General features: G+C 46.0%; 1 protein-coding gene across 1 annotated transcript; it reads left to right on the forward strand.

Annotated features, from left to right (window-relative positions):
• The first annotated feature begins 10,698 nt into the window (after nt 1-10,698).
• ANAPC1 (anaphase promoting complex subunit 1) lies at nt 10,699-83,475 on the forward strand. Its single transcript, XM_065400993.1, has 48 exons — nt 10,699-10,757; nt 13,697-13,933; nt 17,122-17,283; nt 17,475-17,526; nt 18,634-18,737; nt 19,994-20,076; nt 24,601-24,674; nt 27,853-27,998; nt 28,975-29,195; nt 31,703-31,912; nt 34,884-34,979; nt 35,487-35,577; nt 35,682-35,747; nt 36,699-36,836; nt 38,766-38,906; nt 39,278-39,338; nt 39,947-40,134; nt 40,986-41,060; nt 42,621-42,886; nt 44,301-44,392; nt 45,764-45,912; nt 47,674-47,752; nt 47,864-47,900; nt 47,991-48,061; nt 48,200-48,378; nt 52,398-52,612; nt 55,249-55,367; nt 58,191-58,462; nt 60,414-60,648; nt 62,023-62,114; nt 63,207-63,341; nt 63,522-63,604; nt 64,134-64,212; nt 64,879-64,953; nt 67,405-67,481; nt 67,746-67,836; nt 67,931-67,984; nt 68,520-68,713; nt 70,729-70,815; nt 71,550-71,667; nt 73,372-73,449; nt 73,965-74,032; nt 77,299-77,437; nt 78,253-78,339; nt 78,992-79,087; nt 79,423-79,621; nt 80,526-80,660; nt 83,360-83,475. Exons 2-48 carry the CDS (start codon nt 13,721-13,723, stop codon nt 83,473-83,475), a joined length of 5,838 nt encoding a protein of 1,945 aa, XP_065257065.1. The 5' UTR covers nt 10,699-10,757; nt 13,697-13,720.
• The last annotated feature ends 60,704 nt before the right edge of the window (nt 83,476-144,179 follow it).

Here is a 144,179-nt window from a genome sequence, read left to right on the forward strand (position 1 = left end):
GACAGGGGTTCGGGGCGCGGGGCTGTGCGGGGTGGGGGCTCCGGGCGCGGGGCTGTGCGGGGCGGGGGCTCCGGGCGCGGGGCTGTGCGGGGCGGGGGTTCGGGGCGCGGGGCTGTGCGGGGCGGGGGCTTCTGGGTTTCCTGGTGCCCAGCCGCTGCCAGGTGGAAGCGATACCTACAGGGCAGCTCGGGGGCACCTGGTGCCCAGAAGCTGGGACAGCCATGGATGTGGGCGAGGGCAGAGCCCTCCCGGGACTATGGCATCATCCAGCTCCAGCAACACTTCGGGGATGGTAAATACCGTGGCTCTAGGGAATAGACTTTATTCCCAGCTCTCGGCTGTGCCCACTTGAGTGAGGGGCAGATAACGCTCCCTTCCTTGTGGGGAAAGCTGACAGTAAATATGTCTGTGCCCAGCCATGCCCTCCAGCTCCAGTGTGAGCTGCTGCCCTATCCCATTCCTGGTCGCCAGCGGTGTAAACATGACAAGCCATCCTAGCAATGTGTGTCCTTGAACTGTGGCCACCAGAACTGGATACAGAATTCCAGTAGCGGTTGCACCAGTTCCAAATTAAGAGGTGTAATAACCTCTCTGCTCCTACTTGAGATTCCCCTGTCCATGCATCCAACCATCGCATTAGCTCCTTTGGCCATGGCATTTCATGGGGAGCTCATGCTCAGCTGATTACCCTCCACAGCACCTAAAGCTTTTTCAGAGTCCCTGCTTTCCAGGATAGAGTCCCCCATCCTGTCAGTGTGGCACATTTACATTTAGCCATATTAAAACACATATTGTTTGCTTACATCCCGTTTGCCAAGCGATCGGTGTCAGTGACCTGTCTTCTTCATTATTTACCCACTCCTCCAATGTTTGTGTCATCTGCACACTGTTATCGGTGATGATTTTATGTTAATATAAATGTTAAATAGCGTAGGGCCAAGAACTCATTCCTGTGGGATCCCTCTAGAAACATACCTGCTCAGTGATGATTCCCCATTTACAATTACATTGTGAGACCTATCAGTTAGCCAGTTTTTAATCTTTTTAATGTGTGCCATGGCAATTTTATATCGTCCTAGTTCTTTATAAAAATGTCATGCGGTACCAAGTCAAATGCCTTATAGAAATTCATTACATCAACAGTATTCCCTTTACTAAACTTGTAATCTCATAAAAAAAATACCAAGTTAGTTTGACAGGACCTATTTTCCTTAGACCCATGCAATTGGCATTAAATATATTACCGTCATTTAATTTATTATTAATTCAGTCCCATATGAGCCATTCCATTATCTTGCCCGTAATCAATGTCAGACTGATAGGCCTATAATGACCTGTCATCCGTTTACCCTTTTCAAATATTGGCACAACATTAGCTTTCTTCCAGTCATTTGGAACTTCTCCGTTGTTCAGAAACTTACTGAAAATCAACTTACTGAAAATCAACATTAATGGTCCAGCGAACTCCTCAGCCAGCTCCTTCAAAACTGTTGGATTCATAGTTTCCCAGTGGTTTACCAATATTTTGAAGAAGAATCAAGTCACTGAAAGAGAGGTTATTAATTATATAGAAGCAATCAAGGATCAGGGCACTTTTGAGCTACGCAGGTAAGAGTCACACAGTAAGGCCTTGTCTACACCAGTGGTTCTCAAACTAGGGCCGCCGCTTGTTCCGGGAAAGCCCCTGGCGGGCCGGGCCGGTTTGTGTACCTGCCGCGTCCACAGGTTTGGCCAATCGCGGCTCCCACTGGCCGCGGTTCGCCGCTCCAGGCCAATGGGGGCTGCGGGAAGCGGCGCAGACCGAGGGACATGCTGGCCGCCGCTTACTGCAGCCCCATTGGCCTGGAGCGGCGAACCGCGGCCAGTGGGAGCCGTGATCGGCTGAACCTGCGGACGTGGCAGGTAAACAAACCGGCCCGGTCCGCTAGGGGCTTTCCCGCAACAAGCGGCGACCCTAGTTTGAGAACCACTGGTCTACACTACAGGGAAAAGTCGATCTAAGCTACGCAATTTGCGTTACGTGAATACTGTAACTCAAGTCGATGTAGCTTAGAGCTACTTACCGCGAGGTCCACACTACGCGATGTCAACAGGAGACGCTCTCCCGTCGACTCCCCTTGCGCTTCTCGATCCGGTGGAGTACAGGAGTTGACAGGAGAGCGATCTGCAGTCGATTTAGCGGGTCTAGTGAAGACCCGCTAAATTGACCGCCGATGCATCGATCGCCACACCTCGAACGCCGGGTAAGTGTAGACAAGCCCTAAAAGGCCAGTCCTATTGTCTTGTATAAGTGACCATTTATTAAGGTGCCTGTAAGAACAGTAAATTACCTAATCCACTACCAAGGCAAGAACTACATGTAATCAAGTCTGAACTGTTTTCCAAGTGGAAAGTTTAAAAATAACCAAGAGAAAATTCAAAAGTTCAATAAAAAAGTGAACAAATCAATGCCAGACGTCTTTGATTTTGGGAACTGCTTGTTCAGTGTAGCTTCTGATTCATTAGTGGCAGAGATCCAATTTCAGTCTCTCTCGCTTGTAGTCCAATTCAACCTCTAGCATCTTGAAATAATCAACAGCTAAGAAATGGCACGTGTCCCCCCCACAGCCCAGAGTAAAGAAAACAAGAAAAATGTAACACAGCTGTTGCAAGAAAGCTGATAATCTTTCATCTGCTCCACGGGACCAGCTTCCCTTCCTGCACCCCTGCAGGATTCCAGCTTCCTGGAGATTTTGGGGGTGTTTCTCCCACTGTATCTCAAGCCACTGAATAACCAAGACAGAGAGCCCCGCTCGCTCCAGTCATCTTAGGGCTGCTATTGGAAGCTACAGTCAGAGCCTGTGGTCTTCAGTTAGGTTTACTGCAGGAGGGCAGCTTCTGCTCACTTCACTTCCTGCTGCTGCTGCTGTTTTATGAGTTCTGATTTGTGTGAGGAGAGAGGCAGGGCCAATTTCTGCCAAAGGGAAGAAAATTCACTGGGCGCCTAAAGGTGGCCTCCATAACTATTGGTTTTAAGTTGGCGAATTTGGGTCATTTATTCAGGATAGATTGAATTTGAATCTCAGCCACACTGGTGTAACTCTGGCCCTCTGAAATTTGTCACTGACTGCACTGGAGTCGCTCCGGATTTACCTGGATGTAAATGGAGAGCAGAATCCGCCACTGTGAGCTTTACTGTCTATACCGTGAATCTGAGGGGCCCAGCTGCACTTTTCAGTCTTGCAGCTCCCATAGTCACTGTTGCTGTCCTGGGCATTTCCTGTACATGTCTGGAATATCTGTGCTAACTAGCACCGGCCATTGCCACGGGAAACATGAAAAGATCTCTCTCTTCACCAGCCAAAGGAGGCAGAGATGTAAAATTATGGCCTCTCTCCCACATCCCAAACAACCGCCCATATGTAACGTTACACATAAATATGCTCATGCACAGGCTGATTTTATCCTCATCTTTTGCGCTGCTGTCATGATTTTCTTGTCTCAGCATTATTTATGTATGAGGTGCATACGTGAGCATGGCAATCTAAAGACGAAAGTCACGTTCATTATAGATGGGGCTGATCCCGTCCCCTACAGTGAAGGATGCCTGATGCTTCCCATTGTAGGGCCCTATTTCAATTGCTTAGAAGTTTGCCAAACATGAACTGCCTGGGCTCAAATTGTCCATTCTGGGTGTCTGCTTCAGGGTGATTAAAATAAAACACCCATAAATTCCAGGCAAAATGGGTTAGGTGTTTCCAGGAGGGAATTCAGGGAAAAATACATTGCTACCCATGTTAAAAAATTCTGGTGCCCCCAAGCTTTGGAGCAGGGTCTGGACATGTTGCAAAGGGCTATCCTTTGTATCGGGGATGCTTGTTTTGCTGTCCCCAGAAAATCTGACCAAATTTGGCCAGGTTATAAGCCTCCAAGGAAAAAAATCAGTTTGCACATACTCGGGAGAGACTTACTAGAGCTTCACAGCTTAATTCCATCAACACTGAGCATGCTCCATGCAGGACTTTACCTGCGTTTGCAGTTCTAGGCTGCTCCAGGACAGGGTGGGGCATACGTGGAACTGACAGCAGGGAGCCTGTTTCTCCTGTACTCTCAATGACCACTCCACACCACGGGACTCAAGCAAAGTGGAGGAGGAAGCCATCTGACCTGACTGCAGAGAAGGAAAGATCAAGACCTGTGGTAGAGCGGGGTTGAGGGGTGGGGAGTAGGTTGGGTTGTGGAACCTGGATGGTGGGGGAAGACTGGGACGGGTTGGACAAAGGGACTGGGAGTCATGGGGCAGAGGAGGTTGGGACTGATTGGGCAAGGTAACTGGGAGCCATACATGCAAATGGGGAGGATTCGGAGCCAGTGTTTTGGGGGGAGAGACTGAGACTGGATGAGGGGTCAGGTGTAGGGGGGCTAGGACTGGCTAGGAAGGAAGATTGGGACAAAGAGTTGGGGGGGGCATTGAGAGTGGACAAGGAGCCTGGGGAGGAAGACAGGGACTGGGGGGCAGAGGGGATGGGGAACATGGGTGTGCAGTGACAGGAGGCCATGGGAGGAGCAGCAGCGAAAGATCAGATGGGGAATTGTGAGGTGGGAACTGGGGCTGACTGGACAAAGAGACTGTCTCCCACTTTTGCGCCATCTACAAATTTTATTCGCACACTCCCACTTTTTGTGCCAAGTTCAGCAGGACTCAGGATCCTCAGGGTCAGATTTTAAAAGGTATTGAGCAGCCTTAGGGTGCAGACAGACACATTGTGAGATTTTCAAAAGCGCCTAGGCACCACATTCCCATTGAAATCCATCAGAGCTGGGTGCCTAGGCATTTTGGAAATCCCATTAGGTGCTTATTGTTGTTAAGTGCTGAAGGCTGGAATGTCGCTGCCGTGGTAACGCAGCCCAGGGGCTGCTTTGAGTTTTTCCAGCTGCTCCGCGCTTGTGTCCCTGAGACGCCAATGTTGTTAACACAAGCATAGAATGCAGCTTGCTAATTCAACAGACCTCGATGTTATTCATAAAGAACGACCACCGGCACGGTTCAGTGACAAAGGCACTCGGCCAGGTTTATTGCCCTCAAGACAGTCCTAGCACCCCATAGGAGTTACAGGCCGAGTAACACATCAGTGCCCAGTGGCAAGGAGAGGCTCAGCCAGCAATGGAAATTTCTGCTGTCCCCTCGGGCACACAAAGGGTTACGATGAGGCACCCCAATATTTATAGACCGAGACAAACAACTTCCACACGTGTTTCAGGACACCTGCTTGTTACCTCCCTTTGTATTATGCTCGAGGTGTCCTGGGCAAAACATCCTCTTATCTAGTGTTAGCTCAGGATGTCCCTGGGCTAATCTTCTGGAGTTCTCACATATACCCAGTGTCTGCTGCTGCTTAGAAGTGCCTGTGTTTTAGCCACGCTAGCAATACTTTTGCCAAGGTCACGTATCGGACAGTGAACTTATAAACATCTGCTTTAAGCCATGGACTGACTTTGGTTCTCAGCCTCTGGTTCAGGCCTCTGATCCTGCACCAGGCCCTGTGCTCCAGGCTCCCTCTTGTACACTTATCTGATCTTTAGGCACCTCAATATTTTACTAATCTGGCCCTAAGGGCCTACATCATTGTTGAAAATGGGACTTAGGCTCCTAAGTGACTTGGATACTTTTGAAACTTTTACCCTGCTCTCGTGTGTAAGTGTTTGCCGGGTCAGGGTCACAGGCCCCAATCTTGCTCGCTTTACGCCCTGTGACAGACCCCCTGAAGACAGTAACATTTGTAAATGACATACTGAGCACGGATGGGAAAAGTATCACTGCATCATTAAATGTGGACTTCCAGTTAGATGCAGGTGTGCGCGCGCACAGGTCTGGAAGTGCAGACGTTAAAAATTGGTTTAGAAGCAACCCTTGGGCTTTGTCTGACTGCTGAAACGCACATGTGTTTCATAGTGCAGTTGGCATAGTGCTCACAAGAGTCACTGCAAGGGGTGCAGTAAGAACATCGCAGACAATTCTTTCCTGCCTAACCAAAACGTAATGCAGTGTAGTTAGTTCCAGCTCAGTTTCCCTCCTCCCTTTGCACAGGTGCTGAGATGATGGATTTTAAGGGTTGCTACTTTGAGGGAGACAGAGGAAAAAGACTATATTTGGGGAAGGGATGGTGCTACACGTAGGTGTTTGTGACATTTAGTTAAATACAATTGCATTTCATTGTATCGTTCTCAAAGAGCTCGCTGGAACAATGACTAGTTTCATCAGAATAGCGGCTGATGTTAGCTGCCTGACATCTAGTGCTGGGAGTTGGAGATGCAATCGGGTTGTCACTATTCCGAGCCTTATTTTTCAGAAAGGTCACGGGAGACCTCTGTGCACAGTCAGAAGAACTTTCAGTAAGCAATACAACCCCCCACCAAAAACAAGAGACTAGCCATCTCCAGTCCCAGGTAGTGGGCTGCATTCTCAACTGTGGAAATCGATGTAGCTCAGACGTCAATGGAATTTTGCTAATTTACAGCACCTGAGACTCTTGGCAGGTGTTGTGCTTCCTCTACGGATGTTTTGAAAACGCTACCTTTCTTCCCTGCCCAGCAGAGGAGCCTGATGGGTGGGCACATTTTTTGGGAAGCCTCCTGAAGCCCTGTGACATCTTGCCCCAGTGGTACTCCGAGGAGGTGGGAGTGGGGAAAAGTCCCACGAAGCCAGATAGTGGTGTGGGGGTTTGAAGGGCTTCAAGTCTAATCAGATTTAAAAAAAAAAAAGTGGTAAGAGTAGTTTTGGTCCTAGACCTGCCTCTGAATTCCCCTGCCAATTTGCAAGCACATTTTCCTGTTTGGAAAATGTTTTTGCGTCCTGCATTGCAGGGTGAAAGACCCACACAATTGGGAGAACCTGACTGTGGCCCTGATCCAGCCCTGAGCTTCTCGTGGGTGGACTTCTGCACATGCATGGAGCCATGCTCAATTAACGGAGCTCTGTGCTGCCACTGGGCCTCCCCTCACAAAGCTTGTTGTAGAAGTGTGGAAATATACTCAGGTGACTTAGTCCCATAGGGTCTGTCTACACTGCAATGTAAGCCCAGGGTTAGTAGGACTCTAGTTAGCAAACCTTGGGTTTGTTAACCTAGGACTTGAGCGTGTACACTCATTTGTAACCCCAGGTTAGGAATTGTTGAACCCTGGGTCCCAACCTGGGGCTTCTGCATCTGCACTGCATTATACAGGCCCGGGGCCAACCACCCATCTCCCAGAGTTCCTAGCGCCCCCACAAACTATGGCTGCTTTAGCCCTTTGTTCATGGGGCAGTGTGGGAAAACTAGACTGTCCACCGCACTTGACTGTCCAGAGGACAAAGAAAGTCGGCCCGTGGGATTATGGGATATGTTGGCAGACACCCAGAGCAGAGTCCAATGAGGCTGCGTCCACAGAGCAAAACAATAGGGCTGGAATCAGATTCCTGGCCTGACTCAGGCTTACCCTCCACCCTTGTGGGTCCTGGAACACTGGGTCCATGCGCTTTGTGTGTAGATGGAAGGGGGGTTAGGCCTGAGCCTGGGCTTACATTGCAGTGTAGACATAAGAGTTCAGTAGTGCTGTTTGCAGTTCTGGGGCTTAGCTGACTGCACAGGGGAGACAACGAAACTGACTATACACAAAGTGCTGTCAAATGCTAAAAGTAAACCAATGGGAAAAACAAAGAAAATCCATTTCTCTAGCTATAGTAATTTAGGGGTCAGTTTTAACAATGAGAGGTAAAAAAAATGTAGAAAGAAGTATGATTTTGTCAGTTAACTATGTCCTTTCAAATCCCATTGTTGTATGCAGTGTTGTAGCCATGTGAAGAGCTCTGTGTAAGCTCGAAAGCTTGTCTCTCTCATTAGCAGAAGTTGGTCCAAATAAAGCTATTACTTCACCCACCTTGTCTCTCTCTTTGAAATCCCAGCAGACATTTCAGAGCCCCAGCTGGCAGTGCCTCTTTGAAGTATAGTAACCATGTGTAGCTGAGTCCAGCTGGGCTCAGCACCTTAAAAAGGGGTCAGGTTACACTCATGACAAGGAAAGGCTTGAGTTTATTGTGTGGAAAGTACAGGAGACATAAGAACAGCCTTGTTTATATTGTATTTTGGGTTGGCTATTGCTTATTTGAGTTTAATTATAAAGCTGCCTGACAGGAATATGGATGAAAACATTGCTGGCTTGGTTGAAAGAGAACTAGGCAAACAAACTGGAAAACCTAGAGAAGGATCTTTGTTTAACCGGGATTTCTTATAAATTTTCTCTTCAGAGGCTCTGCCTCCACTTCTGCCGCTAGGGAACAGCATTTGAGACACTCCTTGTAGCGGATATTTCTTGGCATATGAACTTATTGGCGGCACATTGTATGATTGTCGTCATGTAGGGCACTATTACACGGTGAAGCCAACAAACAGTTCAGAATGCACAAACATGACTCTGTGGATCAGTCACTTGATGAAAACAACTTGTCCTGTTGAATGAAATCCTAAAAGGCATGACAGAGGAGTAGCTCAATATGCCTGTGGATAAGGGATCGTGACACTCAAGAGACTTTCAGTGATTTGAACATTAGAGAGGAACTGAGACTGGGGACACTAACTTAGCAGACGGGAATTGAGACTGTAGGAAACAGAGGAGAAATCTTCACTATATGAAACCTTGGGGGAAGTGAAAATGTATTTATCTAAAGGAGAGCTCTGAAACAACCTCTGGTCCCATCAAAGACCAGACACTGCACTAGACAGCCCCCTGTTATGATATGGTCTGACCATTTTTATCTGCTTAAAAAACAAAGCTCAAAGCAAGAAGCTTCAAAGATGAATGAAGTGCAGAGAGAGCTGATGCCTTGCGGCAATGAACTGAAACAAAGGGATGCAGAAATGCCAAAGCAAAAGGAACAAAGCCCTGGCCACAGGACCACATTTCATCGGAGGCCTCCGGAGTTCAGACAACAGCACCTCAGCAGTGCTCCCAGGGCAGTGGCAATGGAAAGGCAGAGAACAGCAACTAAACAGTAAGAACAGGAGCTCTGTAGAAGGCAGGGAAGGAAACAAATGGAGAAGGATACTCAAAGCAGGTGAGACATTGAGCGAGGGCTAGTGAGGTATAGCTCCTATGGGGAGCTCCTTTAGCTGATAGAAGTCAGGAAGGAGTTGATTTGAAGGATCCATGGGCAGCAGACACAGTCCTGGGTGGCACACAGCGACCAGTGGGGCATAACTCTTATCCCGACCTGCTGCTGCTGCCCTTGTGCCAGTGGTTTGGACTCCTCTTTGAGAAGTGCTAATGCATGTGAGGGGAAAAAGCCTCTCTGTGGTTCTTCAGAGCCTCCTGCTTTCAATTAAAAAAGAAGTGAGTGTCTCAGTATTCCTGACCGCAAGGGTTAAAAAATCATGAGATTTAAAAACAACAACAACAACAACAAAACTTTGGATTCCTTTTATTTGCCTCCTGTTGTCAACCATGAGGGCAAGAAACTTCTGTATTTATTTTCAAATGACAGATGAGTTTCTCTATAATCACAGAACTCCAGGGGCTGGGGCTTTAAGAAAACCACAAAACATGATGAGACTCCCAATAAAATGGAGAGTTGGCAGCACTGGCGCTAGCTATTATGGCTCCAGAAAAAACCTGGAAAATGTGACCCAAGGGTAACGGATGCGAATTTGGAGAGAGCCTGAGAGGACAGCTCTCGGTGTGAACTGCCCTGTACATTGTAATGAAGTGAGGATACTCTAAATGTCAGCATAATGAATTATTTCACTGCCCATTAAAACACAGTAAGAAGGAGAGTAAGTGTCTGGACACTTACTGTGAGTGTCTGATCGTTTTGGGTAACCCTTTCACAACACCTGGTGGGTTAGAGCATGTGTGTGATAGATTTCATTTTTCTGAGGATGGGGAATCAGCTTTCAAAAACTGGGGAAACACTGGTTTAAAGACCAAGTGAAAGCTAGGGAAATCTTACTAAAGGAGTGCAAGCCCCATCTGTGAGAATCCTGCCAAGACAGTCTGGGGGCATGACTGTGGTGCACCGTGCCAAATTTTCTCTGCTCCAGAAGCCTGATCTGCAGTAAAGTAGATATGGCCAGTGGGGTTGGTGGTGGTGGCGGTGTTCCTTCTGCTTTGGGACATCTCCAGATACTGCTTCAGCAACTCCCACATAATCCCTGCGTAGCTGCTGGTGGAGGTGCAGACCCAGGTTCCTTTGTGTCCTGCAGTTCCCCACCTCCCATCCAGGTCTCCCATCCTTTACAGCATGCGTCACTTCTCCTAGCCCTATACCCCATCAGGGGCAGGCAAGCTCCAGCCCCCGCCAGCTCCCTGCTGCCATGGTGACCCCACCAGAATTCTAACCCCTGGCGTCTACCAGGTCCCTGCTGCCATGGTGACAGCAGAATCCCCGCTCCCATGGTGACCCCACCAGAATTCTAACCCTCTGCCAGGTCCCTGCTGCCATGGTGACAGCAGGATCCCCGCTGCCATGGTGACACCAAAGGATTCTACACCCCGCCAGTTCCTTGCTGCCATGATGACAGTAGCATCCCCGCTGCCATGGTAACAGCACCAGCTCAGTTCTACCCCCGCCCCGCGCCGTGAGACAGGCAGTCCGTTCGAGCGCCGCGGGGGGTGATGGGAGTTCCAAAATGGCCGCGCCCGTGTGAGGAGTTGCTGGGAGTCGCGCTGCCGGAGACACCCGGGGAAGAGCCACAGGAGCCGGACTCGCCGCCGACCGACCGACCGACCTTTCCCGTGTCACGCAGGTTCGTGCCCCCCTCCCCCCGCCAGGACCTCCCAGCCAGACGGGGCAGACACACACCGACCCCCCATGGAGAGAGCCCGTGCCCGGCGTGTGCTCCCCCCCCGCCCGCCCCGAGAGAGCCCGTGCCCGGCGTGTGCCCCCCCCCGCCCGCCCCGAGAGAGCCCGTGCCCGGCGTGTGCCCCCCCCGCCCGCCCCGAGAGAGCCCGTGCCCGGCGTGTGCCCCCCCCCGCCCCGAGAGAGCCCGTGCCCGGCGTGTGCCCCCCCCCCCCGAGAGAGCCCGTGCCCGGCGTGTGCTCCCCCCACATAGAGAGTACATTTCCCACCCCCCCCCACAGAGAGTACATCCCCCCAATCCCCTGCACAGCATCCATCTCCCACCCCCACACAAAGTACATCTCCCCCATCCCTCCCACACTCACACAGTACATCCCCTTCACTGTCTGCTTCCCCTCTCTCTATATATATACTGTGTGTGTGTATATATATATATATACATACACACACACATATATATATATATATATATATATATATATATATATATATATATATAATCAGAAGTCAGGAATTGATAATTGATAAGGGAAGTAAAGGGATACAAGGAGAACTCTACGGCCAGCAGTGTTAAGGACAATAAAAAAGGGTTTTTAAAATACATTAGCGACAAGAAGAATTCTGACAATGGTATTGGTCTATTATTGAATGAAAATGGTAGAATTATCAATAATAATGTGTAAAAGGCAGAAGTGGGGGAAAAAAACAGATTCTATTTTTCACTCTTTTTTTCCACTAGTATCTTAGGACGATGTTACACAGAACCTACTAAAGTTAGGCATTTTGAAATCTGCAGGTCCAGGTAACTTGCTTCCAATAATTTAAAAAGAGATGGCTGAGGAACTCGCTGAACCATTAATGTTGATTTTTCAATAAGTTTTGGAGCACTAGGGAATTTCCAGAGCTCTTAAAGAGACCTAATGCTGTGCCAGTTTTTAAAAAATGTAAACAGATTGAGCCACGTAATTATAGTCCTGTCAGCTTTACATCGGTCCTGGGCAAGGTAACGGAGCAGCTGATACGGGACTCAATTAATATAGGATTAAAGGAGGGTAATTAATGCACATCAACGGGGGATTTGGAAAGCAGATTCTGTCAACATCCAATCTTGACTTTAAAATGGTCATTGATGGAGAATCCACTACAGTCTATTGGTAAACTGTTCCAATGGTTAATTAGTCATAGTTAAGAATTTGTGCCTTATTTCCAGTCTGAATTTGTCTAGCTTCAACTTCCAGCCATTGGATCATGTTATTACTTTTTGTGCTGGACTGAAGAGCCCATTGTTAAACATTTGTTCTCCATGTAGTTACTTATAGACGGTAATCAAGTTGCCTCTTAACAGTCGCTTTAAGCTAATTAGATAGAGCTCTTTGAGTCTAATCACTATAAGGCATGTTTACTAATCCTTTAATCATTCTTGTGGTTGTTTTCTGAACCCTGTCCGATTTATCTACACCCTCCTTGAACTGTGGCCACCGGAATGGGATACAGCAGTGATTCTCAACATATTTACTTTTGTGGGCTGTATACGCAGCTCTCTGTGTGTTATGTGGGCCGCATCCACACAATATATATAGTACCTGTATGGTCCTGAAGATATCTCATGGGCTGCGCTCTGTGCTGATTGTGCCGCGGGTTGAGAACCACTGGGATACAGTATTCCAGTAGTGGTCACACCTGTTCCAAATTATGAGGTGTAATAACCTCTCTGCTCCTACATGAGATTCCCCTGTTCATGCATCCAACTATTACATTAGGACTTTTGGCCATAGCATCATATAGGGAGCTTATGTTCAGCTGATTACCCTCCACAACACCTAAATCTTTTTCAGAGTCACTGCTCCCCAGGATAGAGTCCCCCATCCTGTAGTTAAGCCTTGTTCCTATGTGCTAGTTCTCAATGAGAATTAGTCATCTAAATCAAGTTTGAAATTATTATAACAAGTCACTTTGACTTGCATGTGCATGGGCCAAAGAGTGTTGTCACAATATTTGAAAAACACTACGTTCTCCAAAGCCTCATAACTAGTGCAGGTGTGAGAAATATAATGAAAAAAGATCTTTGAAAAAAAGGTAGGCGCCAAAAATCCTCTCTTATGATGGAAATTACAGTCTAGCTTTAATTATTGAGTCATTACTGTGACTCAGTCATTACTGAAGCTCAAAAAAAAATTAGGTCAATGAATGTTTCTATGTTAGAATGGTTTCTCTCCTCTAACTTTACCTACCTGACACCTTTTAAAATACCTACACTTAGCAAAACGTAAGTTCATTGGGTAGGAATTTGCAGAAGCCTTCCGATACTGCAGTGATAGGGGTCTTAATACTTAGGGCTTGTCTTCACTTAAAATGCAGCAGCACTTGAGTGAAGACACTACCTATGCCTACCCCTCAGCGTAGGTACTCCACCTCCCCAAGAGGTAGGTGGTAGCTTTCTCCTGTTGACCTAGCACTGTCTACACCGGGGGTTGGTTGGTTAACTGTTCGTCAGGGGTGTGGATTTGTCACATCCTGAGCGACATAGTTCTACCAGCCTAATTTCCTAGTGTAGACAGAAAGGTAGCTAGCACTAGAATGAAAATCAGCTGAAATAATCTTAATTGTTTTCCTTCTCTTGTCCTCACCCCTTAATATTAGTAGACTGAGTTTTGGCATTACAAAGGAGATGCAAGTTAAAATAGAAATAACTGAAAACATTACCTATTAGAATTACACACTACCAGCAATAAAAGACTTTGAACCATTATTTTTATTTATTTGTTTTTAATGAAAATGAAGTTTTATATAGAAAAGTTTGATTGCAATATGTAATAAAGGTAAGTTGCATGCTTTACAGATTAGACATAACCATTGAGACAGCCCGGTGTTCTGTTTTTGCTTCAGAAATAATGTTGATATTTGGAACCCATGTCGAACAACTATGAAGAGAGGGTAACGATGATAGCAGCAGGGGATTTGCAGGAGTTTGTTCCTTTTGGCCGTGACCACTGCAAGCACCACCCTAATGCCCTGAATCTTCAACTTCGGCAGCTGCAGCCAGCCTCTGAGTTATGGTCCTCTGATGGAGCAGCTGGCTTGGTGGGATCCCTTCAGGAGGTTACAATCCATGAAAAACAGAAGGTAAAATTGTGTGTTCTGATTCAGCGTTTATTTTAGTCATTAAACCAAACACTTGAATATTAGAAAAAGAGCTGCAGTGAAATATCTTCAGTAAACCATGTGCACAATATGTCCTGAAATGAGGCAATGCTAGACTTATGCAATCCTCTGCAAGAGAAAAATGGAATAGTGGATTGTATTCTTCAAGCAGTTTATGAATTAAAAAGAGAGAGAGCGACCACACTTTAATGCTCCATTTCCCATTCTGTGGGTATAAAAAAGTATTGACATTTTGACTTGCTATTATATGCCCTACGTCAGCAAAATGCTTAAATGCCTGCCTAACTATAAGCATGTGTGTAGTCCCATTGCAGTATTGCCAGCCTCAAGAGATCAAGAATCGTGAGTCAGACCCCCAAAATTATGGATTGGCCAAAAAAACAATTAAAAAAACAAACAAACAAAACCCCTCACTGCCACATCTGCCCATCCCCTACCTAGAAATTAATTCTGCTCCTCAACCTCCAAATCAATTCTGTCCCCCAGTCTCCATCTCGGTTCAGTCCCTCCTTCAGTCCCCTAGGTTCACGTTCACTCCTCGCGAGGCTCCTCACCCAGGCCTGGGAGGTGCTGCACTGGGGTCCCTGTTCAGCCTTTCAGGCTGGGGGGGAGCATCTTTAGGGGCTCTTCACCCCACCCTACCCCTAGGCCGGGTGTTGCAGGGAGGAGCAGAGGAGCCTTCCTTGTTGCTCACAGGAGACAGAGCTGCATGAGCTGCTGGACTTTTTCTGCTCCCTCATGCCCTCCTCTGAAAATGGCTTCAGGTTGCTGGGGAGAGAGAGCTCTTCAATCAGCAGCTCTGGTGATTCTGCTGCAGGATGTGGGGAAGGCAGCCAATCAGAGGGGTGTCCCCCCCCCCCCTCCCAGATAAGGCTCTAAGCCTCTAATTCACATGAGGACTGGAGCTTCTCACATCATTGCCAGACTGGTTCCAGCCCCAGCTCAAATCCTGTCACAGCAAAAAAAACCCACCATGAGTTGGCCAAACTGCCATTGACTTCTATGAGCTAGCTTCCACAAACTAGCTGTTGTAATAACTACACCTGCACTGTGAGTGGAAGCATTAAAGGGAAATCTGTACACACAAAGTGTACCACTTTAGCTGTGCTAGTATAGGCCATCTCCTTGCTAAATATATGTTGAGATGGATGAACTTTTTAAAATTAGATTTTTGCAGTTTAAAGAAAGCAAAGCTTTTGCCAGTGAAAAGCTGGCGAGATATTGCCTGGGTTCTGAAGAGAAGCATTGTAATGATTTTTTAAAAACTCTTGGCGGTCTGTAATGAACCAGCCAAGACAAATTTCCAGAACAGATCCAGAAAGTACAGGAGAATGTGTAATGTCTATTCCGATGAATAGAGATGTACATGCATGTGTCTGTATACATCAGGGTAACAATATACCCCTGGTAGATTGACTACTTAGGTTTAAGGTTGAAAGGGCTCTCAGTACTCTTTAACCTCAGAAACAGTGGCATAACTGTGTGTTGTTTTTCTTGTTGGGGGAAACACTGTGAGGTTGTTGTAAAACAATAACAGCCACAGAGCAATTGTGGGACTGGAACTTGTCATCAGTCTCTACAGATAAGTCAAAGAGCAAATGAGCATGGAGTGAAGGCTACCCTCTCATTCGTAGGTTGCTTTCTCCAGGACTGGATTGAGATGAGCTGGAAAGGGAAGTCTGTGCTACAGTTGTTCATGATGCATGTACTTGGGGAATAAACAGAAAATTGTAGCTTGTGGGGCTATCCGTCCGACACCTTTTAGATTGTGTGGGAACAAACTTTTGTAAAATCTAAGGCCAGCAGAAATGTTTCCTTGATTTTTTTTTTTTTCAAATTTCAGTGGAAAAACAGTAGTTTTTAAATAAACATCCCCTGTATTGTTTGCAAGCCAAACTCTACACAAATGAGAAGAACCTGAACACAAACCTGATTTTTGTCCAAGCTGAGAAATGCAAAAACTAACCAGTATAAATAGTGAAAAAACAAATAGACTGAATCATCCAAGGTATTATAGTAGTATTAGGTAAAGAAATTAAGTAACAATTTTAAAGTTATCACTTTGAATATCTAGGCCTAGACTTTTTATCTAACAACTGTGCATGTATGTATCGGTCCATGACCTATGTGCATACCTGTCTGAAAACTTGAAGCTTGGTTTATTTTTAAAATAAGTGAATCTAGGAACTGGAAGAGGCCCTGTAGCCTAGCCCCAAATGTTTGCTTTTTTCCTCCACTTACTTAAACTCCAATTTTTTTGACTACCATAAGAAAAGATTCTTGGGAGCCAGTAGAATGCATAATTGGTTTCAGCTTCCTTATGCAGTAGAACTCCTATTTTAGGAACTAATTGGGAATTGAGTTTCTAAAATTGAACATCTCAAAATTACAGTAGGTGTGGTGCATAAGTTGCAGTATGGTGCACTGCATTTCTTTCTTCTTGTCCTTCAAACCACTGCAAAGCAATTTCCAGTGCACTGAAGGCACCAGGATGTGAAGGGATGCCAACTTCTTCTTCATCAACATCACTTTCATTATGTGATTTCTCCCCTACCCCCCATACACACACACATCAGGAAAAATTGTTTGTGTGACAGGTCTGTGATATGATTGAGGTTCTACTGTGATCAGGATTCAGGCAAATGCACTGAGGATTGCAGACTTCCCTCCTGCTTACTTTATTTAAAAAAAAAAAAAAAAAAAAAAAAAAAAGGCCATACAAAGACAGCCCAAGCACACCATGAACAAAGCAGGAAAATCAAGTGGGTTTCCTGACACAAGGCAGCAGAAGGTTCCTGAGGTGTCTTCCTGGTTGGATTATCTGTTGGTGCGGAGCAAGGATAGTAGACACAGCACTTCCTGATAAGCAAAAGGTTGTCTGTGTTCTCCGTCTGGCACGCTATATATGATCTTGTATCCAATTGTGAGTTCAGATTTTTCTGTGCGTTTGGAATATTTTTTTTAAAACAGGGAAAACTAGAAGTTGAAACAAAAATCCAGTCTGCTCTGCAATGTCACCCCAGATCTTGATTTGATTAATTTATAAAACATCTTTAAAGTTATGCCACCCTTTCAGATCACACTAGCTGTGAGTCTATCAGCCTACCATTGAGAGGAAGTTGACTTTTTTTAATTCTCTTGGTTTTCAGGAAAGTTGGCTTTTAAGGAGAGGTGTTAGTGATGTTGGGGAAGAAGTGGAATATGATGAAGAACTGTATGTGGCTGGCAATATGGTCATTTGGAGCAGAGGAAGTAAAAGCCAAGCATCTGCTGTTTATAAGGCTTTCACTGTTGACAGCCCTGTTCTGCAGGTATGAACTCTGAAATTATAGCAGTTGAATGGCTGCATATTAGCTAATCAATACTAGTTAACTGAAACGTGGCTTAAAACCTGTCTTGGAGCCGGGAGACATTCTGTTACAAAATAAAATTAAAAAAGAGAATTTCGTATTAATACCAGCTTGTCTTTCATAAGTAACTGCATATTATTTTTGGTTTTTAGGCTTTATGGTGTGATTTCACTGTACCACAGGAAAAATCTGAGAAAGTCAACAGTAAGTTTCATTCATATTTTACTTTACTGCCAAACTACTATTTTATCTGAGTTTAATTTTCTTGACTTGGGAAGTGGTGTAGTAATTGAGATGGGATATATGGGCCAAAGGTGTTAACATAACCTAGTCACTGTCCAGCACTTAACAGTGGTAAACAAGGTCTGAGACTTGATATGAAGACTTCAGGCTGCTTGACACCACGGCAAACACACCTTTAAAATCCTTTTATTAAAGATACAGAAAAGAGGGAAAAACAGTTAAAGCATTTGAAATGTAAAGCATTAAGAAAGGCTTTCATTGTACCGACGTCCCTTGTTCCCTTTGGCTGTAGACAGGTTTTAGAAGGAAAAGCCCCCTTGTCTGACGGTCTCTTAGATGGTATCAGAGATGGTTATAACTGTCATCCCAATTAGCATTTGGGATTCAGCTGGAGCTGGTAGAAGTGACAATGTCATCTGGGTCCCTCTCTCTCTGGCCCATTCTGGTCAGGTGACCACTCAGGATCAGGGAGATGAAGGCCTGGGGTCCCAGAAAATGGTAGGGGGTGACAGCTATGATGGTGTACCTCGCTCCAGTAGCCTCTATCTGTTCTTTCTGTCCTTCTTTTCGTTTTCATTTTCGTTTTTTGTTTTTTTCATACTTTCCCCACAAAATTTCTTTCACTTGAGGACCCAAAAGGGAGTGATGGGTGGAATAGCCCATCCTCATTATTTTGTTCACCAATTAAACCTAATATCCGACATAGCAATTTTGACTCATTAACGTCTGGCTCCACATCTCCTGTTTTTAAAAAGCATAATTTTAACACAGTCCTTGAATCGTATTAACTTGGCCTTTCTGTTTAGACTAATTCAGTTATTCTGTCTCTCTTCTTACTTTTTCCCCATCGACATTTATTGTTATAGGTTATTGTAATGTCTTATGAACTTTTACATACTTTTTACAGTTACATTCACAATTTGGGTAAATTTGTAGGCCCAGTTGTCACAACAGAAACTAGCCAACCATTTTAGAATTGCACAGCTAATAACAAAAGTCCCTACTTTGTGTACAGAGAAACTTGATGGCAGAACTAAAAATTATTTTTGTGTTCTTACCTAATTTCAGATGGTGATGAAGTAATAGAAAAATGTATCTGCATATTGCAGAGCTCCTGCATAAATGTTCATAGCATAGAAGGAAAGGATTACATTGCTTCCTTACCTTTTCAGGTAGGTGTGTGTGTGTGTGTGTGTGTGTGTGTATGTATATATATATATATATATATAAAAACACTCTAATTTATTTTAATCTGCATGTTGTTGTAGTTGTTGTTCCTCGTTTGTCTTTTGGTGTGGATGGTGCTTGAAACGTAGCTATAATCTAGTAATCCTTGGTGTGAATTTTTAATAATTGTACTAACAAGTGAGGGTGTGACAAAGCAGAAGTGGGTATGGCTTAGTGCAGGGATTGGCAACCTTTGGCACACGGCTCGCCAGGTTAAGCACCCTGGCAGGCTGGGCTGGTTTGTTTACCTGCCACGTCCGCAGGTTCGGCCCATCGCGGCTCCTACTGGCCGCGGTTCCCCGCTCCAGGCCAATGGGGGCTGCGGGCCTGGAGTGGCGAACCACGGCCAGCGGGAGCCGCGATCGGCCGAACCTGCCAATGCGGCAGGTAAACAAACCGGCCCGGCCCACCAGGGTGCTTACCCTCGCGAGCCGTGTGCCAAAGGTTGCCGATCCCTGGCTTAGTGGATCGGGTGTTGGATTGAGACTTGGAAGACTTTGTTCTATTCCGTGTTCTAACCTGAAAAATAAAGAAGAGCCAGAGATTCTGAAGCCCACTATGAACATTGTTATTGCCAGTTTATTTTACATGGAAGATATTTGGATACTACAATTCATAGATTCTAGAACTGGAAGGGACCTCAAGAGGTCATCGAGTCCAGTCCCCTGCCCTCATGGCAGGACCAAATACTGTCTAGACCATTCCTGATAGACATTTATCTAACCTACTCATAAATATCTCCAGAGATGGAGATTCCACAACCTCCCTAGGCAATTTATTCCAGTGTTTAACCACCCTGACAGTTAGGAAATTTTTCCGAATGTCCAACCTAAATGATGGGTCACAGTACAAAACCTTTAGATAGATAGATGCCGAAACTTTCATATAGGTCAGAAAACATGGCTTCTTTTTGCATATTTCTCTTGAAAAGCTGTCAGTCTAACACTAATTTAATGACCTATTCTCTTGTTCTTGGTATGTTTTCACATTTGTATATTGGTTGTGTTCAGAAATAGGATGTGGTAAAGCACAGATACGTTGTCATCCTATTTTCAGAAGGTGTTTTGTGTTACAGATATAACATTGCATTCTGCCCTAAACAATGGTTAAATGTTTTGGTTTTACTGTAACTGGATGCTCAAGTGCAGGAGCATTTTAAATATGAGCCATTCAGTTTTTTAAAGATTTCTGTCTTTCGTAGGTAGCGAATGTCTGGCCAACAAAATATGGCTTGTTGTTTGAACGCAGCAGCACTTCACATGAAGTCCCTCTGAGTCCACCCAGGTATGTAGTGAGAGTGGTTACTGAGTGTCTTTGTTGTGTTGTGGAATAAGTTGTCTAATTTAAAGCAGTGAGATGAAATTTTAACTGTCCTTTTAGTACAAGTGTCGTGCGCTACCAAAGTGATGATGAAACGCATCAGGACATTGGGACGTGTTGAGTTATGTTCCCATTCCATGCAAAAGTAAGACTTAGAATGTAAACGTGGAAAGAGTAAAGACATTCTCGGTTACAATGCCCACATTGGTCTGAACACTGCCATCAAGCTCCTTTGCACATGTCAAACACAGTATTAGACTTTCAGCTTCTGGAGGCAGTGTCCGTCCTGCATGATTCTCTTACACAAGCTGGAGGCTCTGCTCTGCTCTTGATCCCCTGGTGCAAGACCCTCCTTGGTGACATGTCAGTGTGGGCTCTGTTGTGAAATTAAAGCCTGTGTTGTAATGCACATACCCACAAGGGAAGAGTTGAGGTGTATTTGGCAATGGGAAGGTGTCTGTGGCCTGTGTGTGGAGAAAGAACAGCTAGCGGGAACGTAGGGTTATTGTGGTTTTGTTAAGGTAAGGTCGAGCACTTCTTGTCTCTTTATATTTAAATCTCCACTTTAATTGTGCATTAAAAATGTTAGTGTATAAAGTAGGTGTTAAAAATTGTTAATGGATTATTTCATCCACTTTGTGTCTGCAAAGAAAACTCCCACCGAGAACTTGCTGCATGGCTTGGTCCGGTGGCTAGGGCTGCACTGCTACGTACCTGGCTTGGGGGGCGGGGGAATAAAAATGTTGATAAAGCTGTTTTGTACAACTCCAATCACTATAGCACTGCTAAGCAAATGCAGGTGGAGGTGTCGGGGCTGTCTTGGGTTACATCTACATTTACAGTGATGTGCAGGGTGCAGACAATGGGCGCGCAGCTAGCATGGGTATAAATAGCATGTAGACGGTAGGGCACTGCTTAGACGAGTAGAGTACAGACATGCCAGAGCCACAGGGTATATACCCTGTGTGGCTCTCTGCACACCCAAGCAGTGCCTCCCGTGTCTACACAGCGATTTTTAGCACTCTAGTGACCTGCTGCCTCCCCCGTCAGGAGCCTTACACTGTACTGCCAGGTGTAGCTGCACACGGCCCTTCACTGCAGCGTGTAGCGACGTGTATCCTACATGCCATGGGATGTGTCAGCACAGTCTTACATGTATCTATCTTGGATACATACATGTAAACTGGATACATCTCCCTGACAACTCTCCATTCAAGTTGTGCACCGTTTCGGGACTCTCACCACTACTTAGGCCTCTGCACCCGATTTATTAGGACATTTGGCAGTACAGGAGGTGGGGTTTAAGCATCTGAAAGGGGTCAGGGCTTTTGGGGAGTTGGTCAGACAGGCTTGGAAGCTGGGTGGAATATCAAGAATTTGAAGGGAGAGGCTTGTAGAGGCTGGGGATGATGCTGAGGCCTGACAAAGGTCAGAGCCTCTTTTCGCATAGCTTCAGGGGGAGGCAGAGTAATATTCTACCAGACCTTATTACTACGGGGTTCTGTGATCTTTTGCCCTGGGACTGGGGTCACAGTAATGATGGTGGGTTGGGAAATTCAGTCAGGGATAGACAAAGAAAGAGCGGCTGGCTCCTTCCCTAATTCCAAGACACTGGGGATCAGCTTGAGAACCCCTTCTCTGACCTCGGTGTGTGCTTTCCTTCATCAACACAGCCAGGGTGGATTAGGATTCTGCCCCTAATCAATAGGTGTAAAGCAGGGTGGATAATTATCAGAGTTTTTTTTAAAAAAATGGATTTTTAAATTTTAATTAAATACATTTTTCTTTTTAAAAATAAACCTATTTCAAATTAAGTTTTAAATTGACACCCTGTGTTAAGGCCTAAACTTACTACAGTCTATTACTGTCACTTACATTCAATTAAAAGTCCATATTCAAGTACTGTAGTGCATGTTTGCTGCTGAAGTTTAAAAGGAAGTCAAACCACTGAACTGGTGGAAGTCACTGGCTAAGAACCTAGAACCAGAGTTTGTTGAAGTGCTAAACCGCTTTTGACAGTAGTTGCCTCTGCAGGTGCAGAGAAAATATTTTCTTCATTTCCCTTTGTTCAACTAGTTCATTCAAAGTTGAGAAACCAATTAGGAGTTTAAAAAAAACCATGGAAGCTTGTTTTCCTTTTCCCATCTCTGAATAAAAATGAGAGAATGAGATCGCCCGGTTCTAAAATCTTGAAAAACATGGTGACCAGAACAATCAATTCAATTCACTAACTACAGGTAATACTACTTTTGTTTAAAGAACCAGTTAGTTTTAAATGCAAAACGTGTTTGGATGGTAAAAAAACAAGTTGGTATCCAGCACTTTTAGGGTAGGTTTATTTAACAAAAATAATTGTAAAATGCAATTTTTGTGTCATTTGAATTAAGCTGCATTTGGAGGGAAATTTGAATTCAATTAAAATCATGAATAAAAAAATTAATTTTCTTGTAAATAAGCGTGATGGGGGGGCACTCATCTCAAGTGCCTCCTAATGGCTAGGTGTGGTACTGCGATCTTTCCCACTCCTATATGTCCCTTGTAGGTTGCTGATTTCACTAGGCAGGTCTTCAGTGGCTCAGCCCTCTGGCCAAGTCACACAGTCAAATGGATGAACCCCTTCTGGGGTAACAGAGGTCCAACAAGGACTCTTGGTGTGCCCTTGTTAGAGTCTTCAGCCTCGTCTCTGGGCCCTTTAAATCCTGCTCTTCACGTAGGCTTTCCGACAGAGCTGTGTCCTCTTCCCAGTGGCCGGTGGGGTAACCTGGGCCTGCCCATTGCTTCAGGTCCAAACCCAGGGACCCTATAAATACCATACACATACTGCTGCCTTTAATTAGTTGCTGCTATTCCCTGGGCCTTCTCCCATGTAGCCCTCTTCTCTTCCCCCCTTACCGCGGGGCAGAACTTCTCAGATCCTCTTCCTCCTCACTGGATGTGAGTGCCACCTAGTTCTCTCTTCAGCTCCTCTGACCAGCAAGGAGCACCCTTCCTCGCTCCTCTAGTCCCAGCCAGGAACTGACCTGTTCAGGCCCAGCAGCTCCTTTTATTGAATTGTACCCACCTTCGCTGCTCCTTTTGTGGGGTGGAGTGGGGTGAGGTGTGGTAGTACCATGGGGCCTCCAGCAGGGGGCCTTGCAGGGCCATGTGCACCCTGTCACAATAAGAAACATGTTGTTCACCATTTCCCCACATAATAAAAAAAGTAAAAATTAAGACTCTGAATAAATGTATGTTAAGCTATATAATTGCTTAAATAAATGCGTATCTTCCTGCTTAGCAAAAAATACCAAACGTCTTGTAAAGGCTATAATTATAGTTGCCAATCAACATATTTTAGTGATTACCAGTCAATGAGAATTAACCTTTTCTTTAGGAAAAATAAGTTCAAATGCAAAGCAGGATTAAAATAAATTATTTAAATCAGTGTTTCCTGCACGCCAGTTTAAATCATGATTGACATTGATGATTTAAGTTGGTACACGCTGGCATAAAGCCAGGATGCGGCGTTGGTTGGATTTAGGGAGTGGCTTGCGTAGCTGCCTTGGAGCTATGTGCATCCGTCCCAGGGTATGTGGTTCTTATTTTTAACCATGCTGAGATGCCATAGTGAGAAGTGTGCTCTAAATAGCTAGGGAGTGACCCAGCATTTAGCAGTCTGCATTTCGAAAGTTTTAAATTAAGAACTTCCACTTTTTTCAGACTTGTGAAAGTCGGGTGTTCTCCATAAGGACTACATGTCTAATCCAGTTTGAACATACAAAAAACGGAGCTGCTTTTTGGTTACTGGCTGTCAAAGTCCATAAGAACAGAAAAACGGTTTCTCTAATCCTATTGATGTTTTTCAGAAAACTTCTCCGGTGGCATGTGCTAAGTGTAAGAGGAGTCTTTCAGGTGAAAAAGCTCAAAAATAGAGTTTAGAACTTCACTTTTGAGCATGCACACCAGCACTTGGAACCTAGTCCTACCTTACACTGTGGAGTAAAAAGGCAGTTGTACACAAAATGTTTCAGCTTTCAAATGAGATTTCCAACTGACATTCATGTTAGTGGTGGTCAGTTGAGATCGCTTGGCTCTTCAGTCTTTGTGTTTTGCCACGTTTTTATCTGGTAACTCCATGTCTGTCTAAATTTCCCTGGCAATTTCAGTTGGATTCCTCATTTCCTATTTTGAACTGTTAAGCATTGCTCTGTGCTGTTAAATAGCTGCATCCTTTCAGTGGTGGGTGAAGTGTTCCAAGTTTATATAGTAATATCAGGGTAAGTTTTCTCAGCTGCTCCGAGATAAAGTGTACTAGAGAAACAAAGCTTGGGTTTTTTTTTATTGATGTGTTAGATGAACCATTCAAACTGTACTTAATGGAACATATATGTCACTTGTTTATTTTTGAGGAGTTGACTGTTAAAATTGCAGTGGGTGTTTGTGATCCATCTGTTAGATTTTACAGCTTAACGCTTGATTTTTAAATATATTTTTCCATTTCCTTTCCAGAGAACCTTTGCCCACTATGTTCAGTATGCTACATCCTTTAGATGAGATAACACCTCTTGTCTGTAAGTCTGGAGGTAGGTTGTCTTTTTAATAAAAAAAAGAAAATCCATAAATAGAAATGAGTGATTCAGCAGCAATATTCTTGAATACAGCATTGAAAGTTTACCTTCTCCGTCTTATAGTCTATATATTACAATCTAATGAATTTTCAAATATCTCTTTTAAGAATTTAGAAATGGATTATTTTAGCTGCTTATCTGTTAGGATTTCATGTATGCAGTGTTGTAGCCATATTCATTAAATTATTTTATATGAAGTTCATTAAATTAGGATTTCATGTCACTTAGGACTTGTCAATATGAATACTTAGTTCGTGGCAAGCTGTGGTGTAAATCTATAATGCACTCGTCTGCCACATGCTGACTGTCCGCATGGACCCTGCTGCTGTGCAGTGAAAGATTCCATGTGTGCATTGGTGTAGATTTACAACCTGGCTTGCTGCACAGCGTGCATATGTGTAGATGAGCGGCTCTCACCCTTTCTAGACAACTGTCCCCCTTCCAGGAGTCTGATCTGTCTTGCGTATCCCCAAGTTTCACCTCACTTAAAAACTACTTGCTTACAAAATCAGGCATAAAAATACAAAAGTGTCATCGCACACTATAACTGAAAATGGCTTACTTTCTCATTTTTAGCATATAATTATAAAATAAATCAATTGGAATATAAATATGGTACTTAGATTTCAGTGTATAGTATATAAAGCAGTATAAAAAAGTCAGTGTCTGTATGAAATTTTAGTTTTTACTGACTTTGCTAGTGCTTTTTATGTAGCCTGTTGTAAAACTATCTAGATAAGTTGATGTACCCCCAGGGGTCTGTGTACCCCCAGGGGTCTGTGTACCCCCAGGGGTAGACAAACCCTGTAATTGGTATTGTAGCTTTAGGATATTTAAGGTATCTAAAAAGACCTCTTTGAATGGCTGGCCACCGAGGAGGGATTCTACAAAGGAAAGAGAGAGTGGCTATCTTGCTTGGTTACATTTGAAACCTTGCTGTCATTGAGCTGTGGTGATTGACCCACATGTTACTGGGTCTGGAGTCATGATATTCACATTGCAGCTGACTCCCCACACTAACTACAGCCTTCTTGAAATTATAGCAGAGTTGTAGCTATAGTTAAGATTGAGCGTTGCTTGCTGTTCAAAGGTTGATTATTCGAAGTGCTCTAAAAGCCACATGCTTACTTGGATTGCCTTGAAATCTGCAAGTCCTCTTGGGGGTGTGGAGTGGGGTTAGTGGTCTAAATTTGGGGTGATTTGAGCACCCGTGGGGCCATCTTAATGACTGGAGTTCCCTGGGCACAGTGCAAATTGGGGCCTCCACCATATTACGGTAGGAAATAACTAGGAATTCTTGCCTTAAAAAACACAACATAGTGGTAATAGAAAAAGTTTTACATGTATTCGGCTGCTTTAAAAACATCACTGTCTGGATTTGTGGGCAGCAAAGTCATGAATGACATCTGAAAATTCAGTTTCCTGAAACACACGGGATTCAATATGTGTCAAAGACTAGATAATCTTATTTTTAAACACCTCACTGCTGGGGCTCCCTGTCTGCAGGGGGCCCTGGGCAGGTGCCCAGTTTGTTCATGCTTTAGACGTCCCTGAGCAGCCGTGCACTGAGAGTTTGGGCCTACCCTGGGCAGCTTTCCAGGAATGTGTGTCGTGCGTGTTCCTTGCTTTGCCTGCGTTCTGCAGAGGCTCCCTTTGGAAGTTTTGCCCTCCAACCAAAATTTCTGGTTTAAATGTGATATTTTAAAGTGCTCTAAAATCCACATGCAGACTTTGATTATACACTAGCGGTATTATTATTAAGGAAATCAGCATTAATTAAATAGCGGGAAGATGGAAGACTCTAGTAAGCGGTTAGGATGATGTATTCATCCTGAACAATGGAACTGAGGGTGATCAAAAGCAAGCAAATCATAGGGCCACTTGGTCAAGGGATGCCTTATATGAGCTGCTCTTAATGTTTCCAGAGACTCATCAGTTTTTTTGGTGCAGAGCTAGAGAATATAGGGTGTTGTAGCAGTGAGGAGAAATATGGGCGTGTGTGTGTGTGTTGGAGTGGAGTAAAAGGGGAATTAGGGGATGGAAGAGTGAATGAGTAAAGAGAGAGGGGTGTGGGGTTGCAGCAAGGGGAGGGGGGCATGGATTGTTGGTAGGGAGGGGAAAGCGGTTGGGGGGGTCAGGCCAGGAGGGGGTTGTGAGAGTGGGGGGTGTGGGAGGTTGGTGGTAGGGAGAATGGGGAGAAATGTGGGGCAGGGAGTGCCTGTCATCCCAACATTCAACTCCCATTTGAAGTTGCAGCCCCATCCTATTCCCTCTCCTCTATTCCAGGCTGGACAGTGGGGGAGTAGGAGGAGATGCCTCCCATTCACTTGGTAACAGCTAGGGGGCAGAGCGAGCTGTGCCCCACACAAAGGGAGGGGGGCAGGGAAGGGATGGGCCAGTAGCGAAACCCCAGCACTGGGGAGGGCCATGCAGATATAGTGATGTGCTTTTCAGCTGAAGATCTCAAAGCACTCTACAAAGGAAGTCAGCATCATTATCCGTGTTTTACAGAAGGGGAAACTGAGGAAGAGAGAGGGGACATGTCCAAGGTCACATAGCTGGGAATAGATGGATAGATTCCAAGGCCAGAAGGGACCATTGTCCTCATCTGGTCTGACCTGTATCGCCCAGGCCAGAGACCTGCCTCAGAGCAATTGCTAGAGGAGAGCTTTTAGAACAACATCCAGTCTGGATTTTAAAATGGTCAGTGTTGGAGAATGCACCACGGCCCGCGGTAAAGCTCTTCCAATGGCTAATTGTTACACTTACAAATGTGTGCCTTATTTCCAATCTAAATTTGTCTAGCTTCAACTTCCAGCCTTTGGATTATGTTAGAACCCAGGTCTCCTGAGGCCCAGGCCAATGCCTTAGCCATTAGGTAATGCTGCCTCTTATTTACACTACTTTGAAATGCCTTGGGTACAACAAACTGTGGCCTTTTCCCTCGGGTCTGAATGCTTAGCTATATACTCTTAACTGCCAAACACTCCCAGCGAGGGACTCTATATGGGAAGAACCAAAGTTGCAACAGAAATGGGACATGAAATGGTAGCTTTGTGTAATTAATAACACTATTACAGAAACTGTCCTTCTGATTTAGATGGGGTTAACCTGAGCGCTACTTCTCTAGCAGGTGTGTTTGGCTCGGCTAGAGTACAGTATGTTGCTGATTACACACTGCGCATTGTGTTCCTCAATGAGGAGCCTTCCATTGTGATGACCTATGACACCGTTCAGAGTTTGCATGCTGTCTGGGCCCTTCGTAGAGTAAAACCAGAGGTAAGAAAAAATTGCTGACTTAAAGATGGAAGGTGTGTGTGTGTGTGAGTGTGTGTGTGTGTGAACTCATAATATTTACAATCCAGTCCATATAATGGATAGCGTTAGATCAAAACAATGGAACTTCCGAGGAGCAGTTCCTCTTTCAGTTATCTCTCCATTCCAGATTTAAGGATGCCGGGTTTCCCAAGCACTCGTTGATGTTTAAATGCCTTAAGCAATGGTGGCTGTTTCTGGGGGTGAGTGGGGTGTCTGGGTGGGCATAGATATACCTGCCACATAAATGATGGGTGAGAAACGACGTTTGTCATCATGCCCCTTTGGCTGTAGTCCTGGCAATCTGCTGACGAAAGATCTGCCAAATCTCAAAGCAACAAACAACTGGCTGCCATTAAGAGCCAGGTGGAAAACTTGTGGGAAAGAGACAAACAATAGATGAAGGGAGTCAGGGAGAGCTGACCGCCACCCTTCCTTCCTTCACCCCCACTTCCTTCTCTTCAGGCCACGGGCAGGAGTCCCAGGGGGTTACCCCATGGCTCTTCTGTTCCTTCCAGTGTGGGTCTAGTGGCCCTGTTGTACTCCTGCCTTCTTTTCTTCACTTTTTTGAAAAGCCAACATAGGGAGAATCTACCTAGCCCTGCTGCTTGCTGTCTTCCTCCCCCTGCTCCATGCAGGAGTCCTAGGGGAAAAGCAGACGCTCTCCCCACCATTCTGTGGGGCTACTGCATGAGAGCCACCTCACTTAGGGCTTGACTGAAATGTCTGTGTCCCTGGAGAATGATAGTATCTTCAGAATCTGCTACAGCATTACTAACTAGACCCCAGGGTTGAGAAGTCTAGCAGCAAATGAGTCTGTGTGACCTCTAACTTGAGTTGTGTTGGTGAAGTAAACAGCTGGTCAGTGACCCCAGGGCACTCGGGCTGCTATGAACCACTCATGTTCCTTATGACGTACAGCTTCTTTTGTCTCTTCCAGGAGCAGAGCACAGTCCTAAAGTTCTCTGAGCAGGTGGGGACGCCGCAACATGTGGCCACCAGCAGCTCTTTGACCGCCCACCTCAGGAGTCTCTCGAAAGGAGACTCACCCATGGCTTCCCCTTTCCAGAATTATTCCTCTCTTCACAGCCAGAGTAGGTCGGTGTCGTCGCCCAGCATGCACTCCCGCTCGCCTTCCATATCCAACATGGCGGCTCTTAGGTGGGTGCTAAATGGATTGTGTGTTAACTAGTCGCGTAAAAGATGAGCACATCTGATGCAGGGTTAGCAATAGACTCTATACAACATCTAAAACGGTACCTATCTATCTAACTTACTTGGCCTCCATTATCATAGTGTCCTAGAGCCTCTCAGTCTTCAATGTATTTTTTCTCAGTGTCCTTGTGAGATAGGGCAATGCTGTTATCTCCATGTTATAGCTGGGGGACTGGGGCAGAGAGAGACCAAGTGACTTGTCCCAGGTCAGAAAGATAATCTGTGGTGTAGCTGGGAACAGAGTGCAGGTCTCCTGAGTCCCAGTGCCACTGGGCTATCCACCCTCTCACCTGCGCTGCCTCGGCGCGTGTATTGACATTCATAGGCAGGGCAGTACTGAGGCATGGGAGACAGTCTTCTCGACTCCTGAACACTCCTTTTTCTGTTGATTTTTACAGCTGATCATTGCAATGGTGCCTGATTAACTCAGTGAGAAAGCTGGCTACATCACTGGGCTGTAGACAGAGCGAAGTGGCAGCCTGGCAGCTCTTCCAGTCAAAGTTCAGATGTCCACTGCTTTCGCCTCATGTTCTGCCAATTGTCAAGAATTATAAAATAAGACTTGACATGTTTTTATCTTTATCACTGGGATAAAATTGTCCCAAATTGTCAGCCATTGCAAATAAAGGTTCTGGCTTCAAGGGATAATTAAATGACTGGGTTTACTTTATGGAACAAGCTGAAAGGATGTTAAGTGTGAATTGACAATACTGAGCCATGTAAGAAACATGAATGTATCTATTTTGGGTAGTTTCTGGCATCAGTATGTGTTGTCCCTTGCCTTCTGCAGTATGCTGCGTAGGCCTCTGGTATTTGTGATGTCACGCGCTAGAATATCTCCAGTTAACAGGGAGGGTTTCACAAAGGATAAAAACAAATTTCAAAATTAGGAAAGTTAGAATTTTATTCTCTGGGTAGCGTCTCCCTCAGCCAGATTACTGGTGATATTTGCATATAAATACGGTATATTTTTGCTCTTCTCACCTTTAAAAGGGTGACCAGAGAGCAGCCCACCCTATTTAAAAAAAAACAAGCAAAAAAACTCCTCTTGATGTTGGACTGCTGGCCAGCCCTCAGGCTCAGCCTGTGCTCTGAGTCAAGCTGGGTTCTTTCCATGATGTGCATCATCCCCAGGAATAAGTGTTCTGCAGACCAAATGTGGTCCTTCCTTACGATCCCCTTGCCTTCAATGGGCTACACAGGTGTAACTGATTGGCATTGAGTAAACAACTCTGGGTTGCAAATTGGAATCAAATGCAACTCATTCTTAGTTGTGTTGGCTCTACAGGATTTTCAGGAGGAAAAAGCAGCAAAGCCATATTTTTTTTGTCCCTAAGTCAGCAGACCTGACACATGTAGATAGCTGGATATGAAGGTGCCATTTAAACATAGTTGCTTTTTTAGAGTAGAACTGCACTGTAAAAGTGTAGACCCCATCTACAATCGCAACCTTCTCCTTTAGTGCAAATACCTGTGAACACAAAGCTTCCCCGCTGGCCTCCACTCTGAGATCCAGCAGCTGCAGTTCAGCTTGGCACCTTTGCTGAAGGTAATCCAAGGCTGTGGAATTTGCTTCCCCAATATCACTGGTCCATTTCTCTCTCTCTTTTTCGGTAACTGCCTCAACTTTTTTCATATGTTTTTATCTTGCCCATCAGTGGTTCCCATCTCTAACTTCCCTGCAGTCTCTTTTTTAACCCTCTTCACGTGGTTGATCTCCTTCCCTTCCCCTTAATCAGTTGTATTCATATTGAGTTTCTGCTGACTTCTTAAAACTAGTTGTATTGTGTTTAAATATCTCGCACAGCGTCCTGTGGGCCTTGGTAGGGATAGTGAGGTATTTTAGAAACATAGAATGATGCACCTTAGGTCATTCCGTCCTCTCCATGCCCACCAATGGCCTTCAGCAGGCCATTGTGGCATCTTTCTAGAGGCATCTTTCTAGAGTGGAAGCTCAGCATCCTCTGTGCACTTTACTTTCTTGTTACCCACTTTCCTATGTCTCCCTCGGGAAGCCCGAGAGAGCTTTATTTCCTTCAAGAATCAGCCACTTGCACTTTAGATAAGACCTGCGCATGGAGGCAGGGCTCTCCACTTGCAGCACAGCTCAAGACCGAGCTTTTAGCGTAAACACAGAACTGCCCTTAAAATCGGTAATATTTTGTACTGGGCAGGCTGGGGATAGGTTTTCACAAACCTGATTGCGCATTACGGAGTGTTTTCTATTTCCCCCCTCCTTTTCAAGCCTCTGCCAGAAGTATTTAGCAAACTATTTGGAGGGTTGGTGTGTTCCTGTGAGCAAATGGGCTGGTATTGAATTAGCAACTGAGAAAATTCAGTGCTAGTGTGTGAGTTCCCTGGCTCCCCTTGTGGAAAAGGATTCTGCTGCACACACCTGAGCTTGCCTGACTTTACGATCTGTTTTCAGTAATGGCCCTTGTCTTGCTTTGCAGCCGTTCTCACTCTCCTGCCTTAGGGGTGCAATCTTTCTCAGGAGTGCAGAGATTCAACTTCTCCAGTAACACCCAGTCGCCACGGCGGCACAGTGTGAGCCATTCTCCAAACAGTGCTTCCAGCGACTCCTTCCTTGCTCCAGAAACTGAGCCAATTGTTCCAGAGCTGTGCATAGACCATCTGTGGACAGAGACCATCATGACCATGAGGTTTGGAAGCTTATATTTGGGTTTAACTAGACCTGCGTTTCCACTGACAAAGACTAAAGTGAAATTGTCCTCAGTCCAAACTTTTTGCAAGCTGTTGCCTCTTAAAGCAGGTGTGTGTGTACGACTGAGTACACCGTAGTGCTTCATGATGAAGGATTGTTTAGTATTGTTAGGTAACATTTTCAAAAGTGCCTAAGTCCCTCTGTCAAAAACTACTTAGGAGACTAAGACTCAGTGAAAGTCAGGCTCCCAAAGTACGTCTACACTGCAATTAAAAACCCGGGGCTTGCCCGTGTCAGCTGACTCAGCCTGAGTCCCGTGAGCCGAAGGGGCTGTTTAATTGCGGTGTAGACATTTGGGCTCGGGCAGTGTCTACGCCACAGCTAAATAGCCCCTTAGCCCGAGCCCTGCACGCCAGAGTCAGCTGACACCGGCCAGCCATAGGTGTGTAACTGCAAGTATAGACATACCCCAAGTGTCCAGCTCGCTTTTGAAAATGGGACTTGGGCACTTTTAAATGTTAACCTCTGTGTCCTGTAGCCTTCTAAACTGGATTGTTGTCACATCGGATCTCATGAGCTAAGCGGGGTTGTCTGATTGCTACTTTGATGTGAGACCTTCAAGTACCAGCGTGTTGCAGAAGGGCTGTGGGTGGTTCAGTAGGTATCACCCTTCCCAGGAGGTCAGTGTTTGAACCAATGCATTGGCATGGGATATGGGGCACTCTGGTTTTGAAGATGCTGTCTTTTTGATGAGCTATCAAACTGTATCTTCCCCATCTGAAGACATTAAAGATCCCATGCCTCTTTTAAACAAATTATCGTATTAACCACAATGTCGTAGCCAAACTCCTATTTGGGTAATTACATTCTGCCTATCTAAATCCTTCTTCCTGTTGCAAGAGGATGAAATATCCTTCACTTTTCTCCCAAGCAGTTGTGTGCTGTTAAATAGCCGCTGCATTCCATCCCAATGATGAGTAAATTCCTCTGTGCATGGGAGTGGCACAGTAGATCTTGAGTATATGGTAATAGGGGTAGTGGAATGTCAGTTTCTACAGATACTGTTGGCTAGGATTCTTACTCTCGAGTCTCGGCTCCATCCGATGTGTTCGATGGAATGTCTCGAGCTTAGTTTTTTGGTCCTTAAAGGTAATAGGAGTTGTATAATGCAAATGCTCCTGGATGGGTCATCAGCCAAAGGGATTGAACCTGGAACCGAAAAGCATGAGCCTCTGCTGTCTTTCAGCTCTGAGTCAGATCCGTTAGCTCAAAAGCTGTAGCTGGCTTATTGATCACTATCTGATCCAGCCGCTAGACTGGGGACAGAGAACCAAGCTGTGTAAATGTGAGTTACACTTCCGGCTGGGAAGCTCATCCCAAGTGCCCAAGATGTGCTGCAGCTGAAATCTCTCTATGCGCCACCACTGGAAACAGGACACCCTGGCTGGGTTATCAGCAGTAGAACAGGAGCTCTGGATCTGAAGACATGACTGTCTCCTGCCTGGGAAAACAGAGACCTGCTTTCAAATCCCTGCTGCTCGCAACCCATCCAAAAGAGTTCTGTTACAATTGGGTTGAATGCGAGCCAGCCCTTCCTATTGGCAGTAATGCCTCAGTGATAAATTGACGTCATTTTGTTAGTACCTGGCCATAATTGTAAGTCTCTTGGCACCATCTGATTATTTTGCTGTCTCTGGTGTTTACAGCGCCTCTCAGTATCATCTGTGGATGTAATTAGCATGCTCTTTTTCTCCTAGATCATTAGTGAAGATGCTAAATAAAGAAAGAAAGAAATAAACAAAATAGCTAAAATCACAGGAGTATCACGAGCGGTGTTCAGTGCTGCTGCCGTTGTGCTTGGCAGAATACCGAGTGAGCTGCCCAAAGTGGAGATACTACTAATGTTGATATCATTGCAGCCAATGCCAAGCCATGGGCTGAACCTTTCTGTGTGAGGAGATCACGTGGTTCTAGAGGGCTGGAGCACAGCTAGTGCAAGAGAGGCAGTGTAGGGCCAATTCCTGCTTGAGCAAAATGAGTGTAGGAATCTTATTTCCTTTGCCATCAGCACCAGTTAGGAGGGATTCTGTTCATTGACAGTTTTTGGTGATGAACATGTGCCCAGCTGGTGGCTGGGAGCTTGTTCCAGCCCCTGTGAGAAGTGATCAGTGGTGGTATCACTGGGGACTCAGCTGGGCATTTGCAAGGATACCGTGGCAGCAGCGCTCACATTATAATATCAGGGGGTAGCCGTGTTAGTCTGTATCTACAAAAACAACAAGGAGTCTGGTGGCACCTTAAAGACTAACAGATTTATTTGGGCATAAGCTTTCGTGGGTAAAAACCTCACTTCTTCAGATGCATAGCACATTATAATAGGTGCAAACTGTACACAAAAGCAAGCCTGACCAGGCAACGTTCCTCCCTTCTAAATCAGCACTGTTATTCATTATGATCATATACTAAAGTCCTTTAGCCAGCTTGACTCCAAATGCCAATGCTACTGTTGAGATCACTATACAAATTCGAATGCTATTAAGTGGTTGAAATTGGTGCTGTTCACTTCAAAGAGGCTTCATGCAGCTACTGCAGGCTTTTGGTGGGGGACAGCTGCCTTTGAGCAAATATGACCCAAAGGTAGAAACCGAAGTAGAGCAGTAACATTTGGAATCAAACAGAAAAGTAAGGATAAAACAAATCTGACACTAGGGTTGGCTGGTAAAGCCTGTGCCCTGAGTGCCCCAAACTAGGGAGCATGCAGGTTGGGATCTAGGAATACTAATTTCTAGAATAGTGACACGCATTGGGATGGCAAACTCTGGCCGTCCAGTCCACTGTTTGGCTGATGTCCAGCCGTGTCTTACAGCTTGCTGTGCTTAATATTCTCTTCAGTAACACTCTTCCACTGACCCTAGAGCAGTGAGCCAAAGCATTATGCTGATCACTGCCTCTTGTTTCAATATTGACAGAGAGAAGAATTCCCAAGCCTCAAAAGTGTTTATTACAACTGACCTTTGTGGACAAAAGTTCTTGTGCTTTTTAGTGGAATCCCAGCTCCAGTTGCGGTGAGCATATGTGGGTTTTTCTGGGTCCCTGTGAATTGCTGAATAAATGTTAGCGCTATAAAAATAACTAGCTAGATATGGGATAGTGAAGTCTGTTACATTAATGTGATGCATGTGTCTCTGTCACATGAATGTGTGCAACTATGGCATACACAAGTTTGGGCATTTAAATAAAACTAAGATTAAAAAAAAAATGCATTGTCTTTCCAGTGGCATGCTTGCTTTCCCCACCCTAGACCCTTAGAAGTATTCTGGGTAATTTAACAAAGATTATTACTTTGAATGATGTTAATTAGCAGCGGAAAAACCAGCATTCCTCATATTAGAGATTCTGTAGAAACAGTGTTATCTTGTGTTAAAAAGGAGGGGAGGATACCACTGTGAAAATTAGTTCTCATACATCACTGTTTTAATGTCCTCTCCCTCTTTCATAACACCACATAGGAGAGAGTTTCTGGTATATAACATTTTTGGTTGAATTTTTTTTTCCCCCTCCTAAATATTTAGCTGTGTAAAGTTTCAAGAGAGTAACGATAAGTCACAGCTGATCTTTGGTTCTGTTACCAATATACAGGCAAAGGACGCAGCCCCTGTGGAGGTAAGCATGTGTGTTTAAATATAGAACCTTGGTGTACTTTCAGTGTCTAAATGTAGTGTTTACTCAAATACAAGATGTTTTGACGCACTCTTTGGTATTTATAGAGCATTGACACATTGCTGGTTCTGGAAGGCAATGGGAACTTGGTGCTGTACTCTGGAGTGGTTCGGGTACGTACCATCATGTAATCAAGTTAAAATTCTTAGTACCCCAAGGGAAAGACGTTTGAAATTTCCTATGTCACAACGGGGCTATTGTAACTTCTGTTACCAGCGTCATGTCAAGTGTGTTTGATATGTAGTAAGCTGCTACAGCAGTTACTGCTTTAGGCCATTTTAGGAGACTTCGGATGTCAACTTCCTGGGGAGGTGGGCAGGTCCTCGGATCAATTCTAATCAAAAGCAGGAGTTGGGGTCTGATTTGCCTCCTGCAGTGCTGGAAATGTTGCTCTTGGGTCATTGACACCTCAGAACAATTAGAAAAGCATTGGGTCTGGAGATAATGTTGCTTGATGTGAGGTTTTCATGTCCAGCTTTTGAGTTATTAAGAACAAAGAGAATCCTATAAATATGAGAAGTAAACAGAAGTTCTCCAAAGCTAAAAGCTTTCAGTCTCTCATGACGTGTCAATGGGTTTTAAATGTCAAAACTTGTTACTTTGCAAAAGACTGTTGTTGTACTTTCTTTTTTACACTTTTATAGTTAACTTAAAAATAGCTAACCCTATTTTATGTAGAAAGACAAATATGCTTTTTGCTTTATGTTTGGAAACTGCAAAACAGATTTTTCTAGACATTTTTATACTGTTTAAAAGTAATTTTTTTAAATTGAAACTGTCATAACTTTAAGTTGACTTAAATGTGCAGCAGTGATGCAAGCATGTGGAAATGTATAGAAGTAGTACTGGAAAATACTGTAATGTGTCAATGCTTGGGGGAAAAAGGAGTTAAAATGGGACAACTTTGGACTTGTCTATCGATTTTTGAATTTCACCATATACCCAATTTTCTTAACCTTTTTCTTTGAAGTATTAATAATTGCTGCCGCTACTGTCATTGACCTGAACGTGTGTGCGTTAGAGGAGTTTGCATGTTAAAACTAACCATTTCTTTTTATAAAAAGGTAGGGAAGGTTTTTATTCCTGGACTGCCAGCACCATCGCTGACAATGTCGAACCAAATGCCTCGGCCGAGCACCCCTCTGGATAGCCTGAATACTCCTTCCAAGCCTTTGAATAAGCACCTCGGGCCCTTAGAGGAGGTGAGAGAAGCGAACTGTTTTATTGAAAAAGTTTGTTCTATACTTGCAAAAGCCATGATGTCGCTGAGCGCCTGAGTCTGTTTTCTGCTGGACTAGGCCCCATTACACGTTTCTGGGTATAGCTCATTCCCTGCATCTCCCTGCCCCCTCCAACGAAACAAACCATACCCATAACCGTGCAGTTCTGCTGGCATAACTGTGTCTGCACTAGGGCTTCTGCCATCCCAGCTCTGTTGGTCAGGGATCAGATCTCTCCACCCCCCTGACCGACAGAGCGATGCTGGCAGAACTCTGTAGTATGGACAGGACGCCAGGTCGGGTATGAGGCTGGGCTGTGAGTGCTGCTGGGGAGTGAATGTGGATGTTGTGAGAACAGTGAGATTGAGCCTGTGATTGTGCTTCTCCCACTCAGTCTCCTCAGCTCAAACTCCACTTACTCCCCCAGCCCCTCACCACAATCTATAGCAGCAACCCACCGAAGCCCCCTGTCGAACCACCTGCCCCCTGAGAGCATGGGGAGGAAATGGGTTTTATGCTTGTGGGGGAAGAGAGGAGAGCCACTGGGCTGAACCCCTCGTGGTGTGTCAGAGAAGATCTCTGTTCTGACGAGCCTGTGACCGCTCGTCACAGAGGGACTTCTTGCTGCTCAGCGTCTCCCATCCATCTCCTGCAGCTCAAACCCCACTTCCTTCCTTTGCTCTTGACACCTAAGTCGGCTAGCCCTTGCTCCTCAACGTGCTTGCCTCAGTCATGTGGTTCCTTACTCCTCCGCCACATTCAGCTTGTCACTGTTGATGTGTGTCAGTGTAAATCGGTCAAAATGGAGATGCGCATTGTGTGGTAGTTGTGTAGGAGACTAGGGAGGTGGCATGACTCTCTTGTCACTGTGCTGTCAAGAATGTTTAAGTAGCTGACAATGTCATTTAAAACTCATGTCTCTCCCAATACCTAGTATAACGCTGCCTGCCGTGATTCAGGAGCATGAGTACCCACTCTTAGGAAGCAGCGCACAACCCCCACGTTGGCTGAGAGTTCTGTTCTTCGATTTCACTAACCAATTAACAAGCGTAGACTCCTCAGGCACTATAATAGCCGTAACTTGGAGTCACACATGGTCCTCTTGGGTACTTTGATCCAGGCGAGCCTACCTGTGTGTTAGATGGTCCCTTATGCCAAGGATCACAGCATTCAGGTTACTCCCAGTCCCAAAGGACCAGTCACCAACCCCAGGTCAATTGCACTGTAGATCTCACACTGAAGTCAAGGCTTCTAGTCAATCCTATAGTAAACTATAAAGATTTATTAAATAGGAAAAGGACTTTAGAGAGTTATTTACAGGGTAAAGATAGATACGCAAATTAATTAAAATCTTAAGCTTCAAAAGGTAATAGAAGCCTCTATAATCCACAACAAATATCTTTTGCTCTCTTTAACATCCCACAGTAGTCCATCTAGTGTCAATGGATCTTTCCTGTTGGGAAGTGTATAACACCTTCTTTTGAAGATCAGCCCTTCATGCTAATTAATGTCTCTCTTCTGCCTGGTCATTTACACAGTCAGAGAGGCTCACTTAAATATTACCTTACAATATGGGATACAGATGTTATAAGTGAGATTAATGCTGGCAGCAACTCACAAGCATTCAATAAAATCTGAACACTAGACACATTCTTATCATTCTAATATCTGTTTTTAACAATTCTAACACACAGGTGAGCCAGACGGATTCCAGCTGTGTGTTTGTCAGCGTTCAAGGGGCTTTGGCATGAGCTGGTGCTTGGTCTGCCAGCATCATACCTAGTCATTAGTGTCTTACTGGAAACCCTAAAATGGAAGGATGAGGATTGGTTTCAGAATATGCAGAGCCCAGACTTGTTAACTTACCCACCCACAATTTCAGCTTTTAATTATTGTTTTGTCCCTTTGCAGGGAGTGCTGTTGTCTCCAGTTCCAGAGTTGAGGGATTCTTCCAAACTTCATGACTCCTCTTACATTGATGATTGTACTTTCCAACAACTTGGAACTTTCATTCACGCTGTGCGAGACCCTGTTCACAACAGAGTAACTCTGGTAGGTGTTTTCCTGTGGATTGTTTCTGAAACAGGGTGAGCAAAGTATAATGAGCCCTGGTTTCTCCCGGGTAGTAAGCTCTTCAAAGAGCTTCTGACTCACAGACCGATGTTGCACTTCCAAGTGCTCAGTGCACATGCTTACCCTATAGAATGTCCTTTTTAGGAAAACTATCTCTTATCACTTACAGGAATTCGAGTACCTATAAGTCCAACAGCTCTCCCATGACCTTGAAAGTCTCAAGCTTAGTAAAAAGATCTGTGTTATGGATAAGTTTAATGTATAAAGCTTTCTGTATAGATGGACTGTGATCTTGGTTTTATCTGAAGATGCCCCTTGTGATTTGACTTCAATTTTTTTTTTTTTTACAGGAACTCAGCAATAGCTCCATGGTTAGGATTACCATTCCTGAAATCGCCACCTCAGAGCTAGGTAAGGAACAGAATCCAACCCCTAAAACACAGCTGCACACTTCATTATACAGCTGTGAAGTGTAGTATTTGGGCCATGATGATGCGGCACCTAATGCTGTAAGTTCATGTGATCAGCTACAGACTTGCTGACCTATATCTAGCTATGCTCTGTAGGTTCACTGGTTCATAGCCAGTAGTATTCTCTGGTAACTTGGGAACAAACTGGCCTAAAATAAGTGTGTACACTGTTATTTAAGGAGGACGAGCATGAGAAATTTGATCTGTTAACACAGCTTTAGGAGTGAGCAAAAAAGGGACATGTTGCAAAAAAAATGTTTAGAATTACATTTCCAGTGTCCTAAAACTGAACAGTGGCTGATTGCTTTGCAGTTGGAAGCAAGTTTTCCTTTGGCTTGAGATTATGCATGGAAATTTCCAGGCCAATAGATGGGCAGGGCTGAACTGTGTGGATTTTTTTTTTTTTTTTTTTGACAGAGTTATCAGAGGGCCAAAAGTAGGGCTCGAAATGGGTTTACAACAGTCATTGTGGAGTCATGGGCATGGCCCCATTATACAAGCGTGGATGTGACAAAATAGTATAAACATTTTCTTTCCCCCCCAAAACAGTGAAAAGATGTTTACAAGGAATTAAGTCTATCCTGCCCAAAGAGATTGCGGTACAAATGCTTGTCAAGTGGTATAATGCTTACAATGCTCCCGGAGGACCAAGTTATCACTCTGAGTGGAGTTTATTTGTAACCTGCCTCATGAATATGATGGGTTACAATACTGACCGATTGGCATGGACACGTAATGTAAGTAAACTCACAACTTTGTAGTTTGTTTTCTAGGCTTATATTTGTATTAGTTAATTGTTTGCATAATTAATAATTTCACAAAGTTCAAGATGATTATCCAAATACATTCAGTTCAGCAGCCGGCATGCCTTAACCTGTTAAACAAGGCATCTCTGAATTATCAAATGAACTTTTCCAGTTGTGCCCATCGTGCTAATACCTAGGCCGCATATAAACAATTGTCTATGAGGATCATACACTCCCTTTCACCACTGATACTGCTGCTTTCAAAGTGTGATCATTCTCAGTTGTGAATAGTTAATATTCATGCTGGTTTGATAGAACACACAGGTGACAGTTCATAGTTCCGGTCTCCAAGTGGATGCATAGACCTTTCAGAACAGGATTTGCAGTGCAGATACTTGTAATACTTCGGAGCATTCATTCAGCTTTCTGTGTCAGTGGACCTTCCTGTCAGAACGTTTGTTTGCTAGTATATTGGCAGAAAGCAAACTCCAGGGGCACGCACCACTGAAATGAAGTCCATTGAAGTGCATTTGCAGAATGAGCCCAGCACTAATATCAGGATTTCTCTTTCCCCCCCCCAAAACACTAAATATTAGCAAGTTAGAATATGAAATTCTCAAACCAAATGCACTCGTGGCTTCTGTACATAGATAATTGGCTTCCCTTCTTTGTTGTATGTGATTTTATGGGAAAGTAAAGGATGTAATTTTTAATGCTATGCCAAGAAACAATACTTAACTTTGGTGGAGACATTCTATTTTACCTTTAGTTCTTGTTGGTGATTAATGTATGTAATTTCAGGGGTTTTACAATAGTTAATTTTGCCTTTTTATTTCTTGCAGCTTGATTTTGAAGGATCCCTTTCTCCTGTCATTGCTCCCAAGAAGGCTAGACCTTCCGAGACAGGATCAGACGAAGTAAGAGATGGAGTCAGCATTTACTAAAAATAAAAGCAGGTTACCAATTGAATAAAAGATCAGACCTTTAAAATGCAGGCAGATCAGAGGAAGCAAACTCTGACTGGCTACTTTCAAATGGGGTTTGCATGGGATTGTAAGTTTTTGGAGGATGCAGTGTCATCAGCTGTCTGTGCAGTGTCTAACACTGTGTCCCTCACTAGGGGAATCATCTCAGACGTACCAACATATAAGTAGTAGTTCATATTTGATTCATACTTCATTCCATTAGCATGCCCAATTACTGCTCCCAAGAACGTGAAATCTTCCCAAGATGCTCTGTTCCTTTACTAATAGTCTATCCCATCCCTGTCTGCTCAGTACATTTTAACAAGCCAGCAATATAAAATTCCCCAGCTCGTTAATTGCACGTATTATTATGGATTTTAGTAAAGAGTTCAGGCTGAAGTGGCCAGTTTCTGCAGAAACAGAAGCAAAAGTTCTTTACAGCGTAATGCCTCAGCTGCTTTACTATTATTTAATCATCACCCAAAGGTGTCCCAGGCACCTTCCAGCGCAGAAGGAAAACATGCCAAGGAGCGTACAAACTAAGGCCTCAATCCTATAACATGTTCAGTGCAGTTGGACAAAGGGACCTAAATGAGTGACCTTTGAACCGTGAGTGATGTAATAAGGCAGCTGAGGGGGTAGGAAGCAAAGGATGATGTCATGTCAGTAAGAGATGCAGTTAGCAAAGGCTTGTGCAGCGTGGGGTGGAGCGAAGACGCTGTATTTTATTTTTTATTCTATTTTATTGGCAGAAGGCATAATTGGCAAGTTTCTCGTATGTGCTACAGGAGAAGTGGACCTTCAAGAGGGGTTTAAAATAGAAGGGAGTAGTTTTTTGGACCAGCTCAGGAAGCATGGTCCATATATAGGGACAGTGCGGAAGAAAGTGGGACAAATGAGACATCGAGGCTGCACTGTTGGTGGGCAGAATGGTGGATTGGAGTTGTGGGGGGGGGGCAATCTGATTACTCTAGATCTGTTAATTAAAATAACAAAATGTTGGAAATAGGGAAGAGCGAGAAGCCAAACTATGAGATCTGGGTTTTTCCGATTGTCTTTGGACAGACTTTGGATAGTGGTGCCTTGCATGCTGTTATACAGTTTGTAGCATTACATCATGATGTACTATATGGAGCAGAGAATGTAGGAGTTAATGGATTTTTGATAGAAGAGCCTGAGAACTGTTAGTACCTTTTGTAATTAATAGCAGAAATGTCTGAGGGCTGGGTGGTCCCTAGGTCCCAGCTTACTGGGAGAATTGCCAGCCTCTTCAACAATTAGGAATTACATGTGCGTCTCTCTGCCAAGTAGCTTGGAGTGTTAATGATGTTATTCATGTTTGCTATAGATCATGTCACTTTGAACATTTTGTTGTAAATTGATGTATTTTACATGAGTACCCTCCCGCCGCCACCACTACTATCCAATGAAAGGCATCACAGTTCAGGACTCTCTTGGAGAGGGAGGATATATTTAGGGACCTATACATCATTCTCTCTTTGTTTGCCTAAGGACTGGGAGTATCTGCTCAATTCGGACTACCATAGAAATCTTGAGTCTCACCCTCTGGCCAGAGCCTTGCGGTTGGATCCATTGGAAACTTCATTTCCAAAAGATGACTTTTCACCCAGCCTCAGCTTGGATTCCTCAACGCTTCTCTTCACCCACATTCCTGCTATTTTCTTTGTGCTTCATCTGATCTATGAGGAGCTTAAATTGAACAGCCTGATGGGAGAAGGCATTCGTTCGCTTGTTGTATTGCTTGTTCAGCTGGCAAGGTACCTCCAGTAATAAGTCACAGAAATGAACTCAAGCTGTCCTATACCGCACGGTGTCTCTTTATGACATGCATACATTGTTTTTGAGCGTGAATTTGGGAATAAGCTTTAAAGTGGAGCATAGATTCCAAAGCCAGAAGGGACCACTGGGATCATCTAGTCTGACCTCCCGCATAACACAGGCCAGAGAACTGTTCCTGAGCAATTCCTAGAGCAGAGCTTTTAGAAAAACATCCCATCTTGATGTAAAACTTGTCAGTGATGCAGAGTCTACCAGGACCCTTGATAAATTGTGCCAATGGTTAATTACTCTCACTGGTAAAATTTTTTGCCTTACTTCCGGTGTGAATTTGTCTAGCTTGAACTTCCAGCCATTGGAGGGTGTTATATCTTTGTCTGCTAAGTAGAAGAGCCCATTATTAAATATTTGTTCCCCTTGTCGGTACTTATGGACTGTGATCAAGTCACCCCTAAACCTTCTCCTTATTAAGCAAACTTTACAAATTTCAGCAAGCAGAGAAAGTGTGTCAGTGTCCAAGAACTTCCTGGGTCAAAAAATGTTTAGCTGTAGTGAATGCCTCTTACAATTGGCATTCATAGAATCATAGAATATCAGGGTTGGAAGGGACCTCAGGAGGTCATCTAGTCCAACCCCCTGCTCAAAGCAGGACCAATTCCCAACTAAATCATCCCAGCCAGGACTTTGTCAAGCCTGACCTTAAAAACCTCTAAGGAAGGAGATTCCACCACCTCCCTAGGTAATCCATTCAGATACACCCCTGTTATTCCCATTTTACAGAATAGGGGGAACTGAGGAAGAGTTCTTAAATGACTTGTCCAAAGCCACAGAAGGGAGGTCCATGTCACAACCAGGATGGAACTCAGAGGTTCTTGGATTCCAGTTCTGTGTTTAGACCATTCTTCTCTCTAGATTAATGGTTCTCAAACGTCTTTGGTCTGCAACCCAAAAAATAATCCAAGCTCATCCCACAACCCACCAAATCCCACAGGGGAAAAACTGTCTGTATTTTATGTCTTGTACAGAGAGCCAAGCCCAGTGTGTTTGGCCTTAACAACTAATTGCCAGTAATATTTAGCATAAACTGTCGGGACACAGGCGTTAGACCACTGAGATTAGTTTTGGTGGTGAAGGTTGTGGGGAAAAGCAGCCCATGGCCACAGAATCTCATTCAGAAAAGCCTAAAATCACAAGTTGGTGTGTGGGGGAAGGGGAGATATGTGTCAGGGGAATGGTTAGCTAGGAAAGGAAAGAGAGCGCATTGCTCCTCATGCCCAACCTACTCATCCCAGACATGTTAAATAAGAATACACTCAATAGTTGAAGTTCATAAATCAGAGGCACAAGCAATGTTTTTCGTCATCTAGCTGCCTTTTCTCATCTCTTTCACTTCAGGGACTTAAAATTGGAAGCGTATATAGATTATTACTACAGAGAGTATCCTGCACTTGTAAAGACCTCCAGGCAGACATGCATAATCGATCAAGGTGAGTTTCAGGGTGATTACTCAGGATTCACATGAAAAGACTCGATGAGGGAAGTATCTCTGTACACTGTACAATTACTTCTGGTAACTGTTCTTACCACAACTGAAAGTTACAGTACTTATCTACTGCAAAAACAGAGCATTTCAGTTTTTCTGTGCTTGTCAAGTGCCTTGCTGTTGTATTTTGCTCTGATTTGTTAGAGGGACTGGAGATAGATATGATGTAAATATCAATCCAAATATTCAGATTTTTTTTTTTTACCTTGTTTGCTCACTACTGATGTTTGTTGTGTTGGTGCCCTCACAGCCCATTTTTTCAGTATTTCTGCCTGCCTCAGCGTGGCAGTGAGTTGAAATTACAACCAGTTGATGACTGATGATTTCAGTCCAGTGGCCAATGGACCAGATCACAAGAACTCTACCACAGCTGACACTGGCTGGCACCCTTGTGGTCTAGCAGAGGGCTCAAAGACTTGGGACTGAATTACCTTCTCATCCCTATACATTGTCCTTTCAGGAGTGGGCTGTGCAGGAACCCGTTCTGCGGCGACATGCCCGCAGTCTGTTGGGCTGGCAATCCACTGTTCACATTTTGTTGGGGTTTTTTAGTCTGGAAATTTTTAAAAATGGCAAATGAGGGCCTAGAGGTTTGCGTTTCTGGTTGTCCACCCTTGCACCCACAGGAATGCAAATGGAATGCAGGAGGCAGTTCTGCAAATGCTGCTGCTGCCTCTGGTCAATTCAAAGGCCTCCAATAACAGCAGTCAAGAAGAGGCTTTTGAAACTTTTACCAAGTGTTTGCGAACAGGAAAGGCAAAAGAAGTCAAACTAGGTTGTTCTCTCTTACCAAAGCAGGTTAATATAAGCTGCTTGCATTACAGAGCTTTTTCAGCAATGCGGTTTGAGAATCAGTCTGATTTCTTGGGATCTTTGGATCGATTAAAATTTTAAATTAAATTAAATTAATGGAGATATCCCATCTCCTAGAACTGGAAGGGACCTTGAAAGGTCATCGAGTCCAGCCCCCTGCCTTCATTAGCAGGACCAAGTACTGATTTTGCCCCAGATCCCCAAGTGGCCCCCTCAAGGATTGAACTCACAACCCTGGGTTTAGCAGGCCAATGCTCAAACCACTGAGCTATCCCTCCCCCCCTAGATAGATAGCATCGTTTGTTGAAAGGCTTATTGTCGTCTCATACTTGAAATGTTAAGGTTCTTTAGTAGACCTCCATCTGTCTGGAGGTTATAGAAATGGAATGGTTTGGGGAAATGTTGAACATACTACACCTGCTTACTTAAAAAATAAAGGCAATATACTGTAGGGTTTGGTCTGTACTTTAGGGATAGTACAATGACTGTTAATCTGATTAAGCCCAAACAGGTTTCATGCACCATCCCTCGTTTTTTTCTGCTGAGCCTCCCAGTATCTTTCAGTGGCTGAGTTCCTGTTTGAAGGGAGAAGGAGCCCTGCCTTATCCTTACTTACCAGGAATCTGTGAAAGGAGCAAGCTAGTAGTGCTGGTATGTACTGTAGAAAGAAAGCGCATGTTGTGACCACAGATTTTATCCTGGCATCTCAACAGTAAGGTGCTGATGCTGCAAATGTTTGTCTCCAAGTGCTTAGTTGTATGCTTGTGTGAATAGTTCCACTGACTAATGGGGCTACTCAGGTGTGGAAAGCTAAGCACGTGCATAAATGTTTTGAGGACCGGGACCCAAATCCATAACCAAGAATACAATTTAATCCCAAAAATTAGGTTAAGAAAACATGGAAGTGTTTTAAAACAATGCAGTTAGCAAATGGGAAAAATCCCCAGTCTCTCCTCCTCGCTTATCTTTATTTGGTCTGCTTTATGTTTCTTGTATTGTTAAGTGTAAGTTTTCTGCAGAGTGAGACTGGAGAGATCTGAGCTGCAGGAGGTGGAAGAGAGGGGTTTGAGTAGGAGAACTGATGAGTGCAGTGTAGGTGGGGTGCTGCCTGGTTTACCGGCTTTTGTCCTTGCTTTTTACCGTTCGTGCAGGTGGGATAAACAGACTAGCAATGTAACTCAAAGTTAACAAAGTTTGGCTTGTGAGGGAATTTCCCAGCTTTTTAGCAAGTACATATGAACATTTATAGTTAATTGCATGGCTAGTTCTCACTGTTATCCTTTGTGCCCTCCTGATGACCCTTGGTCCTCTCCCTGGGGGGAAAAACTGTGTGGGGTCTAGGGCCATTGGGGTGTACGGGATGGTGAACAGAGATGCAGGACTTGAGCTGGTTATGAAGGACAAGTGTAGGGAACAGGGACTCTGCTCAGGCAATCTGCCTGTGGTTAATTGGAAAGAAGCCATGGTCTCACCAACCCCGGGTGACTTGTCAGAGTTGACTTCTCTCCTTGGCTTCAGCGTGGAGAAGCTGAGGCAGTAGCACCATGGGAGCCCCTCAAGTGCTGATACCCTGGTGCAAAGAGCTCCCTGCCTGCAAGCATCCTTGCGTATAGTAAACCCTGTCTACATAAGCCCTACTCTCTGCCTGCCTGCCTGCCCCTCACATCCCTGTTTGCACCCCAGGGTCTCTCCAGAGCCCAGCTCCATGTTCCCTTCTGCCTAGCCTGGCTCCCTGCCACACCAGGAGCACGTGCAGAACCTCGTGGATGAGTCAGGCACACAGCTGCTCGGAAACTTTCGATGAAAAACAGAAATTCAAATATTCTTTTTGGATGAAATTTGGCCTCCTGTGAGTCAGCGAGACTGGCAGTGTCTGAAAGTGGAAGTGGCTGCTAGATCAGGGCAGTTCCACTGGCTAACCATGGTGAAACTCAGTGAGGTTCGTGTGAACCGAGAAATAGCTTTGTTCCTTTAGAGCATTTACAAAGTGGCCTGCGACTGAAATGCTATCAGGGGTGTGTGTTTGTATGAGAGAGAAGTTTGGTGTTTGTGGAAAATGTGATTTAGCCAGAGGAACCCAATGAAATGTGGGAAACGCAAGGCAAAAATTCCAAATGGAGCATTTTAAATAAGTATTTCTTTTGAAAAAATTGTACGGAAAATTTAGTTTGTCTTTGTAAGAAATATTATGCCAAATTTGGAGACTAAAACCAGTCATTAAAATGTAAAACAAAAGTTTGGTCCTCTAAGTGCAAATTTCAATGTACTCAATTGAGGAGTCACTACTGATGTCTTCATAATGAGCTGAGAATCTGTTTAAGTCATCATTAACAATACATTTCTTTCTGCTGGCTTAAATGGATAGTTATTAGCAATTTATATAGTAATGTAAAATTTCTTCCTCACATGCAGAGTGTTGCACTGTACATACTTGGTGATGAGAGTGCCGTTTCAAACGAAGCATCACATTATTTGTTTAGGATAACTTCAGGTAAGTGGACTGTAATAAGCATTCTGGTGGTATGAGACTATTCTTGTAGACACTAGTTCACATTGTTCCTGCATTCACTTGGTAAAAAGATATCTTATTTTTCCATTTTAGGGCAACGAAAACAGCAAACAGAACAAGATGATAATCGGTAAATTTAATGTTGATACGTTATGAATTTGCACTCTGATACTGCTATGTTTCTGATTCACGTGGGGTCTGCTTTCCCATTGTTTTGTAGATATAGTTTCAGACACAGCACATCTGTTTCCAACCTAGCTGAAAAGCTGGTTATCTGGATGACTAGTGTAGGTAAGGAAAGCTTTTACTATTTTGCACATTTACGATAACCTTACGTAATGGTCTTATGTTTGAGCAGTCACTTTGGCTGGGCTTAGAAATATTCATGTTTTTAAAACCCTGGTAAGGTTTTTTCTCTCTAATTTTAAGGTTTCACCTTAAGAGATTTGGAGTCTCTCCCCTTTGGGGTTGCGCTTCCTATCAGAGATGCTGTATATCACTGCCGAGAGCAGCCTGCCTCTGATTGGCCGGAAGCTGTCTGTCTCTTGATTGGGCGTCAAGATCTTTCCAAACAGGCATGTGAGGGGAACCTGGCAAAGGGTAAATCTGTGAGTATCAACACAAAAGGGGGATTTCAGAAAGGCAGATATCAATATCCTATTGAATGCTCAGCTGGGAGTGCTTAAATGCTTGAAAAGTTGGACTAGTATCTCTTGACTTCATAGCTGGCCAAAACAGCTCATTATGTGTAGGAGATATGGTATGTAGGACTCCAGATTGGTGCGCCAGAGCAGCATACAGTTTACAAACATTCAAGGTTTTTAACAGAAAAAACACTGTCTGGTGCCAGAAGAGTGAGGGTGTTTAAATATGCAGACTAAATTGAATTGTTAGCGTGTAAAACAGATGGGTTTTAATCCTTTAAGTACAAATCTCAACATGATTTCCTCTATAACTGTATCTGCATTCCAAAGAAGATACGACTTTCAGAGATGAGTGAGAAGTTTCAGAGTTCTGCCCTCAGCAATGTGGCAGCAAAACAGTTACACTAGAGCAAAGGAAAGCAGGTATTTCCTAGTATGACACTCGTTTGGCTTGACATGAGTGTACCCTTCCTGTCCATTGTGGGAAATGTGACAACTTTCAAAAGCACACTGGGTTTTTTTTCTACATATTTTTCTTCTTTCCCCCTTAAGGATGTTTCTATTCTGTGAGTCCCAGAGCATTTTTGTGTAATTCCTTTTTTAAAAAAAACACACTCATCTGATAGCTGGAATCACCAGCGCCTCACATGTTGACAGTCCCTTTGTGCATTCTTTGAGGCCTTTGTACCAAGCCAAAACACTACTTGATAGGTTGAGAGTTTCAGTGGCCTTCATGAAACTGCTTAATGGCAGTATGCATTGTTTCAAGAGGCCATGAAGAAAGAGCTCCTGCTCTCTGCACATCCTGGCAAAGATCCTTCCTCACTAAGTATTTAGTGCTGTCTTGGGTTTTTAGAATGTTGTTAAGCAGCTTTGGGTTTTATCCAGGTGTCTCATAACAGCATATCCAAAAAAAAAAAGAAATCTATATTACAATTTTTTCTTCTGAATGAAAATAAGCAAGCTAACAAACCTAAATCACCTTGGCCACCATTCATTAAAGATTCATTTGAGCTCTTACCAGTGACCTTTTCACCCCAAGTGAGATGAAAACTGACTTTTGTCACTTGACTTATCTGAGGCATTGTTATAAATGTTACCTTAAAAGGATAAAATATTCTACAAAAGCCAGATTGTTTCCCCTCTTTCAGAGGGGCAGGGTGGAGTTTCCTGTTTCTAAGCAGGCACTGGCTAGATGTGTGGTGCTGGTAGATATTAACATTTTTGATCAAAATAAATTGTTTTTCATTCATCAACTGCATTTTTACTCATATTGTCATCTGCTGGGAACTGAGAGAGATCCCGTGATGGATAAAGATCCTTTCTGATATTTAATGCATCATACACAATTTTAGTCAACTTGGGTGGGGAGAAGCAACGCATTAGAGGCTCTCTTGTTTTGTTTGCCCCTAGATTAGATCATACTGCACTAGTTACCGTTCAGTTACCTCTTTATTTATTAAATCAGACTCTCTGTACAGCAGAAGCTAGAGGAGAAAGGGAAGTATGTTTTCCAGATCATTTCTTCAGGCTGTGAGGAACTTGTCAGAATTTCTAGTCTGCAAAGAGCCTCTGCAGAACACTTTTTGTTGTTGTTGTTGTTGTTGCAATTTAAGTTAATTTAGTGCTCATGAAAGTGAGAGGTTGGTTTGAACCACGCATGGTGTAGGCAAGTGCTGGGCAAGCTGAACTACACTGCTCTGTCAGCACATTCCCGTCCTATGCTACATGGTCCAAGCAATTCTTGTGCTTGGGTTTGTTTTTGAATTGAGCCTGCCCGTGCTGCTAAACTGTTGTGCTTTGGTCATGTGGACACCTAGAGACTAACAGGAGACAGCTAGACTCAAACGAGAGCTTGATAAAGTTTTCAAGAAAACGATTGACCTTGAACGTCTGGAATGTCTGTATTTCTGAGGCATATGGTAGTACTGGTGGGTGAGCTCTGAAGGCACTTTGATACCACGGTGAGGGGAAACCTAAATGAGGAGCTTGGAAAAACCTAACCAACTACCTAGATGCTAATGAACAATGGAATTAAATACCATGGGAGCAAACATTTAAAATACGGGTACCTAAAGTTCGGCTCCAGAATAAATGGCCTGATTTTCAGAAGTGCTGCGCTCCTTCAGCGCCCAATGAAGGCCCTGTTTCAGGAAAACATCCCTATGCAGGATAGCTCTTCAGCATGTGCTTGAATAGGAATACACTTGAGCATAGTACACCTCTACCCCGATATAACGCGGGTTCGCATACAACGCGGTAAAGCTCTGACATGCTGCTCTGAGCGGCGTGTTAAGGGTGCCGGGCCGGGGCCGAGGGGTTGGATAAGGGGCAGAGGGTCTCGGGGGCTCACCCCCCAGGGCCTGGGAGGCAGGAGCTGTGGGGGGGCACTCTTGGGGGCCCCGCAGTCCCAGAGTGGCCCGGGGGATTAGCGGGGGGCCGGGAACAGCCTGCTCCGCTTCCCTCACCCTGGCCCCAGCCGTGGCGCTCGGGGGAGGGGGCTTGGGGGAAGGGATTCCCCCCTGCACTCACCGGCAGCGGCGAAAGCGGAGCAGCCCAGCCCCAGCCCACTCCACTCTGCCAGCTCCCAGCTGCGGTGCTCCGCTTCCCGCCGCAGGTGAGTGCGGGACCTTTCCCCAACCCTGCCCTCCAGCGACACGGCTGGGGCCGGGGCAAGGAAAGTGGAGCGGGCTGGGGCTGCATTGCTCCGCTTTCCGCCGCCGGTGAGTGCGGAGGGCGTCGTTTCCCCAACCTCCCCGCACTCACCGGCGGCGGGAAGCGGAGCAGCCCGGCCCCAGCCCGCTCCGCTCCACTCCGTTAGTTCCCAGCCGTGGCGCTCCGCTTCCCGCCACAGGTGAGTATGGGGGGGCGTCCCTTCCCCAACCTCTCCACACTCACCGGCGGCGGGAAGCGGAGCGCCGCAGCTGGAAGGTGGCGGAGTGGAGCAGGCTGGAGCCGCGTTGCTCCGCTTCCCGCCGCTGCTGGTGAGTGCCTGTCGGGGCGGGTGGTGTGGATAGGGGTCGGAGCAGTCAAGGAGCAGGGGGGTTGGGTAGGGAGTGGGGTCCTGGGGGTGATTAGGGACGGGGGTCTTTGGAGGGGGTGGTCAGGGAACAAGGAACAGGGGGGCCAAAGCAAGTTCGATATAACGCGGTGAGATTTTTTGTCTCCCGAGGACCACATTATATCGGGGTAGAGGTGTATAGGTATACTTGGTCCTGCCTCAGCACGGGGGGGCGGATGGGACGGGATGGGACTAGATGACCTTTTGAGGTCCCTCCCAGCCCTACAATTCTGTGATTCCATGGGCCCAAAGTCAGTGTGTGCACAGCACTTCTGAAAGACAGGCCACTTGCTGAGGAACCCAACTATAGATTTGGGCACCTAACTTTGGCTCCCATGTCTGTTTTTTTTTTTTTTTTTTTTTTTAATTGGTCCAGGTCTCTCTTTTCTGTTTCTGAACTTGGGGAATAAACAACTTGCAGGACCATTACATGTGCTTCATTAATAGCTCTGTGTGTGGGAATTGGTCGGGGATGGATTTAGGGAAAGATCTAAAGGATCTATCACATCTGCAGTAAGAGCTCATTTGGGAAGATAGATTGCAATGCTTCGGCAGTCAGCTACTCTCACTTCTCTCCCCGCCATGCTCCCTTACTTGTCAATTTGCTCTAGGAGTTGGTCATTAAACTTCCTTTGCTTTACCTTGGAAGCCAAAGAAACCATTTTCTCTCATCTTTGGGAGTTGTTTATCCTGCCTGTGTGGATGACTGTAGTTGATTTCCAGTCGAGAAGTCCCAGGGATCTTTGTGAACTCCATTCTCAGAGCACCCTCACTGCAGGTGACAGCGACACCTCAAACATTCATGTTACGGTGCTAGTGTCGTGTTGGCTTAATGAAGCTAGATGTTCGAAATCTGCTTTTTTAGAAATTATTCCCTCCCTCTTTCTCTGTTTTTCCCCCTCTCAATTAGTCTGTTGCCCAGGTGCTATCATCTGATGTGCCTTCAGGAGCTGAGGCAGAAGAAGACGACGATGGTATGAATGATATGAACCAGGAAGTGATGTCACTAATATGGAGTGAGGATTTGAGAGTGCAGGAAGTGCGCAGACTCCTTCAAAGTGCCCATCCTGTGCGTGTCAGTGTAGTACAGATGCCAGAAGTCAGTGACCATGAATACATAGAAGAAAAAGAAAACCGGTAAACTCTCCATGTTTCTAGCAGCTGTTCATTAACGTCTCATTTAGGTGGGAATTTTTGTAAACCTCTACATTTGAAATGCCTCCGGGGAGTGTTTCTGTAATAAAAGGTGTCTTGTAAAATATAAATGGGAATTTTCATGTTGGGCTTCTGAACTGTATGGTGCATTTGAAAAAAAAAAAAAATCTTTGTAGATTGGAAGAAATCTTCCTTGAAATTAAGTTTTCCTCCATTTTACTTCTCTGAATAGACATGATATCCTACGAGGGCATTTTGGGACAGATTCTAGAATGCTGCGGCTTCTGTTGTGAGAATGAAGCACTTCTCCGGGGCAAGGAGGGCTGGGCGGGAGAGTGTGCGCGCCCTATTAGCATGGTGATTGGGTAGTACAGTAGTACACACCATGCAGATACTTTTAGTGGCTGAGATTTAATTGAGTGTAACCACATACAACAGTATATCTTACTGACTTTAATAACTATCCAGGCAGCTGCAAATCCAGTACAATGACAGAGGTCCCTTTGTGTGAACGGTTCACACAAGAAGTTTTCGATTTCAGAATCAAGGACTCTGAACTTTAGTGTGCATAAACACTGCAGAAAGTCCATCTGGCGTGCTCCAGAGACTCAAGCATAGAGTGTAGGAAAGGTTGTGGGACTAGATCACGTTGACATTGAATAGTTCCATTCTCAAAGCAGTTTATAGCATCCTATCCGCGTCAGAGGAGGTAAATGTCGAAAGTTCCCATGCTGGAAAGACCTGTTAAGAAACATGGTCAATCAGGCTCTGAGGTTAAATAGAGACTATTTGTCAGGTAGCCTTGAGCTCCTCTGGCATGACATGTACGGACCTGACACACTGCAAGGCACCCTTTATAAGTATGCGGATGGTATGGCAGTGTCTTAGGGGCTCAGGACTGTCTGAAGCATGAACTGGCAAGAGAGACCACACCAAATTCTCTTCTCTGTGAGTGCTTTCTGCAGAGAGGGCAGGCATCTGAGCTTTGGCCTGTGGATCTTCCTGCTCTGTGTTCCCATGGAGGGGAAGCTTGTGCCCCTTATGGAACGGGCGGGCGATTCACCTCTCAAAACCAGCAGAGGATGATAGATATGCCGTGGACCTAGAGCTCTACATAGGCACCATACTTCTTGCATTCAGTCTGCTTGCCCACTATTTGCCTTGCTGCCATTGGCTGACTTCTTTTCCCACTCCCTCAAACCCAGGACAATATGAACCTCAAAGTGCCTCAGAGTGGGAGCACCATGTGTTAATGTTGCTTGAAGCAGCAGTAACATCTGCAGATAGGAGCAGGTTCACAGGGGGAGCAGCTGCTCCTCGTCTCCATCCCTCCGAAGCCATCCCCCTATGAAACTGGAGATCTGCCTTTGCAGAGAATCATCTGTGGGACCTTAGGGACTGGGGAGCAGAAGCAGAACTTCCTACCTTCTGCATCCCTTCAGTCAGGATCCATTTGCTCTCAGAAGTAATGTGGGGTAGGGGGGAATATTGTCCTGTAGGAAATAGCATATGGACCTAGATTGGTTCAGATGTGTACGTGGATTTAATTGGCGCTTAGGCTGCTGCTGGTTCACCAGTTAATCCTCTTCTGCATATCCTGAACTCCAAAAAGCCACTGAGCGCTGATTTGCTGAGTCAGCTAGTGTCTGAAATGTGGCGAACTGAATCTTTCCTCTGACCCAGGCTGTGGGATTGCTACATGGTTGTCAAACCTTCCAACAGGTTGTTCACCTCAGTTTTCATAGCTGTCTGTCTATTGATCTGATTTTTGGAGAGTAATTTATTTGCTGCTTAGAGGACATTTGTCTTCAGAGCATCAGTAACTGCTAAAATTCAGCAAAAATAGGAAGTTAAAGGAACCTAGTGAAATATTGTCTGACTTAAAAAGCTGAGTGATCTAATGACCCTCAAGAGTGTTGTCTTCTGAGTAAATCAGAACTTTGCTTCCGTAGAAGAGAAATATGGTCAACAGTCTTTGAATGTTATGATTCATGTTGCGTAAGAGCTGGAACGTGGTGCTATCGCTAGTCATAGCAGCACAGTACGTGGCAAGCTTTTGTTTGCCTCCTTCTATAGCGTTCCTTTATCTGCATTTTCTGAAATGCCTGTTGATTTGTTGATAGCATAGAATTTTCCTTATAGAGCTGTGCACTCGTTAATATACGTTAGGTACGTCCCAACGTGATTTCAACTGAAGTATTTATTAGATGGTTAAGTTCTTTGGGAACAAGGACAGCCTCTGTTCTTTCTGTGCAGCGCCTGGGCCATGGCGGGGACTGCTAGGCACTATGGTAATACTTAAATAATAAGTAGTGATTAATTATTAAATAAGAATAATTAAAGCTAATTCTTTAAAGGACTCTCTGGGGACAAACCAACCCTTGAACAGCCACTTAACAAGGCAATACCCTTTTGTAGGTTTCTTAAGTTTGCCCTCTTCTTCTGGTTAGGTTTGCGTTTTATAATATTGGCTTGGCAAAAGAGCTGTTTACTCTCATTCTGAGAGAGGATTGTCCCATCATACCATTTATGACTGGGATCTGCCTATATCCTATGTTGTGAACATGGTTGTGGTAAGCATTTATTTTTTTGTTTTCTGTCTTTGATTTCCTTTACAGGTTATTACAGTTGTGTCAACGGACAATGGCGCTCCCCTTAGGCCGAGGAATGTTTACTCTGTTCTCATATCATCCAGTGCCAACAGAACCGTTGCCTATTCCTAAACTGAATCTAACTGGTATGTTGTTCAGCATTTCCCCCATGATTTGATTTCCTTGAGTTAAAAATGATAAAAGCCAAAATAACCTAGACTTGCTAGCTACATAATGCCTTGAGCCTGCGAGACATGTGCTTCGGTAGTGCTGTTGTAGTCAGTGGGACGCTGCTCACTGTGTACAGTGAAGTATGAGTGTAAGTCTCTGCAGAGTTGGGACTTAATGTCTTTAAAAGCTACTGGCACTTGACCGAAATTGGAGCTCGCAGGAAAAATCGTTTTTAGTCCTTTACTCTCACTTCGGTGTTCCCAATTGTCTTCATTATGTGCAGTGTCCACTTTAACCCTGGTTTAGTACACACACCAGACCCTGCTCAATGTACAGGATGAATGTGTAGAAAACAAATTCAAATTTATGATGAGTAGTGGTTGCTATGACTGCTCCAGGAAGCATTTTATATGCCTTGTAAGGTGTTTCTAATAGACTTCAACAATTACTGAACAATATTCTGTGCTGTGGGGGGAATTCCTGAGCCTACTATACTTCCTTTGTACGCTCTTGAGTTCTCCTCACCAGACTTTTAACACATTGGTGTTTCCAGACAGGCCAGGCAGTTTCAGTTAGTGGTGTTCTTGATTAAGTGGCAGACACGAAACTATCATTAGAAAAACAAAATAAAGTTACAATTAAAAATATAGGTTATGAGCAAAATAATTACTTGTAAAGATTCTTGAAATGGATCATAAGTAACAATTCTACGTACAGTAGTTCTCACCAATTACAAATAGATTGACATGCTAGATATGATGGTAATTTACCAACTACAAAGTAAAAGGTGTCACTGTGCACTGGATATATATTTCACTTTGCATTGTAACATTTATTAAAACCAGAAGCACAAACCAGCCCTTGCGGGGTTAATTTTGTTTGGCTTTATGTCTTTTTCATCTTTGCCAGATGATGCAGTGTGTCTCCGCTTTCCCAGGGTCCAATATGAAGTCAGTAGAACTGCTCATGGTAGTAATCTCTATGCTTAGCAATGTTGGCAGGATTGGACCTTAAAGCAGATTATTGTGTTTTGTTAACTGCAGCTATGCATTATTGTTAATAAAGCAAAAGATATATAGTGTTCCAAAATCCCCAGCTGATCAATAAAATAAGGGAACTGCCACCAGATGGAGAATTATTCTACCTTCTAATCCAAGAATCCTAAAACCAATTCATTGAGTTTGGAGACCTCTGAATATGGTTTGTGCTTTAATGTTTGGAGGGTGAGATCCTGGCCCCAGTGAAGTCAATGGGAGTTTTGCCACTGGCAGCAGAAGGGCCAGAATTTCATCCTGATGCTATATATCATTAATTTAAATATCCTGCAACAGTGACCAAATACAGTCTCTTCCCACTAAGGTCCTTTATCCTGCAAATGACTCCAGGTGGGTGCAGGGGTTTGCCCATGCAGTCACTGATTGGAAAGGGGCCTAACTGTGGTAAAACTTTCAGAAGTGTCTCAGTAACTTAGGAGCTGAAGTCCTGTTGATTTCCCCCCCCAACCCCCAATGATATTTAGGTTCCTACGTCACCTAGGCACTCTTTAACCTTTGACCCATTGGGGAAACAAAACTCTAAACTTTTGGTTTAATGTCTAATTGAATTTGAGGAATTTTTGCACCCTCTAATCAGCATTATGGAAAAAAGACAGGGAAGAGCGAACGTTAAGTATCTGCAAATAATCAGATATTTTTAACTCTGCATTATCATTAATGATGCAGGCATTGTACCTGCAGAATTTTGTGACTGATCTTTTAAAAAAATTGTTCTAACTGAGGTTATTAGTTCTTCTAGCTCTTTATACATTAGGTCCAGCAACTGACAATATTCCCTCACTCCCACTGAATGTTCAGATTTCTTTTGCAGATTGAAATATTGGGCTTATAACAACTTTTAGTTGTTTTGTGGTCACATTTTTTGCAAGTCTCAGAGGTAACAGCTGTCTTTAGTTTTCTTGCCTCTATATCATGAAGGACCTTTTAATTTAATTGAAATAAAATAACAGTGAGGTCTTTGTGTGTACATGCACACTTACCAAAAGGCTACTATGCTTTTTGGAAGTTTGGTACAGTAAATATTTTTACAGAAGCAGATTTTGTTGTTTTGAGTAAGAAAGGTAGTGTTTCCAGGCTGACTAGTTTCTTCTAGATGAAGCCTAGGTTTTTTAGTTGATCACTTACTCCCTGGCTACAATTATGTTTTTATGATTCCTAAATGACTGACAGTTGTGGTATTTTCTGTCAAGGATGAAACTATCACAATACTTAGCTTCTGTAGCAGTTTTCATCCTTAGATCTCAAAGTGCTTTGCAAAGGAAGGTAAATATCATTAATCCCCCTATCACTGATGGGGAACGGAAGCATAGAAATGCCATGATGCTCTGATACATTATGACAGGCATATTGCGAGAACAAGAATAAATGAAATGACTTGGCCAGTGTCACAGAGCAGGGCAATGTCAAAGCCAGGATTAGATCTTAGGCACTCTGACTCCCAGTTCATTGCGCTATCTGCTCTACCATGCTGCTGTCACCTAACAAATCTGTTGACACGCATAGCCTTGTCCTCACAATAAGCATTTTTTACTGTGTTGCTACTGTACCTGAAAAACTGTGGTAACTCTTAAATGTGAGGTGCTCAATTTGAGAGCAATTTCTGATATAAATTAATTGGTGACGCATCGCTTAGCATCAATTTTTTTCTCTGACAGCTGATGAGGACTCTGCTAAACAAAGCCATTTTAAATGTGAGCTAACTTTCGTCGTCATACATTTTTTAAATTATTCTCTTCTGGGCAGGCCGTGCTCCGCCTAGAAACACTACTGTGGACCTTAATAGTGGGAACATTGATGTCCCTCCAAATATGGCATGCTGGGCCAGTTTTCACAATGGAGTGGCTGCTGGACTGAAGATAGCACCTGCTTCCCAGATAGACTCAGCTTGGATTGTCTATAACAAACCCAAAAATGCAGAACTAGCCAATGAATATGCAGGCTTCCTCATGGCACTGGGTCTGAATGGACACCTCACAAAGCTTGCCACACTCAACATACACGACTACTTGACCAAGGTGAGACCTGCATTCAAAAGCAAGAGGGGGAAGTGACTTTTTTTCTTTTAAAATATTTGTGAGTTTCTTAGTGTGAGGGAATGGCCAGTGCTTTCGTCACTCATCCTGCTAATTGCTGGCACAGTTGTTTGGCTGTCTCAGACCTTCACCATTGTTCAGGACTGTTATCGCTTTATCTCATGTGACAAATGCACATCATTTTAATAACGAATTATCTGGAGCACTGGGTTGTCTCTACAGGCTTCCTTTGTATGAGGAAACTTTTGTCAGCCATATACTTTAAGAGCTTGCTTTTCCCCAGCCTAGTTCTAACAGTTTTGTCCTGAAATACAAATGACAAAAGCTGCCTCTGTTCTCTATATAGGAACAAACCGGTCCAATTTCAGTTCACTGTATGGGACATGCATATTTCTTTGTGCACTTGGAACATCCTGGCTGTACTGTCTAGCCATGGAAAGTGGCCTAGCTTTCTCTCTTTGGCTAAGAGGACAGTGAGACAGCTGTAGGAACACTGTAACAACAATGTTTGGTACATATTTTCATCTTGTTTCAAGGCGGGCATAGTACTGAGAGAGCTGTTTAGTCATAATGATTGGCTTACCCCAATGACTAGTGGAAGCCTATGCTGCCTCATGGGGTACAGTTATGGGCAGCATTAAATGCTGTTGATTGCTGGATTCTTCTGCATTGCCTAGATGCTCAGCTGGGTACGACATGGGATTGTCTTGAACTGGTTCTGGCCATTCCTAATGGAGTAGATCCCATTGCTGATCTTTGCTTTTGCATTGTTAGGTACGGAATAACGTTCCTCTTGGATTTAAGACCATAAAATTAGTAAAAACAACGAGGAGTCTTTGTAGCACCTTAGAGACTAACAAATTTATGTGTTAGTCTCTAAGGTGCCACAAGGACTCCTTGTTGTTTTTGCTGATACAGACTAACACGGCTACCTCTCTGAAACCCATAAAATTAGTGCCTGTTAAGATTATTTTTATTTTTTTATTTCAGAAAGCCTTCAGAATGACATATTGTGGTTTTATGCTTTTCTTTTATGCAACACACCTAGAGCATGTCTGATGGCTAAGTGCCCAATGTTTTCTTGAGTAACTATTAAAAGGTAGAGAATCAAATGTACTCCTTAAATCCAGCCTTAGATTAAAAAACTAATAAAAATGTGATTAGGCTCACCTAGATCAAAATAATAATGATGATAATAAATGGAAGGCTTGGTTCTTTGTCAGAAACCTTTAGAGCAGTGGTTTTCATTTGTGGACCTTTAAATAATTTTGAATGGAGGTACGGACTCCTTTGGAAATCTTAGACATAGCCTGCAGACCCCAGGTCGAAAACCACTGCTTTAGAGTAATACACCTCTACCCCGATATAATGCGACCCAATATCTCACGAATTCGGATATAATGTGGTAAAGTAGTGCTCTGGGGGTGCGGGGCTGCGCACTCCAGCGGATCAAAGCAAGTTCGATATAACGCAGTTTCACCTATAACACGGTAAGATTTTTTTGGCTCCCGAGGACAGCGTTATATTGGGATAGAGGTGTATGTTTTCCAGCGTAGGGCTGATCTGTTTTGTATTATAAATATCAGTCAGCTAACCTGGGAACCTAGAGTTTTTATTTTAAAAACAATGCTATGATAGAACTTGGAGCCAAAAATCTCAGTCTAACAATGTTTAATATTTGATTTATGAAAGGATTTTACTTTGATTTCAATCTGTAATGTGAAGTTTACTGATTTAGCCGTTAGTGAGAGGCAACCCAAAAGAGTGAGTATAACCACAGCTCATCAAAACTACATGGAAATTATCTTCTCCTTGTACCTTCATATATTACTGCAAGTGTGTGACCTTAAGACTTTGATTTCAGCTGAGATAAATGCACTTACGTTTACGGTTCTCAATGCTCTTTGATCACTGTCTTTGTTCCCCATTTCAGGGCCATGAGATGACAAGTATTGGGCTGCTGCTTGGTGTTTCTGCTGCCAAGCTAGGCACAATGGATATGGCTATTACTCGGCTCCTTAGCATCCACATACCTGCTCTCTTACCACCAACTTCGACGGAGCTGGACGTCCCTCATAACGTACAGGTGGCGGCTGTGATAGGAATAGGCCTGGTATATCAAGGAACAGCTCACAGGCACACGGCAGAGGTTCTGCTGGCTGAAATAGGTAAACCACTACAATTGGAGGTTGTGTGGGGCCTGTGTATGTTTACATGACATTTGCATAACTTGAAAAATTTACCTGTGACACCCAACTAGTTCACATGAAAAATACCTATGCACCCATGCTCCGCTCTTCTCTCCCAAGCCATGGCCCCTGCAGTTTAAAGAAACAAAACAGCCGTAAGCTGTCTGTTCTGTACTGTATTCAATTGTAACATTGTCATTGTCTCTTTCAAAGTAACTTAGTATTAGGGCCGGTTGAATAGCAGAAAAAATTATTTATTAAATATATTTGGTGAATTCCACCATTATTAATCTAAAGGTGAGTAGATGGTGAAACACATTATAAAATGTCTCTTTCAGTCAAGCTTAAAGATAATCTTCCATGTACAAATCCATTTGGAGTTAAACACAGAAACGTGTTGTGCATGTCTCCTTGCTTGCCAGTTTGTGCAGAAATCATTTAAACTTACATTTTGAAAAAAAATTTTAGTTCCGCCAAGGGCTGTTCGTGCTGGCTCATCCGAGGTACCTCTGGTTAGTGATCATGTAGCAATTGCTTTTTCTGGTGTTTCGTATGGCCCCAAATGCATCATTTTAGGCCTTCTACGGCAGCAGACTTTGTGGGAAGCTCACTCTTTTTTTAATGGTAAATTATTAGATTTCTGTGTTGAATGTCACTTGCTTTCTGTGCATAAGTGGTTCTGCTTTTTGTTTTACAGGTAAGCTTTAAACAATGTTACATGTGTGTGTATATATAGTTTAAAAGAGACAACACACGGTTTATTTCAAATCTAGAAATGGGTACTTTTAAGAACAACACTTTCATCTTCAAACTATATCTCTGGCTATTTAATACCCTCAGTATCCGTCAGTTGATTCAAACACATTTTCTGTTGTGAAGGGGTGTTATTTTATGCAGAATGTGCTACTATGATCTATATAAAATATTGGCTTGTTAGAGTTGTGAGCCAGCTTGGGGTGTGAGGTGTCTTAACACTTCACAAACCGGAGTAGAGAAATATGCACAATCTTTTCTGAGAGCACATTTTTGAAATGTGCTTCCCATATGTGGTTAGGTCCAGACCTTGCCAATGTGTGCTTCTGTATTGTGATCCTTTGCATATAAACTCAGATTTCCTCCATGTTATTTAACATATGTGCTGCATTTGGAGAGTCCTTTCAGCTGGCTGTAGACAATCCAAGAGGTTAAGAAGTTATTGCCTCTAATTCCATTGATAGAATTTTCCTGATATTCTTGAGTAAAATATACAGGTCTGAATTTTGCTATCGCTTTACTAGAAATGTAATATCCCAGAATGGTTAGTTTGGTTAGAATTGCAGAAGGTTAATTTCATGCTGTTTCCTTTTTACAAAGGACGTCCCCCAGGTCCTGAAATGGAATACTGCACTGACAGAGAATCCTATTCTCTAGCAGCTGGTTTAGCATTAGGCATGGTCTGCTTGGGGGTAAGTCCAGTCTTCCTCCTGTTGTAAAACTGCAGGTAGTAGAAATAAAATGGTAAAACTGATTTAATCGCCAAGTTCTGAAGCAAAGGTAAAAGAAATAGAATAACGTTATCAATGTAATTGATGAAAGAGACTGACACCATTCAAATTCACTGGGTAATTGTTGGGCCAATATCTCACAAATATTTGATCAAATAAAAAAGAAAATGAAATGAGGCTTGGCTGTGCTCCTGCCCCCTCAGTGTTCACTTTATGCAGATATTTTAGGCAATGGGTTTATCGTCAGGAATGTTGAGTCTTGCCCACATGCTCAGGGTTTAGCTGATTGCCATATTTGGGGTTGGGAAGGAATTTTCCTCCAGGGCAGATTGGCAGAGGCTCTGGGGGTTTTTCGCCTTCATCTGCAACATGGGGCACGGGTCGCTTGCTGGAAGATTCTCTGCACCTTGAAGTCTTTAAACCATGATTTGAGGACTTCAATGGCTCAGACATGGGTTTGATACAGGAGTGGGTGGGTGAGATTCTGTGGCCTGCGTTGTGCAGGAGGTCAGACTAGATGATCATAATGGTCCCTTCTGACCTTAAAGTCTATGATTCTAATTAATTGAAAATAAATATTAGAGAATATTCCTCAACAGCAAACATTGAACTTGTAAACGTGTTTGAATTGAAATCCTAATTCTGTTGTACTCCTCTACACAAGACCCACATGACCTTTGTGTCCAATAATAACTAACCACACAGTTCACATTTCTGATTCTCTCAAACTACTGTGCCTGCAGCTAAGAACTGTTAGTAGAAATCCAAGACAATTTGCAAACAGACTAAATTTATCTCTATGCAGTGGTGATACAGGTTGTCAGGGCCCACAATTAGATGAATAGTTAACATTGTCTGTTTATCTGTTTGTTTGTTAATACTTGAGGCAAGGCCGAATCATTTTTTGTGGGAAGTGGGAAGCTAGACTGCTGTATTTGTGAATTTTTTTCACCCTTCTCTTCCAATTGCTTCAGAATTAATTCATTTTTTTCATTAGTAGTCATGTATGAAGGGCCTGATTCATCGTTCTTTTGTTTGTTCCTCTTTTCTCAGCATGGCAGTAACTTGATAGGCATGTCTGACCTCAATGTCCCCGAGCAGCTTTATCAGTACATGGTTGGAGGTCACAAGCGTTTCCAAGCAGGAATGCACCGAGAGAAACACAAGTCTCCGAGTTATCAGATAAAGGTGGTTGTTACATTAGAGAACTGCTGCTCATCTAAGCAGAAATAGCTGTAGCATGGGGGATCTCTTATATATTACCATGGGTGTGCATTCAAATGCACAACGTGAATTCTGAATTTTTACAACTAGTAAAACAGAACTTTGTCGTGAACGGGACTGAAAGTACATGTTCTATCTTGACAGGAAGGAGATACCATAAATGTGGATGTTACTTGTCCAGGGGCAACTCTGGCATTAGCTATGATCTACCTAAAGACTAATAACAGGTATTGACTTTGGCATGGCTTTAATGTTTGTTATAACTTGTAATCCGCTTTTAAACGTCTGTATAATTTTAACTTTACCTTGGGTCTTCTTCATTTTATTTCAAGTAAACCTACCATCTGTGATCATCTCATCCAAGCCCTTATGTTCTTCAGGGCTAATTATTTTAGAAGAATAATCCATTTCCCCATCTTCTCTAATACCAATTTTTTTTATAACACTTTGCACATCTGTGGCCTCTTCACTCGGCAATCTCAGAGCATATAAACACTAACACATATCTCTCAGCACCCTTTTGCAAGTAGCATCCCCATTTTATGTTAATATGCTGGCCGTGTTGCCTTCGACTGGTTGGGGGAGTTGAAAGTAGATCTCTTGTGCTTTAACTACTAGACATGCTTCTCCTGTCAACTAACGATAGCATTAATAAAGTAGCTAATTATTGACTCAATATGTGGCTCGATAAGTTCTGTACATTGCTGAAGTATATTACGTAACACAAACTTAACTTGCCTTATTGTGCTTAAATAGGTCCATTGCTGACTGGCTTCGAGCTCCGGACACAATGTATTTGCTGGACTTTGTAAAACCAGAATTTCTTTTGTTGAGGGTAGGATTATATTTTGTTTCATTTTGACATTTATTATAATGATATTGAAATGCACTTTGAAAATCTATATGTGACCCTACTGAGAAACATATCAGTCTCGAATATCTCTGGTCATCATAATCTGTTATGGATATGTCAGTCTTACACCCCGAAACAAATCTGACTGCTTCCAGACAATAATTTTGTTTGCAACTTCCACATCATGTGACTTCTTTTGTTTTTAGTAAGAGAAGTTATTCAAGTGTTATATTTTCTATATAACTTTAAATAAAATGGAAAATTTTAAGCAAACTTCTGTACTTTTCCCAGATTAATTCAGTTGATTTTAAAAACCAGTATATGATTTCTAAGACATTGGCATCTACTGCATATTTGCAATGCAATTTCAGCTAAATTTACATGTGAAAGATATGCTAACTGGTATATTGAAATAGTATATACCACTGTCCCAGTGTATCCAAATGGAATTTGAATTTTCTCAGCCTGCTCAAGAAAAGAGCTTATCTGCCGATTAAAAGAAGAGGAGGTAAGAGGCCTCTATGCAATACCGTGATTTTTCTGTCCTGTCACCCCTGATGTATTTAGTGTGTTAAAAAGACCATTGCTGATGCTATTTACTAATATTATGCTTATTTTTTTCTCCACCCCATTTTGCCTTTTTTTTAGACGCTTGCTCGATGCCTGATTTTGTGGGATGACATTTTGCCCAATTCGAAGTGGGTTGATAGTAACGTACCACAAGTAAGTCCCTATGCTAAATGTGTTTGCCACTCTAATTAACATCTCCCTGGAGAACAAAAGTTAGAGTTTTGATGTCTATTTGTTTCCCTCTTCACAAAATCTTATGTCCAGTAAGCAGTAATGTTTTCTTGAGGTGTAAGAGTTCTTGTTTTGGTCCAGTAGAACCTCAGTTATGAACACCGTAGTGTGTACAACTGAACATTGACTTCATACAGCTTTCAAACTTTACTATGCTGAAGAAAAATGCCGATTTCCCTTTTATTTTTAAGTAGTTTACATTTAACACTGCACTGTATATTTGCCTTTTTTGGTCTCTGCTGCTGCCTGATTGTGTACTTCGGGTTCCAAATGAGGTGTTTGGTTATTTGGTCAGTTCGTAACGCTGAGGCTCTACTGTATACAGCTAAAACTGAAATGTGTATGTGTGTGTGTGTATGGCTATAGATACACTTTTATACACATCTTAATGTATAGAATATCATCAGATAAAACTTCATTAAAGTGAAGTTCATGTCGAGAGTGCATATTTGTGACTTAAGGGTACTTCAAAAAACCTGGACACCTGAAAGTATGAAAAACAAAAGCCAGACTGCCCCCTTACATGTCCAGCCTCCCTTCTTTGAACGTGTGGTATTTAAAAATATGAGAGGTGCAGGGGACTGGGGGAGAAGCTAGAAGCGGACTAGGGCTAACAGCCATGTTCTTGGAACGATTAATACTGATATTCACATTCAACATTGGCATCACCTTAAAGTTTTTTTTTCTTTTGGCATTTCCATAGTTTTTAAAAATAATCGGGCTGTGGGAGTACATAAGAACATAAGAAAGGCCGTACTGGGTCAGACCAAAGGTCCATCTAGCCCAGTATCCTGTCTACCGACAGAGGCCAATGCCAGGTGCCCCAGAGGGAGTGAACCTAACAGGCAATGATCAAGTGATCTCTCTCCTGCCATCCATCTCCACCCTCTGACAGACAGAGGCTAGGGTAGACAGAGCAGGAAGCTCGTGCTGGCCACAGATGAACCCATGAACGCTTGGTTGGGGAGTATTTTGTGGTGGATCCTGACAAGCCTAATAAAGTTTTACAGAGGGACCCCAACAAGCCTTTTAAGGTCTCCAAGAGGCATGGAACGTTTCCTGCTCCACTGCTCCCTGACACTCCTTTTCCACTGTCCTCACAGTCTGCTGGCAACCTTCATCCCTCCTCTTCTGCCCCATTCTGCTGTGCTCCCATACCTCTTTCCACAGCGTCTTCCCCCAGTTCCCTCCTACCCTACACACACGTCTCCTGTGGACCTCACCTGCAGCGAACAACTGAGGGGGTTAACAGATCTGGGTTACTGGGGGCAGCAGAACAGAAAACCTTTCCTTTCCTTCTCCCACCCCTCACCTAATGAATTAAATAATCTTAATTATCTCTGTCTTCATGATCTCGAGCTACCGTTTGGCCAAAAAGTGTGAATGAGACATGTTGAAAGTGTGATCGTCACAAGATACAAACCTTTGACAGACTGCTTGTGATATTAACTTAACCCCTTCCCTCCCCTCCCCTCCCCCCCAAAATTCCTCCTTTTCCATTGACAAGTCTCCCAAACTCTGCCTGCTGCAAGAAAGGGCTTTGCCCAAATGGCCCAAGCAAGGCCCAAGCTGAGAAGCGATCTATAATAATACATTGTGTCCATTCAACCAGTCAGCCGTGGTTTTGACAGCTTTAGCCAGAGGCTAAAATCATTAGCTATTCATCAGTGGCTCAGAATGTACAGAGTTACTGTAAAGGATTTTAAAAAATAAATCTGACTGGCCAATAAAAATGTGGTAAGATTAGATTGTAATTACTATGTACGGATAAGCCTAGTACAGTGGGATCCCAATCTTAACATAGTGTTCATAATGCGAACAAGCATTTACCAAAAAAAACCCACCCCAAGCCCAACAACTTTACCTCAGTGTCCCTTTTAGATAAAAAAGGCAGATAAAGGGATGCTCAGTTTAAAATTCTGCTTTGACTAAACAAATGTCCTTACCATGTGTTTGAAAAAGGAGTGCCAAACCTTTCTTGAGACCAGGGATCAAACCGAGCCCTTACCACAGTAACTTGAAATCATCTTGATCAAACAGATTAAAAGGCTCTGAACATGTCAGGTACTCCGCGTCCCAATGGATTGGATTGTTTACGTGATAATAGCATGCTTCTGGCACACTAGCAATTTGCAGGATTCACTGTAATTCCAAACGTAACTAGAAGATTAGGATATTTCACTACAAAATATTGGCCTTTCTGGGTCAAAGTTGAAGCACTATAGTAGTAGTAGTAGTAGTAGAGGAAAAGCTTAGTGCATAATCCTATAAAACAAACTTTGTATCTTGTATCACTTGTGAAATCATAGAAACCTGGGAAGGTTCAAGAATGAACAGATATGTCAAGATATTTATCTGCCATACTTTTTATAGATTATAAGAGAGAACAGTATATCCCTTCATGCAACAGAATTGCCTTCATCGGAAGATCTGAATTTGGAGACATTGGCGTAAGTAATGTGATGACAAAGTGCTGACAGAATCACTGGGAGACATTGTACAAAAATAGATTTTAGATCTGAGGAATGTCACTGAACCTGACTGTCGTATACTTCTTCACACAGATGCCAATGTCTATTGGTCACCGTTCTGGGCTTTAGTCTCACTTTTTAGTTAACCAAAAGATTATAAAATCAATGTGACACTTCGATATCATTTATTCAAATTAGGAAAAGAAAAACAGTCAGTTGTTTCCCGTTTATGTTGTTTTTTAGGCAAGCTCACGTCTACATCATTGCTGGTGCCTGCTTGTCATTGGGTTTTCGATTTGCTGGTTCAGAAAACCTAGCTGCATTTAACTGCTTGGTAAGAGGCTGGGTAGTTTTTTGAGATTTGTTGAAGATAACTGTGTCCCCTATATCTGTATTTAGCATGTATTTCTCTTTGTTCTTCTTTACAGTTTAAATTTGCAAAAGATTTCATGAAATGTTTGTCAGCACCTACAGCTTCAATAGTAAGTTCTTTTAGATTCTCTCAATGAAAAGGAACCCCTGGTTTGTAATGCGCTTTGATTAAACTCAATGAAGCTTCAATGCAAACAAAATGTCACTTTTAGTTCCCATATTACTGAATATATCTACCGACCTGTCAGTTCAATAACCCAGAATCATTAATGATGCTAGTGACCCTTTGTATTTTTCCCTACAACAGTATTGTCTGATTTTTCTAACATTGGGAAATAGACCAAACAGTCATGAAGAAAATGGTCCCTTCTTTGTGGGCTCGGTAGAAGAATGTAAACTAATGGGGAGTGTCAGGTGTGAAACTGATGTACCTCCATATGCTGATGTGCTGGTGGCCACTACAGTGTGAGTTATCTAGTATGTTAGTAAGGCTGTAAGATTAAGGTTCCTAATGAGGCCTCTTTGATAAGAATCTGCAATTTTCTTTTGTGAGTCGTACATTATGTCTGATGAGAAGCACATGTAAGAGTGTAGAAGTGTAATAACGCCTCTTCTCTTCCCCCCCCCCCCCCCATATACTTCAAGACAGGTCACTATAACCTTGAAACTTGTTTGAGTGTTGTGCTGCTGTCTCTTGCAATGGTAATGGCGGGCTCTGGAAACCTGAAGGTCCTCCAGCTCTGTCGTTTCATGCATAAGAAGACAGGTGGAGAAATGAACTATGGGTTCCATCTGGCTCATCACATGGCTCTTGGACTTCTCTTTTTGGGAGGAGGAAGGTAAACTGTTATTTCCAAAGCTGCCTTTTTTCCTGCTTTATATTACGAATTATCTCATGCTTCTCAAGGATGGTAAATCTCTAGAAGAATGCTGACTGTTTAGAGAAGAGCAGCACAGCTTCTGGTGGATTTTCTCTCTATTGCTTTCTATATTTTGGTATCCGAGTTACTTAGATCTCTTCTTTTTGATAACGCATGCTCACTGGAACTCCAGAAGTGTACATCCCTCAGGAATCTGACAGCCCTTATAAGTGAAAAGCTTGATGACACAAACAGTAGAAACGATTGCTGGTGCTAATGGTTTGATTCCTGATTAAGGGAAAACTGAAAAGTAAGGGGGGGTTTTGTAGATAGAAACTGTAGATTACAAACCCACCTGTGACGCTGCTTTGAGTGACTAACACAACAGAAGTTTTTGGTTTAAAAACGATGCTTTAAAGTGTTGACGTGTGCACACATCCTGCAGAATGCCTGGCGGGGTCTGCCAGGGCTAGAGTTCTACTTCATAGCCCACCACGTGGCCACCTCCAGCCGGTGGAATCTTGCCTTCCATTTTCCTTTGCTGAAAGCTGCCCCCGTCCATTCTCTGCAGTCTCCCTTTCTGTCCTGGGGGTACCGTGAAGTGTGGTATCGTGGATGAACAGGAAATGCTGCCTTCAGTCGTCCCTGTCCTGTTCCTTTTCTTGTTCTTTTCTTCAATGTCTCAAGTTCATTTTTATCTCTAGTTCTCTTTTTTTAGCTTCCTCTTTTCCTTCATCTTTCTGTCCCCACCCACCAAACTAATTCTCTTACCTGGGATCCAGTTTTCACTCCTTAACTCTCTTCCCTGCTCGAGCCACACAAAACTTCTCCTCCTCTGCCTCTGTTGGTTCCTCAAGCTTGGTTTGCCACCACTGCAGCTGCCAGGGCTCTGGGGTAAGGCTGAGTGGGACTAAAGCACAGGCTTGTCTATTGTCTTCTTACCTGCCCATGCTCAGTGAGCTCCCAGGTGCAGGTTCCTGTCCTTCCCTTTCTCCCACTGGCCAAGGAAGAGTCTCCCTTTATTGCTTGGTGCTGCCACCAGACAGCATGAAAGGCCCAATCCGCCAGTAATGCTAAGCGGGCAAGTGTCCGAATGCAACAGTGAACTCTCTTTGAGCTGCGATCTAGACAGTGACACTGCCTCCGTGTCCTAGGCTTTCTGACTGTGTGAACACCTTCTTCGTTTTACAGCAATCAGATGACCACAGTCACTGCTTGTTTTGTATCAACGTATAGTGGATAATTGGTGTTTCACTTGCACGTAGATTAAATCTGCTCCAGAAGAAATCTAGTGTGCAGATGGCACGGTCAGACTCTCGCACTGCAACTAGTCCCATCAGGAATTCTGTCCCATTTTAACCTGCTGTAACTTGTGTAAATGCAAATGTTATTGCCAGCCATAGACACATCTATCTAGTCCTTTTTGGAATCTTGATAAACTAATTACGTCAATAATATTCTACGACAGTGAATTTCTCAGGAAGTTTGCTGCATGAATATTTCTTTTTGCCCGTTTTAAATGTGTTCCCTAGTTTTACATGGGACAAGGTGAATAGTAACACCAAAGTGACTTTACCGTGTCCAGGTCTTAAAGAAAAAAATCCACTTACCAGTGGCAAGTTGGAAGCTCTCTCCAGGCTCTCAATTTGAGCAGGACTTAAATTTTCATTTAAAAAATATTTATCCCTAACGATTGCATAGATAACTTTCCTAATATGAACAGATGCAGTGGTGTCTTTTAGCTTCTACATTGAGCAAAATCCGTCTGCTTTTTTTGAGTGGAGTTAAAATATATGAATATATATCTGTCATTTTATAGCCATATAAAATATTTGGCTTACCGTGCTAACATTTATATTTATAGAAGTGCATTACATATGTGCACTGTGCTACCACAGTTCCCATTTTCTGGCTCATGAGGACACAGTGGAAATGGATGCGAGAATTGTGGTGTTCGCCAGTGCTGAAAGATAATAGGTGATGTTTCTCTACAGATACTCCCTGAGCACGTCAGATTCTTCAATTGCTGCTCTTCTTTGTGCTCTGTATCCTCACTTCCCCGTTCACAGTTCTGACAACAGGTAAGGGCTCGTTATTTTATATATGTTCTTAACATAAAATAGGTTGTACTTCCACAAAAAATGATCCAGGAATGAGGCTCTGAAAGCTTTTGGGCTACAGTGAGATTAGAGCTGAAACAACTAACGCAAGCTTTCAAATATTTGTGAGAAATGGAACAATAAGTAAAGGACGGGATGACAGTGATGATCAGATCAATGAAGAGATGCTGTTACAACTGTCTGTATTTCTTTAACAAATTGCATCCTGGGCAATACAACTTGGCTATAACAGCTTGCTCTATAATGAAAGCTCACCTAAGTAATCTCTCTATGAAATTTAAAAAAATGTATTTAAAAGTGAATAAATACAACTCTACCTCGATATAACGCTGTCCTCGGGAGCCAAAAAATCTTACCGCATTATAGGTGAAACGGTGTTATATCAAACTTGCTTTGATCCGCCGGAGTGCGCAGTCCCTCCTCCCTGGAGCACTGCTTTACCGCGTTATATCTGAATTTGTGTTATATCAGGTCGCGTTATATCGGGGTAGAGGTGTATTGTCTTATTAGGGAAACCGTCTGTCTTTATAAAATCAGTAAATGTATATATGTACATATTGCTGCAAGTTTTACTGTAGTCTAATAGAGCTTCTGTATGTCTTTTACCCTTCACGTAGCTTGCCAGCACACACGGGTGTTTGGAGACCTCTCTTTAGCAAAACCATTGTGCTGAATTCTTTATTTCCCATAAACAGGTATCACCTTCAGGCCCTACGGCACCTGTATGTGCTGGCAGCAGAACCAAGGCTCCTGGTGCCTGTTGATGTGGATACAAACACTCCTTGTTACACGCTACTAGAGGTTACCTATAAGGTAATTTATCCGGGGGGAGGAGAGAGGAAGAGGGGGGCATGGGGCTGTGAAGCTTGAAGTTAATTCAAAACTTCATGTACAGGGTGTATACATATCTGTGTTGTGGCCTGCAATCCTGGGGTTTTTTTTCAGTGCTCTAGTGGAGTCAAACCTGATTGTCTAGGCAAATAATGAAGGTACTCCTCCCAACCTATATCTTTTGTTTCTAGTGCTTTGAGTGGCACCTTGAAGGTAGAACCAGGGACAAGTGAAATGCACAGCGAAGTCCTACAGAATTCAGTGCAGATACTGATCTGGGGTAACAGTTATCTGTATAAATACAGTGGAGATTTTCAAAGGCACAGAGTCAGTGGAAGTTGGTTTAAAAATCTCCCCAATGCTTTTGAAATGGGATACTCAGCATTCCTCCTGGCTATACTCATTAGGCACTTCTTGAGATGAGTGCCCATCCTCCACAATGGACTGTTGTCGAAAGATACATTCAGGATCAAACAACTTCCTACAGCTGATGTATGATGTGACATGGTTAGGGCCCTAACAAATTAACGGCCATGAAAAACGCGTCACAGACCGTGAAACTGGTCTTTCCCGGTGAAATTTGGTCTTTTGTGTGCTTTTACCCTATACTGTACAGATTTCCTGGGGGAGACCAGTGTTTCCCAAACAGGGGGTCCTGATCCAAAAAGGGGAGACAGGGGAGTCGCAAGGTTATGTTAGGAGGGTTGCAGTGGTGCCACCCTTATTTATGTGCTGCTGCTGACGGGGTGCTGCCTTCAGAGCTGGGCTGCTGGAGAGTGGCCAGCAACCGCCACTCTCTGGCCACCCAGCTCTGCAGGCAGCAGCGCAGAAAAACCATACCAGGCCATCCTGACTTCTGTGATACTGCTGGCAGCAGCACTGCTTTCAGAGCTGGGCTCTCGGCCAGCAGCCACCACTCTCCGGCAGCCCAGCTCTGAAGGCAGCGCCACCAGCAGCAGCCGCACAGAAGTAAGGGTGGCAGTACTGCAACCCTCCTACCATAACCATGCGACTCCCCCACAACCCTCTTTTGGGTCAGGACCCTACAGTGACAACACCGTGAAATTTCAGATTTAAACATCTGAAATCATGACATTTACAATTTTTAAAATCCTTTGACCACGAAATTGACCAAAATGGACGGTGAATTTGGTAGGGCCCTAGGCATGGAATAGCCTGTGGGATAAGGACAGGCCTTGCCAGCCTTTAGGAGAAGAGAACGGCAGAGACCTTAGTGATCTGACCAGACATGCGAAAGCACCTCCTGTTGTTGCTGTGGAAGATTGCCCGTACAGGCCGTGTGGTAGGTGTTTAGGTTGAAAAATGTCCCCTTCTCATGACAACGGTGCTATGCATATTGACTCATCCGTGCTGCCGTCCTCTGTTTTCCCGTATACGTTTTGTGACAGACCTGAAGCAGCTCTCGGTGGAGCTTGAAAGCTTGTCTTTCACCACCAGAAGTTGGTCCAATAAAAGATGTTCCCTCCCCTACCTTGTCTCTCTCACTTTGTGACATAAATGGTAATATTAAGCCACCCGTTTCACCAGGAAAACGGATCTAGAAAATACAAGATGCTTGCAGTGCAGTCAGGCTGAACAGAGGTGTAGCCGAGAGACTGGCGTGCTTTCTGTCCCTGTGCACTGAAGTTGTTTTTACTAACGCGGGAATGTTGTTGGTGTTTAAAGGGCACGCAATGGTATGAAGAAACCACAGAGGAACTCATGGCACCAACCCTCCTCCCGGAGCTTCACTTACTTAAGCAGGTAAATCAGGGCTCCAGTTGAGTAATGTACATTTTGGCCCAGATTCTGTGATGCAGTGAAGATTCACTCAGAGAGCAGAAAGGAGGGTGGCTACTGGGGACCTGGTTACTGCTCTGATTCCTTGCCCTGGCTCCAGTGCATGTTAGAGCAGCCTGGGATTAGGTCTAGCCAATGTCCGCTGACAATGGCCCCCAGAGACCATTTGCTACCTGTGGGATAGCCATAGTGCAGCACACTTAGTTATGCCCCTACATGTCCCTTCCTACCCCTGATCCTGCCTCTGGTCCCTGTCACCTCTACAGCCACTGGGGCATCCTCTGCAGGGAACAGCCAGTTTCTGTCCTCTTGGAGTCTCCAGGGACACACAGCAGATGGTGCTGAGAGGGAGAATCTGCCCTTCTAAGGGGGTAGAAATTGAAATAGATTTCTATAGCTCTCTTTTGTCTTGCAATCCCTGTTACCTCCATATAAGTGATATGCTCCTCACTAGTCAATTAAAACATTTATATTGGCAGATCAGAGTGAAAGGCCCACGGTACTGGGAACTACTAATAGATTTAAGCAAGGGGACACACCAGCTGAAGTAAGTATTCATGATGCTACTTACCTAGATTGACTACATTTGTTAATGTCCCTTAACGTTTGAGTAAACTTGTGAAATTTTTTACCTCCCATAGTTAGAAGTAACACCTAAAATTTACAATAGCGGAAAGAAAGGAAAGAAATTCTTCAGTTTCAGTTTGTCGTCTTCTGGGCATTGGACAGCCCCTTTGTGTGTAGTCCGTTTCACTCCTCCTCTGGATAGTCAGTCATTTTTCTACTTGTTTTGTGGGTTTTTATTTTATTTTACTTTAAAAAGAGAAGGGAAAAGGGGCGGGGACCTCACTCAGCTAGAAACTACTCTTAATATGGGGAGGTTTTGGGTGCAATTGATGAGATTTCTCATTTCCTCTGTCCTTGAAAACGGCATCCTGCTGAGAGTGGCTAGCGAACTCTTACTAATGTGCCAGAGATGATGATTTTCTGACGTGTGCACAGTACTAATGAGTGCAGGTTACAATTGTCCAGTGGATGTATTTAAATGTTAAAGGATAGTAATCGTATCTGAATATGAGAGGGGTAGTCGTGCTAGTCTGTATCCACAAAAACAACGAGGAGTCTGGTGGCACCTTAAACACTAACCAATTTATTTGGGCATAAGCTTTCGTGGGTAAAAACCCTACTTCTTCAGCTGCATGGAGTGAAAATTACAGATGCAGGCATAAATATACTGACACATGAAGAGAAGGGAGTTACCTTACAAGTGGAGAACCAGTGTTAACAAGGCCAATTCAGTCAGGGTGGATGTGGTCCACTCCCAGTAATCGATGAGGAGGTGTCAATACCAAGAGAGGGGAAAATTGCTTTTGTAGTGAGCCAGCCACTCCCAGTCCCTATTCAAGCCCAAATTAATGGTGTTAAATTAGCAGAACACCACTAGCCATCACGTACAGCCCCCAGCTAAAACCTCTCCAGTACATCAGCCGCCTATCCTGGAAAATGATCCCTCACTCTCACAGACCTTGGGAAGCAGGCCAGTCCCAGGAAAATGATCCCTCATCATCCACCTATCCTACAACCTATCCTCGAAAATGATCCCACATCATCAACCTATCCTACAACCTATCCCTCACTCTCACAGAGGCAGGCCAGTCCTCGCTTACAGACAGCCCCCCAACCTGAAGTAAATACTCACCAGCAACTACACACCACACCACAGAAACACTAACTCAGGAACCAATCCCTGTAACAAACCCCGTTGCCAACTCTGTCCCCATATCTACTCTAGCGACACCATCAGAGCACCCAACCACACCAGCCACACCATCAGGGGCTCATTCACCTGCACAACTACCAATGTGATATATGCCATCATGTCCAGCAATGCCCCTCTGCCATGTACATTGACCAAACCGGACAGCCTCTACATAAAAGAATAAATGGACACAAATCAGACATCAGGAATGGTAACATACAAAAGCCAGTAGGAGAACACTTCAATCTCCCTGGTCATTCAGTAACAGATTTAAAAGTAGCCATCCTGCAACAAAAAAACTTCAAAAACAGACTTCAAAGAGAAACTGCAGAGCTACAATTCATTTGCTAATTTAACACCATTAATTTGGGCTTGACTAGGGACTGGGAGTGGCTGGCTCATTACAAAAGCAATTTCTCTCTCTTGGTATTGACACCTCCTCATCGATTATTGGGAGTGGACCACTTCCACCCTGACTGAATTGGCCTTGTTACCTTACAAGTGTAGAACCAGTGTTAACTCCCTTCTCTTCATGTGTCAGTATATTTATGCCTGCATCTGTAATTTTCACTCCATGCAGCTGAAGAAGTAGGTTTTTTACCTGCGAAAGCTTATGCCCAAATGAATCTGTTAGTCTTTAAAGTGCCACTGGACTCCTTGTTGTATCTGAATATAGGATTCACAGGTAAAATTATTCCTAGCATTATAGATAGCAGCCTGGAATTGTAAAGTCTGTAAATGACATATGCAAGCTAGAGTGGCGTGAAAAGAGCCACTTGAATGTTTCACTAGTAATTTTGCTATTTCATTTAATGTAAATGACACAATCAAGATTAGGTTGGATACAGCAACACACCCTGTGTGGAGCTACACCCTAAAACCACCCACAGATTGGAGTAGAATGTGATGGCCCATTTGTAAAAAGGGGGATTCTCACCGTTAGCATATTCAGCCTGTGCTGTGTAATCTACACTGGCTGCCTTTCGGGTTTTGGGGTGGGGGTGAAGGTGATGGTTTTGACCTGTAACTCCCCTAGTGGCTTTGGAGCGGTCTACCTGAGAGTCCCTCTTTCCCATGCCATAATGCCACAGGTAACATGGGGGCTGCCAACGGGACATGCTCTCTGGGGGCCCCCAGCTTTGGAATTAGTGATCCACAATGGCCCGAAGCTGATGGCATTCAGGGCATGCTGCAGAGCGGCCCTCCTCCGCATCCTAGCTATTTTAAAATGGGGGAGGATTGTGAGGCTGGTGACTTGGTGGCGCTGCAGGGGACAGTGGTTTTAGCTTTATTTGCCTGGCTCCCTGGTTATGGGTTACTGCAGCATGATGGTGTTGATGTGCTGTTTTTGATAGGGTATTTTACAGTTCTGGGTAAAGGTTCCCAGAGCATATGGATAAGGTGCCCTTTTATATAAATCTAAATAAGGTAAATGACTTTTCTGAACAAACTCAATTGCTTTGAGTAGCGAAGCTCTGATCTGTTTTCACGTATGTGGGGCTCACCCTAACTTGTAGGGTTGCTCCTGAACAGCAGGTTGTTGGCGTTGCCATCTCTTGCTGTAAGAGGAAAGAGCCCGTTCTCTAGGGAAAATGGGGCAAAGCACAGACACATGGCACTACTCTTTGTCGAGTGAGGCGCAGTGTGAATGGACCCCTCTGGTGCTATTTTTAGGGGGTGATGCTTGGGGGCTGAACCACCCATTAAGGGTAGAGATGGCTGTATTGACTTCTTCAGAGGGAATTCATAATATGGTATAGATCAGTAATGCTGGAAAACCTCACTCCTCTTTGCTCTCCCACTACTGCTCCCCTCCCCCCGCCAGATTGCCTTCCTGTGGTTGGATGTCAGAGAAATTGAGATCTCCCCATGCATGTGAATATACAGTACCTAAATAACGAGGAAGCAAATCCCTGGATGGGGACATTGGCCCATACAAGTGACTAGGTTGCTAGTTATTTCTACATCTGTTTGCCATGTCATGAGTCAGTACCACAGCTGGATGGAAAGAGATTTAAATAAGTTCAGAACTGTAAATGTTGTTGTTGTTTCAGGTCGATCCTTTCGAAGGATGGCATCCTGTATGTAAAACTGAGAGCTGGGCAGCTCTCGTACAAAGAGGACCCAATGGGCTGGCGCAGTTTGTTAGCACAGGCGGTCACTCACAGGAACTCTGAAACTCGGACATTCAAGGTAGCGTCATCTAACTGTTCTGCTAGCGAGCACAAAGCAGTAAGGTGACCGCTATGGTTACCGGCAGCTCTGCACGCAAAGTTCTCACCTGAACGGTGCTGGAGCTTTGAGAGAACGGTAGTAGGGCAGTGAGTGGTTGAGCTATTGAGCCTGCCGCCTTCCTGGGTTCAAATATGGGCTAGGAGGGTAGTGATGAAAAGCTGTCGCTATCTGACAGCTACTTGGCCTGTGGGAAATGAATTAGTGGGTTCAGTCCAATTCCCTCTGGCCAGGAGCCCATCACAGAACTGCCATCGTCAGAGCCCAGAGCGTGAATTGGCAGGTCAGTGGGGAATTCCACCTCTAGACGTGGCCTTTACAGAGCAGGGATGGAGGAGCCACGTTGAGATGCAGCTGAGAAATGTGTACAGCCACTGCCTGTGCCGCTCTCCCTCAGAATTTCAAGTGGCACAGTGCTGCCAGTCTAGTACTTTCCAGGAGTGCTGAAATCGCTCTGACAAATGGCATTAATTTGTGGCTGTAGGAAAATTAGCCCAGCAGCTGCCACAGAGCACTGGGCCAGGCTGAGCACCCACTCCACCAGCCCTGCCTCTTTACTTTCCAAATCAATACATGGAATCACTTTTTGCAGTGGTCAGATGAAAAGGTTATGAGACTTTGATTTTGCCCATTAAATCAATCATGTAGATTACAATGACCTGCCCTGAGCTCTGGAGAATCACAGTAGGGAAGGAGGGGAGGGTATAAATTGTTTGATCTATGCAATGAAAGCAAAAGATTCCTAATCTAAAGTGTGCATTTTTACCTCTTTTTAGCCAGAAACTATTTCTGCTTTCACTTCTGATCCGGCACTACTTTCATTTGCTGACTATTTCTGCAAACCAGCTGTGAACATGGGTCAGGTACACATTGCCTCTATGTGGGATATTGCTCAGAAGAATGGTTTCTTTTCTTGTTTTCATAAATAAAATGCAGAAAATGAATGTTAAGTTGCAGACAGCAGAGCTAATTCAGTAATGCAAGAAAAAATGTTCTGAAAAGCCTTGTTCCTTGGAGAGGTATTTGCTGTATGGAACAAAATGGCATTACATAAAAAAGAATGCACAAAAGTAGAAACAGAAAATAGAACTATGGAACCTGCACTTAAAAAGCTTTTCAGTATAACCTTCTGCCACTAGTTAACCTCACAATTATACGCCCTGAATTCCCTCTGGTTTGTACAAGGTATAGCTAATGAATACTGAGATAAAGCAGGTTACTGCTATTATTTAGGGCAGCCACTAAAGTTGTCTTGTGAATGAAGACTGTCTTCTCTTTGTGCAGAATGAAATCTGAGGCTAACCTTCAAAAATACTAAGGGAGGGAGAAAAATGTAACTGCATTTTGCGTTCTTTTAATGAATAAATACACAGGGACACAAATCTTTACATAAATGAATTACCGCGGATAATGTGGGGGATTAACCATAACAGAAGCCAACATGAGCAATGTAAGAGAACTTGTAATAAATTATATGTACAGTGTGCACTTTGTGAAAGGCATGTCTTTTATCAGAAACAGGAAATATTGGATCTCTTCTCATCTATTCTTTATGAGTGTGTTACTCGAGAGAATCCGGAGATGCTGCCTGCATACATAGCAATAGATCAGGTAGAGTGAACAGTGTTTATTTTTTTTTATCCTTAATAGCACTAACTCTGCAGAAGGGTATCATGTCAGTCTTACTCCTTTCATACGTTTCATGGATACCAGAAATGGAAAATAGAAATCTGTCAGTAAACCTGTGGTGACAGAGCAAAGATTTCAAGATAACAATTGAAAAATAACCTAATGAGGTGATAAAGATCAGGAGAGAGTAATCTAGTTTTTTTCGATTGACGCACTGAGGGAGGGAAGTTCAGTTATTTTGCAGTTATGAGGGGAACGTTTCTTTTCTAGTACAGATCGAGTTCACAGTATATCTTTGTGTTTTTCTCTCCTGTTAGGCCGTGAGGATATTAGAGAGAAAAGAAATGTCTGAGACCTTTGAACTATGGCAGATAAAGCTGGTATTAGAATTTTTCAGCTCCAGAAGCCACCAGGAGAGGGTGAGGAGAAATCCAAACAGAGGGCTCTTCATGAACTCTGAATTTCTGCCTGTGATGAAGTGCACGATTGATAATACTTTGGACCAGTGGCTACAAGGTAAAGAGAGCAGCATGAGTATAGTGCCACTTTTTGGTTGTGAGTCTGTGACCCTGCACTGGGAGAGATCTGACACCCAGAAGCTGTACAGCAGGGTATCAGACTTCTTTGTATCTTGCCCATCAGCTGGTTTTTTAACTTCATTAGTGGAGGTGGGGGAGGGGAAATAAAGAACAGATTTCTGATGTTTGAATCCTGATTATCTCCTGATTGGCCAGTTTGTACGTGTGAATGCTGCCTCCTTCAGGTAATCAAGAGAAGGAATTATAGCTGATTTCTGATTTTTTTTAATCTTAAATATTTGCACAAATCCAGGTAGTCTTAAAAGCTGAGCTGGTGCTCTGAACTGCCGCCACCACTGGGATTTTAAAATAGTCTCCAAAATCTGGTTACCTGTGTCATGGGAGGCCCCGTGTAGTGTGTAGAACAGCAATATGTGTCTGCACTTCTCTCTCTCTCTGTGTGTTTCATTTTGTGTAATTACCTGGTGTCCAAGTTTGCACCTTCTGAGAGCATTGCGTTCCAACTGGAACGCTTTAACGTAGCATTTGTATGATACCTTGGGGCTCAGTTTGACTGCTTCCTTGTTTGGAAAGTTTGAGTTAACGCAGGAGATGACTCAGACTTCCCTAGTTTTCCGAGGGGCAGAGATGTCCTGTGAGCCCAGCAGAAGCGAAGCGAGGGTTAGGTTTGAAGAATGGCATGGTGGTAGTCCTTGAATGAAGAGCTGCCACAAGCTAAAGCCCTGGCCTTGGTAGTCAGTGCTGGGGGGGGGGGGGGAATCCCTCCAACAAACCCATGTGGCAGGGAGCAATGTCCCACTCCAATGCCCCTCTGTGTTCTGTTCTCTCAACAAATGAGAAAACGGTCCCTGAATCTCATCAGGCACCCTTGTATGTTACAGCCGGAGGGGACGTCTCTCTGCACTCCTACCTAAGTGGGCAGCCTACTGAAGAATCTCAGTTAAGTATGCTGGCCTGCTTCCTCGTTTACCACTCAGTCCCAACCCCAGGGCAGCTGTCAGCAGGCGGCTTAGAAGGTAAGGTTATATCTGTGCTGGGTTGGATTGGGCGTACTATTACTATAAGTTGGATGACCCTTCATGTTTACCTCATGTGTTAAGTTGTTGCTATAATGTAGATAATTTTTTTTACAGCTGTGCAAGTATTTTCTTTTCTTGTGACTTTTCTTATGTGGTGAGCAGGACCCTTAGCTGTAGGGACATGATGGGGGATTAAAGAGATCAGCCTTAGCCACTGCTCTTCAGTAGACATCCTGGCTTTTCTCCAGGTTGATTTGGATAAGGATATGAGGCCTTGTTCCCTTAGCACTCAACCAGGGACCTTCAGTGCACCAAAGGGCAGCAGGATTCATGGTACCTTGCACCTGGAGGTATTGACGTTTCCAAAGGCAGTGGACAAGATCAGACAGACTGCAGTCCTCTGCTCCCCTTTGTTACTCTAGCTTTGTCCTGAACATCGTTGTTCAACTTTCCTTTGAGCACCTAGATGGTTCTGGAGAGAGGACCTGCTCTCATGCCTGTTTTCCTAGTGGCAACCTGTTTGGTCAGGCAGGTAGGGAAATTTAATTCCGTGGCCTCTATTGAATACCCCACCATGACAGGCTGATGCTGAGAGCAGTCCCGTCCGCACGAGCCTGATCTAGGTGTTGCTTCCTGCTGACCCAATTCTGGGAAGGCCTCCACACTTTGATGGGAGGAGAGCTCCGTGGCGCTTTAGGGACCCAAGAAGGATGTGACCACCTCTGTTGGCAGAGGAGTAAGGGAATTTATTGCTGAAAGCTTATTAGCTAAAGGCATGGCTCCTCTTCCCGAAGGCCTGGCCATTCCACCAGAGCAGACTGCACCATGGACACAAGATTTAGTTGGGAATTGGTCCTGCTTTGAGCAGGGGGTTGGACTAGATGACCTCCTGAGGTCCCTTCCAACCCTGATATTCTATGATTCTAAGAGGGGAAAGTGCCTCTCCCTTGTACATTTTCAGGGTAGGTGCCTGGGCAGCCCTTCAGACCCTTCTTACCCTCACAGGTCACATGGGCAGGCCTCTGGAGACATCACCTTTCTCTGTGTCCTCCCTGTCTGGGGTAGGTCCGTGCATTGGGAGCTCCCAGTGTCCTGACAGATGGAGGGGACCTGAGAGAGGGCCGTCTGCTTAGCACTAATCCATTCTCCTGATAGTCTGACGTCCCATGTCACTTCCTGACTTCGCTTTTCCACATCTGCTTTCCTAGATGCTCTGTTCTAAACCCAGCTGCTCAGAAATCAGGCCCTCCCCTCCACCTCGTGAGATTTTAAAAAACAACCAGTGTTGGCTCTTCTGCTTTCTGGGATTTGAGCCTCTCGGGTCACGTTTTTCAGCTTTTCTCCCCAACCACAGGGTCCAGAACCTGACTACTTTTAAAGGAAAGCCGAGACTCCCCTGTAACCAGGAGCGCCGCCAGCTTTTTTGCCGCCCTAGGCGGTGGAAGGTCCCGCCCCCGAAATGCCGCCCCTGACAGAGGCGGCGGAAGGTCCCACCCCCGAAATACCGACGACGACCGGGGCGGCCGAAGATCCGGTCGCCGCCCCCCAAATGTTAGCGCCCTAGGCGACCGCTTAGGTCGCCTAATGGGTTGCACCAGCCCTGCCTGTAACAACAGCATTTGGGGAGCTGGGACTGTAAGAAAAACACCACTTACCAGGAAAGAGAGTCTCAGAAGAGCTGGAAATCTGTAGGTGTTTGCAGGGTGCCCTTCTAGCCTTCCTATTCTCCCTTGGGGCGTTCTGTTTTTTGTTTTGTTTTTTCTTCAGAGTTGTTGCTCACACTCTTGGGGGTTGCCACCCTCGGCTCACTTTTCTAGGAGAGGCTTTTATAATTGGCTTGTTCAGTGAACATCATTCAGGCTACTTTGCACATACATATCACTTCATTTCTTCTTTCTCCACATACAGAGTTGCCAGGTCAGGCCTGGCGTTTGAATACAAACATTGTGAGAAGCATACAGAATTGCTAGGCTGTCAGGAGTTACCAAGCTTGTGTTCCTTACTCCAACGGTGATGGCAAAATAGAAAATAAAACCCCAACCCCTCCACTGGGGGAGGTAGCTGGGCTGTTGGGTGGGCGGCGCGGTACAAATAAGGATCAGCCAACACTTTCAGTGTGGGAGGGCATTTGGAAAAGCTGGAGAGAGAGTTGTTATTTTGTTGTTTTTTTAAAAGACACTCAAAAGAATACAGAGACAGGAGAGTGAGAGAGTAACAAAGCTTGATGTGCAAGGTCAGGCCTAAAGGAGCATTTGGGTGGGGACACCATCAATTGGAAGAAAAATCCCATTCCCACATCCCCCTGAATTTTGTACCTACAGCTGAGTAGGATGTTTTAGTTCATTTCCTTTGTGTGTCATCAGTTTGGCTGTTTCCCTCCATAGGCGATTGGATACCCAGTTTTCTGTCTGATTTCTGTGTTGCTGGTGGAGTCTTAAGTCTCCTTCACCAACACATACACGGATTCCTTTCCTGATTGTTACTGCAAACTTAAACTAAAAATCGCCAGTTTACTGTTCGTAGACTATCCATTTTGGGGGTGTGTGTTTGGACATTGAGTAGACGGCTACACCACCAAAGACACGCATCCCTACTGCACTGAGCAGCCGTGATATTATACTTCCAACACTGGTACCTGTTTCCGAATGCAAGCGTTCTTCAGATACAGAATCATTCTCCTGCTTTTGTCTCACTAGGGAGCACGAGCTTTTCGGAACTGCTTTTGAAATTCAGGCAGCTGAAAATGCCAGTTCGTGCGTTGCTGCGACTTGCACCTCTACTACTTGGAAATCCACAGTCAATGGTGCTGTGACTGTGCCAAGATTGAGACCCAGAACACAAATCTTACACAGTGACCAAAAGCCAATGCCAATAGTGTTGTTTTAAGTTATCTGAAAGACACGCGGATGAAGGGAACTGAACGTTGTAACTTCACAGGCAATGTCCCAAGTATCTCTTCCACTTGCCTGTAGATGTTTTGACTGTGACAGGGAGCTTTGTATATGTTGTCGTTACAGTGAAGAGTACCTACATACAACGAATTAATCATTTACTTTTCTAAATAAAGTTTGTTTACAAAAAAGCCTTGTGGCGAGTCATGAAAATAACCCATCTGGAAGCAATTGGTCCCCTCATGTCCTCGCCACCCAGTACCCTGAGCCTTTGGCACTTTTAAAATTGTCTTTAATGAGATAGCAAAGGGCTTTTTACAGGGAGGGCATACAGGAGCAATAGGCCTCGACCTCAGCTTTCCCTCTTGGACAGCTGGATGGAAACTATAAAGATGAGTCTTAGCCATCACATTCATATACTGCCTGTTGCTTTCCTTTCTTCAGCGATTTTCAAAATTCTAATCTTTTTTCTAAAACACATTTTTTTTTTAAAATGGGACCATTTCGAGCCCAGCAGAACAAAGACAACTTTGAATTTCCTTTTTTAAATGGGATTATCTTAATTTCTTTTTTCAGCCGGTGCTACGCAGAACCTGTTTGCTGGGCTATGCTGCCTCTCAGATGAGGCTGAATCTGTGTACCTGGCTATGCTATTTGGACAGTCCGCGATTCCTGCACCCCCACCTCTGACACAGAGAGGTGCTGGCCTAGGAAATGATTTGCACATGGTGGAATTTCTGTGCAGCAAATGAGGAAAAGCTGCAGGCAGAAAGATGTTGGTGCTGTGGTAAGAGCAATGGCCTAGAACCTTTGAGACCAGAGAGCTAGTCAGTGGATTTGCTGCAGGCTGGTTATGTAAGATTAAGTCCCCTAAACTAGAGCATTTGAGGCCAACAGTAGTGGCAGGCTCACATCTCCGTACTTCAGTTCTCCCAGAAGGGGGCTCGCTACATGGAGCCTGGAATGTTGGAGGGGTGGGGGAGCACACCCTGGAGCGCTGCCGGCTGGTGACCAGCAACTGAGCAGAGGGGTTATGGCTTTAGGAGGGGTAACGGGGCAGCCCTGGATCTTGGAGGAGATGGCAGCTTCCAAGGGACCATGTCAAAAACAGGCTAGGAAGTGGGAGGACAAGGCTGGGGGGGGGTCACCTCTCTGAGGACTGTATCGAGAACCCCTCATCACTGCCAGAAAAGAGGATGGCCTGGGGGGTCAAGCACCAGCTGGAGACCAGGCTTCAGAGTGGAGAAAAGTTGTCAGATTTTTCTGGGGGGGGGAAAATATTTTCTATTTTTACTTTTTAAAACAAACCTGTTTAAAATGAAATCTGAATTTAATCCAAAATATGTTAAGTCCTGAACATTCTTTCTCGAAACATTTAAATAAAAATCCATGATTATCAAAAACTTTGAGTTAGACTGTTTTATTATATTTAAAGAAAGAATTGGGAAAAACATCTAACTTTGTAAATATGGCACACTAGGTCATGTGCTATATTATGGGCTTGTTTTGTTCACTAAAAATCTATTTTATATGTTGTTTGAATTCCATTTGCCATCCTAGTGCCGCGTGACACACATCATGAGCAAAAAGTTAATTATCTAGTAAATAAGTAGTATTTCATTCACCATTTTAACATGCTAAAATATACAATTAATATGAAAATATTAAGCCGTATAATTACTTAAGTGTATATAGTTAGTGTATCTTCGTAGGTAGCAAAAAGCCATAAAGGCTCTATTTAGTTGTAAGTCAACATGTTTTTATGGTGCTATCCACCAATGAGAATGCACCTTGCTTTAGAAAAGAACTGCTGTGCAAATGGAACAGGTGACTAAATTGATGATTTCAGTTGAGGCTTTCCACTTGGTGACTTAAATCATGATTGAAATCAATCCACCCAGCCAGGGTTTGTTCCCGGCTGTTCCATGCACTCCCTGTGTGACCTTGGACAAGTCAGTTCATGTCTCTGGGCCTCCGGTCCCCCTCTGTCCAAAGGGGATAATGCTGCCCAGCACCGGGAGAGGAGTGGGGAGATGAGGGCATGGGTTGAGGTGAGGCATACACATAACAGCTGGAAGCTCATAAGGGCAACCTCTCCGGGAGGGGGGCTGGGGATGGGTCCAGGGTGATGCCTGGGATAACATATACTAATGGCCAGCAGTGACCAGGCGCTTTCCTCTGCTGAGATGGTGGCTCCGATAGCCTGCGTATGCACAGGCCTTGACAGTGGGGCTTTTTCTGGAGCACCGTGGGCAGGGGCGATCCCTGGGATGAGCTCCCCGAGACTCAGAGCAACGTCTAATATCGTCGGCAGACTCGCTATCCCAGCCAGAGAGAGTAGAGCCGGCCAGTGGCAGGGCTCCGGCCAGCCAGCGTCGCGCTCATGCTGTGTAGCAGAGGAAGGGGCCCTTCCAGAAAACATCGCTGGGCTGGAGCAGGCCGCAGGCACTGCGCGACCCCAGGCGCCAATGCTCGGAAAGGCGCTCTCTCTCTCCACGGATCCCGTCGGAGGGCCGTGACAAGAGAACACACCCCACAAGGAATGAAAGCCAGGCCTGAAGCTGGGGCGCTGCTTTCAACGCAGCCCAACACGTAAGTAACTCTGCCCCTGCAGGGAGGGCAGTAGGGCCTGAGAAGATCAGAGTTTAATCTGTCCTGTACAAAGACGGCCATTTCCTGGGTCCGGCACAGCCCCGAAGCAGCGCTCCTGTTCAGACAGTCCCTAGAGCCCCTCACCACAGCCTGCAGCACCAGTCCAGGGAGCGCATGCTGCTGGTTGGCAGAAATCGCATGGATCTGCCTCTCCAAGGAGGCAAGCGATGAATTAGGGGCCTTCCTGCAGCTTAGACAAATATTCTCCGCTCCCCAAAGAATTCAGCGAGGTGCCGGCTAGGGTGACCAGATGTCCCGATATTTAACCCTTTGTCCCGCATCCTGATCAATGTACGATTGGGACGCCATTTGTCCTGATATTCGGGTAAGGAGGGAGGTGCTGACCCCGTGGGTGCTCTGGGGCTGGAGCATCCATGGGGAAAAATTGCAGCCAAGCTCCCCGCTCCTTGCCTCCTGCTCCCCCTCCCGGCGTACTCAGGGGAGGAGGCAGAGAAGAGGTGGGGAAGGGGGTGGAATGGGGGCGGGGTCAGGGCAGTGCAGGGTGGAAAGAGGCAGGGAGTGGATGAGCACCCACCTGGCAGAGGGGAAGTTGGCGCCGTAGGGGTGAGTGGTGGGCGGACAGGTGAGGAGGCGAGTAGTGGGTGGGGGACTGAGGAGGGACGCAGCAAGCCAGCGGCAGGCTGGTGAATGAGGAAGGGCGCGGTGGGGGGGCCTGGAGCAGAGTGGGGGCGGAGCCTGGGAGGAGCGGGGGTGGGCTGTGGGCAGGGCTGATGGCACCCCAATGTGTCCCGATATTTTAGTGTGGTGATCTGGTCACCCTAGTGCCGGCAGCCCTGTGGGCGCAGAGGTAAGGTGGTGTTTGGGTGGTGCGTGACACGCAGCAGCTTCACTGGGTTTGGACGTCGGTGGCGTCTCTTCACACCGCCACCTCGAGCATGATGGGGGGCGCCCCCCACTCCCTGTGGGAGTGGGGGGTTGAAGTCCTGGGCAGCAGGAGCAGACAGCGCAGCCCGTGCGGCCTGTCGAAGGGGTCGTCTCCACGCTGGCCTCAGAGAAGTCACGATGGGAGCAGCCCAAGGGAGGGGACACAGAATGAGCGTTCACATGGACCCGGGGCCCCCACCTTCTGTCGGGCTGGTCCTGGGGAGTGGCAGCGGCTGTTCCGACCCGTGCCCGTCGGTCAGGCGTGGCTGCTTTCCCCTCACCGGGGCCCAGGGCCAATTGCTCCCACCCCTGCCCGGCAGCCCTGCCCAGGGTATAAACCCGTCCACGCGGGTGTTCACATCCTAAAGTGCGCCCCCTTTCGGAGGATCTCATTTATTAACATAGGCCCAAATAGAGCATAAGCCAACCTCCACCCTAGCCCCTTAACCTAAGACTGACTCTGTCACTCAGCTCTGTTCCCGCCAAAATCCGCTGCTGGCCCTTTGCCAGCAGGAGTCTCGTGGCTGAGGTCTCTGCCTCAGAGCTGGGTCTCTTGACTCTCTCTAGCTAGATCTGTCCAGTCAGGGCTCTGTGGAGATCTCTGACCTGCAGCCTTTCCCTGGGGTAGCGCGTAGGCCCTGGCGGGTTGGGCTTCCTTCCGGCCACTGCTTGGGAGAGCCCTTTGCTGAGGCTTTCCGCTGCTCTCGCCTTAGGGATCTCCTCCTGTCTCTAAGAGCACCGGCTCTGCTGAGCTCTCCCAGAACGCCTCTCCTCAGGAGCGCCTTGCCTACCAGAGCTCAGGTAACCTTTTAATTAGGTCCAGGTGGCTCCTTCGCTAATTAACCATGAAGCAGCTACCTGGGGTGGTCAGTTGTCCCCAGATGCACCTGCAGAAGGCAATCGGGGCAGACTGGGCCCTGACCCCTTCAAGGGCCTGTCGCCCCCTGAACTGGGACAGCCGTCCTGCTCGCTGGACGTGGGGTTAGTTGGGTGCCTGCAGGTGGAGGGAGTTCATCCGGCATCTTTTACTGGAGTATCTCTGCTTGCTGCGTGAACAGTGGCGTTCCCCTCACAGGTAGAGCAAACACGATGCCCCCAATGAGACGCTGTCAGTGCTTTGGGCAGAGCTGAAGAAACGCTTCATTGTCACAGCAGCGACGAAGGAAAGGCAAGTGACTGTCCAACGGCTTCCGAATTTTAGCCCGTTTCTTTTCCACACACTGTAGTAGGCTGGAGGCAGGTGTTTTGCCGTGGCAGCAGCTGCTGACAAGTGTAAAACAAAGATTCGGGTGGAGGGAGGAGGTAAAATGAGGGAAAAAATAAAGGCGGGGGGGCGGGGGGGGAAAGGATGGAACATTTCACAGAAACTTTCCAAAGCAGATGATTTTTTTTTAGTGAAAAATGTCAGTTTGTGAAGAAGGCTGTGTTGACAAAAAAGATTGTTTAGTTTTTTGTGGCTGTAGCTCTGTTAAATGAGGGATGTGGGTTGGGCTCCTATGGGCAACCTTACTGAACTGCTATCGGGCTCCCTGCCCTCTCAGTTTTCAGGCCAACCCGACTCGATGGGAACATTTCAAAGAGGTCCAACGGTTGGTTGTAAACGAATGTAGCTGTAACTAAGCTGTCAGAATAGAAATGCCTTCTCGTGGAGCCATTGTGACCCCCTAGCCTCGCTGCAGGATTTGAACACAGGCCTTTAGGAGCTGGACCTCGGCTCCCTTCCCCGGGAGCTACCACATTGGGCTGGTCAGCAGTACAAAGCCTGGATCGATAGCAGTAGAATTTGGGGAATTGGGATTTCTGGGTTCTAGTCCCGTCTGACTGTGTGGGGTGGGGCTAGAGCAGGACTCCTGGGTTCTGTTCTTGGCTCAGGGAGGGGAGTGCTGTCTAATGGCTGGAGCCCTGATTACAAACAGGATAGCCAAGCACATAAGGACACAGCAGCAGGCACGGGCAGAACGGTGGGTGCATCAGAGAGTCAGGCATTCCTGGGGCAGGCCCAGGAGCCAGATTAGCTGTTCTAGGCCGCCCAGGCCATGACACAACATGGCAGCTACATGGAAGTATGCAGAGCCAGTGGCTAACTCACCTACGTTTGGAAGCAGCCAACAGCGCCCAGCTATACCAGACACCCTTCGTTCCTGCCTGTGTGTGACACCAGCAATCAGATGTGTGACAAGTGACTGGTAGCTGGAACACCTGCGTTTTGTTGCATTGCATCGTCACTGACTGTAGTGGGGTCACCATTCCCCAGGCACCCCTTGGGGCCAGAGGTGTTTCTGCAGCCCCCTCCCTCTGCCCCGTCTCTTCAGGACCCCTTCAGAGCTCCCTATAGTCTAGCACGAGCCAATACTGGAACTGGGCCAGTAGCCCAAAGTAATTCAGGTAGCCCTCAGAGTCATAAGAGCGTCCACGCTGGGTCAGACCAATGGTTCATCTAGCCCAGGATCCTGTTTTCCAACAGTGGCCAGTGCCAGGTGCCCCAGAGGGAAGGAACAGAATAGGGCAATTATCGAGTGATCCATCCCATCGTCCAGTCCCAGCTTCTGGAAGTTAGAGGTTTAGGGACACCCAGAGCAACACCACAGAACGGAGCAGGACAAGCCCCGCTGTGGGCAGGATACGCGTTGAACAGCCAGTGATCTGCTCCAGGTGCCAGGCCTATAACCAGAGCCGCTAAACCCACAGGCCTTACAGCTCCTCGGGCAGCTCCCGGGCAGTGCAGCTGGGCTCATTGGGTGCCTAGCAGCAAGGCTGATCAGAGTGCAGGCCGGCAGCTGCTCCTAGGTCTGGCTCCTGGTGGGGCAGAAACATGCTTGGCTGTGGTGAAGGGGCTGGGCAGGGTGAGCAGCCTGGGTGTGGGGCGGCTGTGCTCTTCCCTGCAGCTCACTCAAAATAGAAACCAGATGTTCCCGCCCTGAGAGACGCGAGGTGACAGCGGCACAGGGGGGACCGGGTTAGACACTCCTTCAGTTCATGCTGACGCCACAGCGCCATGTGAAGAGCGACCCCTGAGGCTGCGCTCTCCGCTTTGAAAGCGACCTGTCTGCGATGCTGTGGGGCTCACCCAGACCAGGGAGGGGTCCTGTTGCCATCGGCCCTGTGATGCTGGGGGCCTTCATGCCCCTTTGCTGTGGCTCAGAGCCTGAAAAGCAGGAGCCAGCCCCCAAGCATAAAGGTCTCACCCTGGATTCCACCAGCCTCGTTACTCCTGGCAGGGTGACCCCCGAGGTCTTAACTACCAGACACTTTGACGAACCAGAGGGGGAAAGTCACCGCTGAAGGAGTGAAACCTGCCCCCATTATCAGCTCACTTTGGCATGCCTGCTCCATGCTGTTTGCGCACCAGTGACCTGTATGGGGTAAAAATAAACAAGAGGTTGATTTAATAGATAAGCCCCTGATTGGGAAGTGAAATAGGGAAAGCAAACACAGCCGACCCACAGAAAATAAACATAAAAACGCAACTGCAGGTTTCACACTTCCGCAGTAGATAAAAGTCCCTTTTCTAATACAAGTTACCTATTGCCTTTGCTCAGTTTCCCAGCATGCCCCGTCATAAGCGGATCCAGCGTTCCTCGCACAGCTCTCTGCCTCGATGCTGGCCCTCTGCTTTGGGATAACCTTCACTTAGTTCAAACCCCCTTCTTTCTAACAGAGTTTGCAGGGGTTTTGCTTTCTGTCAGACTAGGATGATTCATGGAGACTGGGGGATAAATTCCCTCCTCTCTCAGTTTTCCGAGTCTGGGGTTTTCTTTTCAGTTTCAGGTTGTTCCAATGTTTTCCCATTAACTTGATTGGCCCATCTCTGGTCTTGTCCTAGGCTGTGCGATGTTAGGTGCTGGGGGCTAGTCTTGTCTGGCTGGGGAGGCAGCCCCCCCTGCCTGGCTGACCACCTCGGCGTCAGTGGAGCTGAATGTTGCAGCCCAGATTCTGAGCAGTTTTATACCCCCCTGGATTCCTAGCCACTGTCTGCCCACATAGCTCATAGCAACCATCAAGGTCACAGCACTACTAGCTTTCCAAAGACCTTACTTGACATATTTTATACACAAAACCATTGTCTAGAATAAGTTGAGTCAATGGCTTATTCTTTGGGGTTCAGGCCCCTTGTTCTCCCCCTGGGTGTCTGGACCCTGCTTGTCACAACATCCCAGCAGGGGAGAAGCTCTGGCCAGAGGTGGTTCTAGGCATAACCAGACTAAGTTGCGTGGGGCCCCAATTTTAGTATTACCCCCCCAACACCGTGTCTTTCATTTAATGTGGGCTGTTTAACAAGTGTCTCCGTATGGGTTTCGGGTTGGTGGAAATAACACCATTAATATTTTTCGGGAGTGGGTGAGGGGTAATAAGGGGGCCCCCAAATATTCCTGCTTAGGGCTCCAATGGGCTGCTCTGGTTCTGTCCCCTTTTGCTGTGCTGATTCCCAGCTCCCATTCCAGCCTCGCTGAGGGGACACACCCTAGGAAGTGCAGCCCTCTGGCCATGCCAGCAGCTCCTGTGCTGGGAAGGGGAGCAGCCAGGCTGCTGTTTCACACACACACATACACACACACACACACACACCCACTGCCTTTGTGGCAAGAGGAAGCCGCTGTGTGTGGTTCAGAGACTATTGCTTGAAGTCAGAAATGAGAGAGGCTTCCTGTTTCCTTTTTGAGATTTCACAGAATTTGAAAGCAGCCGCTACCTCGATCAGAGCCAATGATCTGAGCAGAGAACGAGGGGAGTTTTAGTTCTGACGTCTCTGGCGCCCGTTACAAATACCAGCCTGGCGTTCTCCTCCCCACGTGGAGCGAGTTCCCCAGCGGGGGTGTCATGCCACTCGGGACGGCCAGCTCTGCTCCGGGAATCAGGCCCTCCGAGGCTGCTACTCCCTGCCTGCACCCTCTCAGGCTCTGGTAAGGTGTGATTTACTAGCGCTGACCAGCCTCCACGCAGGAGCTTTCAGAAACTACAGGCTGGCTGCTTTAACAGCTGGCGGGAGTTTTCTATTGCGATGGTATTTCCCAGTCCGTTGTCTCCCTGGCAGGGTCATGCGTTGCTTTGGAGTCCGGGATCCGTGCCCAACTAGATGATGTATGCTGTGTAAAACCTGCGCATTGCAGCTGTGCGTCATATGTGAGCACTTTTACAGATGTTTGCTCAGAGAAGCTGCCCTGCTGGCCTGAATCACTTCTTTATAAAACCATACACATCGTAATCTGGTTACTTTCATATCACTGTGATGGTGACTTTCTTCCTTGTTCCCTGGGGGGTGCATGTATGGGGGAGGGGGTCGCATCATTTAGATTTCTTTCCAATATATATGGGGTTTCTTCAGTGGAACCCCTCCCCTAGCGCATTTTGGATCAGGGATGGCGCTCAGCGACTCCTTTTTTAAAACGAGCCCCCGCCGGGGGAAGGTTTTGTCCCTGTGTGTGGACTAGCTGGAAGGTTCAGGCAATGCATTCTCTGTCTGCAGGGATCCGGGCAGAGCTCCAGTGTGGAGTCGTGGGGCAGTTCCCCTTCTGCTGCTGGGATGCTCTGCTTGCACATGGCTTAGAAATCAATAAACCCCCAGGCCAGGGGTGAGTGGAGGGCCAACATGGCATGTCCAGCTGTCAGCCAGAGGTGCAGGCCTCAGGAAGACCAGGCCAGTGCACCCTGATCCCTGTCTTTCCTAGGGAGATGATGTTGGCCCAGCATTGTCCAGCAGCGTACAGCTCCGAGCACCCCCCTTGCAGTGGATGCAGACAGCCCTGGGGAAGGGAGAGGGCGGAAGAAGAGGTTTCAGTGCACACTGAGGTGGGACGTGGGGCAGGCAGGGGGCAGCTCAGGGCCCTGCTCTCTCTTTCCCTTTTGCCTTGGAAGTCTGTCAGGTGCCTCCTCTGGGAGCTGGCTTGTGCTCCCTGCCTCGTCTTGCAGGGGGTTCCTCTCATCCCCAGGGGCTTTCCCACCTTTCCTTATCCCTCAGCATTCTCTTCCCCTCCCCTTGTCTCTGGTTACTCCATCAACCCTGTGGCCATGGCCCGGCCTGGCCTCCAAGGTCACTCGAGGTGTGACTGCCCAGCTCCTCGCTCCACTCTCACCCCGCCTCTGTGTATGTGGCTGCCCCTCTCCTCGCATTACCCTGCCCTTCCATCCCGGGGTGCTGGCCTGGGATTGCTTCCCTGAGCTCCCAGCAAGACTCCGCGCGCCCCACCGCTCCTACCAGCTCCACGCACAGCTGACGGGACGGTCCCTGCAGGGGGCTGGCTGCATGGAGCTCACGGGGGGGGGGGGGTCGGGGCTTCGTATTCAGAGCAGCTTCCAGCTGCCACAGAGAAATGAGGAACTGAGCCCTGATGTCTCTTGCAGAGCAGCAGATAATCCAGTGAGTCACAGGGAGCGTTTGTGCGTGTGGGTGTGTGGGGGGGTTCTTCCACATGACTGAACAATGTCTGCAGGAAGGTCCTCGCTTTTGCTGCATCAGCTTTCCACGGGCACCGATTCCACCGCAGCTGGGGAGGTTAAAGGCAGTCTGTGTTGGCTGATGGCACTGAGTAGCCCGTGTCTGGTTTGCTGCCACTGAATTTATTGTTGGGGGGGGGGGTCGTCATGGCAACTGTCCGTGCATGGCTTGGTCCCATCTTTTCCACACAGCCTCCTTGTTCTACTTGATTGGTCAGGTCTGAGGCACACTCTGCGGAGACCGGTTTGGGTCCCTCTGGACGATTCTCGGGGGGACTCCTGGTTTGAAAGTCCTGCTTCGGGAGGCACTGAGCAGCTCCTCAGCTGTGGGGCGGGGGCTGTGGGTTTTGGAAGGAACGCAGGCAGCAGTGGTTTTGAGTGTCAGAGGCTTAGTCCCCTTGTGGATGAGGTCCTAAGTGATTTGTCCAAGGTGACATGGGAAGTCGGTGGCGGAGCAGGGAACTGAAACCTGGCTCTCCTAAGTCCTAGACTGGGGGCCTAGCCATGGGACCACCCTTCCTCTCTTTGTTAGTAGCTTTCACAGACCTTTTGCAAGCCTCCCCTCAGGTTTTCTCCCCATTTTTTACATTAGAAATTCATGCCACGTCTGGGAATGTGCATGCCACGTCTGGCCCCAAAGGCTCTGTGGAGAGCTGGAGAACTAGCAAAGTTATGACATCACCAGCCCATTTTCCTGGGATGACGAATGACTTTTATTCACGTTGGTTAAAATGTTGCTTTTGTTCATAGTTGGTCGACACCTTTTTGGTGCCACGCCTGGGAGGGACGCTCTTCGCGAAGGACTCAGTAACCCCCCTTCACTAGAAGCAGCAAAGAGTCCTGTGGCATATAGACTAACGGACGTATAGGAGCATGAGCTTTCGTGGGTGAATACGATGAAATGGGTATTCATCCACGAAAGCTCATGCTCCAATACGTCTGTTAGTCTATAAAGTGCCACAGGACTCTTTGCTGCTTTTACAGATCCAGACTAACACGACTACCCCTCTGATACTTGACCCCCTTCACTGAGAGTTGGAAAAGCTGCCAACTCGCCTTCAGGGACATGCCCGAGCTCTCCAAGGCAAAAAAGAGCCCTTGCTCTCTTCTCCCCAAACCACAACCTCTTGTAAAACAGCATTCTGGCCTGCCTTCTGTCCTAAGCAAGCAGGAAAGGGCAGAAAGCCAATTTCTTTATTCCTGGCAGGTTCCCCCGAAGCCCCGAGACAGACTTCCAAAGATGACATACTAAAATCCCAATAATCTCTCATGTTCTTCCCCTTCCAATCACAGGAACTGCCAGACTGGATCAGACTCGAGGTTCATCTGGTCCAAAGTCCTGTCTCTGACAGTAGCCAGTAGCTGATGTTTCAGAGAAAGGTGGAAGAATCCTGCAGCAGCAGATGTGGGATAATCTGCCCTCTACATTACGTCTCATCCTGTTCTCTAATGGTTAGAAAATGGCTTTAACCCTACAACTGCAGCTTTTATCTCCCTCCCAATACTCTTCTTTTATCATTATCTAGTCTAACTCTGGATATTATCATTTTCCACAGAAATGTCCATTCCCTTTTTGCATCTTGCTCAATTCTTGGCCTCAACAACATCCTGTGGCAGTGGGTTCCGCAAATTAATTATGTGTTATGTGAAAAAAGTATTCCCTTTTATTGGTGTTGAATTTATCCACCTCTCAGCTGCCTTGCCTGTCCCCTTCTTCTTGTGCTATGAGACAGGGAGATCAGAGCTGCCCACCTTTCTCCAGTCCAGTCAGCATTTTATAGACTTTTATCATGTCCCCTCTACTTTGTCTCCTTTCTAAGGTCACAGTCGAGAGTTTTAGTGAAAAGTTGGCTGGAATGTGAACGCAGCTGTTTAATTCCGAAGAACAAATTGGCATCGGTTGGCCATCGAAATTCTTGAACTGCTTCATGACATTACTGTATTGTCAACGTGACTCACGTTGCCTGAGCCCAGTCAAACAGCAACCGCCCCAAGGGCAAACCACATCTTTTGTTTTGCTTGCTTACTCTTTTATAATCTCCCTCCTTACTGATTCATAAAATTAGTCAAGTGCTGGGGCTTCTCGTGCAAGTCAGCAATAAAATACTTGAGCTGAGCATGTGGAGGAAGGTAACACTGTGGCCACCTGCTCCCCAAGGAATGAATGAGTTCTGCTCCGGGTGTTTGAGGCCAGCCGCTGATTGGCTGAACGCTGAGCTTGTGTTGTTTTTCAATCTGAAGTGGTAACTTTTAACTCTCCCATTTCCAGTAAGCCAGCTTGCTACCCAGCTTCATTCAGCACAGGAAGTGGTTACCCTGACACCTTACAGTTGTCACAAGAGAAGCATATTAAAAGATAAGCAAAGATTTATTTCCATTTGAATAGAGGGCTTCTGGGTTCCTTTGTTCTTGCTGCCCTTCAGTAATAGGAGCTGTGACAAAAACGGCCCCGTGATTGTGGTACAGGTCTCCCCCTGCTTTCTGAAATGCATTTCAATCTGTCCGACGGGGTACATGTGGCCCAGTGGCTCTGTCCCCTCGAGTTCTCTTTTTCTGCTCGTAGTCGGGCTCGGGCATCCCTGGGCCATCTCTTCTGCAACAGCGACATCTGCTGGGGCAGACAAAATGCTGAGAGTCGCCTGAGGCAGATGGGAGAGCCGGCAACCTCCTCTCCCCTGGGAACAGGGGCGGTTCTGAACCCCAGCTCTGATCAACATGCAGTGTCTAAATAATCCACCATTCGGAGTGAGGCAAGAGGCACTTTTCTTTTGCCACCCCGACGCTTCGGGCTGTTCCCCGGCGTTCACAGGACCGGGGAGCAGGTGCGACAACATGGCCTGGCAGAGGGCTGATGTCTGCTTGCGCTGGGCTCTGCCGTTTGGAACCTCCCCTGGGCTCAGAGCTTCTCTCCCGGGGCTGTTGCCTGAGCTGATCTTCCATGAAGGGCGAGAAGGGGCTCCTAGGCCAGGGCACGAATCGTAGCTCTTCCTCCTGGAGCCTGTTTAATACCGGCCTGGGCCCAATGACTTGGGGAGGAGGAACTCTAAGGTTTTTCCTTAAAGCTGCATTGCAACACCTGCCACCTCAGCCCTGAGTTAGGTGCCTAGGCCGTGCCTGGGAAGAGTGAGGTGCCTAAAGCCGGGATCCTGAGCCAGTGCCAGCCAGGGGTGCAGCGCCGAGGAAACGGGCAGGGCTTAGGGCCCAGATTCACAAAGGGACTTAGGCACCTGGCTGGCAGGCTGGAGGGAGGCATCTCGCTCCACCCGGGATCCTCAGCTGTGAACCTTCTCCTGGAGTCAGGGGTCTAAGCCAGGTCAGTCACTCTGGCAACCTACCCTCTTGTGCCTGAAGCCAAGACCTTTCTGGTGACAAACCCAAGAGAGCGCTCACCCAGGCGCGCTGACGGCTGGGTCGCCAGGGCACCCACCCGGATGGGGGCTCAAGCAGCTGCTCGAACCTGGTGTGATGCTGTGGGGTTCACCCAGGCCAGTAGGGTCTAAATGTAAAAATGGTTTAAGCAAATTAAAGTGAAAACGCGCATCTGGAAGTCTAAAACTTAATCTAGCAAGATACAGGCTTGGTTCAAGATGGTTTCTCTCAACCCCCAGGCTCCTTTCTAGCCTTTCCTGCCTGGCCTGGCCTGGACCCATCATAGAGATCAAATTGCTTGGTTCCTTTCTCTCCTAAGGTGAAGGGTCAAGATGGAGCCTCTCTCTGTTCCTTATGTTCCCAAAGTCTTTGTCTTACAAGGCAGGAAGGCCTCCTAGGGTTTCAGTTTCCTGTGTCTCTCTGGGGTGCAGGAGCCATGTTAATTCTCTCTCTCAGTCTCACGATAACCCCTGCCAGTTTAGCTCGATGGCTTTGTTTACTGGTAATATGTAAATCGAGGTAAACCCAGTTTCCTTTCTCTAGGACAGGCCTGTTTATCAGCTTTACCTAGGCTAGGCTGTCTGGTCTCAAACATGGACTAGTAGCATCATACAGAGGGAATTAATAACTTCACATATACCGTTAACACACTGTGACAGAATACACCCCTGTATTCACACCCTGCACACTCTACTGTAATAATCTTTGTACAAGGTATGCCTTGTAAGATATAATTTGAAAACCCATAATTTGCTGGTCATTATTGTCCTGGTAAAATGTGTGTGGCAACATTAAGATTCCCCTGTATGATGTTATTCACACATGTTCCAAACCCCACAGCCCTGCCCAGGCAGATGTCAGATCTGTCCTACACAAAGGAAGGAATGCGTGGCTGCCTTAATTTGCATTTACGTAGGAAACAGAGTCATCAAGCAGGGAAGGAAAACAAAGGAAGCTCAAATAGGTGAAAAAACCCAGCAGGGAACATCCTTTCCCACAGACTCTTTGTCTCCTGGGTCTCAGCTGGAAATGTTTTTCAAGAGGGTGACTGAAACTATCAAAAGGAGGGACAAATACCCCAAAGCACCCCTCTGTCTCCCTCTCCCTGCCCACCTCATTCTCTACTCCTGAGAAGGCAAAAGGAAACAGCCATTGGCCTCAGGGGTTGGGCCTGACCTCAGAGTTTGGTAGTAATCTGCTGGACCATGTGGTGAGAAAGTTTTGCTTTGCAACTAAGATAGTTTAAGTAGATACTGGATATTTTTATTTTAACCGCTTCTGACTTTTATGCCTTATTACTTGTACTCACTTAAAATCTATCTCACTGTAGTTAATAAACTTGTTTTACTATTTTGTCTAATCCAGTACGTTTAAACTGACGTGTCTGGGTAACTCCATTTAAGATAATAAAACGGCATATTATTCCCTTAAAGGAATAACAGCCTTAATATGTTGGTATTGTCCAGAAGAGGGCTGGGCAGTCCAGGACATACATTTCTGGGGGAAGATCGGGGACTGGGTGGGGGCTGAGTCACCCTGTAGAATAACCAAGGCTGGTGAGAGCCAGGGTGTAGCTGGCAGGATGCAGTTACACACAGACACTCAGTGCCTGACTTGCATGCTAATGGCTGTTTGTGAGTTGCCCAGGTGGAAGCTACCACAGCAAGGCATTGTAAGGCAGTCAAGGTTGCAGGGCAGATGTGACGCAGTCCCCCCTTCCCCCCCCCCCCGCCCCAGTCTGGATTGTGCCCCGGTATGTCAGACACCTGCATTTGACAATGATATTAATGACCAGCCTGTTATTGGCTTCCATATGATACCTCACAAGGCGTCTGTTGTACAAATATTGCACTAGTGTGCAGGGTGTGAGTGCAGGGGGACGTAGGGTCACACTTGAGTCTCCCACATCCCAGATGAAAGCCCCAATGCACTCATCCCTTCCCCCTCTGACCTGACAGGTACCAGGCCCTAGGTGTGCTCTGAACACGTCTACAGGATCGGACCCGGCAGGTGAGATGGGCAGGGAAAAACCTCATTTGAGAATCCTGCTATGGCAGGAGTTCTCAAACTGGGGGTCGGGACCCCTCAGGGGGTCCTGAGGTTATTACATGGGGGGGTCGTGATCTGTCAGCCCCCACCCCAAGCCCCGCTTTGCCTCCAGCATTTATAATGGTGTTAAATATATTAAAAAGTGTGTTTAATGTATAAGGGGGGTCACACTCAGAGGCTTGCTGGGTGAAAGGGGTCAACAGTACAAAAGTCTGAGAACCCCTGTGCTATGGGCTGCTGGGCCCTTGCCTGGAGCCAGGGCTCCGAGCAGCTTGCAACTGTGCGGCAGCGTTACTGCTTAGGCAGTTTGGCACATGCCAACCAGCAGAAACTTAGGGGCCTAAGTGGTGCACATAGGCACCTAAAGAGGCAATTAGGTACCAAAATCCCTTTGTGAATATGGCCCTTAGACACTGGAGTAGCTAAGGGTGAACTTCACTTTCTAATAGAGGCTTTCTACTGAGTATCTGACTCTTCTCTCTGTGTTTTTTCCTCAAAGCCATCAACTATTTAATTTCCCATGCATTCCCTTCTTTGCTGTTCTTCACAGAGCATTGTTAGTAATGATTTGTACTATGGCAGAGCCTAGGAGCCCTGGTCGCAGATCAGTTCCCCACTGTGCTAGGCCCTGTGCGGAAACAGAACCGAGACCGTCCCGGCCTAGCCTGTGTGAAGCTGTAGGCATCATGGCAAAGGAGAGTTTCGAGGAGGGACTGGAAGGCGGTACCAAGGTGGTTTTGTGGACGTTTATGGGGAGCTCCCCCCGAGCATGAGGGGCAGTGTGGGAGAAAGCACAAAGATGCTTGTTTGAAAATGTAACAAGCGGGCCATGGAGGCCGACACCAGCATGTAAACTGTTGTAGCTCAGTTTAAGTCCGTGGAGTTCTGACAATTTTCAGCAGTTAGGGATCAAGCCCTTAAAGAGGTGCATAACCTTGATGTAGTTTCAACTCTTTCGGTTGTTCATTCCCTTTTTGCATGTCATTCAGCTTGGGCAATGCAAATTACAGCTGCTCAGAAAATTTTCATCAACACACTTTTCCATCGGAAAATTTTCTGAACAAAAAACATTGATTTTGTTGTTTCAAAATAATTCTTTGTTTTGAAATTTATATTAGAGAGGAGTCAAACCAAACATTTCAAATGGATCGAAACTAAACATTTTGATTAACCTGAACTGTTTTTTTATTTCATTTTGTGAAGAAAAAAAAAATGAAATTGAGACTTTTGGTTCAGATTTGGGACAATTTTTTTTTCAAACTCCCCAATTTTGGGGGGGCACAGAAAGTCTGGCTTCTGACCAGCTGCACTGAAAATAGAGTCATTAGGTTCCCTGACTAGCACAATGCTTTCATGGTCAGGCTCTAGATGCAGCGTCGGAGTCTTGAAAGCCAGTTTTCATTGAAATCTTTTTTTTTTTTTATAAAAAGCCATAAAACCCATCTCTGGTTTGATCTTCTCGCACAGCTGTTACAAGCGGTACCTTTTGGGATTAAACTACCTGGCTGTTTCCACTGAAATAGCTCTTGGATGCTGCCAACAGGAATTGTGTAAGAGTCTCTCTCTCTTGATCATAGAATCACAGACGTGTCGGGCTGGAAGGGACCTCAAGCGGTCACCTAATCCATTCCCCCACACTGAGGTAGGCCCAAGTAGACCTAGACCAGGGGTCGGCAACCTTTCAGAAGTGGTGTGCCGGGTCTTCATTTATTCACTCTAATTTAAGGTTTCGCGTGCCAGTAATACATTTTAACGTTTTTAGAAGGTCTCTTTCTAGAAGTCTATAATATAGAACTAAACTATTGTTGTATGTAAAGTAAATAAGGTTTCAAAATGTTTAAGAAGCTTCATTTAAAATTAAATTAAAATGCAGAGCCCCCCGGACCGGTGGCCAGGACCCGAGCAGTGTGAGTGCCACTAAAAATCAGCATGTGTGCCATAGGTTGCCTACCCCTGACCTAGACCATCCCTGACAGGGGTTTCTTCTGTGTTTGTGGGGACCATCTGAAACTTGTATTCATTGTTATTCTTGTTAATCATGTTTCTGGTAGTGCCTAAGGACCAGCCCGTTGTGCGAGGCACTGCCCAGACACCGAGCTGTGGACCAGTCAGACACAGAGCGGGGGGGAGGGTAGCAGCAGCTACCATGTTAGTGCCACCATTCTTTTATTTTTGAGGGGAGGGTTTACTTGAGAGGATCATCTAAATGGAAAGAGACGGGAAGGAGGCAGAGGGTAAGAGGGACAATGTGGAGTGAAGTTGATGTGAAAAGACTGGGGGGGGGGGGAGGGGAGGTTGGTGCAAACTGGCAGTCAGGGTAGAGAAAGTCCAGTCAAAACTGTAGAAAGTTCTTGGCATGCTCAGAGGTTCCCTGCATTGGCGGCATCTGCTCCTACCCGTAGTAAAGCAGCCATGATAGGGTTAACTGGGTTACCCAGAGTATTTGGGGATGGAGCCCTGCTCTGCCCCCCCCCTTCCTGTTTGGTTAGGGGGTGTTTCTCCCCCACTCCACTGGGATGCATTTAAATAAAGCAGCAGGTTCCCAGCCTGCAGGCCTGGGAGTAGACTTATTTTTGTTGCACTGAGCGGTCCATTTTGAAAACTGCCAACAAGGAAAAAACATAAGCATGGCAACTTATGGGAAAATTGAAGAGCTCAATGAGGCTTGGCAACAATACTATGAAAGACTGGGCCGCTCTTCCCTTACCAATGAGATTATAGACAAGGACAAACAGCAGTTTTCCTCAGTGTCTGTGGCAGTGAAACCTACTCCCTCTTCTGGAGTTTGCAACAACCTCAGAAACTAGGGAAGGAAAGTTTAAAAGCCCTGCAGGAGATCTGAAGAGGGCACTACACACGAAACCCAAACGTTACTGGAGAACGGTTTGAGGTTCGTAGCAGGATGAGGAGGCAAGGTGAAACTGTAGGGTGTGAGTGTGTGTGTGTGTGTGTGTGTGTGTGTGTGTGTGTGTGAGAGAGCTTAAAAGACTAGCAGAGTATTACCAATGTCCTAGGATGTGCTGCGGGACAGATTGGCTTGTGGCATTAATAAGGAGAGACTTCAAGACCATTGCTGTCAAAGGGCAATTGTACCTGCCCTGAAGCTGTCAAATTAGCAATGGAAGCAGCTGTGAAAAATGTACAAGATTTGCGCTTAGAATGCAGGGACAACCAAACTGATTCACGAGGCACAATGCAAACCAGTTGTAGGGGAGTCCAGCTCCTGAGGGGTGTTTCCCCTGTGGAGGACTCATTTTGCATCCGTTTGTTAATTTAGAACAGCCCCGTGTCATAAATGCCTCAGGATTGGACACTTAGCCAGAAAATGCAAAGGTGACTATCAGATTGCCCAGGGGTGCAGACCCCAACAGACCAGCACAGAAGAAAGCAAGCTGAGGGCTTTTTATCTCGATAGGGAGGAAGACGCAGAGGAGGAGGAACACATTGTGTACTGTCCAGAAGGGAAGACCGTGGGACCTTACCAAGTAACAGGAGGGTCCGTACAAATGTAAATAGATGCAGGGGCTTCAGCTATTGTGATCAATGAATATATACATCACTCGTGCAAAGTGGACCTGAGCACACGGGGGAAAGCCGGGGTGGCCCTGCGCACCTACACCGGAGAGCCTGTCCAGGTGGTAGGTTTTGTGCTTGTCTCTGTACAATATAAAAGCCAGAAGGAAAAAGTTGTCTGCAGTGGTGTTGTCTGGGTGAGACAAGCTTTGGCTCTTACAGCTCTGTGTCACTCGAAAGCTTGTCTCTCTCACCATCAGAAGTTAGTCCACTAAAAGAAATGACCTCACCCGCCTTGTCTCTGAGAAGAAACAGTTGCCAGTCCTAGGGCTGGTCTACACTGGGGAGTGAGGGGGGGTGTCGATGTAAGATACGCAACTTCAGCTACGGGAATAGCGTAGCTGAAGTCGACGTATCTTATTTTGACTTACCTCAGGTCCTCAAGGCGCGGGATCGACAGCCGCGGCTCCCCCGTTGACTCCGCTACCGCCGCTTGTCCTGGTGGAGTTCGGGAATCGACGGGGAGCGCGTTCGGGGATTGATATATCGCGTCTAGATGAGACGCGATATATCGATCCCCGATAGATCGATTACTACCCGCTGATTCGGCGGGTAGTCTGGACGTACCCCTAGTGATCTGGGGACAAACGGTTAGGCAGAGATTGGTTGCAACAACTAAAACTGAAAGGGGAGGAAATTTTCAAATTAGACCCTAGAAAACATCAGCACTCGTGGCAGCTCTGCCCGTGCTCTCCCATAACCACTTTTAAAGCTTGGTTGGGGATCTCGGCTGCTGTAAGAGCCAGGGTTTATATCCAGGTTGGGGGCCAAACCAAAGTACCTTAAAGCAGGACCAGTTCCGTAGAGAACAGATTGAGACCAAATTAGCCAGGCTGGAGAAAGAGGGTAGCATTTCCCCAGTGCATGAGCCACACTTACAACCAGACAAGACCATCCACATCCATGGGCATGATAAAGGCCTAGTGAATCAGGTCTCCAACTCTGACAATTACCCCATGCCATGGATGGAGGATTTGCCAGTGGGCATAAAAATTTAGTAAGCTGGACAAGTCATGAAGGAGGCCTGTAAGAAATTTACCACTAGAAAGACTCCCAAGGGCTTAACCCAGTACAATTGAGTGACATATGGGAGATCGGCAACATCTGGAATTTTCCAGAGCTCCACGGAAAATTTGTTGAAAGGTATCCTGTGTGTGGTTATGAAGCTTGATGGCATCTTCACCCCAGGCAGAAGTGGGGCGGGACACCTGTCTACACTGGAAAAGGTACTTCGAAGATAGTGGAGGCTGCAGGACTTCGCTTCAAACAAAGTAAATGTTTTTCTTTGGGATGGGAGGAGCCTATACAGGAGAGATGGGCTCCACCTAAACCAAAGTGGAACCAGACTGCTGGCACTAAACATTAAAAAGGTTGTAGAGCAGTTTTTAAACTAGGAGATGGGGGAAAGCCGACTGCTGCAGAGGAGCGTGTGGATCGGACAGAGACTTCTCTTAGGGGAGAGTTTATTGATAGAGACTCTCCAGGTTCTAGTCAGGAGCAGAGGATGGAGGAGGATAATGTAGGGGCCAGATCAGATGAGAAACATTCACATAAAAAAGAATCTAACACATCAGAAAAGGGCAGACAAATAAACAGTGACAAGTTTTTAAAGTGCTTGTACACAAATGCTAGAAGTCTAAATAATAAGATGGGTGAACTAGAGTGCCTTGTGATAAAGGAGGATATTGATATAATAGGCATCACAGAAACCTGGTGGACTGAGAGCAATCAATGGGACACTATCATTCCGGGGTACAAAATATATCGGAAGGACAGAATAGGTCGTGCAGGGCGGGGAGTGGCACTATATGTGAAAGAAAATGTAGAATCAAATGAAGTAAAAATCTTAAGTGAATCCACATGTTCCATAGAATCTCTATGGACAGAAATTTCATGCTCTAATAAGAATATAACATTAGGGATCTATTATAGACCACCTGACCAGGACAGTGATAGTGATGATGAAATGCTAAGGGAAATTAGAGAGGCTATCAAAATTAAGAACTCCATAATAGTGGGGGATTTCAATTATCCCCATATTGACTGGGAACGTTTCACTTCAGGACGAAATGCAGAGATAAAATTTCTCGATACTTTAAATGACTGCTTCATGGAGCAGCTGGTACGGGAACCCACAAGGGGAGAGGCAACTCTAGATTTAGTCCTGAGTGGAGCGCAGGAGCTGGTCCAAGAGGTAACTATAACAGGACCGCTTGGAAATAGTGACCATAATACAATAGCATTCAACATCCCTGTGGGGGGAAGAACATCTCAACAGCCCAACACTGTGGCATTTAATTTCAAAAGGGGGAACTATGCAAAAATGAGGGGGTTAGTTAACCAGAAGTTAAAAAGTACAGTGACTAAAGTGAAATCCCTGCAAGCTGCATGGGTGCTTTTTAAAGACACCATAATAGAGGCCCAACTTCAATGTATACCCCAAATAAAGAAACACAGTAAAAGAACTAAAAAAGAGCCACCGTGGCTTAACAACCATGTAAAAGAAGCAGTGAGAGATAAAAAGACTTCCTTTAAAAAGTGGAAGTCAAATCCTAGTGAGGCAAATAGAAAGGAGCATAAACACTGCCAAATTAAGTGCAAGAATGTAATAAGAAAACCCAAAGAGGAGTTTGAAGAACGGCTAGCCCAAAACTCCAAAGGTAATAACAAAATGTTTTTTAAGTACATCAGAAGCAGGAAGCCTGCTAAACAACCAGTGGGGCCCCTTGATGATCGAGATACAAAAGGAGCACTTAAAGACGATAAAGTCATTGCGGAGAAACTAAATGGATTCTTTGCTTCAGTCTTCACGGCTGAGGATGTTAGGGAGATTCCCAAACCTGAGCCGGCTTTTGTAGGTGATAAATCTGAGGAACTGTCACAGATTGAAGTGTCACTAGAGGAGGTTTTGGAATTAATTGATAAACTTAACAGTAACAAGTCACTGGGACCAGATGGCATTCACCCAAGAGTTCTGAAAGAACTCAAATGTGAAGTTGCGGAACTATTAACTAAGGTTTGTAACCTGTCCTTTAAATCGGCTTCTGTACCCAATGACTGGAAGTTAGCTAATGTAACGCCAATATTTAAAAAGGGCTCTAGAGGTGATCCCGGCAATTACAGACAGGTAAGTCTAATGTCGGTACCGGGCAAATTAGTCAAAACAATAGTTAAGAATAAAATTGTCAGACACATAGAAAAACATAAACTGTTGAGCAATAGTCAACATGGTTTCTGTAAAGGGAAATCGTGTCTTACTAATCTATTAGAGTTCTTTGAAGGGGTCAACAAACATGTGGACAAGGGGGATCCAGTGGACATAGTGTACTTAGATTTCCAGAAAGCCTTTGACAAGGTCCCTCACCAAAAGCTCTTACGTAAATTAAGCTGTCATGGGATAAAAGGGAAGGTCCTTTCATGGATTGAGAACTGGTTAAAAGACAGGGAACAAAGGGTAGGAATTAATGGTAAATTCTCAGAATGGAGAGGGGTAACTAGTGGTGTTCCCCAAGGGTCAGTCCTCGGACCAATCCTATTCAACTTATTCATAAATGATCTGGAGAAAGGGGTAAACAGTGAGGTGGCAAAGTTTGCAGATGATACTAAACTGCTCAAGATAGTTAAGACCAAAGCAGACTGTGATGAACTTCAAAAAGATCTCACAAAACTAAGTGATTGGGCAACAAAATGGCAAATGAAATTTAATGTGGATAAATGTAAAGTAATGCACATTGGAAAAAATAACCCCAACTATACATACAATATGATGAGGGCTAATTTAGCTACAGCAAGTCAGGCAAAAGATCTTGGAGTCATCGTGGATAGTTCTCTGAAGATGTCCACGCAGTGTGCAGAGGCAGTCAAAAAAGCAAACAGGATGTTAGGGATCATTAAAAAGGGGATAGAGAATAAGACTGAGAATATATTGCCTTTGTATAAATCGATGGTATGTTATATTCTTATGTTCTGTGAGACCAGAAGTGGGGTCCCCAGTTCTCCTGGATAGACCAGGAGGGGATTCACCCCAAGACAGAGAAGGTCACGGCAACTGTCTCTTCCCCCTTTCTCTGGTCTGGCCGGCTCTCAGAACACCACTGAGCTCTGAGCACACTTAGGGATAGTATAATCATCGTCACAGGTTTCTCCCAAATGCTTTGGCCCCTTCATAGCCCCCTTGCATTAACTCCTGAAAAAGGGAGATCCCCTGATATTTGGGCAAGAGAGACCTTTCCAGGAGTCTAAAAAGCTACTCGTCATAGAATCATAGAGTCTCAGGGTTGGAAGGGACCTCAGGAGGTCATCTAGTCCAACTCCCTGCTCAAAGCAGGACCTAACCCCCAACTAAATCATCCCAGTCAGGGCTTTGTCAAGCCTGACCTTAAAAACCTCTAAGGAAGGAGATTCCACCACCTCCCTAGCTAACCCATTCTAGTGCTTCACCACCCTCCTAGTGAATTTTTTTTTCTAATATGCAACCTAAACCTCCCCCATTGCAACTTGAGACCATTACTCCTTGTTCTGTCAAGTCTGTCAAGTCCTCTGAGCTCCTCCTCATTCATTTTGAGCTGGACGAAGAATTAATCCTGTCATGTGATGTGTCATCATCTGGAGTGGGGCAGTTCTGGCCCATTCCATAGGGGATGTTGGAGAACAGCGAGTTGGACGTCTCCAGGTCACTGACTAAAGTTGAACAAGGTTAGAGAAAGAAAGGCTAATGGTTATTTTTGGAATGAAAACGTCCATCAGTACCTGCACGGGAAGCCTCTGACCCTTCTGCCAGATCACAGACCCCTTGTGGGACTCTCTAACGAGAGCAAGGGGGTGCCGAGCATGGCAGCTGCCTGGCAACAACACTGGGCTGTGCCCTTAGCCACTTACGAGTATAGGATAGCCTTTAAGGCAGGGATCAGCATGCCAGTGCAAAGGCCCTCAACTGCTTGCCAGTACCAGAACTACCTGGTTGGACGGTGCTTCCAGGAGAGATCCCATTACTTGCGGAACACCTCGACTGGACACCAGTAAAGGCTTCCCGGGTAAGGAAATGGACTAGCCAGGCTCCTATCCCGTCCTGGGTGCAGAGCATGTACTGCCTGGCTGGCCAAACCAGAGCCAGGGGAAAGGGTTCCACCCGTTTGGGTCCAAGAGTCATGAGCCGAGCATAGAGAAGGGATGTGTATTGTAGGGCATGAAAGCGTGAGGGCAAGTTAAAGTCCAGAGTTTTCCTCACATGAACTCCTGGGCTCAGCGCTAGGTATGGGTCTCAAATCCCGGCTCCTGGGGGTTGCCAAACAAGTACCTCATCAGCTGCACCACCCCGGTACAGGCTCCCAGGAGGAAACTGCAGCTAATGCCCCCCACCAGATTCAGCAGGGTCAGGTGACTAGCCGCAGACTGCTGATTGGACACCACCAGGTATAAAGCTTCCTGTTCCCAGTCCACCCACTTTGTCTGAGCACCTAGTTTGTGGGTGCTGTTGCTGCTCAGGTCCCAGAGACCAAGTCCCTGCCTCCTTGCCTGGTTCCTATTCCTTGTCCCTGGTTCCTCGTGCTTCACCTTGCTCGCTGGTCCTGCTACCACACCTCACCCCTGGTGTGGCTTCTGACCGTGACCCCAGCTCCACCCCTGTCTGGCCCCTCGGTCAGACAGCCGCATTGTGGGCCCTGACCGCATGGTGGCCAAACGTGGATGAGGAGCTGGAAAAAGGAACAAAGGGATCTCACCAGTGTCAAGTACACCAGGAGACCCTGGGCCTGGAGCCTCTTCACGCCTGGGAATGGCCAGGAGACCCATGGGTCCACGTACACACAGACTCTGCAGGCCCATGCCCGGAGAAAACGTGGCAGGTGCACATTCAAAGTGGTTAGATGTGCCTGCGCTGACCTTCGTGACCTCGGCTGTTCCTGTGAAGGGTGCAGCTGTGCCTTTGCCTTATGCAGGCTACCAACAAGGGACACGTCACGGACAAGGGACCACATTTTACAACCCTGGAGTTTGAAGACTTTCTGCGCGTGAATGGGAGTAAACCTATTCAAACTTCCACCTGCCATCCAGCTTCCAGCAGCCTGGCAGAGAGCTGGGAGGACTTGGAAAGAGGAAATGAAGAAAGTGATGAACGGGAACTTGGAAATGAAGCTGGCTCGGTTGCTTTTGAAATAAAGGACCACTCCTCAGCCTGCAGCAGGCGTGAGCCTGGCCCCGCTGGTGACGGAAAGGAAAGTAAGAACTCATTCGGACTTAATCCATCCCAGCAGGGAGGGGGAAGGGCTAAAGGAGCCAGCTTTTCAAAAACGAAACCAGGACCATCATGCCAGAGAGCTGGGCCCAAAAGTTTCAGTACCCGCCAGCCAAGGTGGATTCCGGGTCCTGTCTTGGAGCAAATGGGGCCATTGCCTTTTGACGTCCCTTTAAGTGATGGTCGAGTCGTAAGACACCATCAGGACTGTGTCTGCTTGCAGAGTGACGTGCAAGCCCCAGAGCCTTTTCCCTTGGGTGATCTCCCTTTCGAGGAGTTGAGAATGGAGTTCTGCCAGGAGTGCCTGAGTCAGGGACCTCTCCGGAATTACTGGGCCTGGAGAGTGGGGGAATTGGGTCTCTGCCGCCAGAGGTGGCCCCGGCTGCTGTGGAGAGGCACTAGCCCTACCCTGCGAGAAAAGCAAGAGCCCTTGATGATTGTAAAGACTACATCCAGGCTGTGAAGTAAGAGGGGAGGGAGGTAGCTAACTGGTCATCAAATGGTTAACTGCGTTACCCAGAGTATTATGGGATTGAGCCATCCAGCTAAATCAAGCAGCACATTCCCAGCCTGCAGTCCGGCAAGTAGACTTATTTTGGGTTGTGCTGAGCGGTCCCTTTACAAAACCCCTGGCCGGAGTCCACTTATGTTTTGCCTCTGTTACCTCCTAGAGCCTGAGAGGCTGATGTCAGGGGTCTCTCCTGTCTGCCTTATGGAGCACGCACTGAGCTGTGTTGAATTTTTGGATATAGCTGGAGGGAGCAGGGAAATCCAGGGAGCTAATTCCAGATGACAGGAGGCTAGCGGCAGGGCTGTGGCACTGTCTGATGGGACTGCAGAGGTTGCTCCTGGATGAGCACAGAGCGCAGCAGAGAGAGAGAGTAATAGAGACTGGAGCAAGACCATGGAGATTTGTTGGAACAAAGGGTGGAGTTTTCGAACATGTGGAGCATTGGCCTCCCCTCTGTTCCGATTCCAGTAACTGCCTGGGAGATTTACCATTGTTTCAGCGGGAGCGGGAGTGGGGTTGGACCAATGCCGAGCACTTCTGAAAAATCCCACCTAAAGAGAGTCATTCTGAATTGGGTGCTGTGGTGACTTGGGGGGCCACTCGAGCTGGGATGCGGGGGACGTGGCTTAATTTCTTCGCATGCATGAGAAGATGTGAAATAGCTGAGCCTTCAGGCAGCCAGAGCCACAGGCTGGGAACGGGTGGTTTCTTCATCATCGGAGTCTTTAAATCAAGGCTGGATGTCTTTCTAAAAGACCCGCTCTAGTTCAATCAGCCGTTATTGGGCTCCCCGTGGGAATCTCTGGACTGGGTGAAATTCTCTGGCCTGAGTTATTCAGGAGGTCAGGCCAGAGGAGCAGAGTGGTCACATCTGGCTCTATTTAATGCAAAAACAAAGGCAACTAGGACCATTCTCGAGATGTTATAAAAGCTTGTTCATGGAGCACGTGCAGTTAGAACTTCTGTAAGAGGGAATGTGCATTATACAAAGCTCTCGTGGCCTGGAATTGAGTGAAAAGTCTCGGGCTAGAAACATTTCTCTGCCATCCGTTCGCCTAAGTTTTTGCCATGTTGTCTTCTTGTGCTGAGATGTCTCATACATACCACAGTGCAATCCAGGGCACAGAGAATATAGAATTTAGTTGATTTTTTTTTTCTGGTCTGGTAGGAGAACAGAATACCTGTGTCTGTGGTGAGCACCTGACCATTAACATGTTTTTTAAGGAGAATGAAAGTGACCTTTATAGAAAGGTTGGCTAACACTTTCCATTAGAAAAATTCTTCAGACCGTTTTCTGAAGAGCTCTAAAACCGCTATGGTTTGCAGCAGGACTTTGGAGTTAGGCAGGGGAATATTCCAGGTTACAAGGAGGTGTCTGTAACAGGCTCCATGAAAATCCACCCTGATTTTCAAGAATACACTGCTCAGCCGAATCACCATTTCCTGCTTGTATTTGCTCAGAACAGCTTGTTCCTAGCGTGCTGCCAAAACCCACCAGTACCGCATGTGCTCTACCCCAGAGTCTTGCTTCAGTGTGCCACACACCGGAGCTGCTTCAGACAGGAGGAACAGCTCCTTCCCCTACTGGTCTACCATGCTGAAATATGCTTTGGCCGAGGGAGTGGTGCACTGAGCAGGGAATCAGGAGGCCCTGTATTCTAGACTCACTTATTCTACTGCTGCGTGTTAATAATTTGGAGTCCTTCGTAACCCGTTGTACTGAGTGCAGCCTTGTACCCCTCTCATGGTGCGGCTTCGCTGCAGAGTTAACGTGTGTGATTGGCACCCAGGCTGCTCTAGGATCTCTTTGTAATCAATTGTGGGACTTTGTGCCTGCCTGCGGGCACAGGAACTACCAGCCCTGGAGTGGCTTGGCCTGAGTCCTCACTGCAAAGAGGGCCAGTTCCAGCCCCCGTGAAAGCCTCACCCAGGTTTTAGCCTATAGCCCCAGGTAACCCAGGTTGGGTAGATGGTTTTGGGTGTGGAGGAGAGGTTAAGGGCAGCATCTCAATAAGAGCTTGTGCTAACTCTGCTGCCAAGACTGACCCAGCACAGGCTGGTATTAGAACCTTGCTCTGTAATATGGCAGCCCCACGCTGCCACTGAGAAGGCGCCTGCCCCCTTCTAAGAGCTCCGCTGTGCTGTCTGTAAAATGGGACCGCGCCTGCGGATGTAACCCACTGCAGGCTCCCTTAGCTCAAATCACATAGGTGGGACCCCCGGCTCAGACATCACATGGACCCAAACATAGCGGGGGGGAGGGATAGCTCAGTGGTTTGAGCATTGGCCTGCTAAACCCAGGGTTGTGAGTTCAATCCTTGAGGGGGCCACTTGGGGATCTGGGGCAAAATCAGTACTTGGTCCTGCTAGTGAAGGCAGGGGGCTGGACTCGATGACCTTTCAAGGTCCCTTCCAGTTCTAGGAGATGGGATATCTCCATTAAAAAAAAAAAAAAAAAAAAAAAAGAATGTGAGTTTTCTTTTGGGAAAAGCCCTCTGTGTTGGGACAGGTATTTCTGTGGCGCTCTCCCCATTTCTGAGTGCTTCGCCGGCCTGGATGAATTTATCTCCACAACGCTGCTGGGAGGCAGCGACAGAGTCCAAAGCAAAAACCTGGCCCCATTCAAGTCAGGACAAAACTCCCATTGTATCAATGAGGCAGGATTTCACTCAGGTCCTCAGGGTGGCATCCAGCTGTTTTAACCGCAAGGGCAGCTGCTCTTTTCCTCTACTCCCCTGCCTTATTCACTACACATCATCCAGCTTCTGGAGTGAACGAAGCAGGGGGTCCTGCAGACAACCCCGATCCATCCCCAGAGCCCCTCCATCCTGTGCACTGGAGGAGGCAGGGTGCAGTGGAAAAAACAGCCTGTAACCCTGTAGTGAGTCGATTGTAGTGCACGTGCACAAGGGCGCTGAATTAAGGATCTCCTCCAAGTTGTTGCACTGGTCTAGTCCATTGAGGTGTGCATGCGCCCAGCATGCAGGAGCCAGAGAGTTTTCCACAGCTGCCTTTCGCGTCAAGGTGAGGAGCTCATTAAGGAGAGGGGCCACATCGGCCGCTCTTTCAAAAGGACAATGCAGAGCTCCAGAGACCTGCATCACAAATGCCCTCTGATGGATCAGGCGACGGGGCCCACTTCAGACCCAGGCCCGGCAGGAGCGTGCTTGGTTCTCCTCACTCCAGCTCAGAGTGTGTCTGTGGGAGTTTTTTGACAGCCCCTTGGACTCTCTGACTCTCCTCATTGGAGGAAGAGAGGTCGTTCTCCTTCTCTGGAACCTGCCCATGAGACATGACCCCGGATGACTGAGGTCAGCCATTGAAAAAGGACTCTGGACACTGCTGGTCTTCAATTAAATCTTCTGGGGACTCCTCTGGTACCCAGGTTAGAGCTGTCTTCAGCTTGTATCAAACCATCAACTCCAGCACCGTCTGGGGAATGGCTGGTGAGTCCGGTCCTTAGGGACACTGTCTCAGTGCCCACATCTCTGGTAGCTTATGAGGCAGCTAAGGTCTTGCTCTGCTTCTCCGTTCCAGACTCTCATCTGCTTCAGGAATCAATTGCTTGGGTCCAGAGTCTGCCAGCAGCTCCTCCTTTCCACCTAGCCCAGGCCGTCACGCTGTCTGGAGCGGCTCAGGATTGTGAGTCCCAACCTCAGGACAGAGACCCCAGACTGGTGGTATATTCTGTAATTAGATTTCCCCAACCCGGTAACAAGTGTGAACTCCTAAAGCACTATAACACCCTTACCATGAGTCACAGATAGTCGCTCTGCACAGGTGCTGGAGCTAGGAGTGCTGGGGGGGCTGCCGCACGCCCTGACTTAAAGTGGTTTTCATCATAGACAGTGTTTACAGTTTGGTTCAATGGCTCTCAGCACCCCCACTATACACATTGTTCCAGTGCCCCTGCCCTCCGGGACACTCCAGTCTATCTTGCCACCCCGGCAAGCTGGACTTAGTGATAGTTGGTTGCTATACACCAAAGATCACAAAATATTCAGGTTATTCCCAGTCCCAAAGGACCAGTCACTCACCTCAGGTCAGCTCATACCTTAGCTCTCACACCAAAGACAACGCCTGTAGCCAATCCTATCATAAACAATCTAAGCGTTCATTAACTAAAAAAAGAAATGAGTTATTGCAAGGTTAAAGCAGGCAAACATATCTACACAAATGAGTTACAGGCTATGGCTCCAAAAAGTGACAGAGTTGTAGTAATTTGTTAGCTCTAAATGTCTTTTAGAGCTAATCCAGGTTGACCCGGGGGATCTCTGCTTCTGTTCTGTAGCTACGGCCCTCCGAGAGTCCAAACAGCAAAAGATGAAAAGCTTCCTTGTCGGCTATCTTTATTTCCTTCTTTCAGAATTCAGGCTGATGGGACGAGCCCTTCTGCATGTAGCCTCTTCATAGGCATAAGGGGGCAATTAACAAAGTCCTTCGTATTGTGATGTCCCACAATGTCCCATTTAGTTGTGATAGGCGTTCCTGATGGGCAGGAGCTGATCCCTCCTGACTGGGTTCACTGTTTCAGAGAAAACAGCTTTCACAGTAACAAAGCAAAAACTTAAATATTACCTTATAGCATGTGATAAAGAACTTATAAGTGACATTAATACATGCAGCAACTTTCAAGCATTTCATAAAGTCTAAACACATTGCTATACGCCCCGTATCCATCTTCACTGAACACACAGGGGAAACAGACTGGTTTCCAGCAATGAATTTGTCAGGCCTTGGGGGAGGCCTAAAGCCTTGGCAAGAGCTGGCACCTGGTCTGCCAGCGTCACAGAGGCATTCTAGGAGGTCTTCCAAGCTACCTCCAGAAAGAGCCTCTCGGTCCCAAGAACAGGATAGATAATATGACAGCAGGGATAGATCCCTATGGCTGATTTTCCTATTGGCCCTTGTTGTATTAATTTAGATGAAATATATGGGCCCAAAGATTAGAATCAAAGGTCACAACCTAGTCATCGCTCAACATTAAACAGTTTTAAATACAATGACTGGTGTAGAGAGCCTCAGCTTGCTTAGTATCCTGGCAAACACACCATTAAACATTCTTTTGACCTTTTATTGAAGAGACAGAAAAGGAGGAAAAACAGTTAAAACATTTGAAATGTGAAGTATTAGGTAAGAGTTTCATTTTAACAACATCCCTTGTTCCCTTTAGCTGTAGAGAGCTTTTAAAAGAAAAAACTGCCAGACTTGTCTGACAATCTTTCAGGTAATATCTTTTATTGGGCCAACCTCTGTGGGTGAAAGACAAGCTTTCAAGCTCCACAGAGCTCTTGCTCTGTGGAGCTCGAAAGCTGGTCTCTCTCACCAATAGAAGTTGGTCCAATAAAAGATATTATCTCACGCACTGGTTTCTCAAATATCCTGGGGCCAACATGACTACAACAACGCTGCAAACAACCTTTCAGATGGTACTAAAGATGGGAATACCTGTCCTTTCTGGGCTACAGCTGTTGTTAAAGTCCAATCCCATTTCCTAGAAGACAAAACAAGGCAAACAGACACAAGAGGGAAGACAGAAGAGCAGCAAAGCTAGTGAGTGGAACAGTCTCATCCCCGTGTTATTTTGTCCATCAGTTAGGTCTTGTTTCTGACACACCAATTTTGGACCCTTGATTTCCGGTCCCGCACTTTTCTTGTTTACGTGGCCTGAGCTGCACAGCCCTTGAGTTACAGCAGGAGGCCTTTTTGTTTGGACTAAATGAGTCTTTCCATCTCACTTTTGCACCTTTCCCCACCAACAGCTGCTGTTGTCGGTTATTATGACACCTTACGAGCTCACGCTCACTCTTTATAACTGAGTGCACAATTAGGGTACATTTGTAGGCCCAATTATCACAGCAACCTCTGTGCCCCACGCTTTCCCCTGCTGACCATATTCGAAACGCTGGGGTGAGTCTCATTCTCCCAGATCATGGTCATTGGTCTCTGCTGGCAGGAGATCTCCAGAGCTCATTGACCAAGCTACTGAAGGCTCATGTTTTGGAAACAGAGAGCATGTTTTGTTTAGTGTTTTGTTCTTCCAAAGCAGGAGCTATCGCTTGAGGGGAGAGTTTCACCACTGCAGGAACTTTGCCCTCCTCCTCTCTGGATGCTTCGATAACCCTGGCCTTGTCTTCTCCAGTTCCAGATGACCTTAAATCTCCTCAGGAACTGCTAAGAAGAACGGCTCCATCTTTGGGCATTCAGGCAGAGTTGGGCAGGATAAGACTCACAAGCTCTTAGCCATTCTCGAGGCTTTCACCCCAGGGAGAGCAGCCTTCCCGATAAATTAGGCACCGTTAGAGCTGGTGAAGACTTTGTGGCCTATACTGGCCTCTTTGGCCCATAGGCCTAAGCAAACGGACAAGTGCTATCTGTGTGGAACAAGGGTTTGACAATTTTTATTCCTGCACCAAACTACCTATTGGCCTAATGCTCTGGTCTTGCAAAGGAGCAAATGAGGAGAAGTGGGATCATTGCTTACTTGAGATTAGCCTCCTATCTCCCAAGTGCAGAGCCTTCAACACACCGTTCTGTCTCTGCTGCGTGTGAGGCCCTCTGCTTCTTCTCCCCAGGCGATAGGGCCCTGCTAAAGTGGAGTGACTCAAGGGAGCACTCCCTAGGCGCAATGAGGAAGCAGCCCAAGAACAGACCCTCTGTAATGATTAACCCTTTATGCCAATTATTTTTTAAAAATGTACAATTTTGGTAGCACTTAAGGGGTGCTTGTGTTCCTCACGGCACACGCAGTCTGGGGAGAGTTCTTGTTGTTTTCGTATCGGTGGAAAAAGTGGCGTCAGCCTGATGGGAGTGCAGTGATTTGCCATGCGAACGGGCTTCTGAGACTAACATTAGTGTGTCCTCCTGCTTTCCTGGGTCAGTACGAATCCGGGGCTGGTGGAGGCTCAATTCTTGGCCACTAGGGTGGTGGATTCTCTGCTCCTGAGTGGCTGATCCAAGGAATCAGATGAACAGCAGTTTGAGAGTGAGTGCCCTGGCCAGGCGAGACATGTGTGATTCCAGCCAACAGCAAGAACTGGGGAGAGGAGAAGGTGGTGAACGTAAACCATTGCCTGGCAAGCGCAGTACTGCCCGAGGGGCTGGTGGTTATTTATGACTGGGGACGTCTGAATAAGTTCACCAGGAAGGAAGAGTAAAGAATTTAAAGAATTTAGTGAAAATGATCTGCATGCCTCCTTCCTCCAGTTGTCTCTGTACTATTCAAGAGCCTAGGGCCAAATTCTGCAGTTCTGAAGGAGCAAAACTTCCGTTTGAAGTGATATTGGCCAATTATCGGTCTAACGGATGGTGCCGTTGAACACCAGGGGGCACTAGACACACACCATTGCTGGCATGTGTTGTATTCTGGGTTTTTCATATTGTCATAGTGTGAGGAAGCCGTATTTTAAGTCCAAAGCAAACACTGTTGTGATGCATAAATACGGGGAAAAGTGTCCACCATAGCTACTGGTATTTTGGTAAACACATATGCTAAAGAACAGCTGCCAGTTCTGATCAGAACCGTAGTAAAATTACCGAAAGTTCTTCTGAGGGCAAGCTAAAAATTGAAAATCCTCTTGGGGATTTAATTTAAGACCCTTGCAGTTAACCTCTCTGACTCATGTCAATAGAAATGTTACAACGCTGAGTAATTCCAATAGCACTTTCTGTGAGTGTTTAATCTCATTCAGGTTTCAAATGAGCAAGCAGCATTTTCACAATTAAAAAAAAATATCTTGCGGGCAAGAGGCCAGGAGGTGTTTTTCTCATAAAACTGAACCTTAAACCAATATTCCAGAGTTAAACAGTGGCGTATGTCCTCCCTGACTAGCACATAGTTATCAACAATATGCCTGTGTGCTAGGACATCTTCCATCTACAGATTTTCAAGTCCTTGGCAAACAATGAACGGAGCATTATGGCCACATCCTCAAAGCCATGGAGGGACTGACTCCCACTGGAGTTATGCCTCTCAGTAGCTTTGAGGGTCTGGGCCTGCCTGCCTCTGAACACTCCTGTGGGGGTAAATAAGCATTTACAGATGAGGAAGGTGAAGAGAGCAGGACTTGCTGGAGGCTACACTGGGACTATGTGGCAAAGTCAGGAATTGAACCTTGTTCTCCTGGAGCCCAGTCCTGTGGCCTGCCCTCTTCTCCTCTTTTATTTTGTGCAGGGAAGGGGATTTCTCTCCCTGGCGTGGGTGGCGCACTGGGGAGAAATTGAAGGAGAAAGCTGTGGCAGGGACTATCACAAACCAGAGCTCTGCAGTGCATTTTAAGCTTTATGGGCTGACGAAGATGCTGCCTGGCCTTTGAACGTACAGCTGTGTGTGTATCCGAAGCAGCCAGGGCTTCGGATCGCGTTCCTCACATGAGCACTCCACGGCATGTTCAATTCCTAAGCGAATTGTAACCCCAAACAGCCGAAACGGATCTCTTTGGTGAAGTAGGCCTGTCTGTGGCTCACCTAGGCAGAGTAGGTGTGTCTATGCAAATACGGTCTGCTACTGAGGTCTTTTCCGCCCGTTCATCACTAGATGTCAGGGGAGAGCTCATTCAGACCCTGCTTAAGTTCTCAACCTACCCTATTTAGTTAAATCCAAAGCAGACTGTGAAGAGCTACAAAGGGATCTCAAAAACTGGGTGACTGGGCGAGAAAATGGGAGATGAAACTCAGTGTTGATAAATGCAAAGTAGTGCACATGGAAAACATAATCCCCACTATACATACAAAATGATGGGGTCTAAATTAGCTGTGACCACTCAGGAAAGAGATCTTGGAGTCACCGTGGATAGTTCTCTGAAAACATCTGCTCAGTGGGCAGTGGCAGTCAAAAACGCGAACAGAATGTTGGAAATCATTAGGAAAGGGATAGATAATAATACAGAAAATATCGTATTGCCTCTATATTTAAATCCATGGTATGTCCACACCTTGAATACTGTGATGGGCAACAAATATGATGAGGCGTATGGAACAGCTTCTGTATGAGGAGAGATTAAAAAGACTGACTTTTCAGCTTGGAAAAGACACGACTAAGAGGGAATATGATAGAGGTCTATAAAATCATGACTGGTGTGAAGAAAGTAAATAAGGAAGTGTTATTTACCCCTTCACATAACACAAGAACCAGGGGTCACCCAATGAAATTAATACACAGCAAGTTTAAAGCAAACAGAAGGAAGTACTTCTTCACGCAACGCAACACACAGACAACCTGTGGAGCTTGTTGCCAGGGGATATTGTGAAGGCCAAAAGCATAACAGCATTAAAAAAAAGAATTGGCTAAGTTCACAGAGGATAGTTCTATCAATGACTATTATCCAAGACGGTCAGGGATGTAACCCTATGCTCTGGGTGTCCTAAGCCTCAAACTGCCAGATGCTGGGAATAGGCGACAGGGAATGGACCACTTGATAATTGCCCTGTTCTGTTCATTCTCTCTGAAGCATCTGGCACTGGCCACTGTCAGCAGACAGGATACTGGGCTAGATGGAACATTGATCTGACCCAGTATGGCCCTTCTTCTGTTAGTTGATTGCAAACCAGCTCAGGTAATCAGTCTGAGTGTTAGCAAACCTTGTATGGCTGTTCCTGGATGATCTGAGTGCAAGCAGGCCAGTCGACCTTTTCACCAGTGACCAGCCAGTCCAACCAGGAATGAAGAAACTTGATCTTCATATATATATATATTTGTTTTTAAAAAGGTGAAATCCTGACTCCACTGAAGTCAATGGTAAAACTCCCAGGATTTCTCCCCTGCTGAGACGCCTCCCTGTGCTGCTCTCACTCGAACAGGCCTGGAATAAAGATGTTCTGGAGAGTGAGGCTCCCTGTGGCCAGGTCTGGGAGCTGGACAGCGTTTGCATTTGAAGTGAGCTGGAATTGCAGCGGATTACTCCTCTAGAGACTAAAAGCAAATTCATAAGGTGAAAAATATGACAGGAATGAATGGTTTTGGCCCCTGAGTTGTTGCAGTAAGTCACAGCAGGCCGTGCATGTGTGAGGATTATAAAAAGCCTGGAGTAATGTTATAAAATAGGAGTTTGAAAGCCCAGTGACTATCACCTCTTCACAAAGTGCAGTGATCAGCTAGAAATATACTGGCTGGAATGTCTCACTTCTCACTTCTCTGGTGGATCAGGATTGGTTCCCAAACCAAGGCAAAGGCTACCTAGTGCATTTACTGAAATGTACAAATATGGGTCAGCTGCCAGTCAGTGAGTTCCAGCGATGTTCCAGATGGCAGATACCAGAACGGAAAGCAGTCGTTGAACTGGCTAGCTGGGACTGTGGCACGATCCATCCCATGTGATGGGGAGGCTGAGGGTGTGAAATACAAGCAATCATGACCACAGTCAAGTCGGCGCCGTTGAGCCATGACAAGCACATCACCTGGGAGCATGCACCAAGCAACCCTCCGCTCTCTGAAAAGCCCCTCTACTGTGGGACACCCATGCGAGGGATGGGAGGGTAGGGTGGGGGTGGGAATGGGCGGAAGGTGTGCTGGTCAGTGCACATGCAGACGGAATGTGAAACAAGCAATTCACAGGCACAGAGAGGCCTGAAATAGATTTTCAATGTCGGGTCTTTAGTGCCTGTTGGTGCTGCATCCTCCTGACCTTCCAACCCTGCCTCGGTCTCTCTTGGCTTGACAGACCCACCAATAGCACAGACCAAAGAGAGGACCAGCCCTGGAAGCAGAAGCTCCTGAGAAAGTATTTGCTCCAAGTACAAGATCAAGGCTGCACCTGGGACCTTTAGCAAAAGCCAAATCAGACACTCGGGTCAGAATTTCCGAAAGGGCTCGGCACTCCTGTCAGGGCCAGAAAAATCTCTCCTGAAATGTCCCCAGGGGCTGCTGGGATCTAAGCCCTTTGGGAACCTGTCTCCAGGGTGCTGAGCAGCCCGAAATCTGGCCCTCAGCTGGCTTGAAAATATAGCCCTATCAGTGTCAGGCAACATTAAACCAGTGGCATTGTCAGAGTTCAGACTGGCTTAGTACTGGAAACTGTCCAGTCCCGGTGTAACTTCAGGCTGGGTGGAGCTTTCCTTGTCCTTGATTTAGTGGATTGGGAACGAGATGAGTCACTTGGACAGGATTCAGCCCACGGCTCCCTGGAAGGGCAATGCAGCTGTGAGGAGCAGAGGGTCAGCTCCAGGTGAGGGCAGATGGACGTTCAAGTAATGCCCAGTGCACTCTGGTGGGGTGTGTTTGTGCTGAGCCATGGGCATCCTGCTGAGAGGGTCCAACGCAGAACTGCCAGGCAAGGGATAAGGGGCCAGATCCTCAGCTGGTGTCAACCTGCACAGCTCCATTGATGTCGGTGTCAAAGTCAATGGAGCGATGCTGATTTCCACCAACAGGGGAGCTGGCCCCATTGACTCCAAGGTAACGGCACCAGGTATTTATACCTGAGAGCGTTCACTTTGATTGCCTGGGGCTGACTCTGTGTTTGATAAACTCTGGGGGTCCCCTGACTCCCAAACGCATACGGGGGGTTGGAGTCCTCTGGACTCACAGCTTGGCAGGCCCAAAATACCAGTGTCCGCTGTGTCGAGAAGGACATGTCCGACGGAGGAGAGATCGAGACTCGTTGATGCTGGGCCCCAGGTCTAGCGAAGCAGAACATCAAGTCCCTGTCAGGGCCCTCTTCTTACTTCCTCCTGCTGGGAATGGATGTTTGTGGGGTGAGTGACAACACTAGGAAGTCCCAATCCCAGCTCTCGTTGGGACCCAGACTGGAAACAGGCTATTCCCCTTGACAATCGTGAAATATCTGGAATCTGTTTCTCTAGGACAGTGACTAAATCAGCCCTCTCTTCCCAGAGAAGAGGCCCCAACAGTCTGTTCTGATGCCTGAGTTTAGTTCTCTAGATAAGTCATTCCATTGTATGCGTGTGGCTTTCCCAGGTGTGCAATGACTTAGGGTCTGATTGGTGCTTTCAGAGAAGTCTGGATTCAGACGGGGATGTGGGTTTGCTGCTCTGCTAGTCTTGGTAACCTGGCATGAAATTCTGACCCCATTAAAATCAATGGCAAAACTCCTACTGACTTCAATAGGACAGGAGTTCACCTCTGTCTGTCTGGAGGGTTTTATACTGCTGCCCATGACCGCAGTATGTCAGTGCTTTCCATGTAAAATCAATAGCAATAGGGGAGTCCCTAGAGGGCTTCGTGGAGTTTGTATGATGCAACTCCAGGTCCTGTCAGCACTTGCATCTACTTATTTTAGGCAACTATCTTTAAACAGGAGTTTGGGAAGGTTTCAGCTAGCACAGGTTGAATGCAGTTTCCTTGGCCAATGTCAGTTGAGAGCACTTTTGTTTAAAACAAGTGTTTGAAAACCATAGACTCACGGAAGTGTAGGACTGGAAGGGACCTCGAGAGGTCATCTAGTCCAGTCCCCTGCACTCAAGGCAGGACTACGTAATAACTGGACCATTCCTGACAGGTGTTTGCCTAACCTGCTGTTAAAAACCTCCATGATCTACACTAGGTGAAAACGGCTTCCTACCATAGCTTTAAACTGGGGAACTCCCGGCTGTATCTTGTTTCAATCAGAATATCTGAGAGTGACAGCAAGGAGGAGAGAAGGGCAGGGGGATGCTAAGGGCAAAGATGGACTCCTGCCTGGAAGATGGGTGCAGATGGCAGAGAGAGGGTCAGGACAGTGAAGGCCAGAGGCTTGGCGTAAACTTGGATAAGGTCAATCAGGTGGAAAAATCAGGTAAGTGGCAGAGGTAAAACGAGACAATAAATCGGCCCTCTGGAAGTACAGCCCAGTATCCAGCGAAGCACGCCAGGGCTTCTCTTAGAGGCTGATCGTTCAGGAGACAGTTTGTCCCCAGGAGGATAAGGCTCATTCAGCTGGGGAGTGTCCATCTTCTGAGATGTGGTGGGAGAACGGTCCGTGAAGGAGAGATCCCGTCTGACCTCCAGACACGCACAGCACGATTCACACCAGCTGATGCCACCTTCGGGGGTAGAATTCGCAGAGCAGCTCTGCCTCTTCCACTCTCAATCTCACCATCCTTTTGGGGCCCTAGCCTGGCTCGAAGGAAAAAAACTCACCCTGCCTTTGGCGTGGTGCCTCTCTCAGGATGCAAAAGGAGAAGTATAGTTTCCACTGAACGAAGGCCGAGAAATACCATTTGCAGGTTGCCATTCAAGTTAAACAGGGATTTTGTCATTTGAAGTCCTTCTTTTCCACTAAAGAAATACCCAGAACTATATTGCTCACCTTGTTTGTTTATGTGAAGGCATTATTATTAGTGAGCTTAACACCCTCAAAACACTGTGCAAACTCAAATCCCCGCAAGCACCCCTGGGCGCAGGCAAGCGAGCATCAGTTAACTGACTTTTCAGATGGAGAAGATGAGTTGTGGCAACTTGCCCAACGCTACGCAGTGAGTTAGTAGCAGAGCCATGATTAGAACTCAGCGCGTCCTGCCTCACAGCCCCGTCTTATTGCCCCAGAGCGTTTCCGCTTTTCCTTAAATCCAGTATTTGGTTTTTCCCTAAGGCAAAACAATATAATTTCTGTTCCTAATGCAAAACCTGTGACGTGGGCAGCATGACTAACGAGCTAATCTGAGGGCTGAGCCCAATGGCAGAGACATCAAGGGAGCACTGTCTACTGGTTTTGCAGAAGACTGGAGGTCAGAAGAGTTTCAGAAAAGCATGGCAGCCAAACAAACAAAATCTGCCCATGAGTGTCATAGTGGGGGTGGAGCTCTTGAAAATGTGGGCCAATTGAGGGTGCTGAGCTCTTAAAAATCTGCACCTGAGCTCTTCTGAAAATCTGGCCCCATGCCTCAGTTTCCCCATCTTTAAAAGGTCACACATAGCTTCCTACCTACACGGTTAGTTTTCAGGCATAGCAATTGATGAAGACAAACTATTGTGGGAGGAGACTTCTTCTCCCAGTGTTTCATAGATTCATAGAAAGGGACCCCTCTGAATCACCCAAATCTGACCTTTTGGATGAACAAGCCAGAGGGTTCCAATCAGGTCTGTTTATTCATTCAAGAAGCTCCTATCAATAAATAGAAATTGAAATCAAAGCAGAAAAGCCTTCAACTTAAAGTGCAGCAAAATTATTGTAGGACTTCTCCTTCCCAACAGATTGCTGCCAAATGTGACCTTTTTGAAAATACTTTCCATAGTGAAACATCTGTACATTCACGTACTGTAAATTACAAACAGCAATAAGACAGTGTTAAAGGTTTCAGGATCGTTAGCAACCTCTTGGCATTTGCATCAAGTCCTCCGTGTTGGCACCCTGAGAAAATACCAGGAGAAAAGCACTTCCACATGGTTTTGCAGAAGGAACCCTCTTGTTCAGCAAGAGCCTTATCCAAAGCCCATTGAAATCCAAAGCCCACTGACTTCAGTGGGCTCAGGGTCTGGGTCTGGCTCCCTTATTCTAATGCTTTGCCAATGGAGACAGTGCACAGTTTAACTTGCAAAAAAAATTGTTTTGCAAGAAGTTTCCCACAATCCTGGATTGGGGGAGGGTCTCTGCTAGCACGCCTTAGTCATTAGGGCTTAGGCATAAATGTGTGCTGAGGAAGGCTACCGCCATCTGGGCAGTGTTCATGTGTATAATTATGCTGGTGTTTAAAACAGACAAAAGAATTGCTGATCAGCAGTTCTGGGCAGGCTACAGGTGGCAGAGTGTTTTAGAGGACTATTACAATGTACCAGGCAGGGGGAATGACTCAGAAGTGTTAGGTCACTTGTGGTTTTTCTTTCATGGTTTTGCTGTGAATGTTGACTTGTTTTTACTTAACAAGAAAGCAGTTGCTTTGTGTGTCAGCATGAAGCAGGGTAGTTACGGGACGGCTGCTGTTGCTCTTCAGAACAATTCATGTGCTCACCAAACCATTTTTTGTTTGGCTTCCTGAGAAAAAGAAGACAGCATTTTAAATATAACTGAGAGCAAACGAGATTTCCAGTCTTTATCAGACAGGAGCAGCATTGCGTAATTGTGGGTTGTTGTACCATAAACCTTTCAGCATTTTTGGTAAGGGACAGCTGGCTTAGGCAATTTCTCCTAAGGACGATGAAGCTGCACTGCACAGGAGTGCTGTTAAGAGACAAATGTATTGCTTTGCCTCAGTCACTTGCCATGGGCCAGGTTACAAAAGCCCATACCTTGTCCTCTGACAAGGGCATGAATATCATGGACTCCAGCGACTAGAGTTACGTCTTCCCTATTTGACACAAAAAAAGTACATTTGCATTCTCATCAGCTAAAAATAACAACCACACGCCAGTGCAGCCAACGAACATGTACACCCACAAACGGGTGCCTGGGCTGGAGGGTGGGGCACATGGGCACTGGAAGGACCGCAAAAGGCCAAGCAATCAAAACACCTCCAACACCTACAGAGCAAGGCTATGGCTGATACTTTAAGCAATGCCAAAATAAACATTGTATTGCTAATTCCATAAGACGCTGCCCATCGCTCACTACAGGGGTCACTGAAAAGACGACACTCAAAATGAACACAATCTCAAACTGCGATAAATAATAAGCACTGGTAAAAAGTGTGGCTTTTTTTTTTTTTTTTTACTGTATTCAAACAATTTATGGCTCTAGACATTATGGACTAGAACTTAAAAAGAAAGTGAAGGAAAGGCAGAAAGTCGCAATGCAATCCATTTAAATGGTTTTATTGGGGCTGTTTACTTTTTAATTATTACTACATAGCTTAACACTGAAAGGGGAAGAATAAAACACCTAAATACTTTCAGCCATGTCACATGGAAATAATTGGTGATCACTGCACAAAGCTACAGTGTTAGGCACAGCTACCATGTCAAATAACTTCCAGTTGTTTGTTTTACACCTCCTTGGAAACAAAACCCACATGAGAAAACATTCCAAAATACACCCATATAAGATTACAATATCAGTATAGGCTATATTGCTTTGCATTGTGATTTGCATCCTCCGTGATTAGGGTTGTTATTATTATTACTAGTTGTAATATTTAAAAGCAATGTTGGGAGTTCTGTTTCAGCAACGTGGTCTTCAGTTTTTTCAGAAGGTAGGAAAATCCTCCATAACTTTATCACCAATGTATAATTGTAGAACGCATGGGAATCATATACAATATACAAATGATTCAAATTTTGTCTTCTTCTGTGCCCTATGTGAAGACCAATCCCAATTAATCACATTTGCCTCCCAAAATGTCAAGCAGTTGAAAGAATTGTTTACAAATATATTCTGCAGGAGTTTTAAACACACCTGGTGCACTTGTATCATCAGTGCATCGTGGTAGCTGTTGACTCTGTTTTGGCAGTGAAGGAGGGTTACTTACATCTTTTGAAACATCCAAACCTCCTGTATAAAATTCAGTAAAGCACATGCCTGAACGCAAACTATTGAAGTGTTTGCGAAGGGCCAGGATACAAAAGTCAGGGCAGGCTCAGCAGTTACGTGCTTTAACTGCAACACTCGAGCTACTCCTCCCAAGCTGAAAATACACTAAAGCAAACTTTCTAAATGGATCCATAAGAGAAATCGGTCCTGGGGCTTTAGTCACTGCTTCAGCTTCTCCACCTTCAAAGACAACAGCCTCCAGTGTGTTGAGGATTGCTTGATCTTTGTCCAGCATTGATGTGATAGCTGGTGGTGTTGCTGTCTGCCGTGTCTGACACCAGGGTTTGAATGAGTTAGGGCTGTCTAATCAGCAGAGATATTGGGCAACCATACAGCCCAACAAACTATTCTGTGACTCATAATTATCACCATCCAAGCATGCAGCAAAACAGAGTCGTTCATGACCACTTACACCCCTGGTTTCAATAACAACAGAAAATATTTCTGACTGCTTGACTTTGTCCGTAAATTTTGAAAACACCTGATGGTATACTTCTTTAATTTGTTCATTGGTAATGTCGAGTCAGGCATACTGGCATTTCTTTTTCAGCCTTTGCTTAATTTCTTTGTCAGAGACAGACTAACACGGCTACCCCCTGATGTTTGTCAGATGTGTTCGTTGAAAGCTCAAATAGCTTTTGAAAATTGCTTTCATCATCTGTATGCCCCCATACCGCCAGCTCTTGCCTCATAAGATACTAAATGCACTTACGTTTGCCCCAAAAAAACAGCTGCAATTTGTAGCTTGCTCAAGTTTGTTTTGTTGTAGCTGAACATCTACATTCACTTGGCTGGTATAAGCATGCGCTTTCTAAATGCCGTCCCTCTGGTCATTCCATTTCTCATATATATCTGGTTTTCCAGGACCATCCTTCCAATGACTCATGCCAATTGAAACAAATGCATCATCTCCACATTTACATAAGCTAAGTTTCTTAACTGTGGCAAATCAACACACTGTGCAGAAGGCTTTCTTTCCTCTCTTACAGGTCACAAGCCATGAGCTATTCTTACACCAGTCACAACTGAAAAAATCTCTCTTGCATTGTCACCAGTCAGATCCATAGATGCAAACGGTTTCTTGTTTTGAAACAAGTCTCTATGTGCTTGCAGTGTAATACTGCAACATGGTAGATGACAGTTTGGAGATAGTCCTGGGTTTCCTACTGTTGAATCCTGGATTTCACCTGAATTTGAGCCACAATCATTCTCTTCAGTATTATTGGCAACAGCAAGGATGGTGCTTACTGGGTTTCAGAGCAGCCGTCGCTGGTTCAGGGCCTCTTTTTGGGTCTACCTCCCTCTTAATTTTATTCCACACTTGAATGCTCAGTGTCCGCCCGGGGTGCAGCAAGTGGCTTGAAGCAGGCTCTGAGATCCTGTCACCATTCCAGTCTAACCCAGCACGTCCCCTTGCAGGTGGGCGTTGCATTGCAGATGAGCCCTTACCCAGATCGAGGGGAAGATCAAGTATCAACAAGTCCGAACAGCCCGTTAAGTGCTAAAGAGCACCTCCTGATGGAGGGCCTCATTTATGAACAGAAAAGCCAGCCCAGAACATAAGCAAATCTTTCACCCCAACATCCCAGTGGGACCACTAGCTCATTCTTAATCTTGTCCCCCCCAGAGTCCTGTGTTCACCTCGACCCCGACTCTTCCTCCAGGGGTCACTTGGTTCCAGTCTCTGTCCCTGGGGTTAGGCCTCTTGCCTCTACCGGAGAAACATCCTTCTCTGGAGTCTTGGGTCTGGGGAGGTCTGTCCACTGCGACTCTTCTCCAGGGACAGTGGGTGATCCGTGCCAGGCCGGGCTTCTGGCCAGTATCTGAGGGGTGAGTGGTAAAGCCCCCTGTCTACAAGGTTGCCCTCTTCAGAAGTTCCTCTTACAGACAACCCACGCTGGTAGGTTCCCCAGAGAGACCATGTCGCGGCTCCCTCTCCAGTCTTCTGGCTCAGGCTTCTCTTGAGAGCTCTGGAGCCTCCGGTCTCTCTTTGGAGATTCTCTTACTGAGCTTGGGCAATCTCTATTAGGCCCAGATGCTCGTTTTACTAATCATCCCCCCACACCCCCACTTATCTCCTTCCTAAGGCAGTCACAGGCAGACTGGGCCCTAGCTCCCCACAAAGAGCAGCTGCCCCGGGACAGATCCATTTGTGTTTGTTAGCGTTTCTATTGCCCTCCCTTTCTTTTCATTGCGCTGTTACCGGTGAAACTGTTTTACGACCAAGACGCTCGGTAGATCACACAAGGACAACCCCGCAGACAAGCAGAAGGTTGAAAAAATGCCGGGCGACATGTTAAATATGAGCGACAGTTCTAAGCCAGCCATCAGACCGACCCGACAAGCAGGGGAGAGAACCTGCTGAGAGAATAACAGTGATGGTGGTTGGTATGACGCATATGGCAATTTCCTGCCAGGTCCTCAGGAGACCTTATGGGATTAAGTAGAAGTATCTTTGGGGTCCGTTGTGTTAAATGAATGGTTTGTTGTGGGCTGGGATTGTATGTAACCTCTGGAGGGGGGAGTTGTGACAGATGTGAGACTTGGGCGTCCACAGGATTATATTGAACAATGTGCCAGACCAGAATGGACTTTTGGAACTAAAAGAGTTAAGAGAATGCAAATTCCCCACCTCCAGTTATGCAAAAACCCAGCCTTTTGAAACTACACCTGGAGGAGGGAGCCATTGTCTGTTGATCACCTGTTACATGAGGCCTAGGTCAAAGGCCCAAGATGTACAAAAGAGAGACTGAAATATTCATGGTGGCTCTGGTTCTGAATCCGAGACAGTGGCAACCATGAGAAAAACCCAGCTGTGGGTTTTGAAGGACTGACACCTACCAGAGCCTGAGGATGGAGTTGGGGTGATCTCTGGTGAGTTTTTTACCCTGAACATATGTGCTTTTATTGATTTTTAATACGTTTTCTCTGTAGTGCTTTCACCTTAAAAATAAATGTGCTTGTTTAGAAAGAGCTGAGGGTAGCTTATAACTGGTGGCCATTAAGGTACATACCCTCTGGAGAAAAAGCAAAGTGCAGACGCTGGCCTTTTAGGTAGTCTGCTTGCTGATGGTATCATCGTGTAGGCAGGGAACTATGCAGCCTGAAAAACCCCAGGTCAGGAGGGAGAGAGACATGGGTCTTTGCCCAAGAGAGTTGATGGCTGAGTTGCCGGGAACCGAGAATGGGTGCCCTCGGGGGACCACGGCGGGAATATGGGTGCAGTTGCTCTACACTATGATGGGGAGGTCACATCTGCTCTGCTTACTGGGTTGGCGTTGCTTCCATTTCAACAGAAAAACCAGAGATGCAGCTTTTCTATCCAAAAGGGGAAACTTGCAAGTCAGCCCTGTGTGTGTTCTATTCAGTAACCTCCCAGAGAGGGCTCAGAATCCCCCTGCCCATCTTTGCCCAGGGCTCGGACTTCGGATCCTGGGTGAAGGTGCAGAGCTGTTTTCCTGACTCCCTGCAGCAGCCAGATCAAATGGGGCCCTAACTCCATTTCAAGGATATAAATGAAGACTTAGGGTCACTTTCAGGAAAGGCTCTAGAAGACTTCCAGAGCTTCCTTTTCTATGTTTGGAATTGCAAAGCCCTGGCGGCGTCTGGATTGATGGGCTGCTGGGAAAGGGGAGTTCGCTCGCTTTGCCAGGCGGCGCACGGGCTCCGGAAGCCTGTGACTGGGACACTGGCCAGTAACTGCTGTCGCTGAGCCTCTGTGGCACTCTGATCACAGGACTGCTTCTTACTCTCATAACCGCTCCTTCCACAGCAACCGGCTCAGCAGCTGACTGGATCCGCTCCCTGGAACCTGTCTGCTACTGCTGGGATTTGTCCACACCAGGGACTGCGTGGGCACATGTCAGCACCACCACTGTCGGCAGCAGTGCACGTGGCCTCCGGAGCCAGGGTCAGCGCCCTCCATGGCTTTGTCTCGCGGGTGCAGGGTGTGCTGATGTCAGCAGAGAGAACACTTCTTTCCTGGGCAGTGGGACAGCTCCTTTCCTGGGGCTCCTGCCATCTGTCAGGGAAGACTTTCGCAGAAGTGGCAGAACTTACCAGCTCCGTTCTGCACCGCCTGCGTTGCCTTCCCTTGACCTATGGGAAGGTGACATGTCCGAGGCCCTCATCCGAGAGGCCGTGTTCGTTCAGAGCACTTGCCAGCCAATCCCTTTCATCCTATCACATAGCAGCGATAGCGCTGACCTCTGTGACTGCTCCCTTTGGGGGCTCTACCTGCTCAGCCTTCTGCCCTTCTCAGCTGGAGCCCCGCAGGGCCCTCTCCCTGTGTCTCTCCTGTGTTCCCTCTGCACGCTATCTCTGAGCCATCTCCTTCGCTCTCACAGCTACAGCAATCACTTCTATTGAATCATAGAATATCAGGCTTGGAAGGGACCTCAGGAGGTCATCTAGTCCAACCCCCTGCTCAAAGCAGGACCAACATCACTAAATCATCCCAGCCAGGGCTGTGTGAAGCCGGGCCTTAAAAACCTCTAAGGATGGAGATTCCACCACCTCCCTAGGTAACCCATTCCAGTGCTTCACCACCCTCCGAGTGAAAAAGTTTTTCCTAATATCCAACCTAAACTTTCCCCACTGCAACTTGAGACCATTGCTCCTTGTTCTGTCATCTGCCACCACTGAGAACAGCCAAGCTCCATCCTCTTTGGAACCCCCCTTCAGGTAGTTGAAGTCTGCTATCAAATCCCCCCTCATTCTTCTCTTCTGCAGACTAAATAAGCCCAGTTCCCTCAGCCTCTCCTCGTAAGTCACGTGCTCCAGCCCTCTAATCATTTTTGTTGCCCTCTGCTGGACTCTTTCCAATTTTTCCACATCCTTCACAGTACTCCAGATGAGGCCTCACCAATGTCGAATAGAGGCGAATGATCATGTCCCTCGATCTGCTGGCAATGCCCCTACTTATACAGCCCAAAATGCCGTTAGCCTTCTTGGCAACAAGGGCACACTGTCGACTCATATCCAGCTTCTTGTCCACTGTAACCCCTAGGTCCTTTTCTGCAGAACTGCTTCCTAGCCATTCGGTCCCTAGTCTGTAACAGTGAATGGGATTCTTCTGTCCTAAGTGCAGGACTCTGCACTTGTCCTTGTTGAACCTCATCAGATTTCTTTTGGCCCAATCCTCTAATTTGTCTAGGTCCCTCTGTATGCTATCCCTACCCTCCAGTGTATCTACCACTCCTCCCAGTTTAGTGTCATCTGCAAACTTGCTGAGGGTGCAATCCATGCCATCCTCCAGATCATTAATGAAGATATTGAACAAAACCGGCCCCAGGACCAACCCTTGGGGCACTTGGCTTGATACCGGCTGCCAACTAGACATGGAGCCATTGATCACTACCCGTTGAGCCCAATGATCTAGCCAGCTTTCTATCCACCTTATGGTCCATCCATCCAGCCCATACTTCTTTAACTTGCTGGCAAGAATACTGTGGGAGACCGTATCAAAAGCTTTGCTAAAGTCAAGGAATAACACATCCACTGCTTTCCCCTCATCCACAAAGCCAGTTATCTCATCATAGAGGCAATTAGGTTAGTCAGGCATGACTTGGTGAATCCATGCTGACTGTTCCTGATCACTTCCCTCTCCTCTAAGTGCTTCAGAATTGATTCCTTGAGGACCTGCTCCATGATTTTTCCAGGGACTGAGGTGAGGCTGACTGGCCTGTAGTTCCACGGATCCTTCTCCTTCCCTTTTTTAAAGATGGGCACTATATTAGCCTTTTTCCAGTCATCCAGGACCTCCCCAGATCGCCATGAGTTTTCAAAGATAATGGCCAATGGCTCTGCAATCACATCCGCCAACTCCTTTAGCACCCTCGGATGCAGTGCATCTAGCCCCATGGACTTGTGCTCGTCCAGCTTTTCTAAATACTCCTGAACCACTTCTTTCTCCACAGAGGGCTGGTCACGTCCTCCCCGTGCTGTGCTGCCCAGTGCAGTAGGCTGGGAGCTGACCTTGTTCGTGAAGACAGAGGCAAAAAAATCATTGAGTACATTAGCTTTTTCCACATCCTCTGTCCCTAGGTTGCCTCCTCATTCAGTAAGGAGCCCACACTTTCCTTGACTTTCTTCTTGTTGCTAACATACCTGAAGAAACCCTTCTTGTTACTCTTAACATCCCTTGCTAGCTGCAACTCCAAGTGTGATTTGGCCTTCCTGATTTCACTCCTGCATGCCTGAGCAATATTTTTATACTCCTCCCTGGTCATTTGTCCAATCTTCCACTTCTTGTAAGCTTCTTTTTTGTGTTTAAGATCAGCAAGGATTTCACTGTTAAGCCAAGCTGGTCGCCTGCCATATTTACTATTCTTTCTACACATCAGGATGGTTTGTTCCTGCAGCCTCAATAAGGATGTCCTCTATGCTGTCCTCTCTTAACTCTCCCTAGCCATGTTGGTCCTTTCACCTCCCCTCTCCTCCCAGCCTGCGGCAGGACATGTAGCAGCCTGGAACCATTTATAGCTGTTACATTTTCCTAGATTCATGGATTCCAAGGCCAAAAGGAACCATTGTGATCACCTAGTCAGACCTCCTGCGTAACACAGACCAGAGAATTGCCCCCAAATAACTCCTAGAGCAGAGCTTTCAGAAAAACATCCAATCTTGATTGAAAAATTGTCAGTGATGGAGAATCCACCACAGCGGTTGGTAAATTGTTCCAATGGTTAATTACCCTCACTGTTAAAAATTGATGTCGTATTTCCAGTCTGAATTTGTCTAGCTTCAGCTTCCAGCCATTGGATCGTGCTATACCTTTCTCTGCTACGACTGGAGAGCCCGGTATTAAATATTTGTTCCCCATGTCGTTACCTATAGACTGTGATCAAATCACCCCTTAACCTTCTCTTTGTTAAGTTAATTTGCATGGAATGTTCTCATTCTGAAGGGCCCATGATTCTAGAGCATAGAACTGTTGATTGCTAACTTCTGAGCATGCCACTTTCTATGCAGTTTTTATACCAGGCTGATCCTTAATTTAACATTGCAGGCTTAGCCCAGGGCCTGGTATGTTCAGGTGATATCCAGCATCTCACTGAACTGTCATACATTTGTTGTCACTCCCCAGATTAATGAGACAAGTCAGCATATATCTCCCGCTGTTACAGATCATCACTGACCTTAACAAACAACTAACACTTAAACCAACCTTACAGTGATGTCTATAGTTGTTGATTAGCACATGTAACTTCACTTCCATCAAGCACAGAGAAAGACACCCCAAAGAAACCTGTCCTGTCCCCATGGTTTCACATGATTATTATGATTGTTTATTCATTTTGCTGGGGTCCAGTTCTGATGTAAGTTTCATGAGCCTTAAACTTCAGATGGAGCCTGATCCGATTTCCATGGAGTCCGATGGAAAGACTCCCATGGGAGTCAGTGGGAGTTCTGGATCAGGCTCTTGGCTCCAGAAGCTGTTCTGCTGGAGCTGGAGATTGTCACTGATCCAGAAAAGGATCTTTCCCTAAGAAAACGGGTGTTGTGTTTACTTCGGCCGTTTTTCATAGTGCAGCCTTCAGTGTCCATTCCAAGAAAGCCGAGGGCTTGTTTATCCAGCAGCACTCCCGGAATACCATAGAGCTGTCTCCAAAGCCTGTTGTTTTGGGACACATCCAGAAGTGATAATGTGTCTCTCTTGCAGTTTGTATGCAGGGTAGTTGTAGCTGTGTCAGTCCCAGGATATTAGTGAGACTCAGTGGGTGAAGTAATATCTTTTATTGGACCAACTTCTGTGGGTGAGAGAAGACAAGCTTTCTAGCTACTCAGAGCTCTTCTGCAGCTCTGACTTCAGTGGGACTGCTGAAGCATGGGCGTTGGGCTTTGCTGGACTGGAGCCTATGTTGGTGCTAGACATGAATTATTATTATTATGGAGAGGGCATGGCATGTGATGGGTGGCTAAATACAGGGTGTACAGCCTGAGGGGTCGAGACTGGGCCCAGTCCTATTTAACATATTCATAAATGTCTGGAAAAAGGGGTAAACAGTGAAGTGGCAAAATTTGCAGATGATACAAAACTAGTCAAGATAGTTAAGCCCCAGGCAGACTGCGAAGAGCTACAAAAGGGTCTCTCAAAACTGGGTGACTAGGCAACAAAATGGCAGATGAAATTCAATGTTGATAAATGCAAAGTAATGCACATTGGAAAACATAATCCCAACTATACATATAAAATGATGGGATCTAAATTAGCTGTTACCAATCAAGAAAGAGATCTTGGAGTCATTGTGGATAGTTCTCTGAAAACCTCCACTCAATGTGCAGCAGCAGTCTAAAAAGTGAACAGAATGTTGGGCATCATTAAGAAAGGGATAGATAATAAGACAGAAAATATCATATTGCCTCTATATAAATCCATGGTACGCCCACACCTTGAATACTGTGTGCAGATGTGGTCGCCCCATCTCAAAAAAGATCTATTGGAATTGGAAAAGGTTCAGAGAAGGGCAACAAAAATGATTGGGGTATGGAATGGCTGCTGTATGAGGAGAGATTAATAAGACTGGGACTGTTCAGTTTGGAAAAGAGATGACTAAGGGGGGATATGACAGAGGTCTATAAAATCATGACTGGTGTGGAGAAAGTAAATAAGGAAGGGTTATTTATTCCTTCTCATAACACAAGAACTAGGGGCCACCAAATGAAATTAATAGACGGCAGTTTTAAAACAAACAAAAGGAAGTATTTTTCCACACACGCACAGTCAACCTGTGGAACTCCTTGCCAGAGGATGTTGTGAAGGCCAAGACTATAACAGGGTTTAAAAAAGAACTAGATAAATTCATGGAGGACAGGTCCATCAATGGCTATTAGCCAGGATGGGTAGGGATGGTGTCCCTAGCCTCTGTTTGCCAGAAGCTGGGAATGAGCGACAAGGGATGGATCACTTGATGATTACCTGTTCTGTTCATTCCCTCTGGGGCACCTGGCATTGGCCGCTGTCGGCTGACAGGATACTGGGCTAGATGGACCTTTGGTCTGACCCAGTATGGCCATTCTTATGTTCTTATGAGGGGTATTTAACATCTCTTTCAAGGGTGGTCTTAGTCAGTCTCTCTCCCTGCCCTGAGAGCTAGAGTAGTAAGTAACTCAAGGTGATGGGAAGGGTAAACTGAGTGGAGCACAACTCTTATTGCTTTTGTCTAGCAGAGATAAGTTAAGGTGGGGCAATGAAAGTGTTGTCAGGATTTCTGCTGTAAAGAATGTGGAAGAAACTGCATTATTTTTAAATAATATTCGTTCAGAGCAATGAAGCAATCGGGGAACCTTCTAAAAGATCACATTTCTCATTTAAGTTGAAAAGACCTGAGTACAGTTTTAATCTTCATTATGTGGAAGTGTTTCTGGTATGTGTGTAATAATGCACCATACCTCTAAGAAATGCAATACTGTGTGGCTAGTCAAAGTCTCTGGGTCGCAGTGCTCAGGGGCACAGTTAGTTTATATTTGTACTGATTTTTGCATTTCAGTCTTCTGTACTTGTCAGACAGCGGTCTCTCTAAAAGGCAGGCAGGGTCCCTTCGGAGATTGCTAATAGTGAGAAAATGCATCTCTCTGGGATCCCACATTTAACAGGAACTGAAAAGACAAAAAACCCTCCAAAGTAACAAAGTATATTGGCATGAATTCTGAAACACTTTCTTTTTATTAGCAAGACAAATGTGTTTTCCAGATGTTCTTTCGAACTGACTGGACTTTCTTGATAGTTTCACAACCCTGCAATGTTGGGAAACCTGCCTTTTTACTTTCCTATTTCAGTGTCACAGTAGCTTAGCCGGGGAAGACAGTCACTTGCCACCTTTTCTACTGTTTTTCTTTTTGAAGATGTAACAATTAATACATTATTAACATAAGCGTGCGCAGCCCATTTCATTAGGGTGTGCACCCAGGGAGCCCCGCCCCTGCCCTGCCCTAGTCCCGCCCCCATCCACTCCCTCCTACTTCCCCCCTCAGAACCCCCAACCCTCCCTGCTCTTTGTCCCCCCCTGACTACCCCTTCCTGGGACCCCTGCCCCTAACTGCCCCCCAAGACTCCACCCCTAAGCCTCCCTGCTCCTTGTCCCCTGACTGCCCCCCTAGGACCCTACTCCCTACCTGTCCCCTGACTGCCCCGACCCTTATCCACACCCCCACCCCCAGACAGACCCCCTGGACTCCCACGCCTATTCAACTGCTCCCCACCCCCTGACAGGACCCCCAGAACTCCCGACCCATACAACCCCCCCGCTCCCTGCCTCCCCCAACCCCTCTCCACACCCCTGCCTCCTGACAGCCCCCCCAGAACTCCTGACTCATCCAAGCCCCCCCAGCTCCTTGTCCCCTGACCACCCCCTCCAGAGTTCCCCCCACTAACTCCCCCCCCAGGACCCTTCTTGCTCCCTGTCCCCTGACTGCCCTGACCCCTATCCACCTCCCGCCCCATGAGAGACCCTGGGACTCCCATGCCCCATCCAACCCCCCCTGCTCCCTGACTGCCCCCTCCAGAGACCCCCCCGCCCCTAACCACCCCCCCCGGGATCCCACCCTGTCCCCTATCCAACCCACCCTGTCCCCTGACTGCCCCCACCCCTTATCCAACCCCCCTGGCCCCGGACCCCTTACCATGAGATAAGGCTCCTAGCCTCCCCGCTGAGCCAAACGCTGGAGCCATGACTCCAGGGGAAGGTGGAGGAGGGACCGGTGGCTTGCTGTGCTCGGCCGGGCGCTCCGGCCCAGGAGCGCAGACCCCGCGGCTTGCCGCGCCAGGGAGTGGAGCCATTTGCCCACCCATGCATTAGGGTGTGCCTGGGCACACCCGGCACACCCCGTGCGCACGCCTATGATTATTAATGAGTGATGCTTAGAAAAACTTGACAATGGGTAGGCTGCTGGTGTACTGATACCACTGCTGATCGTACTGACCACTACTGTCTGATTGTTTCCTTGTTCTCCCCCTTCTCTTTAGACCCACCTGTTGTCTCAGGCTTACGTTGTAAGCTCTTTGGTGCGGGGAATGAGTTTTGTTCTGAGTTTGTACAGTGCCAATGCACAGCCTAGTTCAAACAGGAATTATTGAGGGAACTTCTATGGCCTGTGTTATGCAAGAGGTCGGGCTAGATCAGGGGCCTAGAACTTTTTGGCCCGAGAGCCACATCTGGGTATGGAAATTGTATCGCGGGCCATGAATGCTCACGATATTGGGGGTTGGGGTGGGGGTGAGGGCTCTGGCTGGGGGTGCGGGTTCTGCAGAAGGGCCAGAAATGAGGAGCAAATCAGGGTGCGAGAGGGGGTTCCAGGCTGGGATAGGGGTGCGGGCTCTGGGGTGGGACAGAGGGGTTTGGAGGGCGGGAGGGGGATCAGGACTGGGGCAGGGGGTTGGGGCGCGGGAGGGGTTGAGGAGTTGGAGGCTCCAGGCGGTGCTTACCTCAAGCAGCTCCCGGAAGCAGCGGTATGTCCCCCCTCCAGCTCCTATGCGGAGGCGCAGCCAGGCAGCTCTGCGTGCTGCCCTGTCCGCAGGCGCCGCCCCTGCAGCTCCCATTGGCCCCGTTTGCTGGCCAATGGGAGCTGCAGGGGTGGCGCTTGGTGTGGGGGAGGCATGCGGAGCCCCCTGGCTGCCCCTACATGTGGGAGCTGGAGGGGGGAAGTGCTGCTGCTTCTGGGAGCCACGCAGAGCAAGCTCCCAACCACGCTCCCCGGCATGAGCTCAAGGGCTGGATTAAAACATCTGAAGGGCCAGATGCGGCCCCCGGGCCATAGTTCGCCCACCCCTAGGCTAGATGATCACAATGGTCCTTTCTGGCTTTATAATCTATGATTCAGTGAGGACGTAGTCAATGGCTAGGGCTCCTAGATGCCAAAGCATGAGGCCTTCTTCTCCTAATGGTTAAATGGAGGAATGTCAGTGGGGGCAGATCCGCAAGGTCTGCAGTATGCCCTAGATGCAGTGAAATAAATAACAATAATAAAGCCTCATGAATACCATGACTTTACTATAGGAGTGCCCTCACCAGGGCCTACTGTTAGGGCTGGTATTGCAAATATGGCTCTCCTTTTTTGCAGTTCTCCCTGCAGAACAATCGCTTGTGAGCTGTCACAGCTTGAGGCCAATAAGATTGTTTCGCTTCAGTTTTCCCTCCTTTACTGATGTCACCCGTGTGTTGTTTGGTTGCACTCTCTGTCTCAGTGTAAGGTTAGTAGTTGGTCATTCAGAGTTGGAATTTGCTGTCAATGCGGAAACTAACTTAGGCCCGGACTGAGGGCCAATAGTACTCCTCATATGCTTGATGTTAAGCACATGCACAAGTGTTTGCAGGATCAGGGCCTGTGTGTGCCTTGGGGCCTGTTCACACCAGAATAAAAGAGGTTTTAAAACCCTGCCAGTAGACAGGGCCACGGGAATGCTAGCAAGGGACCTAGGCTGCAGCCCAGCCAGCTACCCACATGCCACAACACAACTTGTCCTGTTTATGCAATGCTTTTACATCGTCTTCACTAAAACGTGTCAGCCAACATGTTCTAAAAGTAAACCTTGTATCCAGGCGTGAACAGGGCTTTGGAGTGGTGATTGGTAGATATAAGCCGGTGGCTCTGACTGTGGTCCGGCGATGGTTCCCACTGAAAGCAATGGTAAGATTCCCGCTGACTCCACTGGCTCTTGAATCGGGCCCTGCAGGAGTGAGGGTGCATGGAGCCCTTCATTGTGCTTTGAAGAATGCAAAGAAAAATCAGTCTTTCCTTTGCAAACCACCCATTGCTGCTGTGGCACAGTGCACAGGGATGAATCCAGCTGAGAACCTACAGTGCTTGAGAGCCTGCCGGATTTGTGTGTCGATAAACTGAGCAGACACAAGGGTTGAGAACCGGTGTTTTCTGCTATGGCAAGTGCAAGGTCCCTGTGATTTCCACATCAGAGACTGAGCGCCCAATTCTCCATTGCCTTGTGACTTGTGTAGCCTTTTACACTGGTTCTGATCTGAGCCATCCACTTTGCACTGGTGCAACTGACTGCACACAGCGGGGCAATGGAGAATCAGAGCCTGGGTCTTTTACAGGAAAACTACAGTCAACGAATGGATCTCATGGTAAAGCATGAGGTCTTCTCCTCCTAATGGTTAAATGGAGGCCTGTCAGCGATCCTTCCTTTGGGGGCAGATCCTGTCCCCTCCCCCGCAAGCTGTGCAGTGCCCTAGATGCAGTGAAATCTCTCTGGTTCAGGCTTGAGGGGAGGAGGAGAAAAAAAGGTGCAGGGCATTCCCACTTCTGTGTGCTGTGAAACCCAGCTCGCCAGGAGCCCCATGTGCCCCTGCGTGTAGAGGGGCAGGTGAATCTACTAACTGTGCAGAGCAATTGGCCACTGCCTCCTATGCAGCGCGCATGCTAAGGCCATGGAGCATGGCGACTGCTTGAATACATTTGCTGCCATCGCAGGTGGGAGGGTACAGATTCTTCCTCTTACTCCAGCTGGAGGCTGGGGTCATGTGGGAGGAAGGATGTGGGGCTTTGAGTTTAGACTCCCAGCAAGTTCCTCCCTTAAAAGAAGTATTTGTTGCCAGCGTGTATCCTATAGCCATGGTTTTCTCATCACCTTTTACTATGATGGCCAGCATGAAGGAACTGTGGCAACAGTAAAACAGGATGTTCCATGCAGTGTCCCCTCACGCTGCGGGGTTTCTTCTACAGAAAGTGGGGTTTAAAAAAAGATATTTTTGCTGAGTGCAGGGAGGGTTTTTGTATAAGGGAAAGAGAATTAAAGCCTGACTCTGAAATCACTGAGAATTTTGCTTGAAAATTGCAGAATTGGACCCAGAGCGCAGCAAATTTTGTCATCCAAAAATCAGGCACTTCTCAATGTGAACGATTTTCCCCATTCCCTCTCTTTGTAGAGAGTCTTTCCAGGGAAATCGACTTGGTTTGTTGCCCTCCCTGATAGAACCAAATTAGAGCTGGGTGAATAACGCATTATTTGGGTCGTTGGTAATTCCAAAAAATTGCATTATTGGGTGGGTTTTTTTTTAAATTTTGAACATTTCTTTTAACATTTGCAAAATGTTAAAAAGAAAAATTAAAGGAAATTTCCAAATGAAAAGTCACTTCAAATTAAAAGTCTTGCTTCAGAAATGTAGAAATGAAATATTTGGGGGGGCTTGGGGTTGTTTTCAACAGAAGCAATTAGTTTACTACATGTTTTGGAGTTGCCGAATCTGCATTTTTCAACACCCAAAAAACATTTTTGGCTGAAAAATTTTGCCCAGCTCTAGACCAAATGTCCTGGTTGGGGGGAAATGTTAGGTAGGAGATCTCAGCGTCTGTTGGTCGGTGGATGTGATGATGCCAGTGGTGTCCCATGGGAGATGTGTAAGTTGCCCCGGTGCATCCCATCTCAAAGGGTGTGGCAGCCTTGTCCTATCAGAACGGTGGAATCCAAACCTGATCCCGGTGCTCACATAAAGACACGCCCTTTTATCTAAAGAGTTTGATCCAACAGTTGAACTGTGTAATCTCATCACAACCATGAAAGCACTTGTTTGAGCACAACTCCATGCTGCTACTGCGTTGTGTTTAAACAAGAGCTTCCGCCCTCACAATCTAATTGTTCATCCCACATGAATGAGTCACTGAGCCATTATATTTTAAATCTGTTTTATGCCCAGAAATCAGTGTGTCAGCATACTGTATAGTTCCAGTTACAAAGCCTGCAACTATAAGAACACCAAAACATGAATAACACAAAGGAATGGTTGTCACAGTTTAACATGGGCACTGCGATGGTTGTGTTCACACAGCCCATTTACAGTACATTTCTGTCTCTTGCAAAGGCTTGCAGTACAAGTGCACTCAGGAACAAATTGCAAGATGTGTGGACGATTGTTGCAATTGTGTACTGATAAGAGAGCCTGTTTTGGCCAGGCAAGGGAAGGCAAGGAGTCACTCTAAATTTGCACAGAGTTCCTGCACAGTGAGCAGGCTTTGACAACTTAACATTATGTAAAATGACACTTCCAAAAAACTACCAGCATCCAATGTGTTACATGAGTACTATACGGTTTTGTTAAGCTCAGAAAGGATCTAAATTACTCTCTGGCAGTTTGTCATTTTTTTAAAATTTATGAGATGTTTACTGTCTTCCGTGTTTTTCTTTTTGACTCATTTAACTGGTCTTTTGATCTTAATATGAAACTAGACACCAAATTATGGTGAAAAACACTTCATAACTGAAGATACATTCTTTATTTTTGCCTTGTACTTTTTGAGTATAATTTAGTTCAAACCAAATAATAATACAGTGTATCTAAACTTTGCCAGAGTCAGTTGTTTCTTTGAACAGCTGTCCTCATCTTAGGCAAAGGCTCAACTAACTGCCTGATGTTTATGATTAGGACAGGTTGGAAAGTTACTGGCAAAATCCATTTTTCAAAGGAAAATTGGGTTTTTGACAAATTGAATTTTTTTTTGGCAAAAATATCTTTTTTCACAGAAAATTTTGAGTTTTCATTGAAAAACCAAACACCTGAAAATGGAAAAGTTCTTAGGTTTTGGCTGAAACGTTTTGGTTTTTGAGTTTTTTCCTCCCCCCCAAAAAATGTTGACTAAAAAGATTTTTTCCTATTTGTTAAAATTTTCCATGGGGTGAGGAGGAAGCTATTTTTTTTAACAGCTATGCTTATGACTAGTTGGACGGAATTATATCTGTCTGTAAATGTCAACATTTTGGTATTAAATATGAACTTTTATATTGGTGAGATTAATTCACCACTGAAGTTAATGGGAATTTTGCCATTCACTTTATTGGGAGCAAGATTGGGCCTAATGTGAATGAGGGAACTCCCTTACCTTGTGTAGTCTTCTGATATGCTCAGGGCTTCTTTCATTACCGTGTTTGCCTGGCACAGGATAACAAATAGAGTGAGGTGAATAACAGACTTTTTGGTTTGCTGGGGAAAAAATTGTTCAAGTTGAATGGAAACTGTTTTTTTTTTTTTTTTAAATTTTCAGCTAATTGAAAAGGTAAAAAACCTTTTCCGAACAAAACCTCCCAAAATTTGTTTCAGGTCGAATGAAACGTTTCTTTTCTATTTTGAGCATTTCAATTTAAAAATAATTGAAAACATTAAAGGAAATTTCAAAACAAAGTAGTTTTGAATTGAAAAACCAAAATGTTTCATTTTGAAAATGTCAAAACATAATGTTTTGGGGTTTTGGCATTTTTCTTCTTAGTTTTTTTCTGACTGAAACAATTTGGCAAAATCAAGACCAATTTGTGAAACGTTTTGGTCAATCCAAATCTACATTTTTGACTGAAAAAAAGTTGTGGTCCAAACATTTTGCCCGTTTGTAGTTACACAAGAGCTGTATGCATCACTGCTTGTTCTACTTTCCCATGAATACTATATGTGTGTGTTTGCAAGGGGCTTTGCAGTCCTGTGTCCAACGTGTATTTTTCTGTTCCCATTCTAGGTCTCTAGGTTGTCTCTGACTGAGGGACATAAGGAGACACTTGGATATCATCAGTAATAATTCTCTTACGTTTGTCAACCCTGAACACAGAGCTTATGGGTGTTTCTCCAGTTTACCTGAAAGGTGAGGCACTTTCTGTTAATGTTCAGATTCCTTCTGGGCTCTGTCTCAGGAGGACATGTTGATCCTTTGCTGATAGACTGGGAAGCCAGCCTGTGTTTGCATTGACTTCTGCTGCTTCTCTTTGCTACACTGAGCTCTGCGTCTGACATTTGTTTAAGGAGCCTGCCATGAAGAGCACTTTACTTAGGGTATGTCCATACTCAGGAGCGACGGATGCTCCCTAAAGGTGGGGGAGGGGGCCACCAGTGCCTGAGCCCTGGTCCCGCCCCTGCACCGTCCCTTCCCCGAGGCCCCGCCCCTGCACCGACGCCCCTATCCGTACTACGAGCGCTACAGCTGCGGCACTTTAGCTATGCCATTGTAAGGCTGTAGTATGGACTTTGGCTACAGAGACAGAAGGGATTTTCCATCACCATAGTAAATCCACCTCCCTGTGAAGCGGTAGCGAGGTTGACAGAAGAATTCTTCTCTCAGCCTAGCGGTGTCTATACCAAAGCCCAGGCTTGGTCTACACTAGGAATTTACAGTAGTATAGCTACATCTCTCAGGGGTGTGAAAAATCCACACCCCTGAGAGATGTAGCTATACCGACCTAGCCCCGGTGTAGACAGCGCTAGGTTGATGGAAGAATTCTTCCACTGACTTAGCTACCACCTCTCAGGGAGGGGGATTACCTATGCGGGCAGGAGAAGCCCTCCTGTTGGTGTAGGTAGTGTCTACACTGAAGTGCTACAGCGATACAACTGTAGTGTTTTAAGTGTAGACATACCCTTAGGTCAGCTCAACTATGTCTTTCACACCCACGAACAATGTAGCCAGGTCAACCTAAGTTTTAGATGTAGACCAGGCCTTGGTGTCTCCATTTGTGACTCCATTCTGTGACCACTTACTACCAGCCCTGCTGGGATTCCTCAGGGCAGCAAACACGCTGGGTCTGATTCTGCCTGGCACTCATGCTGATGTATGGTGGGTTAGGAGAGAACATAAGAACGGCCATACTGGGGGTCAGACCAATGGTCCATCTAGCCCAGTGTCCTGTCTTCCGACAGTGGCCAGTGCCAGGTGCCCCAGAGGGAATGAATAGAACAGGGCAATTATCCAGTGATCCATCCCCTGTCGTCCACTCCCAGCTTCTGAAAGTCAGAGGTTTAGGGACACTGAGAACAAGGGCTCATGTTCCTGACCATCTTGGCTAATAGCCATTGATGGACCTGTCCTCCAGGAACATCTCTAATTCTTTTTTGAACCCAGTTATAGTTTTGGCCTTCACAACATCCCCTGGCAACAAGTTCCACCGATTAATGGATAAATTCATGGTGGCTAAGTCCATAAATGGCTATTAGCCAGGATGGGTAAGAATGGTGTCCCTAGCCTCTGTTCGTCAGAGGATGGAGATGGATGGCAGGAGAGAGATCACTTGATCATTGCCTGTTAGGTTCACTCCCTCTGGGGCACCTGGCATTGGCCACTGTCGGTAGACAGATACTGGGCTAGATGGACCTTTGGTCTGACCCAGTACGGCCTTTCTTATGTTCTTATGTTCTTATGATTGACTGTGTGTTGTGTGACGAAATACTTCCTTGTGTTTGTTTAAACCTGCTGCCTATTCATTTCACTAGCTGACCCTTGGCTCTTGTGTTATGTGAAGGGATAAATAACACTTCCCTATTTATTTTCTCCACACCATTCATGATTTTATAGACTTCTGTCCCATTCCCCCTTAGTTGTCTCTTTTCCAAGTTGAACAGTCCCAGTCTTTTTAACTTCTCCTCATATGGAAGTTGTTCCATACCCATAATCATTTTTGTTGTCCTTCTCTGAACCTTTTCCAGTTCTAATATATATATATTTGAGATGGGGAGATCAAACATTCTGTTAGCTTTTTTGACTGCCACTGCACATTGAGCAGATGTTTTCAGAGAACTGTACACAGTGACTCCAAGATCT

The sequence above is a fragment of the Emys orbicularis genome, chromosome 3 (genome assembly GCF_028017835.1).
Source record: "Emys orbicularis isolate rEmyOrb1 chromosome 3, rEmyOrb1.hap1, whole genome shotgun sequence".
Taxonomy (NCBI): Eukaryota; Metazoa; Chordata; order Testudines; family Emydidae; genus Emys; species Emys orbicularis.

Coding starts and splice junctions, on each gene's coding strand:
- ANAPC1 (XM_065400993.1), top strand. CDS start 13,721: ATGTCGAACAACTATGAAGAGAGGGTAACGATGATAGCAGCAGGGGAT. Junction 18,738..19,993: donor TTGCTTCCTTACCTTTTCAG/GTAGGTGTGTGT, acceptor TGTCTTTCGTAG/GTAGCGAATGTCTGGCCAAC. Junction 35,748..36,698: donor TGTACTCTGGAGTGGTTCGG/GTACGTACCATC, acceptor TTTTATAAAAAG/GTAGGGAAGGTTTTTATTCC.